Source organism: Macaca fascicularis, chromosome 10, assembly GCF_037993035.2.
Source record: "Macaca fascicularis isolate 582-1 chromosome 10, T2T-MFA8v1.1".
Classification (NCBI taxonomy): Eukaryota; Metazoa; Chordata; class Mammalia; order Primates; family Cercopithecidae; genus Macaca; species Macaca fascicularis.
In genome coordinates this window covers 33,548,990-33,670,885 of record NC_088384.1, presented here as the reverse complement: position 1 = coordinate 33,670,885, position 121,896 = coordinate 33,548,990, and the positions used below count along the sequence as shown (strand labels likewise).

At 47.2% G+C, this 121,896-nt stretch overlaps 2 protein-coding genes and 1 non-coding gene across 16 annotated transcripts; 1 reads left to right on the top strand and 2 right to left on the bottom strand.

Annotated features, from left to right (window-relative positions):
- Positions 1 to 883: 883 nt before the first annotated feature.
- On the bottom strand, positions 884 to 4,089 carry SLC25A1 (solute carrier family 25 member 1). Of its 2 annotated transcripts, XM_005567997.4 has the most exons (9): positions 3,933 to 4,089; positions 3,489 to 3,596; positions 3,298 to 3,397; positions 3,082 to 3,220; positions 2,455 to 2,539; positions 2,181 to 2,285; positions 1,914 to 2,029; positions 1,759 to 1,832; positions 884 to 1,575 (listed from the first exon to the last, which is right to left on the bottom strand). In XM_005567997.4, the coding sequence occupies exons 1-9, from the start codon at positions 4,024 to 4,026 to the stop codon at positions 1,461 to 1,463; spliced, it is 936 nt and encodes a 311-aa protein (XP_005568054.2). In that variant the 5' UTR covers positions 4,027 to 4,089; the 3' UTR covers positions 884 to 1,460. The 2 variants fall into 2 exon arrangements, with proteins under 2 accessions (XP_005568054.2, XP_045219962.1); XM_045364027.3 differs by lacking the exon at positions 3,298 to 3,397.
- A 751-nt stretch (positions 4,090 to 4,840) lies between these two features.
- On the bottom strand, positions 4,841 to 117,156 carry CLTCL1 (clathrin heavy chain like 1). Of its 13 annotated transcripts, XR_012419014.1 has the most exons (34): positions 117,028 to 117,156; positions 100,994 to 101,201; positions 80,208 to 80,476; positions 69,365 to 69,526; positions 65,918 to 66,031; positions 61,995 to 62,168; positions 60,081 to 60,278; positions 58,995 to 59,195; positions 58,748 to 58,900; positions 58,065 to 58,187; positions 55,406 to 55,543; positions 51,609 to 51,773; positions 50,846 to 51,026; positions 49,388 to 49,551; positions 48,150 to 48,275; positions 47,414 to 47,556; positions 46,840 to 47,074; positions 45,349 to 45,471; positions 41,850 to 41,995; positions 35,401 to 35,584; positions 34,020 to 34,212; positions 33,256 to 33,413; positions 27,499 to 27,663; positions 25,796 to 25,903; positions 22,585 to 22,752; positions 22,362 to 22,511; positions 19,126 to 19,322; positions 17,650 to 17,781; positions 13,379 to 13,489; positions 12,954 to 13,124; positions 8,779 to 9,000; positions 6,105 to 6,180; positions 5,573 to 5,612; positions 4,841 to 5,344 (listed from the first exon to the last, which is right to left on the bottom strand). XR_012419014.1 is itself a non-coding variant. In XM_005567993.4 (33 exons), exons 1-32 carry the CDS (start codon positions 117,067 to 117,069, stop codon positions 5,593 to 5,595), a joined length of 4,923 nt encoding a protein of 1,640 aa, XP_005568050.3. In that variant the 5' UTR covers positions 117,070 to 117,156; the 3' UTR covers positions 4,841 to 5,344; positions 5,573 to 5,592. The 13 variants fall into 13 exon arrangements, 9 of the variants coding, with proteins under 9 accessions (XP_005568050.3, XP_045219955.2, XP_045219959.2 ...); XM_005567993.4 differs by lacking the exon at positions 19,126 to 19,322; XM_045364020.2 differs by lacking the exons at positions 5,573 to 5,612; positions 19,126 to 19,322.
- LOC123567354 (small nucleolar RNA SNORA15) lies at positions 76,432 to 76,518 on the top strand. Its single transcript, XR_006690269.2, has one exon. It is a non-coding gene; the product is annotated as a small nucleolar RNA SNORA15 (small nucleolar RNA).
- Positions 117,157 to 121,896: the final 4,740 nt, after the last annotated feature.

Below are 121,896 nucleotides of genomic sequence, written 5' to 3'. Positions count from 1 at the left end.
AGTTTCTGGCTGGCAAAAGCTTATTCTCCAGTCCGAGCCAAATGCTTGCATGACTTTTCCCCCACGGAGGCACTTGGACAGGAAGCTGGTTTTTCTGCACAGCCAGGGGCACTGACTGATCCCATCCTGCCCGAGTGTCCTCCGCGTGGCTCATAGGCTGTGGCAAGAGGAGCTTGGCCCCATGGGGACATGCCAGTTCAGAGCTCTGGCCTCCAGCCAGAGGGACACCTTCCTCTGAGGCTCATGGCTGTGGCATGAGGTGCCCAGAGAGCCCTGGCCAGGCAGCCCCACTCCCTGTTGCCCCAGGGCAGCTGCCTCCCAGCCTCGGTGAAGGAACAAGGAAGGGCCCCTGCCCAGAGCCTTTGGGCAGCAGAGGCCAGACACCCCCACCAGGAGTTCAGAGGCCCCAGCATGCCCCCATCTCCTCCTCCCCACAAGCAGCGCATTTCACTCACTCAGGAGCTGGGCATGCCCCGGAGGGGCCCTGGGCAACCCAACCCTTCCCTAAGCTTCCCTGTGGGTGAGGGGCAGGCAGTCGTCCTGGGGACTCCATCTCCTGGGCCCAGCCCCCTGCTCTGAACACTGCTCTCTGCCAGGCCACCCTGAGGCCTTGTGAACACACCCTTTTACCCATATCATGGGATCTTGCCCACAGGCCACAGAGAAGGCCAGGGTGCAGCCCAGATCCTTCTTGGCCTGGCGCTGGGCTTCTCAGGGAGCCAACACTGTGGCCACAGCTACCCTTCCCTGGGTGGACACTAGGCTTTCCCTGTACCCCTACTGCAGTGTCCTCAGATGAAGGTGGCCTGGTCCCCTGCAGAGGCACAGCCACCAATCGCATGCACAGATGGGCCCATACAGGGACAAGCACAGGACAGGAGACTGCAACAGGATCCGGTTTATTCTGCCTTGGCAGGGTGGTCCTGAGAGTGGTGGGTGCCACCCTGTCCCGGGCGGAGGGAGGGCCCGAGGGCCAGTTAAGGCCAATGGCGGGAGAAGCGAGGGGCTGCAGCCCCTGGAATGCGGTGAAGCCAGGCCGAGGCCCGGAGGCAGCTGTGGTAGGCCGGGGCAGGGTGGAAGGCACCGGACTGGGACCGGGCCAGGGCTACAGGGCCGAGGACCCAGGCCACACGGGCACCCCGGGAGGCGGGGCACAGGTCACATGACACAGAACATGAAACACAGGCACAGGGCTCACAGTATGCACATGGACAAGTGGGCACGGGGTCACAGGCCAGATGCACACCCAGCCATGGCTGGGCCAGACACCAGGACACAGTGGTGGTGTCAGACCACAGGGGGGACACATGGACTTGACAGCCACAATGCACAGACCAGGCTACAGAGCTCGAGGGACGTGGGAAGGGCCTTTTGGCACTACTGCACTGGAATCATGTGAGACAAAGGTGGTGGGGCACTCTGGAGGTGCCTGGGGCGGTCCCCTTGCAGCCTCTCTAGGCTTAGTCTGTCTTCCACACTTTGTTGAGCAGCTTCACCACTTCATCATAGATGATAAACACTATGGCCACATCCAGGCAGACCCGGCCCAGGCGCGGGACAGTGCCCTTGTAGAATCTGGGTGGGAGGAGGGGTGGGGAGAGGAAGGCAGGTCAGTGCAGTGTCCCTGCACAGGGCAATCCCCAGATGCTGAAGGGGGAGGCACAGAGGCCTGAAGGGGACGGCATAGGGCGTGGGAAGGCCAGGTAGGCCCGGAAAGGTCTGAGGTGGGGACAATAGCCCTGCCCCTCCCCTACTCACGCCTTGAGCCCCTCCTTCCTCAGGATCTGCAAGCCACAGTCCCACGTGTTCCGGTATTTGTGTGCCTCCAGGCCCTGCGGGACATCAGCAGGCAGGGGCTCAGCAGCTAGCTCTGGCCCGGTGCCCCCTTCCCATCGCATTCCCAGTCCCCGCACCTGCATCCGGGTCTTAATAACATCCAGAGGAGTGTTTCCAAAGACACTGGCTGCGCCTGCAATAGCTCCGAAGACCCCAGTGATCAGAGGGTTCATGGGCTTGTTGGGGTTGTCCCCTGGATATGAGGGGTAAGGTGTGGTCAGAGGGTGCCGGGAGGAGCCTGGATCAGCACCTCAAAAGGTGGGTGCCCGCCGCCCAGGGGTGGTCTCAAGGAGAGGAGAGCAGTTGGCCCTGTGCAGAGACAGGGCCCTGTGGTGCAGACACACCTCGGTACCAGTTGCGCAGGGAGGTCATGACGAAGAAGCGGATGGCCTGGTTCGAGCCCTGCTTCAGGACGGTGGCTGTGAGGCCCTGGTACGTCCCCTTCAGCCCTGGGGGAAGGCAGGCACGGGTTTGCCCTGCAGCCTCTCAGGCCCTGGCTGGGAATTGGTGTGTGTGGAGGGTGGGTGCTGCACAGAGCCCAAGGCAGGATGGGAGGTGCAGGCCCTTCCCACCCTGGCCCAGGTCCCTGAGCCCTAGCGGGAAGGTCCAGTGGCGCACCTTGTTCCCGCACAATCTCCCTAACCCCGTGGAAGAATCCTCTGTACTTGGGGTTTGGAGAAGTCTGGTCGTGGATGAACTTCACCTGAGAGAGAGAAGCAAGAGCGCAGGTTCTCGGCAGCCACCTGAGTGGGTCCTGGTTAGCAGGCAGGCCCAGGGCCCATCCAGGGTGGAGGAAACTGGGGCTGCAGCTCTTCCCCCAGAAGCAGTGTAGCCAAGGCCGCCCGGGGCCGCCCACACGGACCATGCCCCAGGACACAGGGCAGCCCGCACAGACCATGCCCTGGGACACAGGGCAGCCCACACGGACCATGCTCCGGGACACAGGGCAGCCCTGGTGAGCCGCCTCTACCTTTACGTTTGCCGCTCTTTTCCAGTTTTCGCAGTGAATGCGAAATTTTGTTTTCTGCTTTATAAAAGCATTTTGTAAATAAGGCTGCCTTTAGCATAGATTCAGCCTCCACGGATGGCCCTTCGTGGCAGGCGTCCTGCTCCAAGGCCCCGCAGTCACCCCGCGTCCAGGAGACCCTCCCCAGCTTGCCGGTTGCCCCTGGAGCACCGGGCCAGTGCGGCCGCCAGTCTCCGTACTCCCTGCGTGTCCGGGGTCCTCGCCAGGACCTTCCCCACCTTGATGGTCTCCATGGGGCACACGACCACCACGGCCTCGGCCACGCCGGCGCCTAGGCCACACAGCAGCCCGCGTGTGCTGTCCAGCCGTCCCTGGGCATCCCGCATGTGGTTGCTGAGGAACTCGAACATTCCGAACCTGGAGGCGGGAGGCGGGTGAGAGGGGCTGCCGCGGCCGAGACCCTCCTCCCGCAGCAGCCCCGGGCCGGGCCTCACCTGACGGCTGCCTTGGGGATGGAGCCGTAGAGCAGGGAGCTGAGGCCGCGGTACAGACCCAGGACGCCATGGCTGCGGACCGTCTGCCGCACGCAGTCCCCTGCGGGAGGGGGCCGTCAGGACCCCACTGCCCTCGGTGCCGCCGCCCTGGGTACCCGCCCCCCGTGGCGCCGCGGCCTCCCCCTCCTCACCGATGCCCCGGTACCGCGGCGGGTGCGAGCGCTCGTCCAGCTGCAGCTGCGTCTTCACGTACTCAGTGGGGAAGGTGATGCAGATCTCGATGCCACCCGCCAGGCCGCCTGCAGGGACCGGGCACCGGCTCCTCAGACCCCCGCCCGGCCGCTGGCGCTCGGGCCCCTCCCCCGTCCCGGACTTTGCCCGGCGCGGCCGCCGCGCCAATGTCGCGGGAACCTGGGCTGGGGCCCCACGACTCCATGCCCCCACCCCGTTGTCCCGGCGAGGCGCGGGGGTGACAGGCGGCAGGCGGGCTAGCCCCAGCGCGCGGGGTGGGGACCAGGACCGCGCCCCCACGACTCCCAACCCAGGGCCCAACCCGGAAGTGGGGCGGGGCCTCAGTGTCCCGGGCCCACCCGGAAGCGTGGCGGGAGTGGGGTCCGCATCCCGGAGGGGCCCACCTGCCAGGATCGCCTTCCCCGGGTGCGTCAGCTTGGCCTTCCCGGACGCAGGCGCGGCGGCCGCCAGAGCGCGCGGGGCGCGGGGCGCGGCCATGGCGGGCGGGAGGCCGGGCGCCCAGTGGCGGCTTCGGGTCCGAGCCTCCTGAACTCCGCGCTCGGTCCGCGGTGGCGGCAGCGGCCGGTTATGGTCCCGGGGGCGGGGCGGCCGCGTCAGCTCCAGGTCCCGCCCCGCGTGGTCCGAGTCGGGCCCCGCCCCCAGCCCGCCCCAAGCGGGCCGGGAAACTGAGGCCGGGGCGGGGCGCGCCGAGGCAGGCGTAGGGGCGGGGCCAAAGCGCAGCCAATGGCCGAGTCTCTGGGCGACCGCGAGCGGCGGGGCGGGGGCGGGGGCGGGGCTGCGGGAGGCGGGGCTGCGAGAAGCGGAGCCGTGGCCCAGCCCCGAGCTATGGGTCAAGGTGCACAGTATGCCGCTCCGCAGGGAAGCGGGCCTCGGGTCTGCGCGACTGGCGAGAGCAGCGGGATCCCCGGGGATCCCGGAGGCCAGGGGCATACCCTCCCCGAAAACACGTGGGGCTAGCCCAGTTCCTGAGGAACTCTAACGTTTCGAAGCTGGAGGAGGAAGGCGGGTGGCCAGTGAGAAGGGGCTACGCCGCCGGGTCCCCCTCCCGCAGCGGCCACGGGCTGGGACTCACCTGCCGGTTTCCACCCACACCTTTCCCGGATTTAGAGTTCCTGCATTCAGCGAACAAGGTCCGGAAAGACCCCAAATGCAAGCGGCTGTATTCTCCTAGGCAGCTTCTCTGGGCGCAGGTCCCACACCCCCAGAGGGCCCAGCAAATCTTTAATGGACTGCGGGGCCTAGGAAACTGGCCCCTGTCCCTCCCACCCACACCAGCACCAAGCAGAGCACCTTTGCCTGGATAAACCGACTTTAATATTTCAGATTGCCAGGAGGCTCAGAGTCCTGTTATGAGGTCCGGTACCTCCAAACAAGACGTGTTCACGTAGTCTTCAAACTGGCCTGGAGGGGGCAGCTCCAGCCAGTCGGGGGCGCCCAGGAGGAATCCCTGGCTCCAGCAGGAGGGCCCAGAGTCCAGACCCTGCTGGCGGCTGAAGATGGTCTTGCGCTGTCAGCCTCTACCCTGGCCTCCCCAGGCTCTAGGATGGCTCAGAGGTTGCCATCATTGGGTTTCACCAAAAATAAATATTGTCCAGGTGTCCCTGCCTCCCACTGCGGTCCCCTGTGCTGCTGGAGTGACACACTCCTTGGAGAAGTTAGTAACTCTGCAGGTAGAGTGGGTGGAGACAGCGCCCACTACACGCAGAAGTTGTACATTGGAGGCTGGTGAAGTTGGGAGCACAGGCATATCCATAGGGGAAGCTGGCAGGGCCTGCTATCAACCTCAGCTGCTGGCCTGCAGAGGGGGAAAGCCCACAATGAGCAGAGCTCTTCCTGCCCATGGGGGTCCTCTCCTGGCTACCCTGAGTAGCTGGGGCCCAGGAAGCAGGGTCTATAGGACCAGCCCTTACCACCCAGAAGCTGAGGCACCGAGAGAGTAGGCACCCAGAGGCAAGGAGTGTGTGGTCAGCCAGAGAAGCTGGCCTGGCTAGAGGATAAGCTAGTCCCCAAATGGGACACTTACTTAGTGCAATCAGCTGGGTCTCATTCATGCCCATCAAAATCTAAAAAAACCAGAATGGCATTAATGGTGGAGGGACACACTCAGCAGGAGGCTTGAGACCCACCAGCATGCTACACACTCACACCACATCCTCAGGCCTGCGTTGACCCAGCAGTGTCCCAGCACCCCACAGTCTCTCCAGTCTGCTCGACAGCCAGGCTGCCCTGGGCAGGTTCTCAGGTGCAAAGTTCCTCCCAGCACACACCAGCAACAGCCTTGCTGCCCAGGGGCCAGGCCCAGCAGGACACAGCAGCAGTTCACAGCTAGGCAGGCAGCCCCATCGGAAGGCAGGCACCCTTACAGCAGGGAGGACAGTGGCCATGCCAACATTCCTGGACGTACACATCTCCACACCCAGCAGCCAGTGGGATCCTTCCAGCCCCCACCCATCTATTCCCATCCTCATTCAAAGCCCAGCCAGGAAAGGGCAGTGGGACTTTGACTCCCTCCCTTCTCCCTCCCCAGGGGGTTGGGGGCTACAGGTGACACCTACCAAACATGAGAGGGGCCGGCTCCATCACATGCTCCTCTTGCTTGTGCAGACTCTCCAAGGCATCCAGTCTGTCCACCTGCAAGGAGGCGAGAGCATGTGAGCACCTGCTTGACAGAGTGCAGTCCCGGCCTCTAGGTGAAAGTAGAGTGGAAGGTCAGGACACAGGGCCTCCAGGAGAATGACAGTGGAGGAGGTGCACATGGGCAGAGGTGGAGTGGCTCAGTCCTCACCCCATGCACTTTTATAATGCAGCAAGGCATGGAGAGGTGAAGCCTCAGTAGCTGGGCTGAGATGGAGCAAAAGGTGGGGCCCCCAGAGCTTCCCAGTGGGGACTGGGGCAGTCAGTTGTTACAGGCTGTGAGTGTGGCCTGCTTATGGGGGGCCAAGTCCTCCTCTGGATACAGGGACACTGCCATTTACTGACTTGCAGGGCTGGGATGTGCAGGGAACACTGCCTGCTGCTGAATCCAGTCAGTCTAGTCTGCCCGCCCCTCCAAACCAGCAGAGAGATCATGTGGCTCTCAGAGACAAGTCACCTGGCACCTAGACACTTCACCTGAGAAGTACTGAGGACAAACTGCCTCCTCACTCTTCCCTGAGGCTTCACCAGACACTGACCCCACCCATGGCCAGAGAGTGAGGCGGCAGCACTGCACTGGAGGGGCGGCAGCAACTGTGCAGCTAAGATCCCCTCACAAACACACTGAGTAAGAAAGAGAAACAAGAATGTGCCCCCATGAGCTGGGGTCTGGGGGGCTGAGAAGTGAGGAGGGAGCAGGGGGCACACTCGCTGACACCTAGGGTGAGGGGTGAGCTAGGCCTGTACCCTCCCTAAACTGGGAGAGTGCCGGGGGCATCTCAGAGGGATGGCCCTTGAGCTTCCCAGATGAGCCACGAGGCCCTGGGCCCAGCTGTCCACCAGGAAGGGACTGTGCTTCTTGTCTGTGCCCTCATTCTCCCAGCACTGCTGTGTGGAGTTAGCTGGGCCCCAGCTCAAGCTGACAATCAGCTCACAACCCCACGCCACTGACTGGGAAACCCCTTGCCAGCCCCTCCTCTCCTTGAACTCTCCCCATGACAGGCGTCTCATCTGCCCGGGCAGAAATAGGTGGGCAGCAGCAGGGCAGGTGCTGCAGCAGCCACCACTTCCCAGGGCCAGTGGAATCTGGGAACCCTGGGCCAAGGCTGGGCAGCCACAGTGCAGACCAAGGTGATAGTGGCTGCTAACTCCATCATCCACAACAGAAAGGGAATGTGCTCCTCAAAGTCCTGGGGGATCCCCACAACAGTACTTTGACCCTCACAGGATGACATCCCTGAGGCCTGGTGAGCCTGAGTTCCTCTGACACTAACCCACGGACCTCTACCCCCAGGAAGAGATTCAAGCACATTCTTCTTTCCTTGTGCTGGTTCTCAGAACACAGACTACTTTCAGGAAAGACACCTGAGGGACGGGAAAACCCGCTCATCATGGTGAAAGCAGCTTCCACAGGCACACACCAGACACTGCACAACGCACACCATACACTGCATACCACAAACCACACACCACACATGCTGCCTGCAGGGAGCTGCCATCCACTGTGGTGGGGGAACCAGGGCCCTTGTCAATCCAACCAGTCCATGTCCCCTGGCAGCCCATGCATCTCAGGCCATGTGGCCAGGGCTGTCCCTTCCTCCCCACCCCTTGACAGTCATCAGGGAGTTTCTCACTCAGGCGTGCTATGCAGATGGGATGGGGTCACACTGTCCTACAGAAGGGTGATGGCCTCGAATGGCCTCTGGGATGGCCTTCACTAGGTGTTGGGCAGCCGCCTAGAGGCTCTGCAGGCGGCAGGCAGCCCTCCAGGCACTTCCAGGCTAAAGCTGGCAGCATGAACTCACCTTCCTGTTTCCCTCCTACCTCCCACTCACCTGGGAGGCCCCTCCCTTCCCTTGCTCCACTGAGTGATATTTCAGCATGAGTGCCTTCCAAGGGTCTACATCTGGCTTGAAGGAGGTTAGATGGGCAAGTAGATGCTACTGGAGGTGACTTTTCCAGTGTTAGAAACAACAAACTGTACCAGATGACACTGCTGACACAGGTCTCTGGACAGTGGCTAAAGCTAGGTCCCAGCAGGGACTCCTAGGACTTCAACACCAAGGGAGAGTTTTACAATCAGGTACTGTCACTTCAGTGAGGCAGCGAGTCATCCTCCCTATGGCCGTTAGAAAGATTCAGTGCATCTGTGAATACTCCTACTATGTGTTCAGCAAAACGCAGCTACCACCAACAGGTATGCTAACAGCTGCACCCCCAGATGCCACTGGGAGCTCCACGGGGAGCTGGGATTGCCAGCCACCTCACTGTCACCCTGATGAAGTCCAGGGCTGGGGACGAGCATGCCTGCTGTGCTCCCAGCAGTGTGCACACTGCGACAGCTGCACAACTGGAGTCTGCAGGAGGGCTGCTGCCAGTGGGCACTCCCCATGATTTTCTGGAGGGGCTTAATGTTGGGCAGAAAACCACTTGAGCATCAAGGAAAGCAGCCACTCCTGAAGGCGGGCCAGGGCTACCTGGGGAATCTGGGTTGGCCTCAAAGGGGCCCACCCTTAAGACCTGCGGCCAGAGTCACTGCTAGGGGTGGGCTGTGCCACACAGGGGCCAGGGAGCTGCAGCCGGCCCGGCACCTACCTTGCTCAGGTACTCCCTCATCACCTGGATGAAGTAGGGCATGGCCAAGTCCACGAGATTGTGCCTCCAAGCCAGCTCGAGCACCATGTCTGGGTGAAGCAGGTCATAGCAGGTGAAGAGAGAGGCTGCAAAGCACTCTCTCTTGCCTTCCTCCAGGAACCACTGCAGCAACTTCTGGGCTAGCTCAGCATCTCGCGACTCTGCAGCATGCTGCATGGCATCCTGCAGCCAAGGCAAATGGTTGCTTGGGCGTCCTGCAGGCACAGGCCTTGTGCCTGTAGCAGGTGGGCCGGAGGGCAGGGAGTGGCACCAGGCTCCACAAAGGCCTTCCTGCGCTGTGAGCAAGTCTGGACCTGTGGCTGAGCCATTCCCTGCACCCTGCTGCCCACTGGTGAAATGGAGGTATCACCTCCAGGGGCTGTGGAGGGGACAGGTGGCTCACGGAGGTGCAGGTGCCCTGGGAGACAGGAACTCTGGCCCCAAAGGCAGAGGGCATGCACTGGCTGCTCTGAGGAAGGCACTGATGGGGGTTTAGGGGTTGCAGGTGTGCTGCACTCAGGCCCATGGAGCGTGTGATACCAGGGGAGCAGTTAGGAGGGGTACAGCTACTGCTCTAGAAACAGCAATGTGCTTTTCTTTCAAGTGGCTCAAAAACCCCTAACTGCTATTTTCATCCTTGCAAATGTATTTGTCTAAGACAATATCATTCATAGAATAACACCTGCACCTGACCAGTCCTGAGGAAGCCTGCACTTCCTGTGGCCATTCTCTTATTTTCTAGCCCCACAGCAAGTGCTGGATCACCTGACTCCCTCTATGGCCCTCTATGGCAGGGGCTATTAGTACCCCTTTCAGAGACCAGGAACCTGAGACCAACATGTAGTCACTTGCCCAGGGCCACGCCACCTGGAGTTGGCCATGACCCACTGACTGTGACCTGTGCTCTCCAGGATACCCTGTGGCGGTCTCAGCTCCGCACCCCGCCATCGCCTGCAGCACACACCTCTGAGTTCCATTTGGGAGGTCCCTGAGGACGCCCAGTGCCCACATCTGCATGGCCCCGATGTGCTGAGCCGGCTCCGTAGAGAAGTCTCTCCTGCCGGCACACTGCTCACAGAGCGCTGCCTCCTGCCCCACACTGTTCCCACAAAGGCACCAGGATTCGGACCCGCAGGTGAGAGCTCCAGGTGCCTTTGGGTCGCCGCTTTGAGGACCTGTGATGCCCGCTCATCTGTCTCCCTGCTGTGCCCTCCAGTGGCCCAGCCTACCCTTGCTGACTTGTCTTCCACATGTGCCTGAAGTGGGCACTGCTGTTCCTCTTCTGTGGGCCTTGGGGACTGTCTCACTGGCTTCCCAGAGGACTTCCAGTAGCAGCAGCCCCCAGGAAGCTCCCAGTCAATGCCCTGCTCCTGTGGCCTGGAGCTGGCTCGAGTCAGACTCTCCCACACCCTCCTCTCTCATAACCACCCTGGCTCATGCCACTCTGGGCAGCCTGATCCTGGTCCCCGTCCCTGCATCCAGCTCTCCAGTCTACACCTGTACTTCCGCAGGCCCCCGCTCTTCACTGGTGAGTGTGGGAGGGCCCCACTGACCGAGCTTTCATTTAGATTCTACTTCTGTCATCTGGAAATACATTTTTCTGTTGCTGGCTGGCTTGGTCCTGACTGGACACACTGTGACCTGGCCACCCCTCCAGGAAGACTCCAGGAGGCTTCAGCTCTGGCCTCAGGGCAGGCTCCTCCAGCGGCAGGGCTGACCTTGGGAAGTCTGCAGGGCCGCCTGCGCATTGGGGCTTATAGGCCTCATCCCTGCCTCTACCTCCTATACATAGCACCACACCCCAAGCTGTGACAACCAATCATTCCCTGGGGCCACAGGCACTCCTGGCTGACAGCCACTGTTCTGGGGGAAGCATGCTCCGCCACTTTCTTTTTTTGTTGTTTTTTTTTCTTGAGATGGAGTCTCACTCTGTCGCCCAGGCTGGATTGCAATGGTGGGATCTCAGCTCACCGCAAGCTCCGCCTCCCGGGTTCTTGCCATTCTCCTGCCTCAGCCTCCTGAGTAGCTGGGACTACAGGCGCCTGCCACCACGCCTGGCTAATTTTTTGTATTTTTAGTAGAGACGGGGTTTCACCATGTTAGCCAGGATGGTCTCGATTTCCTGACCTCACGATCTGCCCGCCTCGGCCTCCCAAAGTGCTGGGATTACAGGCGTGAGTCACCATGCCCGGCCGTGTGCTCGGCCACTTTCTATCTGTGGCTTTGTGTCGTCTAGACTCTCTTCTGGACCCACGTGGCTTGGAGTGGGTGGCTGGCAAGGCCAGTAGGCCTCTGGCAGCACTGACAGTCCTGCTCACTCATCACTGCCTGAGTGTTGAGGAGGCTGTGTGTTTAAGCCCCTGACAGGGACCACATGGGTAGGACAGAGTGGCTGTGATCAGCCAGCCAAAGGCAGCCTTTCCTCAGGTGCGTCTGAACCCAGCTGTCTCCTCCCAGCAGCCAGGTCCAGAGACTTCCAGGTGCTGTCTCAGAGCCTCAGCAGCTTTTCCTCTCCATTCCCTCTGCAGGGGCTCTTTGGGCACCTCAGGAAGGACCACAAGCACTGTCACCAATGGCTAGATGTCACAGAACAGTCCAAAACACTGGAGGTGACAACTTAGGGTGAAACTCAATGCAACACTGATTCCAGGGATCACAGGCCTCCATGGAGTCCCAGCCAACAGGCACAGCCCAGGAGCCATGAGAATGAAGCCCCTGTGCTAGACAAGAGGTGGCAGGTGTCCATGTGTCCTGGGAAGATACTCAGGAATGCCCAAGGCCAACTCCATAAGTAACACCCTCAGGTCAAGTCCAGAGTCTCTGGGCACAAGGGGCCCTTGGGAATTGGCTCAGCTGCGTAACACAGCACAGACAAGGCCCTCTTGTACAACTCCACCTCACCCCCAGGGAGATGTTCAGGCCAAGCAGAGGATGCTAATGCCTTCGGGGTCTTGGTGGTTCTTCCAGGCAGCCCAACCTGTCCAGCAGATGCCTGGATCCTGGTCTGAGAACTGGTCTGAGAATGATACTAAGAAACCTCTCACCAGTAGAAAAACACACTGTTTGTTTTTCCTCTCAAGTGGTCCTCCCACCTCAGCCTCTAAAGCAGCTGGGACTACAGGTGCACAGGACTATACCCAGCTTTGAAACAAATGTTTTGAATGTGATTTATTTATTTTTTTCCTTTTTTTTTTTTTCAGGGACAGTTTCACTCTGTCACCCAGGATGGAGTGGAGTGGCACGATCTCTGCTCACTGCAACCTCTGCCTCCCGGGTTCAAGCGATTCTCCTGCTTCAGCCTCCCAAGTAGCTGGGATTACAGGAGTACACCACTACACCTGGCTAACTTTTGTATTTTCAGTAGAGATGGGGTTTCACCACATTGGCCAGGCTGGTCTTGAACTCCTGACCTCAAATGATCTGCCCACCTTGGCCTCCCAAAGTGCTGGGATTGCAGGCATGAGCCACCACGCTTGGCCTTTGAATGTGATTTTAATTTAGGCTTTTAAATTCCTCAAATCTTTTTTTTTTTTGGAGACAGGGTCTCACTCTTGCCTACGGAGCAGTGGTGTGATCATAGCTCACTGTAGCCTCTGACTCCTGAGCTCAAGTGATCCTCCCTTCTCAGCCACCCGAATGGCTGGTACCACAGATGTCCATCATTACACCTGGCTAATTTTTTGTAAAGACGGGGTCTTGCCATGTCACCCAGGCTGGTCTCAAACTCCTGGGTTCAAGCACTCCGCCCACCTCAACCTCCCAAAGTGCTGAGATTACAGGTAAGTTCCCAAATCTTTATAGGAAGTAAAGTAGGTGTCAAAAAGTGAATCTTGCCACACTGTGTTTTGGTAGAGTGAAACTCACACGTAACTGTCGTGAAAAGAATCAACTCCCTAAGACTCTGTAAGTCTTTCAATGCAAACAGTTTTTAAGGGGTTCTAACTCACTCCCAATTCTTACCCTATGTTCTAAATATGGTCTCCCCTTAATGCCAATCCCCCTACCCACCATGAGGATCCCCTGGTGAAGCTCAGAGCCAGGTCTCAGGAACAAGAGGGAAGGGGTGTGACCCCCAAAGCATCAGGAAGTATACCAAGGCAGGAAGGTGGGAGGAAACAGGGGCCCGGGCCACCAACCTTGTAGAGATGATCCTTCTTGCAGAGCTCCACACTCTGGGCCCACCAGTTATTGCCCTTGTACAGATAGGCTGCAATGCGCCTGAACTCCATCAGCTGATGCTTCTCCAGCCGCTGAGCCAGGCTGATGTTGTCAAAGTTGTCATAGGCATCGATAGATGCCCTTAAGCCCTAGGAAGACAGCCTTTCTGTGAGGGATGAGACACTGTGACATGGGCTGCCTACACATGGAGCAGACACCTTGTGTTACTTGATGGCTGCTGCTATCACCACGGCCTTAGAAGGGCCCCTACCCATACATCCACTGGTGTCCTGTGAGGCCTGCATACTTTCCTGTGCAAAGGCAGCCTGCTTTGAGAACAGAATGGCAGTTGCAGGGGAGAAGCCCAGCCCACCCAGGACAGGGCTCCCTCCTGCACACCCACCTGATAGTCCTCCTCCTCTGTCAGCAGGTAGTTGAGTGCCTCATTCACACTCTTGTTGTTGTGGCTCTGGACTGACCGCAGGTAAGGCTTCACCAGGGGCAGCTGACCTGCCTAACAAGTTGGGGTAACTGTCAAGGCACTTGGCCAAGCTTGTTATGGGGACACTAGGCAGGGGTACAGGTGGGCATGTGCGTGCCATCCACTTGAATGGTCCAGCTCTGGACCATTCAAAGGCACCTTCTGGACACCTAGAACCAAAAGACCTATACTCACACAAAGAGGACTGTCTGGGTGATTCAGTGGACGCCAATGTCACCAGAGACATTCACACCTCACAGACACTGGGGTTTGGTTCCAGACCACCATAATAAAGTGAATGTCACAATAAAAGAGTCATATTAATTTTTTTTGTTTTTGTTTTGAGACGGAGTCTCGCTCTGTCGCCCAAGCTGGAATGCAGTGGCGCAATCTCAGCTCCCTGCAAGCTCCGCCTCCTGGGTTCATGCTATTCTCCTGCCTCAGCCTCTTGAGTAGCTGGGACTACAGGCAACCGACACCATGCCCGGCTAATTTCTTTTTGTATTTTTAGTAGAGATGGGGTTTCACCCTGTTAGCCAGGATGCTCTCGATCTCCTGACTTCGTGATCCGCCCACCTTGGCCTCCCAAAGTGCTGGGATTACAGGCGTAAGCCACCGCGCCTGGCCAATTAATGTTTATACTATGTTGTAGCCTATTAAGTGTGTAACAGCATTATGTCTACAAAAACAGAGTATACACCTTAATTAAAAATATTTTAGCACTAAAGAATGCTAACAATCATCTGAGCCTTCAGTGAGTTGTAAGCTTTCTGCTGTGGAGGGTCTTGCCTCAGTGTTGATGGCTGCTGGTTCATCCAAGTGGTGGCTGCTGAAGGCTGGAGAGGCTGTGGCAATTTCTTTTTTTTTTTTTTTTTTTTTTGAGATGGAGTCTTGCTCTGTCCTCCAGGCTGGAGTGAAGTGGTCTGATCTCAGCTCACTGCAACCTCCACCCCACCCCAGTTTCAAGTGATTCTCCTGCCTCAGCCTGCTGAGTAGCTGGGATTATAGGTGCCCGCCACCATGCCTGGCTAATTTTTGTATTTTTAGTAGAGACAGGGTTTCACCATATTGGCCAGGCTGGTCTCAAACTCCTGACCTTGTAATCCACCCACCTCAGCCTCCCAAATGTTGGGATCACAGGTGTGAGCCACGGCGCCCGGCCTCTTTTTTTTTGAGACAGAGTTTTGCTCTTTCGCCCCGGCTGCAGTGAAGTGATCTGATCTCAGCTCGCTGCAACCTCCAGCCCCCGGGTTCAAGCGATTCTCCTGCCTCAGCCTCCCGAGTAGCTGGGATTAACAGGCACATGCCACCATGCCCGGCTAATTTTTGTATTTTTAGTAGACACAGGGTGTCGCCATGTTGGCCAAGCTGGTCTTGAACTCCTGACCTCAGGTGATCTGCCCGCCTCTGCCTCCCAAATTGCTAGGATTATAGGCATGAGCCACTGTGCCCAGCCAGCAACTTCTTTCTTTCCTTTTTTTTTTTTTTTTTTTTGGGCAAAAGGAGTCTTGCTCTGTCGCCTAGGCTGGAGTGCAGTGGCGTGATCTCAGCTCACTGCAATCTCTGCCTCCTGGGTTCAAGTGATTCTCCTGCCTCAGCCTTCTGAGTACGTGGGATTACAGGTGTGCGCCCACCGTGCCTGGCTAATTTTTGTATTTTTAGTAGAGACAAAGTTTCACCACGTTGGTCAGGCTGGTCTCGAACTCCAGACCTCGTGATCCACCCACCTCGGCCTCCCAAAGTGCTGGGATTACAGGCGTGAGCCACTGCGCTTGGCCAGCGATTTCTTAAAATAAGACATCAATGAGGTTTGCCTCACTGACTGACTCTTCCCTTTATGTAAGACCACTCTAGACTTGCGTTGCATAAAACAAAACCAACAAAACAGACAAACTGATTGCTGTGCAGCATGCAATGCTCTTTGACAGCACTGCACTCACAGTAGGACATCTTTCAGAATTGATCTCAGTCCTCTCCAAACTTGCTGCTGCTTCATCAACTAGGTTCATGCACTATTCTAAATCCCTTGTAGTCATTTCAACAATGTTCACAGCGTCTGTCCCAGGAGGAGATTCTATCTTAAGAAACCACTTCTTTGCTCATCCCTAAGAAGCAATCCCTAAGAACTCCTCATCTGTTCAAGTTGGATCCTAAGATTACAGCAATTCAGTCCCTTCTTCAGGCTCCACTTCTTTTTTTTTTTTTTTTTTTTTTTGAGACGGAGTCTCGCTGTGTCGCCCGGGCTGGAGCGCAGTGGCCGGATCTCAGCTCACTGCAAGCTCCGCCTCCGGGGTTTACGCCATTCTCCTGCCTCAGCCTCCCGAGTAGCTGGGACTACAGGCGCCCGCCATCTCGCCCGGCTAGTTTTTTGTATTTTTTAGTAGAGACGGGGTTTCACCGTGTTAGCCAGGATGGTCTCGATCTCCTGACCTCGTGATCCACCCGTCTCGGCCTCCCAAAGTGCTGGGATTACAGGCTTGAGCCACCGCGCCCGGCCTCCACTTCTAATTCTAGTTCTCCTGCTGTTTCCCCCGCATCTGCAGTGACTTTCTCCACTGAAGTCCTGAACCCCCAAAGTCATCCATGAGGGTTGGAATCCACTTCTTCCAAATTTCTGTTAATATACGAATATTTTCCTTATATACTGGTGTCTTTACTTATTTATTTCCAACTTTTTATTGATACATGATAGTTGTGCATATTTATTGGGCATATGTAATATTTTGATACATATACACATGTGGAATGATCAAATCAGGGCAATTAGGATGTCCATCACCTTAAGCATTTATCATTTCTTTGTGTTGGGAACATTTCAAATCTTCTCCTTTAGCTATTTTGAAATGCACAATAATTTATTATTTTTTTGAGATGGAGTCTCTCTCTCTGTTGCCCAGGCTGGAGTGCTGTGGTGCGATCTCAGCTCACTGCAACCTCCTGGGTTCAAGCGATTCTCCTGTCTCAGCCTCCCAAGTAGCTGGGACTACAGGTGCCTGTCACCACGCCTGGCTAATTTTTGTATTTTTAGTAGAGACGGGGTTTCACCATGTTGGCCAGGCTACTCTTGAACTCCTGACCTCGGGTGATCTATCCGTTTTGGTCATCCACCCGCCTCAGCCTCCCAAAGTGTTGAGATTACAGGCGTAAGCGACCATGCCCGGCCATTAATCAGCCTAATTTCAATGTTGTTGTGTCTCAAGGAATAGGGAGGCCCAAGGAAAGGAAGAGGGGCCAGGGCACGGCCAGTCAGTGGAGCAGTTAGAACACATACAACATTTATCTATTAAGTTCCCCTTCTTATAGGGGCATGGTTTGTGGCATCCCAAAACAATTACAATAGTAACATCAAAGATTGCTGGTTGTGTGCACTGGCTCAAGTCTATAATCCCAGCACTGCAGGAGGCCAAGGTGTGAAGACTGCTTGAGGCCCGGAGTTCAAGGTTGCAGTGAGTTATGATCATGCCACTGCACTCCCATCTGGGCAACAGTGCAAGACTGTCTCAAAAAAAAAAAGATCACTGATCATAGATCACCATAACATATATAATGAGAAAATTTGAGGTATTGTGCGAAATCCTAAACTGTGACACAGAGACACGAAGTGAGCACATGCTGTTGGAAGAATGGCTGACAGACTTGATCAATGAGGGTTACAAACCTCCAATCTTTTTTTTTTTTTTTTTTTTGAGACAGAGTCTTGCTCTGTTGCCCAGGCTGAAGTGCAGTGGTGCAATCTCGGCTCACTGCAAGCTCTGCCTCCTGGGTTCACACTATTCTCCTGCCTCAGCCTCCCGAGTAGCTGGGACTACGGGCGCCTGCCACCACACCCGGCTAATTTTTGTAGTTTTAGTAGAGACGGGGTTTCACCGTGTTAGCCAGGATGGTCTCGATCTCCTGACCTCATGATCTGCCCACCTCGGCCTCCAAAGTGCTGGGATTACAGGTGTGAGCCACCACACCCAGCCACAAACCTCTAATCTTTTAAAAAACACAGAATTTGAGAAGCACAATAAAGTGAAGCATGATACGGGAGGTATTCCTGTGTCTGAAATCTAAAACAGTTTGATACACTGGTGAATCTTCAAGTTAGCTGTGGGTCATTTCAAAAGCTCTTTATCAAGGTGCTATCATTCAGATGACTTTGTTAGAGCTAGCCCAGTACACTCTTCTACCTGGGGTTTTTGCTGACTCACCTTTGAAAAGAAACTGACTGTCCGGGTGTGGTCCAGCCGGGGTGACAGCACCAGCAGCAAGTCATTGATGAGCAGTGGTTTGTAATCCAAATAGAACTGCAGGGCTCTGTAACAGAGCTCAACGTTGGCAACCTGCGTGGAGCAAACCTGAGGGTCAGTTCCTGTCCCTGTCTCCAGATACCCCAGGGCTCCTTCCAGTTTTTGCTCAAATGGCACTTTACTACTGAAGCCTGCCACGACTACCCTCTATAAGACTCAATGGCCCGTGAAGGTGCCTCCTCCCATCCCTGAGGTATTTTGTCCCCCAGCACTGACACAGCGACCATTTCTTAAGAGGCTAGTCTCAGGGTTTCCTGCCTCAACCCAGCAACCACACCAGTATCTGATGCAGGGTCCACACTCAACCAGTATCTGCTGAATGAATGAATGAAGTGTAATCAGCCAGAATGAAGCTCAACAGCAAAACTGAACACCACAGTATGCTTCCACCCAAGCAAGATTACCCCAGCCTTCCTTTGAAGCCTCAGCCTGAGCCATAACCAACTGGACAGCACATCCTGTGACATCCCCAAAGCTTCTGAGCTGAAACACTGTGGTGCTCAGACCCTGGGTGAGACCCGAAGGTCAGCCCATGCAGAGAGTGGACCACTCTGGGTGGACCCTGTGCCTGTGCTCCTGGGTCTCGAGATCTAGCCAGGCTGCTGTGTCTCTCAGCACTTTCCCCACTGGTTTGCCACCATTCTCTTGCTGGGCGATGTCATTGTTTTTTGTGTTTTTTTTTTTTTTTTTGAGACAGAGTCTCGCTCTGTCACCCAGGCTGGAGTGCAGTGGCACGATCTTGGCTCACTGCAAGCTCTGCCTCCTGGGTTCATACCATTCTCCTGCCTCAGTCTCCCAAGTAGCTGGGACTACAGGAACCCGCCACCACACCCGGCTAATTTTTGTATTTTTAGTAGAGACGGGGTTTCACCATATTAGCCAGGATGGTCTCGATCTCCTCACCTCGTGATCCCCCCGCCTCGGCCTCCCAAAGTGCTGGGATTATAGGCGTGAGCCACCACGCCCGGCCCCAGTGATGTCATTTGGTGGCCTGATGACTGTGGCATCGATGTCCAGGGCCTGAACACAGCTCTGTTCAGGGAGCATGTAAGCCAGATGGGCATGAACTAAGCCAGTGGTGATGAATGTGTCCGCATGAGTGTGGGGGGGTCCTGGGCTGTGCACAGGGCACAGCTGGAGCTAAAGCCATGCTGGGAGCCCAGGGTGGTCACCATTGGAGCCTCCAGCACTGCTGGGTTTGGGTGACTTGGCAAAAATGTGGGGCCCGATGGGGTCTACTGACTAAAAGGGTTCTAATGACCCCTCTATGGCTTATCACTTCAGAGTATCTTCTTTCTCCTTCTCTTTACCTTTTGTGCTAGAGCACTCACTGTCACCAAAGATTCTGACCCAGACAGGAAGCAAGGTCCCCAGTACCTGCCACCATGGATGCAGAGCAGAATGGTGACCTGGCCCCATCACAAATCTCCACCTACGGCACTGGTGGGCCCCCAGACTCCGCCACAGGCCATTGTGGGTCCACTCATATTGGAGCTGTAGGACCTGGCAGCCTTCCAGCTTGGCCCTTTACTCAGCAGCAGCAGGGCTAGGTCAGGGGGGATCTCAACTAGACACTGAAAAAGCAGAGGGCGGTCAGGATGTGATGTAGGGCTGAGGTGGAGGGTAGGGGCTCAAGTTCATCTTCTGTGGCAAATCACCTCCTCAAAGCCCCACCTGGTTCTCCGCCAACCACAAGGCTCCTCGGGCTTCCCATGAAGGAGATGAATCATCCAAGGACAAGCCTATTTCACTGAGGCTCTTGCAGGGCACCATGTGAGTGGGCAGACTTGAAGTGGGGCACCAGCAGTTCTAGCTTCCCTTGCAGGACACCTAGTATCATGTGCTCTCTTGGCCCTTTCTGGCAGGCCTGTGCCCACTAGCACAGTCAGCAAGGACAGCCAGCGCCCCAGAAGACATGGTAGTATCCCTGTTTCATAGAAGAAAAAACGGAAGGCTGGGCGTGGTGGCTCATGCCTGTAATCCCAGCACTTTGGGAGGCTGAGGCGGGCAGATTGTGTCCAGAATTTATTCCTTCTGGTGGGTTCTTGGTCTCACTGACTTCAAGAATAAAGGCATGGACCCTCACGGTGAGTGTTACAGGTCTTAAAGATGGTGTGTCTGGAGTTTGTTCCTTCAGATGCTCAGATGTGTCCAGAGTTTCTCCCTTCCGGTGGGTTTGTGGTCTCGCTGACTTCAGAAGTGAAGCCCCAGACCTTCGCAGTGAGTGTTACAGCTCTTAAAGGTAGTGTAGACCAAAAGAGTGAGCAGCAGCAAGATTTATTATGAAGAGCAAAAGAACGAAGCTTCCACACACCGCAAAGGCACTCGAGCTCAGTTGTCTGTGGCCTCCGGCGGCCAGCTTTTATTCTCTTATTTGGCCCTGCCCACATCCTGCTGATTGGTCCACTTTACAGAGTGCTGATTGGTCCATTTTACAGAGTGCTGATTGGTGCGTTTTTACAGAGTGCTGATTGGTGTGTTTACAATCCTTTAGCTAGACACAGAGTGCTGATTGGTGTACTTACAGTCATTTAGCTAGGCACAAAAAGTCTCCAAGTCCCCACTCAACCCAGGAAGTCCAGCTGGCTTCACCTCTCAGGATCACCTGAGGTCAAGAGTTTGAGACCAGCCTGGCCAACATGGCAAAACCCTGTCTCTGTTAAAAATACAAAAATTAGCCGGGAGTGGTGGCGAGCACCTGTAATCCCAGCTACTTGGGAGGCTGAGGCAGAAGAATCACTTGAATCTGGGAGGTGGAGGTTGCAGTGAGCAGAGATGGCGCCACTGCACTCCAGCCTGAGTGACACAGCAAGACTCTGTTTCAAAAAATAATAATAATAAAACAAAAGAAGAGAAAACTGAAGCTCAGATTCCATCACAAGCTCCAGGGTAGCTGGCTGGCGTGCTGTGCTGCACGACCTGAAAGAAGTGCCCACTGGATGCCAGGCACCTGCCATGGACCACTTGGTCAGGGGGAAACATGATGCCCATTGTATCAATGGGATAACGAGGTTCACAGCGGTGACACCCCTAACCCACATGGACAGAGACAGCAAACGGCTGAGCTGGGGTGCCCCCCTGTCTGAGTTAGCAAGCACCCCTGCTCAGGCTGCTGCTGGCCCAGCCCTATGGCTAAGTGGATTCCTGCTATCGTATGCCCCCAAATATAGATTGGATGTCATCCATCTGATTGGGCCCCTGCACTGGCGAGTATCCTCCTGCCCCCTTCACACCTGAGCTGACAATGTCTGTCTCCTACACAGCAGGTTGTAGTAGAAGCATCATGAGTCACACAAGGAACTGGACTCTGCCATCAGCCCTGCAGGCACCAGATGAGAGACGCTGCTCTCCCACACAGTGAGTCTCAGCTGTCCTGCTATTATTTTATATGCCACTAAGAAACAAAAGCATGGCCACTTCCACCACGGCTCAGCAATTTTTAAAAACACCCTTATATCAGAGGAGTTAAAATGTGAATAAAGTACACACAGGAATGATCAAGTATGGATTTTCCAGCACACAGACAAATCTACAAGGCACCAGCCATGTGTGCCAGGCCACAGTAAGGTATGGCCTGGCCACACTCCCTCCAGCAACCTGCAGACTCTGCTCAGGGTGGGACGCCCCATCAAAGGCCTCCACCTTCATGTACCACCATGCCCAGTAACATGGATGTCCTCCAACAAGAAGTTCAGGTATGTGGCCTGGTGTTCAACACTGAGGTCCTTCAAATAGTTCCCAGGAAAGGCAGAGGCTGAAGGCCTCACCCGGCAGCCCATCTGCCGCTCACGCCCACCCTCAGTAGCTGCATGCGGAAAAGAAGGTGCATGAGCGAGGCCACAGCTCACTGCTGTGCCACTCCAGTCATAGTGGACTGTGACCAGTTAGTTACCCAAGGACCATGGCACAAAGTGCAGATACCCAATGCAAAGGGATGGGGGCTGAGGATAAAGAATTCCAGCCCCTTCACCAAACTCACATACAGAGCTGGAGAAGGGTGAGTCCTAACGCTGAACTCTCTGAGACCAGGAAATAAAATAACAAGGGCTCATTTGACCATGGCACCCAAACCCGACACCACCCAACACTGTGGCTGCTGGCAGAGGAACTTGGGTCCCAGTTTAGCCCAGTGAGGCTACAGGATGGAGGCCCACTCCCAGAAAGGTAAGGCTGCTGGTGCTGGGGAGAGACATGAATTAAAAAAAAAAAAAATGGTCCGATGGTGAAAAACAACCACAGGAAGTGGGGGTGGGAGCCCTGAGCTGACAGGGCAGAAGGAAGAGCAAACTGAGGCCTGGCCACGAGGGCGTGATGTGGTGGGAGGGGCAGGCAGGGTCATAGGGCCATAGGGACATGGCTGCATGCTGGCCTGACCCTGCCCACAGCTCAGCTGTGCATCGTTAGACGGGTCACCTGCCCTTCTTAAGTGTCAGTTCCCTTCAAAGATGGAATTACCACGACCTGCCCAGAGGGTGGTGGACTCAAACAAGTGAACGCACACACAGCATGGGGGCATGCTGGCACTCATTCCACTCCCACCTGCCCATTCCCCTGCACCCAGAATAGGGCCTGGCAGAGGCTGGCAGGAGCCGGCGCTCTGTATCCCCTCTTACCTTGGTAATGATGTCCTTGAACTGACCCTCCTTCCAGGCTTCAGTGGGGTGGCTCATCATGATAAGCACAGCATTGTCGTACTCCTCGTACTTGTCATAGAGGAACACCAGCTCAGCCCACAGGTGTGCCTGCTCTGCAGCCCTCAGAACCTGGACAAGGAGGCCAGGGTCGGCTTGTGCCGCACGTGGCCACGGCTGCCAGACTGTCAGGAGCACACAGTACCTTTGGGATGTTGACACGGGACCAGAAAAGCTCCAGGTGCTCCAGCATCTTCTGTGGCTTGAATTTGGAGTAGAGGATGGCCAGCTCTGTGAACATGCCCATGTGGGCCCGCTCCAGGCCCAGGGCCGCCTCCAACATTGAGATCAGCTCCTCAAAGTAGCCGCGATCCTAGCAGACCAACAGCCACACGTGGGGCAGCATGATTGCATGCTTCCGGCAGCCACCCTCCAGCCCATGCCCACGCCGCAGGGACCGTGCTGGTGACTGGGAATGATCCCGAGGAGGCACGTGTGAAGAAAACGTGTGTACATACTGTGCTACAGATCATGCCCTTTACTTAGCAACTTATTGGATCATCTGACAATTACCAGTGGCACACTGCACTACAATTTTCAAGTTTAGTAAGTGCAAATTAGTATTGCCAATTTTATGAAAAGAATTAGAAAAAAAGTAGGAAGTGGGTGGTAACAGGGTCTGGGAATGATTTGTTTTAATCCCTTGCCACAGCTCATTACTGAGATCCTGGCTCCAACAAGCCTTCAACTCCACTCACGATGCCATGTGGCTGTTGTTTCACTGCGTCCCTAATTATGATGGCCAGCCCCTTGCATTCAGCCCTGCACCCCTCTGACATGCTCCTTGGACAAGACCAGATGTCTGGTTACAGCCTGCTCAGCATGCAGAAACCCTAGAGAAACACCCAGCCATGTGACCCTTTCCCTTTACTCTAACCACCACAGCCCTGGGAGGGCCCAACCTAGAGGATCACTTCACACCTCTTGTTTTCCTAAGGAGGACACCTTCTGTGCCCCCTCCACTCTCAGAGCAACCTCATTTCCCAGTGGCATACTTGTCTGCCAGCAGCATCTGCACCCCCCAATCAGCTACAGACACGCCGCCTGTGCTCCTGTCTGGAATCTGCCCAGCCTGTAGCTCCATCCCACCTGCTTGCCTACCAAGGCCACTGCTCTGGTGACTCCTCATTTCTCTTCTGCCTTATCTTCGCTCTCCACAGCTGGGTTCAGCAAGCATCCCACTTATCCTCCTGTCCTAAACACCCCCTCTCGACCCAATGTGCCTGCTAGTTACCATCCCATTTTTTTCTACTTCCCTTTGCAGCAAAGACTCCTCACAACAACCATTCCCATTCCTCTCCCTGTTCTCTCCAGCCAGCATCAGGCTGAGTCTCCCCCAAGCTTCAGGTCACGAGCATCCCCCTGGCCCTGCTGACCGCTCCCTCTTCCCCAGTGCATCCAGAAGCCAGCACACTCTCTGGGTTTTCTTCCCACTGTACTGGCTGCTCCTGCCCTCCTCCTCAGCCCATCCCTGTTGGGCAGTCTGGTCTTTTCACCTACACTCATCCCCAGGGGACTGCAGGCAAACATAGATAGATATGGATCACTTGTATGTCAGCAACTCCGGGTTCACTGCTCTAGCTAGGCTCCTCCTCTGTGGAGCTCCAGATCTGTCTCCAGCTGCCTACCTAATGCTCCCACCTGAACATGCAGCGGGCAGCTCAAGACTTAGCACCACGTGTCCAAAAAGTAATTCCTGTCCTTCCCTCCCACGCTGCACCTTCAGTCTTCCCCTCATCCACTGGTGATAACTCCGTATTTCTAGTTGTTCAAGCCAAAACCAAAAGGAGTTCTCCCGGGCTTTTCTCTCTCACTCCATATCAGTGCATTAGCATATCAGGGTGGCTGCTCATTTAAAGCACATACCCAGTCCTGATGGCCTGATCACCTCTCACCCTGTCACCACCACCCTAGTCAGAGTCACTGTCCCTTCTTGCCTAGACCACTGCAACAGCCTCTAGCTGCTCTCCTGGATCCTGTCCCTACTTCTCAAGTATGTGGTCTCAGCACATGAGCCACCATGATCCTTTTACCCCATCAGGTCAGCCCTGCATCCATCCCAAGTACAGCCCGTGGCTTTCCTAATGGCCTGAGATCTGGCCCTCCATCAGCCTCCCTGCCCCATCTCTGGTTCCAGCCCCTTCCTTGAACACACAGCACACTCCTGCCTCAGGACTTTGCCTGGCCACTGACCCTTCCCTCAAATGTCCTCATGACCAAATCCTTCTATTTCTTCAGGTCTTTGCTCAAATGTCACCCCATCAATTGCTGCTACCTTGACTGCCCCTTCATGAAACTCCATCCAGGCACTTCCATGCCCTCAAACCGGCTCCATTTTCCTCTATAACTCATCACCTTCAAACACACTATATAATTATTCACTAGGTTTGTTGCTTGCCTGCCAACCTTGCTGAATGCCAATTCAATTAAATAGAGGCTTTTCTGTTTTGTTCACTGATACAATTATTGAGAATAATGCCCAGCACATAGTAGGTACTCAAATATTTGCTGACTAAATTGTTCTTTTGTCAGCCCTGTACTGGTTGATTACCCTCCCTGTTGGCTTTCCAGTTCATTTCTCAGGCGCCTCTCTGGGGGTGGGAAAGCATTTCTCATTGAAAAGCCATCACACCCAGCCTGATATCTAGACACTCTGGCGCTGGTGCGAGCCCCTCCAGACGACGTCTCATGTAGTGAAGGGTTTGAGGCTCAAGTTCCATGGCTATGGTAACACTACTGAGCAGAGTCACATCCCATCTTCATCTGCCTTGACTAACCATACCTGCAGTGTCATGCAGCTCTAGGAATCCCACAAGTGGAAGCCCAGGTCCCTAAACACACAAATCACTGTCTACCAACCACTTGAGAGAGCCCACCTACAGCATGAACACACAGGGCCCCGCCCTTCCAAAGGGTCCATGTGGGGTTCCCTCTCTTGCCCGTGCTTTGTCCCTATGGCAATTGATAAACAGACTCCTGGGGCTACACACTGGGGAACTAGGCTATGGACCGGAGCTCTGTCAACACCAGCCCAGTATTCTCAGCAACCCTCCAAGGGTTGTTCCTGGCATGCAAGCCACTGACTGAGTTTCTGAAGGCCCAATAACACAAAAGGAGGGAGAGAACTTTAAAAACACAAAATTCCATCCAGCCATGAGGTCAAGGATCGCTAACAAGGCAACTGAATTTAGTTTATAAATGACCGTCTAACACATGAATCCTCCCCTTGGGGCCATGCTTCAAATCTGCAGATGCAGCACTATGACGGTCACATGCTAAGGGGATGACCGTGCCTCTGTGTAGAGTATTTAGGCATCACTTGTCATCTGCATTACCAGCAGAGATCATCTGGTCACCTGGTAATAGCACATCAGCTCCTCCAGCTCATCTGCATGAATGACGATGTGAAGACCACACAGCTGTGCGAGGTGGAACTCCTGTCCATCCACGCAGGCAAAGCACACCTAGGGGATGGAGGGCAAGCGTGAGGGTCCCCAAGACAGAACACAGCACCACAGCAGCTGACTTACAAGGGACACAGTTGCAAATGCAGAAATACCAGCCAGTGGGGTGTTTTAAGTTGGATTCTGAACAAGTAGCTAACTCTAGGATGAATTGTACAAGACTGGGAGGAAAAAATATGACATTTATAATCTGCAGGCCAAGGAGGTGCTTGAGACCACAGAAAGAAGAAAGTTCGTGCATTACTTCTTAGGCCCTGAGTTTTGTTCAGGTGGCAGGAAAGTCATACTGGAATTCCAGGTTTGGGTTTTTTTTTTTTTTTTTTTTTGAGACGGAGTCTCGCTCTGTCGCCCAGGCTGGAGTGCAGTGGCGCAATCTCGGCTCACTGCAAGCTCCGCCTCCCGGGTTCACGCCATTCTCCGGCCTCAGCCTCCCGAGTAGCTGGGACTACAGGCGCCCACCACTGCGCCCGGCTAATTTTTTCTATTTTTAGTAGAGACGGGGTTTCACCATGAGGTGAAAACGTGAGGTGGCTCACGCCTGTAATCCCAGCACTTTGGAAGGCCGAGGCGGGCGGATCACAAGGTCAGGAGATCGAGACCAGCCTAGCCAACATGGTGAAACACTGTTTCTACTAAAAATAACAAAAATTAGCTGGACTTGGTGGCATTCGCCTGTAATCCCAGCTACTCAGGAGGCTGAGGCAGGAGAATTGCTTGAACTCGGGAGACAGACGTTGCAGTAAGCTGAGATCACACCACTGCACTCCAGCCTAGGCAACAGAGCAAGACTCCATCTCAAAAAAAAAAAAAAAAAAAAAAAGAAAGCCAGGCACGGTGGCTCACACCCCTGAAAGCCAGCACTTTGGGAGGCCAAGACAGGTGGATCATGAGGTCAGGAGATCAAGAAACCTCATCTCTACTAAAAAATACAAAAAAATTAGCCAGGCGTGGTGGCGGGTGCCTGTAGTCCCAGCTACTCGGGAGGCTGAGGCAGGAGAATAGTGTGAACCTGGGAGGCAGAGCTTGCAGTGAGCCGAGATGGCGCCACTGCACTCCAGCCTGGGCGACAGAGCTAGACTCCATCTCAAAAACAAAAACAAAACAAACAAACAAACAAAAAGGCCTTGACATTGGACCTTCAGGCTAATTTTAATCTTTCATTAAACAATGCTGTTTTGGATATTTTTTCACAATTTTTTCTACTTAAAGATGATTCTGATATTATCAGAGAGCCTCGAGACAATTTACCAATTTGCCACAAAGGACCAATAATGTAAATTTACAATGATTATGCAAATAAGGTGACATGATTAAAAAGGGTGATGAAAATACTTATAATACTGATAATTCCATGCTATTGAGGCTGCCTCTGGGGGCCAACTGGTCAGAGATCGGATTCTCTGGGGCCTCTGTTCCAACTGCGAACACTAGCTTAGAGACTCTGAGAATCCCAAGGGTTCAGACCCCTGCCTGGGCAAAAGACCAGCACCCAGGCTCATCCCATATGGCAGAAGAGTACTGAGCAGAACACAAAGGACACAGAGAGCATGCCTGTCCAGAGCACACTCTGCTGTCTGCAGTTGCCCGCAGCTCACCTCCTTCCATGTCCGGGTGCTGCTGGCCTTGCGGCTGTTGTCCACTGCTGCCTGATACTCACCGAGGTGAACCAAGGTGGAAGCCAGGCGGGCAAAGTCAGAAACATTGCTATAGAGCAGCTTGGCAGCCTCGTACATTCCCTTCTTGTAACAGCGGTCTCCAACCTATGGGTAATAGGGTAGCTCGACTGAGACACTCTTCAATGGGAAGATTTCTCCAGAGTTGCTTTCAAGTGCCTAGATGGCAGAGGTATTATTCTGTTTGCTAGGGTGGTAAGCATCTTTCTGATCGCACCAGTGACCAGATGAAGTTGGCCTTGGCTTTCCAGTCCCTGGACACCCTCCTCCACCTCAGGGGGCGCTTCTACTTGCCTGCTCCTACATAACCCTGTGTTCTGGCACCTCTCAGGCCCCGACTGTCACCTACTACATTTGCATCCTACTGGGCCTGGGCTGAGGAGCTGTGCTCCTTGCTGCTTCCAAGCTGTTCCCCTTCCTCCTCAATAAAAACTGTTGACAACCAATCTTGTGTCAGGTATCACTCACCAGCCCTAGTTCCTGATGCCATTTACAAATCCTTCTCCTTCTCCGGCAATTTACTTGACTTCCTATGATCTGGGGACCTTGTTCTGTTCACAAGAACAAGTCACTGCTATAGCCATACCTTACACCTCAGAAGAGAGCTGCCAGCCCTGGGAACCTGCCACAAGTACCTCCTCTATGTAGCACCGCCCAGCTCACCATCCTGAGCACCTCAACTCCACCAGTCCAGTGACCGGACTGAATTCCTGCAGCCCTGTCCATGCCCAACTTGCACTGCACTTGCCCCAGCTGGTGGCCCCAGATCATGCTGCCCAGCTCCTGGCACTCACCTTTGATTCTCCTGATAGTTCTCAGTCCTGCTCAGAACTAGTTCTCTGCCCATTCCCTACCTGTGGCTGCAGAGCTAAACACAGACAGCAGAACCCTTGACTCTCCTGACTGTTCTCAGTCCTGCTCAGAGCTAGTTCTCTGCCCATTCCCTACCTGTGGATGCAGAGCTAAACACAGACAGCAGAACCCCAAAGTGCTGATGGGTCTCTCTAAATTCATAAAGGCTAACATCAAATGCGCTGGCAACACTACCCATCCTACTTCCGTCATCCACGGCACCTCCCGCACCACCCCACCTGCCATTATCCATGGCATCTCTCATGTCAACTCTTTCGTATCTCCTTCTCCTCTCAAAGCTCTAACGATTCCTCAAGCTGAGTATTTGGCTTCCCTTTTCCTGAGAAAACAACCAGGAGAGCCTTTCACAGCACAGTGTCTGTGGATGTCCTTCCTATGCCACCAAGGTCTGCTCCATGGATGCCCCGACCCCCTCTCCACATGCTCCATGTCAGGGTTTCAGCAAATCCCTGCATCAGCATCACCTTCTGCACTCATTCACTCTGACAAGCTTAAAGAACCACTGTTCTTTTCTCGAGTTTAAAATAAAACAAAACTGGGCAGGCACGGTGGCTCACACCTGTAATCTCAGCACTTTGAGAGGCTGAGGCAGGTGGATCACCTGAGGTCAGGAGTTCGAGATCAGCCTGGCCAATATGGTGAAACCTTGTCTCTACTACAAATAGAAAACTTAGCTGAACGTGATGGTGGGCACCTGTAATCCCAGCTACTCGGGGGGCTGAGGCAGGAGAATGGCTTGAACCTGGGAGGCAGAGGTTGCAGTGAGCTGAGATTGCACCATTGCACTCTAGCTTGGGAGACAAGAGCAAAACTCTGCCTCAAAATAAATAAAAAATACTACTAATAAAATAAAATAAAATAAATAAAATAAAACAAAACTAATCCAACTTGCTCTGCCCTCAACTTACCTGGGGGCTGTCAGCCTGTTTCCACGCTTCCCATCAGAGCACAGTTCTCAGGGAGTATCTGTGTGTCTATAACAGCTATCCCCTGTCTTCCTATTCTCTCTGCAATCCACTCCAATCAGGCTTCTGCCAGCCCCTCTGCCAGGGTCACTGCTCTTCCAGACAGACGCAGACATGGTTTTCTGGACACCTCTGCCTGCTTTTTTCCCACCTCGCTGGCCACTCTCCATCTCCCCATCTCCCTGCTGTGGGGCTTTGGGGTGCTCTGGTTTCTTTCGCCCATCCCCTCCCCAGCCCCACACCCCCACTGCCATGCTCTCCTACACGGGTGGCGGCTATGGGTGCTGCCTGTCCCTGGAGGCTGCCCATGCACATCTCCAGTCTGGGCTTCTCCTCTAAAACCTAACTCCTACTTCCAGCGGGACAGATTCACATGGCATCTACTAGAGGTCTGACTTGTCCAAATGAGTCCTGATGCCCCCAGGCAGTCCTCACACACTGTCCCCACATTGGTGAGTGTGACCCCCACACCCCCAAACTTGACCCACCCTCACTGTTTCTCTTCTCACACCCCTCTTGGCAGGACACACTGTTGGCTCTGCCTTCAACACACATCCAGAAGCTGACTACGCTTTGCACTTGCCTTGCTCACTTTATCTGCTGTCACTACCCCTTGTGACATCACTGCACCATCCTCCTCTACGCACTCCCTGCTCTACCCTTGTCCTTTGCTCTGTTTGTAGCATAGCAGCCAGAGGGGTTCTGCTGACCCCTATACCAGATCATTTTCCTCCTCTGCTCAAAATGTCCAGTCTCACCCAGAGCAGAAGCCAGAGTCCTCATTATGGCCCCTGAAGTCCTGACCCACAGATCAACAGCTGCCTCTCCTATCGCTCCCCAAGCCTCTCTCGCTGGATGGCTGTGTTCCAGCCATGGGCTCCTGCACCCCACAATGCTCCTCACAGGACCCTTGCACTTGCCCTGCTGTCTTGTTCTAAGAGCTCCTCCCCGGAGGTGTACAGACTCAGCACCTACACAGGGGCCCTTTCTAAAACCAGAATGTCCACTGTCACACCCACACCGTTCCAACACTTCCTATCCCTGCCCCGCTTCACTTAGCTCCTTATACTCACCATGTAAAAGACCACAGTATTTTTAAGAATCTTACGATCCATGGGGCAGAAATCTGATTACTATTTTCCCTGATCCATCCATAGCCCCTACCCTGGCACACAGCTGATATTTAATAAAAGGTGATGAATGCATAAATTAAGTATTCTATCAAAGGGGTAACCATGTAAGACTTGTTACTGCCAATTTACAGGAAACACAGAGAAAATGAGTTAAATTACATTATGTAGGTGCAGTCAGCTGATGCCAGACTGTGGGAAACGTATACAAACCAGGCGATGGGCTGGATCTGGCCCCCAGGCTGAAGGTCACTGGCCCCTGTCTCAGGGGACAGCAGAAGGCAGAGAGCTTGCCAGGTCTGGGGCCACTATGAACACAGGTAAAGAGCCAGGTGCACCTCTGCCCCACCCAGCCAGCCCTATATGAGGGAGCTTCTGCTCTGGCCCGCAGTGCCTCTGACTCAGGAGAATCCGGTTACTAAGCCAGAGGGGGATTGGGGACAAGGCTTTGTTTTCTATTATTTTAACTACTTTTTGGATTATAAGGGCAATTTCTAAAGTTGCACGATCACTGATTAAAAAAAAAAACAACTTTGCAAACACAGGCAAGTAAAAGAAAAGTAATATGATATTGCCAATTCCAAATCCCAGAGTTGTTCACTGTCCTCATTTGTATTATACTCCATTGATGGATGTTGTTATTTAACTATTTTTTGGCCGGGCGCAGTGGCTCATGCCTATAATCCCAGCACTTTGGGAGGCTGAGGCAGGCAGACGGTTTGAGCACAGGAGTTCGAGACCAGCCTGGGCAACATGGTGAAACCCCATCTCTATCACAAATACAAAAATTAGCTGGGAGTGGTAGCGTGCATCTGTGGTCCCAGCTGCTCAGGGAGGCTGAGGTGGGAGGATGGCTTGAGCTCAGGAGGTTGAGGATGCAGTCAGCTGAGATGGTGCCACTGCACTCCAGCCTGGGTGACAGAGGAGACCCTGTTTCAAAACAAAACAAAAGTACTATTTCCTTTTGCCAGACATTGGCTTTTAATTTTTATTTGCATAATCATGCTGCAATGATTAAATATTTATAGATAAAGCTATGTGGATCTTTTCTACTTTCTTGGGATAGATTTTTACATCTAGACTTACTAGGTCCATGTTTAGAAATAATAAAACTCTACAGGTATATTTCAAATATTTATGTATTAGCTGAACTGATATTTTCCTTTATGCTTTCTTCCACTGCTTACATGCTTAAAAATTCCTTTCTCATGCAAAAATTCAAATACCTATTAAAAAAATTTTAAGTAAAGCTCAATTTTTACCTTTTATTCTTTCATCTGGAATTTTACTTGGTTACAGAATTACATGATGAACTTTTAATACCTTTCAAAACTTTAACCTAATTTCCAACCTTTTCTTTTTTTTTTTTTTTTTTGACACAGGGTTCTCACTCTGTCACCCAGGTTGGAGTGCAGTGGCATGATTACAGCTCATTGCAGCCTTGACTTCCCCAGGCTCCAGTGATTCTCCCATCTCAGCCTCCCAAATAGCTGGGACTATAGGATGTGCCACAATGCCTAGTTAATTTTTGTATTTTTGGTAGAGAAGGGGTTCCTCCATTTTGCCTGGGCTGGTCTTGAACTCCTGACCTCAAGTGAGCCACCTGCCTTGGCCTCCCAAAGTGCTGGGATTACAGGCCCTTCACCCCTTTGTTTTCTTCTTGTTTGTTTGTATTTTAAAGACAGGGTCTCGCTCTGTTGCCTAGGCTGGAGGGCAGTGCCCCGATCACAGCTCACTGCAGCCTTGACCTCCTGGGCTCAAGTGATCTTCCCACTTCAGCCTTCCAAGTAGCTGTGACTACAAGTGCATGCCACACGCTTGGCTAATATTTTTTCGTTTTTTGTAGAGATGGGGGTCTCACTATGTTGTCCAGGCTGGTCTTGAACTTCTGGGCTCAAGTGATCTTCCCACCTCTATCTCCCAGAGTTGGGATTACAGGTGTGACCCACCGGGCCCAGCCCCAACAACTACTTGGAACTCATTTTGAAATAGAAAGCTCAAAGTTCATTTTGTTGTTATTTTTTTTTTTCTTTTCCCTGTTTAGAGATGGGGGTCTCATTGTGTTGCCCAGGTTGGTCTTGAACTCCCGTGCCCAAGCAATCCTCCCACCTCAGCCTCCCAAAGTGCTGGGATTACAGGCATGAGCCACTGCACCCAGCCCACTTCTTTGTTATTCATTTCAATAAATTGTGTGCATTCCTCCAAAAAGAGTGTACTTGTAATTAATATAGAGTTATAATACTTTCCATTATCTCTTCATGTCTCTTTATCACATTTTCCAGGGGTAACATTTTATCTACATGGCAGACTCCACAATTATTTAAGTTTTATTTACGGTTAAGGTTTAAACGTTTTGGCTTTATTCCTATTAAAAAAGGAACGTTTTCTTCCCCATTATGTTATCTGATTATTGGTGACATAAGCTATTAATTTTCTTTTTCTTTTTTTTTCGAGACGGAGTCTCGCTTTGTCACCCAGGCTGGAGTGTAGTGGTGCTATCTCGGCTCACTGCAACCTCCACCTCCTGGGTTCAAGCGATTCTCCTGCCTCAGCCTACAGGCATGTGCCACCAGGCCTGGATAATTTTGGTATTTTTAGTAGAGACGGGGTTTTGCTGTGTTGACCAGGTTGGTTGCAAATTCCTGACTTCAGGAGCCCCCCTGGGGGCTGTGCACTGCCAGTCAGATTTAGGCCCAGGGGGCGTGGCCTACCTGCTGGATGTGGGCATTGTTGGGTCCATTAATAAAATCTTCTAGCTCAGAAAGACGGCTGGTTTTAGCCAAGGCAAATATAAGTTCAGTCTCTATATAGGACTCACGGCCCTTTTTCCTGGCCATCTGCAGAAATTTAACTAGATCCTCCCAGTTGTCTAAGGACAGAAAACAAAGATAGGTTAAACCAGAGCTGATAATTTTAAACAAGGGCTCAATTCCTCCCATTCTGTCCTCAGCCAGACACATTTACTCTCTCGTTAGGTCTCCCTGGGAACTCAGACTCCAGATAATGTCTAGGAGGTCTTGATTATGCTCACTAAGCAGATCTGTAGCTCAGAAGGAAGGGAGGGGTAGAGCCACACTCAGGCCGCCTCCCTGAGAAAAGACTTTGCCAGGAGACAGAATGCTTGTTCTGGACATCAGAGAGGTGGGTGCCACAATCAACTTGAAACACCAGAAGATCCCTGGGAATCTGTGGGCCTGTCACTGACTTTAAAATTACTACAGTGGCGATATTGAGATATCTAGTGTGCTTAAATGACCTCATCTTATAAAGGAGGGCAACAGTCAACTAAAGAGCCAGTATTAATAACAGAGTAACGTTTATCTCAGACTCTTGTGGGAAACTTTCATGTAGATGTGCCCTCTGATATCTCTGGATACATTATACGTACAGATTTGTGAGAATCTCTTCAACTTCTTGCTTCAGCCAGGTTTTGCATCAGTGAGACGCAGAGCCCCAGGGAGGGGGATTCACTTACTGCTCCTGCTGGCTGCCTGAACAACTTCCAGGTAAGAGGAAGGGTTGTCCCCTCTGATATAGGAGTCGATGGCTTCCTTCACCAAGTCTTTCTGGAGCTGGGCTTGGGCCAGCTGACTCCACACCGCAGGCTCACTGCACCTCTCCGCAAACTCATACGCCCGGTCCAGGTTTCCAATGTGCTCGATCAGGACCTAGGGGTTATGAGAGGACTTCCACTCTCTGCAACACCTAGTCAGCTCCAAAAGACAGACACATTTTTGTTTGCTTCCCTGTTCTGCCTAAAGCTTCATGACCATTTCAATTCTGTTGGAAGCAATCAGGTACTAAGCGTTTCTCAGATGGACAGGTTGAGGGGAGAGACAAGAGCCATTATATGAGAAGGCAGATGCCAAACAAAGAAGAGACACTCCAACAGAGGCACAGAGATGGAGATATCCAGGTTAAGCTTTCTGGGCCGGGTGTAGGACATGGGACTTGCTCCTGACCTTGGGAGGAAAGACAGTGCAACAGAGCATAGAAACTGTAGAACAGTTCACGAGAATTGCTGTGGGGAATAAGATTGCTCACCAGGCAGAAACAGGCTTGCTGAGCAGCCTGGCAGACTGCGTGGCAGTGAGGGCCACCACTATATAGTAGTGGAGGTGGTGGCAGCATCAGCCGCCCCCTAATATGATGAGCTGGTCTGTCTCAAAGCAAGGCCAGAGCCCATGAGGGGGCACAAAAGAAGGGCTCCTGGATTGGGGGTTTCACAGCAGGTACAGAAACAAGGTAAAGGAAGAGGCAAGAACATAAAGATAATTGGTAGGAGAGCAGTTCAGAAGATGTCCTGTGGTTTACAACTGATTTGGAAATAAAACCAGAAAAGGCTCATAGACTGGGAAGAAAGGGCTGCAGTTTAAAGAAGAAGAGTTCTTGGGGAGGCGGAGGGGCAGGCAGGGAGGGCTGGAGGGCCTGCTCTGGGAACCCGACCTTGGAAAAGCTCCTGCTGAGGAGATGGGGGAATGGGGAGTATGAGGGTGAGCAGCATGGTGCAGAGGGCTGGAATGGTTGTCATTGAGGGTAAGGTGTGAGTGCCTCTGAAAATCAAACGTTTGTGTCACCAGGGCTGACCGATGACATTGGGTCGGTACCCAAGTCCAGGGGAGTGATCGGGAAGGGGCAGACTAACAGCCAATGGAAGGAGCACCCGCAGAGAAGGTCAAGACAAGGGGCCAGCAGGCTGGGAAGATGGGTTGCTGGTGAGGAGCAGAGAAGAGCACAAAGAGATGCACTAGACAACCAGAGCATCTGACACCCTTGGAATGGACAAGGGCTTGCAGGGCACACTCATGGTGTGGCAGAGGGTGCTAGGTCCAACATGCTTGCACTCAGCAGTCCACCTGGATTGCTGAAGCATTCATATCAAACTTGTGGAAGACGGCGAAGGCCTCCTCATACAGCGCGCTGCTGACAGCGATGCTCGCAATGTCCGGTGCGTCATAGTTGTCCAGGCGGCTGATGTACTCCATGACCCGTGTGCGGTCTGCTTTGATGGCAGTCAGGATCAGCAGATTCTGCAGATTCCTGAGGAAAGAGGGTGGTCAGCATGGCATCCCAGGAAGGAAGGCTGCATAAACCATTTTTCGGAAGGTCAGGCATCCCCAGACCCCCAGTTTTTTAAAAAACTAATTAATATACACATACATAACTGATAAGCAAATATAACAGAGTATTTGTGAAGTAGTTGAGATCTAAAAAGAAACAATATAGCAAAGTCTTAGGAAAGCACAGGTAAGAGAATCAGAACGTGCCAATCAAATCACTGGGAGGGTTGCTGTGCCTTTTCAGAGCCCAGCCTCTGGCTCCTGCTGTAGAAGTACCTATTTTCCTACCTGTGCTTTCTTTGTGATTCATTATAGCTTTATCACATCTACTGTATTTCTAAGCAATATAGGCAGCTTTGCATTTTTTTTAACTTTTAAAAAATTTTGAGACGGGTCTTGCTATGTTGCCCAGGCTGGTCTCAAACTCCTGGCCTCAAGTGATCATCCCACCTTGCCCCCTCAAAGTGCTGGGATTACAGGTGTGAGCCACCACACTGGGTTGCTTTGCATTTCTTGAACTTTACTTTGCTTTAATTATAGTAGATGAAATTTTGCAAAATTTTTATATAATTCAAAAATGTGGAAAAAAAAATCAATGTAACACACCACATATCAAGAATCTAAAAAAGAAATACTACATCATTATCAAATGATTCAGAAAAAGCATCTGATAAAATCTAACACCTATTAATGAGAAAAACTATCAACTAGAAATAGAAGGAAACTTCCTCAATCTGAGAAAGTACATTGACAAAAAGCCCACTGCTAACATCATAAGTAACAGGGTCTGGACCCTTTCCCCGAGGATCAGGAACAAGACAGGGATGTCCACTCTCGACACTTCTATCTGTGCTGGAGGTTCTGGTTAAGGCATTTAGGCAACAAGAGAAACAAAAAGTTTCTTTTCTATAATGAATCACAAAGAAAGCACAGGTAGCACCAGATTAGGAAGAAACAAAACTATTCCCGGTGGCTCAGGCCTGTAATCCCAGCACTTTGGGAGGCTGAGACGGGCGGATCACGAGGTCAGGAGATCGAGACCATCTCGGCTAACACGGTGAAACCCCGTCTCTACTAAAAACATAAAAAATTAGCCGGGCGTGGTAGCGGGCGCCTGTATTCCCAGCTACTCGGGAGATTGAGGCAGGAGAATGGCATGAACCCGGGAGGCAGAGCTTGCAGTGAGCCGAGATCACGCCACTGCACTCCAGCCTGGGCGACAGAGCAAGACTCTGTCTCAAACAAAAAAAAACAAAACTAAACTAAACTAAACTAAACTGTCCCAATTTGCAGCCAACATGATTGATTAAAAAACTCAAGAAATCTACAAAAAAAAAAAAAAAATCCTGTAATAAATGAATTTAGCAAGGTTGTAGAATACAAGGTCAACATACAAAAATCAGTTGTATTTCTATATACTGACAATGTTTTTCAATGAACAACTGTAAACAAAAAAATCTATTTAAAATACTTCCAAAAATATGAAATAAGTATAAATCTAATAAAATCTACATATGACCTATATGCCAAAAAACTATAAATTGCTGATGAAAAAAATCAAAGATCTAAATAAATGGAGACATATCACTTTCATAGATTCAACATAGTAAAGATATCAATTCTCCCTAAATTGGTCCACAGATTTCATGCAATTCCAGTTCCAGTAGATTTTCTTGTACATATAGACAAGCTAATTCTGAAATTTATATAGATAGGCAGAGAAATTAGAATAGCTAAAACAATTTTGGAAAAGAATAAAGTTGAGCCCAGGCATAGTGGCTGACACCTATAATCCCAGCACTTTGGGAGGCCAAGGTGGGAAGACTGCTTGAGCCTAAGGGTTTGAGACTAGCCTGCGCAATATGGCAAGACCCTGTCTCTACCAAAAAAAAAAAAAAAAAAAAAATTAGCCAGGTCTGGTGGTGCACACCTGCAGCTGCTCAGGAGGCTGAGATGGGAGGATTGCTTGAGCCTAGGAGGTTGGGGCTGCAGTGAGCCATGTTCATGCCACTGTACTCCAGCCTTGGTGACAGAGGGAGACCCTATTTAAAAAAAAGAAAGAAAGAAAGAAAAAAGGAATAAAGGTGGAAGAATTACACTACCTGGTCAATTGATTTTTGACAGAGATGCAAAAGCAATTCCATGGAGAAAGAGTATTTTTAACAAATAATGCTGGAATAAACTGGACATTCATATGCAAAAAGATGAATCTCACCCTAAACTTCACACTTTATTGGATAATGAATCTAAATATAAAATGAAAAAATATGAAACTTTTAGAAGGAAATAACAGAAAATCTCTGTGACCTAGGAGTATTCACAGAGTTCTTGATTTAACACCAAAGCACAATCCATAAAAGAAAAATTTATGAATTGGACTTTATCAAAATTATAACTTGTGTTCTGTTAATGACACTATTAAGAAAATAAAAGAAAATCTACAGAATGAGAAAAAATATGGAAATCACATATCCAAAAAAGGACTTGTATCCAGAATATACAAAGAACTCTGAAAACGCAACAAAAAAAACCAAACAACCCAATTGAAAAACAGGCAACAGATTTCAACAGACATTTCACCAAAGAAGATCTACGGATGGTAACTAAGCACATAAAAAGTTGTTCATCATCATTAGCCATTAGGGCAATGCAAGTTGAAACCACAATGGCATACTGCTATACATTTATGAGACTGGCTAAGATAAAAAATACCAATATACCAAGTGCTGGTAAAGATGAAGAGTAACTGGAACTCTCATATATTGCTGGTGGGAATGCAAAATGACACAGACTTTTTGGAAAACAATAGGCAGTTTCTTAAACAGTACATATACCATGTGATTGGGTAGGTTTAAATACAAATCTGGACACAAATGTTCACAGCACATGTATTCATAATCACCTCAAACTGAAAACCACCCAAACATACTTTGATGGGTGAAGAGATAAACTGTGGTACATTTGTACAACAGAATAAGATTCAGTGATAAAAAAGAATGTAAGGCTAATGCACTCACCAACTTGGATGAATCTCAAAGGCATCATCATGCTGGGTGAAAGAAGCCTGTCACAAAGGAGTCTACACCATGTGATTCCATTTACAAGACCTTCTTGAAAATGCAAAACTAGTGTGGCCGGTGGTAGCCAGGTTTGGGGGAATGTATACTATACAGGGTAGCTAGCACAAGGGAATGTTATAGGGTGATGGAATTGTTTGTATCCCGACTGTGGTGATTCTACAAATCTACACATGTGTTAAAATTCCTAGCACTGCATTCCCCATCCCCTTCCAGAAGGTCATTTTTACTGTATGGTGATTTTTACAAAAAAGAATTTTAAAGTTAGGTGCTAAGAGTCATCCATGCATCCATGGTGCTAACAGTCATCCATACAGTGTTCATTTCTAGGGCTATCTGGTATTCAACTGTACAACTGTACTACAATCTACTTATTGATGGTTATCTGGATCGCTCTTAAGAGCTTTGCTATTGGAAACGGTGCTGCCTTGAGTATCCCTGCACACATCTCCTCATACAAATGAGCTGAGATCCTTTAGGGCTCATAAGGAAGAGAGGAAATTGCTGGCTGTGTGCATCTTTTTCACCAAACTGTTTTCCAAATGTAACGTGCATTCCCAGCAGGGGCACATAAGAGACCCAGCTGCTCAACATCCTCATCAGCACTGATTAGGAGAGTGGGGTTTCTGCTGCTCTGGCAGGAGTAACAAAGCATCAGATGGTGCACCACGGCCTCACTCTGTGCCTCCTTGGTGGCTGATGAGGCTGAATTCTTGCCTTAGGTTCACAGGCTGTCCTTCCTCTCACCAGAGGGCCTGTTTAAGTGCTCTGCTTGGTTTCTCATTGGGTTGCTTGTTTTTTTCTTTTATTACATCTTTTCCCTACTAATTTTTTGTTGGTTGTGTTGCAAATATCTTCTCCCCATTTGTAGCTTCTCATTTGTCCATCTTCTTTATGATAAAATGCTTAAGTTTAATACAGTCTTACTGGTTTTTCACTAAAGGTTTATGGTTTCTGTGACTGGTTTAAGAATTTATTAGGTCATAAATATAATATATTCTTCCAAGTACATACTCTAAAAATAATATATTTTGCTTTTTTTTTTTTTTCTTTTTGAGGCGGAGTCTCGCTCTGTCACCCCGGCTGGAGGGTAGTGGCAACATCTCAGCTCACTGCAACCTCCACCTCCCAGGCTCAAGCAATTCTCCTGTCTCAGCCTCCCAAGTAGCTGGGATTACAGGTACCTGCCATCATGCCTGGCTAAATTTTTGTTATTTTTAGTAGAGACAGGGTTTCACCCATGCTGGCCAGGCTGGTCTCGAACTCCTGACCTCAAGTTATCTACCAGCCTTGGCCTCCCAAAGTGCTGGGATTACAGGTGTGAGCCACTAGGCCCAGCCAAGGCTATTTTTACCTACACATAAAACTGTCTGGTAAAATCGTCACAGGAAGAGCATAAACTTGAGGTTACCTGCATGTTGGAGAAGCAAGTGTTTAAGAAGACAGCAGAGCCACAGCCACCTGTAAGTGCCTGGAAGTACCCACAAGCTAACAACTATCAAAGGACGTTGATCAGACAGCAAAACAGAATATCCTACCCACCTCAGGCACCTTAATCCTGGCATCCTGTCATTAGTCAGGGTTTATGATTCCATTAAAATATAATTTCACATTCCATATACCATTATCATATAGCATCCCCAAGTTTAAAAACACACACACAAATTCCTCTCTATAATACTACAGCCCTTGATAGCCTTTCTGGCCTATAAAATAGATCACATAATTAAATCTTTTTTTTTTTCTTTTTTTTTTTTTGAGACAGAGTCTCGCTCTGCTGCCCAGGCTGGAGTGCAGTGGCGTGATCTTGGCTCACTGCAAGCTCCGCCTCCCGGGTTCACGCCATTCTCCTGCCTCAGCCTCCCGAGTAGCTGGGACTACAGGCGCCCGCCACCTCGCCCGGCTAGTTTTTTTTGTATTTTTTAGTAGAGACGGGGTTTCACTGTGTCAGCCAGGATGGTCTCGATTTCCTGACCTCGTGATCCGCCCGTCTCGGCCTCCCAAAGTGCTGGGATTACAGGCTTGAGCCACCGCGCCCGGCCATAATTAAATCTTTACAGCTGCACTTATGATGTGAGTAGATTAAAATCTGACACAGAATCTCTGATGGTGAATTTTGAAGTGGAGAGGAACCCAAGGTGGCTGGCCCATGCGGAAGCACACACTCTTACCTCTATGGTGCCTACCCATGCAAAAGCAGCACGCACTCCCACCTCTACAGTGCCGGTCCATGTGGAAGCACACACTCCCACCTCTACAGTCCCAGTCCATGTGGAAGCACACACTCCCACCTCTACAGTCCCAGTCCATGTGGAAGCACGCACTCCCACCTCTACAGTGCCGGTCCATGTGGAAGCACGCACTCCCACCTCTACAGTGCCGGTCCACGTGGAAGCACGCACTCCCACCTCTACAGTGCCGGTCCATGTGGAAGCACGCACTCCCACCTCTACAGTGCCGGTCCATGTGGAAGCACGCACTCCCACCTCTACAGTGCCTGCCCATGCAAAAGCAGCACGCACTCCCACCTCTACAGTGCCTGCCCATGCAAAAGCAGCACGCACTCCCACCTCTACAGTGCCGGTCCATGTGGAAGCACGCACTGCCACCTCTACAGTGCCGGTCCATGTGGAAGCATGCACTCCCACCTCTATAGTGCCGGTCCATGTGGAAGCACGCACTCCCACCTCTATGATGCCAGCCTGTGCTGCTGTCCCTGCCACAGCTTCTGCTCATCTGGCTTCTACATTATACTTCTGGCAAGTCTTCCCTGATACATGCCCAGATCTGGTTCTCCTGCCACCTTTCTCCAAGCTTTGTTCACTATGATTTGAAGAGTTCAACACATCCTTAGGCCACATGAGACCTTCATAAAATGCCAGCTCCCCTTCTCTGAGCATTGTGTTAAAGGACAGTGTGGGCCAGAGCAGTAAGAGGAGTGCAGCCTCCTGGAAAATGTGAAACTGAGGCTGGGCTGTGAGACAGGCAGGAGCTAATAAGGGAAGGACTACATTGAGATAGAGGAGGTGGTAGGAAGATTGGCATGTCTGGGGAGCAGCCAGTGGGCAGGCTGGATGGGTAAAGTGGTACAAGATTGTAACAGAAGGTAAGTATCAAACAGTTGTTTGAATCTGCCTGTGTCCATAGCTACCCCTGGCATAGCCTCACCTGTGCTCACTGAAGACAGAGTTATCCAGAACTATCTTCTCCAGCAGTTCAATCAGTTCATTAGGCAGGTCGGCTGTCATAAAGGCTTTGACAGTGACCGAAATCTCTTCAGGATCCCTTGTTTCTGACAATGCTGTCTGTACTACCTGGTTTTAAAAAGCATTTGAAAGAACTTGATTAGTCAATTCAAGACTGAATCTTTGAAGCTAAACAGAAGGGAAGGACTCCTCCAAGATGGTGTGGAACAGACAGAGAAAATGGGAGACTTCTTAAGGTAACAAAGGAAGGGTTTTCAAAGTCAATTTCAGGAAATTCTCAGTTTGCTCTATTTTGACAATTAGTTTTTCTCTCATATCAAATGAGCTACAGACTCTTACTCTGCTCCAATGACCAGTGCACTAGGCATTTTGAAATGAATGTCTCCTTTTAGATTTGTCTTTTAAAGCCACTAATAGCAAATATGGCTCCACTTCTCTATTGAAGACACTGCAGGGGCTTCCAGCAGCCTCTTACGAGCAAAGAGCACTGCCACTGCTGTGGCACAGTCCATAGCCAGAGCTGTGGAGTCAGGTGCCTTCACACCGGATGCCACTCAGAACCACAAGCTGAAGGAAAGACCAACAAAAGACTGGCTGTGGCACCCCTCATCCAATTATAGGGGTGTCACATACAAAAACACTTACAAATAGGGTGGAAAGACAGTTTTCCAAAGAGTACATTTCCCACGTGACAGCAGTTTGGAATGCCAGCACTGCTCTCTTTGCACTTTGGACCAGGCACCTTCAGTGACTTCGAGGATCTAATATTTTTGCCAAGTTTCTGGTTCTCCTCAGGGGTGGTCAACAGCCGTGTATCAATGAGAGGGAAGAGACAGCTCTGGACGGTCTTTCATGGCTAACACAGCCCACTGACCATGAACTTTTACATAGCAATCTTGAGGGGCCTTAAAGGAACGTAGGGTCAAGGTCAGTCCAGTCCACCTTTCTGGTGGTCTTTGTGAACTCAATGGTACCATAAGATGCAAAAGTTCTACCTCTGTGGAGTCTGTAATATCCACAAAAAGGAGGCTGAAGAGTTTGAGAACAGGAGCTCTCCCAGCAGCTGAGGAACCAAAAGGGTATGCCTGAGGGAAAGGGGGCACCAGGACACAGCACAAGTCCATCCAAAGGAGAAGGTACACTTCCTAAAGTGACATCTGTCAGTTCTTGAAAAACTTGGAGGCCGGGTGTAGTGGCTCACGCGTAATTCCAGCACTTTGGGAGACCGAGGCAGGCGGATCACCTGAGGTCAAGAGTCCGAGACCAGCCTGGACAACATAGTTAAACCCCATCTCTACTAAAAGTACAAAAATTTGCCGGGCGTGGTGGCAGGTCCCTGTAATCCCAGCTACTCAGCAGGCTGAGGCAGGAGAATCGCTTGAACCTGGGAGGCGGAGGTTGCAGTGAGCCGAGATCGTGCCATTGCACTCCAGCCTGGGTAACGAGCAAAACTCTATCTCATAAAAAGAAAAAAGAAAAAAAAAAAAAGAAAACCTTGGAGCAACTTAAGTAAATATAGACAGGTTGTTTTAAGGGCAAAAATAAATTTCTACCATCTGTTTGAGTCAATACAGGATGCCCCACCTAAGGTTGCCTCAGGACACTGCTCTCAGTAAACATTTCATAATGAGGTTCCACTCCAGACACTAAAAGCAGCCTCCCTCTGTTATTATGTGCTCTGGATTAGAGGAGCATTGCAGTTGAATTTCCCACCGGGAGGTGGCTACAGATACTCAATTACAGCAGCGATAACGAAAGACCAGCAGCTCCACCCAGAAACAGGAAGACAAGAGGCCCCCGGTGGCTCTGGTATGGTGCAATGTTAAAGTTGCCCTTCCCCAGTGCCAACATGAAGTCATCTTCAAGCTGTACCAGGTGGCTGGACTACACCTGGAGAAAAGTCTGATGTCTGGGAACTTGGATGTAAATCCCTAGTAGCATATTGTGTTGTTTAGTATTTTTATTAGATTTGGATGGGTAAGTCCAAAGTTGAAACAGAGATTCAAAACAACATGACCTTCCATAAATCTGAAAGTATTTCAAAATGAAAAGTTTATTTAAAAAAGTAGTGGCACAGGCTTGAGAAACAGTGGACAGAAAACGAGAGGATAAAATTCAGTAGAGATAAAGGTCAAATCCACCCCTCAAGACTTTCAAAAGCGCCGGTCCAGCAGGTTGGCAATGTGTACGAGGGAGGTGGGAGTTTTAACTGGTCCTATTCTTAGGGCTGAAGCCACTTGTTGGATGAGGGTTTTGTTCCAACATTGGTCTTGCCCCACCCCTAAACAGTATGCCCAGCACCTAGGAACAGTGCTGAGGGCAGCAGAGGCACTATCTGTGAGTGTCTGTGAGGCTGTGACTGGAGGGGAGGCTCTTCCACAGGGCTGGGGGAAGTCCTCCCAGAGGCCAAGGCAGACTCCCACCTGCCAGGCCACACCCAATAATGACCCCTGGCTCCAGCACTCTGCAGGAGGTGCTGGATAGTCACGGGGGCATAAAGAGTTTTTCAACACAGGGAAGTCAGCTGAGACAACCTTGAAAGCTACTTCACCTCTGTCCACGGGGGCTGAGCTGGGCCCAGCATGCAGGCATGCCACCAGGTACTCTCTTCCTGGGCTGCATATCCCTGCTTTGGATCCAAGGGCCAACTCTATGCCCTCAGCCAGTAAACAATTCCAAGTCAGCTCACCTGGGGAATCAAGCTAATTTTAGGCAAACTATTTCTGCAGGGGAGAAGGTTCATAAGGGCTAAGAGGTTTTATTTATTTATTTATTTATTTATTTTTTGAGACAAAGTCTCACCCAGTTGCCTAGACTGGAGTGCAGTGGCGTGCGATCTCGGCTTCTGCAACCTCCACCCCCTGGGTTCAAGCGATTCTCCTGCCTCAGCCTCCTGAGTAACTGGGATTACGGGCATGCACCACACAGTGTGTTTTTGTATTTTTAGTAGAGATGGGGTTTCACTATGTTAACCAGGCTGGTGTTGAACTCCTGACCACAAGTGATCCACCCGCCTAGGCCTCCCAAAGTGCTAGGATTACGGGCGTAAGCCACCATGCCTGGCCTATCTATTTTTTTGAGATGGAGTCTCTCTCTGTCGCCCAGGCTGGAGTGCAGTGGTACGATGTCGGCTCACTGCAACTTCCACCTCCTGGGTTCAAGCGATTCTCCTGCCTCAGCCTTCCCAGTAGCTGGGATTACAGGTGTGTGCCACCACGCTTAGCTAATTTTTGTATTTTTAGTAGAGACAGGGTTTCACCATGTTGGCCAGGCTGGTCTTGAACTCCTGAGACCTTAAGGAATCCACCTGCCTCGGCCTCCCAAAGTGCTGGGATTACAGGCGTGAGCAACTGCACTCGGTCAAGATGTTTTAAATGAAAAATGAAACCAGTCACTTGAGCCACAACGATGATTAGACGGCAAAATGCAGGTGCACAGACATACCCATATCTGTGCCTCACCTGGTCAATTAGCTGTCTCCTGGATGGGTTGGTCTCCTCAAGGACGTGAGCCCAGAGCTCTGGATCCTTTCTGTGTACCAGGTAGCGGGCCTCGCTTTTGAACAGAGAATTCTCATTGCACACCTGAAATGAGCATACTCATGTGTGTAACACAGCAGTCAATCAATGGAAGCTGCTTGGGAGGACACACCCCAATTCGTTCCCTGTGTGCCTGATACCGGTTTAGTGAACAGTCAGGGCCCAGGCAAGGCGCTGTGCTTTGACACAGGATGAGCAGCATCCTACAGGGTTAACAATGGACTCAAACTACCTCAAAATGCCCTTTCCAAGTTTACAACTCCTAGGGATGTGCCACATCTCTGGCCAACAGGACCTCCTGCATTCAGGGACATGCTCTGTCTCCCATTCTGTCTGATACAGCCACTAGCCACGGGAGGCTACTGAGCCCTTGAAATGTGGTGCATGACAGGAACTAAACTGGTAATTTTTAATTTGGTTAAATTTAAGTACTCATATGTAGCTAGCTCTAAGCCATCTGTAAAATGTTATCAGAACAGCCTAGAACTGGTATAAAACATCACAAACACTGCAATGTTTCAAGACCTAAAAACTGCAAACTGCGCTTTCACTAGCAGATCTGGAGACCCTTTACGGAATGTTATAACAGATCTTCAAAACACCATCAGTCCACTGGAATGTGCCAGCGTTTGCAGCACTTGCTAAACCCTGCTGAGGATCAGATCTGTTGAGTGCCAGATGCCAGGCACAAAGGCTGAGTGGCATGCAAAGGTGTTTGCAGATGCAGTGCAGGCTGCCTGTGCATCACGGGAAAAGTCCGACCAGGCTGGTGCAGTACCAACCTCATAGGTGCTCTGTTCATGTCTGGATTTTTAGATCAAATGGTTAGGTAGGAACAGTTCATACAATTCAACCTAAACATGTAATTATATGTGGATCCAAGCCTGGGCAGATGTAGGCAAAAGACCTGGGTAGATGTCTCAAGGAGGGGCCAGCAAGAGCTCACCGGTCAGGTGATGGGGAAAGGCTTGTGTAGAGGGTTATCCCAAAAAGGGGGCATGAAGTACAAGGGCAGTCAGGACATGAGGCACCCAGGGAACTGCAGGCCCCTCCAGGTGGGTTGGCAAGATGGGTGGTTGATCAAGTTGGGGAGTTGGGGGAAGGTGGCAGTCCACAGAGGAGCTCACAAGTCAGGCCAAGGAGTTCAATTCTGCCTTCAAATTACCAGGCAACAGTAAGGACCATAAGCAGAGGGATGATAAGTCAGGTTCATGGCCACTTGGTCTACAGGTACAATGCATACAAATCGCATGAGCAAGTTCCCAAAAGCTGCGAGAATCACAAGGAAATAATCTCATGACCTGCCATCTCCAGGTGCACAGAAAGCCCTGATCAGCTCCCCACGGGCACACCTTTGAAAGCTTTCCTGGGAGGCCAGGGTTGCATGGGCAGCTCAGCACATCTGCTACCCACCTGGATGAGCTCAAGGTCACACTGCCCCCGCTCATAGGCGACACAGGCCAGATGGGGGTCTCGCTTCTCACAGTAGCGGCCCACCACGCTGCTGTCATAGTAGGCATTCTCTCTCAGGAAACACTCGGGGCTGTTGTTGCTGTCAATGTAGATTTTAGCCAGTGCATTGTGAGTGGCAGGCTCCTTGCAGCCTTCCTGAATCCGGGACTCCAGCCAGGGAAGCAGCAGCTTGAGCCTTTGAAAGAAGGAAGGCACTGTGAAGTCTCAAGGCTACCACTGGAAATCTTGAGGACAATTCCAGGGCTCTGACAGATGTTTCCTGAAACAAAAAATCTCGGAGTACATTAACTTCAGGTTGCTCTAGGGACGAAGATGGACCTGATTTCCAAACTGATTTCTACTGTTAGGTTTTCCCCCAAGGTATTCACAGTACCAATAGCAAGTAACTCACTGCTACATCTAAGATGTGCACATGAATGATCAGCTACAGTGACAGTCCTGGAGAATTAGACAGAAACAACAACAGACACTAGAATCCAGGGGTAAGACAAAACACCAAGTAAGGACACCTTACCTATTTCTTTTTTCTACTTCAGCCACCAACTCGTCAGTAGAGAACTGTCCTCTCACTGCCATGATTAAGTGTTTAATCACTTCCTCAGAACAATCCACATCAAGCAGCCCTCCAACCACAGCTGGGGCCCGGCTAGGGTTGACCTACGGTAGCCAAGGTGAAGTAACTTCAGTGTTGCAGACACAAGTTATTGTTAGAAGCCTCCTACAACTTGGACAGTCTGGGCAAAACCCTGAAAGGGCTCCTGTTTAGCACTGCGCTGTGTCCCACCAAAATTCACTTGCTGATGTCCTAACCCCTAGTGGGACTCTATATGGAAAGAGGGTGTTTAAGGAGGTAATCAATGCCAATGGTGCGGCCCTAATGCAATGGGACTGATGTCCTTCTAAGAAGAGGAAGAGACACCAGGAATGTATATGCACAGAGGAAAGGCCCTGTGGGGGCACAGCCAGGAGGCCGTCTGCAAGCCTGGAAGACGGCCTTCACCAGAAACCAGCCCTGCCAGCACCTTGATAGTGGACTTCCAGCCTCCAAAACTGTGAGAAATAAATGTGTGTTGTTTCAGTCACCTGGACTGTGTTCTTCTACTCTGGCAGTCTGAGCACACTAACCCACCACCCTTCAAAATGATAGTCTCTGAAATGCCAGATGTTAGAGGCAGCCTCTGAGGTGAAGACTATTGTCACTGACTGGGGCCCAGAGGCAGCCGTGGGTCACTCCAGGGAGCCAGCAGTACCTTCTGCACGTAGATCTCAATGTACCTCTGCAGGTTGTTGTGGTATAAATACAGGACAAGGTCATGGACAAAGCCAAAACGATCGCACACGATGATGAGGGGAAGCTGGTCTGTGAGCTTGGCCTCCTGAGGATTAGAATGCACAGAACAAGTCAGGGAGTGGAGAAACCAGACAGCCAGACCTCGGACTCATTGCCCATATGGGACAGCACTGTCTCTGCAGCAGAGTGACATGTAGGAGACTCAGAATGAGACTGCTCTAGATAGGCTGTCGTTTTGTGGTATGGTGTTTGCTTTGGAAATAAGTGAAAGATAATAGTATTTGGTTAAAGACCGTTAAATGTGGCATTAACATTCCAAATCTGGACAAAAATATCTTTTAAGACAAGCAGCTTATTACGTGCAAACCCAACAGAAACCAGGCCATTCTCAAGAACAGCACACCTGCAGTAAAGGCTGCCTTTTCAGACATGCAGCCGCAGGCCATGGAAACACACCTGGGCACCATTCCCAGATGATGATGGCACTTGGGTAGGACAGCCACAGGTCACCACAATCATGCCTCCCCCTTGTGTGGTCCCATACCTAGATCACATTTCCTGGTTTCCCTTGAAGTTTTAAGTGTGGCCACATGACCTCATTCCCTCCAAGGGGACGTGAATCCAAGTCTCATCTGCCACTTGCAGGCCTCGCCCATAAAAACCACCCATGCTGGTTCCTCTGTGCTCTTCCCGTCTTCTAGCTGACTGGGAAGACGACATCCAGGTGAGGTGCTGAACACCGCAAAGCAGCCATGAGCCTGGTCCTTGAAGGACAGCGGGAAGGAAAGCCACCCCACTGACCTCCAGCCCACCCAGGACTGCCACATAAGGAAGCAGGCTTCCTGTTCTTTATGACACTAGTGCTGAGTGGTCTACTTGTTTCTGCAGCTTTGCCTGCTTAATTGACAATGGCACTAATGGGATGTTGATGAGTTACAATGCAGCAATAAACTAACTCCCTCCACTCACGTGCCAGATACTTAGAGCACAGCCTCAAGCTGCGTTCCACGTTCTTAAAACGATAGAAGGGTTCCTCTAGAACTTTAAGCCATAAGGCGGAGCTCTGTCCCTGGGACTAAGGGGTCCCTGGCGAGACAGATCCAGCTTCCTGCCTCCTGGGACGTCCTGCGGATGGTCTGCCCCACCTGCCATCAGCAATTCAGCTGTGGAACACAAGGAGGCAGTGCTGGAACACACCTTCAGGAAGTTCTTCACACGCTCTGGGTTGTAGCAGCTGCTCTCTCGGCATATCCTCTCCACCTCCTTGATCTGCCCTGTCTTATAGGCAGCCTGAATGTATTTCAGATGCACGTCTGGGTCTTGGCTGAAGTTCACGATTGAGCCCAGGAAGTAGAAGAGGCCTATGAAGAGAGACTGTTTCATTTTTGTCCTTGCAACACCCACCTGGTCTCCTCCGTAGCTGCTGTCCACCTTCCCTCGATGACCCTGTTCCACTCTCCAGGGACCCACCCTGCTCCACTCTCCAGTGGACCCACAGCCCACTCAGAACTCATAATCAATATGCCATCTGTCTGTTTTGGCAGCTCCCAAAAATAGCTAGTCAGATTTCCATCAAATTTGGCAGGCATACCTGGCATGTTTTGATGTAAAATACTAGATATTTGGTACTTGTGAAATTCCTTTTGGGGGCCCAGGTATACCTAGATAGTCGTCGTCAAGAGTAATTCCCACTGAGGTAATCTGAGAGGGCTGTGGGACTGATGCCAAGGGAGAGAGAAATAAGCCACGGCCTCCAGGAGGAGGCCTGCAACTCTGGACAGTAACGACAAGATAGGTACATCCGAGAAGGCCCCCGCCTGTCGAGGTCTTTCACTGTAACTGTGAGACTCTGATGCTAGGAAGGGAATGGGCAGCCCCTAGGCCGATGGTTCCCCACCAACCTACTCTACTGCTCTTTCCCAGCCCAGCTCCACTCAATCGTCCGCCATGGTCTTTCCTACAGTGTTGTATTCTGAAGAGAAGGCCAGATCCCTGAGGGCAGGGTCCTGTCCTACCCTCCACCGATGCCCCAACCTCACCGGACACATGGCAGTGGCTTGATGCCTAGATAAATGCTTAGTCTCTATCCTGGGTGGGCCAGACAGCCCCCACCTGTCCCTAACAAAGCTACTCCCACCCCCATTGCCCTAGAACACTCTTTTGGGGTGATGTCCAAAAAGGGGAAAGGAAGACAACCAAGTTGCCTCGCCAGCCCCTGCTATCAACTGGGTTAGCAGATACTACAAAGCAATGCACCCTCTATCGTGGGCTCTCACTTAGGAGAGGCCCACAGAGCCTCCCTCCTGGGGCTGTGAAGACCAGACATCAGGCCCTTTCATGGTACCCACGACACAGGCTTTTAGATGAATTCTTGCCAGACTGTGCTGCACAGACACACCGGGCTCCATAAGTTTCTCCACTCCATCACAAACCAACCTGATTTCTTCCTTTGGAAATACCAAAAAGGACACTGAAGCTGAGGGTGCACATGAGATGGCAGTCGCATTCTGCCACTGACTGAGCACCCAAGGCAGCGAGTGCTGCATCCTGCCTGGCTTTGCAGGAAGGTCGTTTTAAGTCGGGCAGGTGGACCGCAACACCTGAGAAAGGAGGTGTAGTCACGTGGTGGGGTCGGCGAAAGGCTGCACGGTTTACCTTCATAACTCTTGAAGGATTCAAAGAGTTCCACCAGGGCCTGCGTGCCCAGCTGCTCATGGTACTTAGAGGCCACCTGCACACACAGCTGAAGGTTCTGTCTGATGTTAGCAGACAGCATGGCACGCAGACACTCCACAGAATCCTCCACCGACAAGGAGCCGAAGAAATTGACAAGCCACTGGGAACAAGGAAGAGTCTGTCCACAACAATGCACCACTACAAAGATTGCTAACACTTGGAAAATAACTAGGTCGTTCTCCTGTTCCCCTGAGTGTCAAAAATAGAGAATTTCCACATAAAGGGATTGAAAAGCAACTATCCATCATGGGAAAAAGTAGGAGCAAGGAGTAAAGCTGGGAAAAGACACTGATCTAAACAGTTCACCTGCAATATTCCACAGACGATGCTAAAACTTATTCCATAAGTTGGAACACAATAGCTAGTTCAGCTTTGCTAATGGTTTCAGACAGCCCTGTTAGGTTGTCAGTGTTAAAAGGTGACCAGTATTCCTGCTATTAGACTAAGTCAAAGGTGGACATCAGAAAGAAAGGTACTACAGGGCCCAGACATGCTGCTGAGCAGATAAACATTGTGCGTGTGCTGAACCAGAAGTGCTTTTGGTAGTAAAGTATGGTAGGTTAGGGCAGTGACAGGCTCAGGCCATGGTTCCACAATCATCAACAGGTGAACATTGGGGAGCATGTGACATTAATGGCATAGACAACAGCCATAATAGGAGTGCCCCAGTGGCACATAATACCTCGGGATTGAGGAGGTGAGTGTGGACCACAGCCCTCTTGATGTCATAGAGGTCGGTGTAGTGCTCCAGTGCTTGCTGCAGGAGGCCTGCCTTTTCACAGAGCTGGGCGATGTGGGCCCGGTCGTAATGAGTAAACATCTTATTTCCAAGGATGGCATCTGCAACCTATGAAACAGGGAGTTTGGTGGGAAAGCCTGATCAATGGCAATAACTTTTTAAGACCAGCTGCTCAGCCTTGCCCCAGGGTAGGGTAAAGCCTGGCAACCCGAACTCACAGGCCCCTGTCCACACCCACAACTCTGTGGTGGCAGCAGTGCTTGTGGGTCCCAAGATCCCCAGCTGTCCTTCAAGTCATCTTAGGCCCTTTGCACAAGGCTCCATCCTCCCATATTGTAGAGCTGGGCCCACCCCATGTGGCCACAGAGTTGGGCATGTGAGAAACGCTGAGGCTCCATAAAGCCCTATTACTGGGATGAGTCTAAGTCGCTGTTGCAGCTTTTAAGCAATCACATTCTTGTTTTTTCTTTCTTTTTTTTTTTTTTTTTTTTGAACTCTGGACCTCAAACGATCTGTCCACCTTGGCCTCCTAAAGTGCTGAGATTATAGCCGTGAGCCACCGCGCCCAGCCAGCAATCACATTCTTATAGGGTTTCTATGGCAAGATCAACGTGAGGGCTCAAGTCTACCGATTCTCCTTGAATGAGCTCAAGCCTTAGACTAGCAATGGCCAGAAGGAGACCTGAACATAACAAATCCGATTTGTGCTTACTATACTGCTCTACTAGGCTCAATACAGACTTACGAATTGGGGATTGCATTTAAAAAACAATGAACACTTCTGAAAACAATTTTTATGAGGCATAAAAAATATACATATATATATATATATATATATATATTTGAGACAGGGTCTCACTCTGTTGCCCAGGCTGAATGGAGTGCAGTGGTGCAATCTCGGCTCACTGCAGCCTTGACCTCCCAGGCTCAAGCAATCCTCCCACTTCGGCCTCCCAAGCAGCTGGGATTACAGACGCATGCCGCCACAGCTGGCTACTTGGGTTTCTTTTCTTTTTTTTTTTTTTTTTGAGATGGAGTCTCACTCTGTTGCCAGGCTGGAGTGCAGTGGCACGATCCCACCCAGCTCACTGCAACCTCTACCTCCTGGGTTCACCCCATTCTCCTGCCTCAGCCTCCCAAGTAGCTGGGACTGCAGGCACGCGCCATCATGCCCAGCTAATTTTTGTATTTTTAGTAAAGACAGGGTTTCACCATGCTGGCCAGGCTGGCCTCGATCTCTTGACCACGTGATCCTCCCACCTTGGCCTCCCAAAGTGCTTGGATTACAGGTGTGAGCCACCATGCCTGGTCCACCCGACTAATTTTTTTTTTTTTTTTTTTTTTTTTTGAGGCGGAGTCTTCACTCTGTCACCCGGGCTGGAGTGCAGTGGCACCATCTCGGCTCACTGCAAGCTCCGCCTCCCGGGTTCGCGCCATTCTCCTGCCTCAGCCTCCCGAGTAGCTGGGACTACAGGCGCCCGCCACCGCGCCCGGCTAATTTTTTTTTTTTTTGTATTTTTTTTTTTAGTAGAGACGGGTTTCACCGTGTTAGCCAGGATGGTCTCGATCTCCTGACCTCGTGATCCGCCCGCCTCGGCCTCCCAAAGTGCAGGGATTACAGGCGTGAGCCACCGCGCCCGGCCCACCCGACTAATTTTTATATTTTTTTGTAGAGATGGGGTTTGGCCATCTTGTCCATGCTGGTCTCAAACTCCTGGGCTCTGTTCACCTTGGCCTTCAAAAATGCTGGGGTTACAGCGCAAGCCACTGCACCCAGCCACTAAATATTCTCTTTAAGTAAGTAATTTTTGGACTAAGACTGGATAGGTCAACACAGTAGCCTTGCAGCATGGCTGAATGAGTGCTCGCTCAGTATCTAATGCTGGTCTTGACTAGCTACGCTCCTGGGTGCCTTCCCTGCCACCCAGCACACTCTTTCTTATTCCTTCAAGGATCTGCATCACCAACCAGGTATGGCCAAACTGAGTGACCACAGCCCCTGTCACACACCAGACGACTTCAGAGTGATGCACACTTCTGGTTCCCCATAGAGTTGATGATCCAAACCAAGTACTAAGAGTAGGGCTTTAGAACACCTAGCACTTACCTGAGTCTCCTATCCTTTGTTTCCTTCAGGTTTATCTTTACTTCTTGTTTTTAAACATTTTCTCATCATAGCAACAGTGTATTTTAGAGAACTTAGAAACCATCATGCAGTCCCACTGCCCAGAGAAGACTGCCAGCATCCTGGGGCACTAAGCCAGAGCCTGCTGGCACCTCACCCAACTACTTGCTTGTCCTGCACCCCTTAAGGTCTGGGCATTCCTTTGGGTGTCTGCCAAGTTTCTGAGTGGCGCTTGGTGTGTTTCAAATCTCATTCACCAAAAACTATTACATACACTCACAAAGTCATGAGAGTCCAATAGACCCCAAGCAGCAAATTAACAGCACTTTAATTTCCTATAGTTGGAATATGACCCACTTCTTAGCAGCTAACCTGTGGATTTGAATAAATTGAGGTAACAGAACAATATACTTAATATGTTGTTTTATAATTATAAAAACAATAAGTGATTATTAAAGAAAAAACAAAAAAGAAGAGAGAAGTAAAGAACAAAGTGAACTTGTACAATCTTATCCACTTAGTACCATGAACAGCTTGATACAAACTCCTCTAAATCCCTTTCTTGTATATATATCTAAATTTAACCCAAAATAGCACAGACATGTGATTTGATTATACCTTCCTCCCACAAGTTTCAGGCCAACAAATGATGCCTCACCACAATACCACTGCACACCCATTAAGATGATTACTATTATTATTTTAGACAGGGAAAATGTGTTGGCAAGGATATACAGAAGTTGGAACTGCTGAGCATTGCTGGGAAGAATATAAAATGGTGCAGCCTCCTGGAATACAGTATGGTGGTTCATCAAAAAGGTAAGCATAGAATACAATATGATCCAGCAAATCCACTTCTAGGTATATGCCCAAAAGAATTAAAGCAGGGTCTCAAAGAAATCTTTGTACACCCATGTGAACAGCAGCATTATTCACAATAGCCTAAAGGTAGAAGCAACCCAAATGTTCATCAATGGATGAATGGATAAACACAAGTCATATATACACATGGTGGACAATTACTCAGTTTTTAAAATGGAGGTGTTTCTAACATATGCTACAACGTGGATGAACCTTGAAAATAATATGTTAAGTGAAAAAAGCCAGGTAAAAGGACAAATATTTTGTGGTTCCATGTATATGAAATATCTTGAAAAGGCAAATTAATAGAGACAGATTAGAATGGTAGTTGTCAGGGGCTGGGAAATGAGGAGTCACTGCTTAACAGTTACATAGTTACTCTGGGATAATAAAAAGTTCTGGAACCATATAGTGGTAATGGTTGCACAGTATTGTGAATGTTCTTAATGCCACTGTATCAGACACTTAAAAGTTGTTAAAATGGTAAATTTGGTTATGTATATTTTACCACAATGAAAAAAAGAAGAAAGAAAGAAACGATGCCCCAATTATAACTGTTTCCATGAAAGTCCTGTACCATGATTTCTGGAAAATCCTTTTAAGGGGAGTCATGGAGAATGTTCACTGAGAAGTACAAGATAAACATCTGGCACAAGCCCAGTCCAGTCCAAAGCCACTGCGCTCAAGTCTGCAAACCCACAGAGGGGTGCCACAGGTGCTCTGCCTCTCGGTGTTAGCCTACAATGTCACTGACCTGGGGTGCATGAACAAGGTTCATCTCCAACAGCCATGTCTGGAGGAGTCCCTCAGCTGGGCGATTATTCTTCAAGGCATCCAATAAGAAGGAAGTACACTGCTGAATTAAACTGTTTTCCATGAAAATGTCCACAATCTGAAACATATCCAAGCCACATTTTCACTCAGTGTGTTTTCATTCACAGTGTTTCATTTTCGTATTGAAATAGTTCCTGAAATATTATCTCATTATCTCATTTAGAAATTCAACAATTAGTTCCTTCCTTTGTTTTTTGTTTTGTTTTGTTTTTGAGATGGAGTCTCACTCTGTCACCCAGGTTGGAGTGCAAAGGCACAATCTCAGCTCACTCCAACCTCCGTCCTCCACCTCCTGGGTTCAAGCGATTCTCCTGCCTCAGCTTCCCAAGTGGTTGAGATTACAGGCACCTGTCACTACACCCAGCTAATTTTTGTATTTTTAGTAGAGACAGGGTTTCACCGTGTTGGTCAGGCTGGTGTCGAACTCCTGACAGGTGATCCGCCCGCCTTGGCCTCCCAAAGTGCTGGGACTACAGGCGTGAGCCACTGCTCCTGGCCCCTTTGCATTTTCTTATGTCATCACAATTCACATAGAGCCAGGTGTGGTGGCGTGTGCCTAGAGTCCCAGCTACTCAGGAGGCTGAGGTGGATGCATGTATTCCTTGAGCCCAGGAGTTAAGACTATTCTGGGTAACACAGAGACCTCATCTCAACAACAACAACACGATTCACGTAATTTATGGCCATTAATTTATTGATAATCTTGTGAAATCATATCACCTACATCACACCTATCAGTGAGGTATTTTACCGAAGTATATGAAAGGGAGTGACTTTTATAACATATGAACCCCCAGAATCCTCTCAAGTGATCCAAGCAGTAATCATACATTACTTAATCACATCCTAGAGGCAGCTGTGATGCTTAGCTTTAGGTGTCAGTTTGACTGGATTAAGGAACACATAGAGAGCAGGTAAAGCATTCCTTCTGGGTGTGTTTGTGAGGGCGTTCCCAGAGAAGACTGGCATGTGAGTTGGGGGACCAAGTAGGAATGATCCACTCTCAATGTCAGGGAGCACCATCCAATCAGCTGGGGGCACAAAAAAGGAAAGAATAGATTTCTTCTCTCTTTCTCCTGGAGCTGGGACTTTCTCCTCCTCCTACCTCTGGACATCAGAACTCCAGGCTTCCCAGCCTTTGGACTCCAGGACTTACCCCAAAGGCCCCCCAGGGTTCTCAGGCCATTGGCCTCAGACTGAGAGTTACGCCATCGGCTTCCCTGGTTCTGAGACTTTCAAACTTAGATTGAGCCACGCTACCGGAATCCAACGTCTCCTCTAGCTTGCAGACAGTCTATCACAGGACTTCTCAGCCTCCATAATCATGAGCCAATTCTCCCTCATATATCTGAGATGGGGTCTCACTCTATTGCCTAGGCTAAAGCAGTGACAAGGTCACCACTCACTGCAGCCTCAACCTTCAAGGCTCAAGCGATCCTCCCATCTCGGCCTCCTGAGTAGCTGGGACCACAGGTGTGCACCACCACGCCTGGCTAAGTTTTAAAAATTTTTTGGTAGAGATGGGGTCTCATTATGTTGCCCAGGCTCCCTCTCATATAGCTAGAGCTACGCTACTGATTCTGTCTCTGCAGAATCTTGACTAACAAAGCAGCTGATACTTGATATTTAACCCATATATATCATTATATTATTGGGGCACAACTGGGAAAATGCAAACATTTACTTAGACAATTATTAAAGTTAAATTGATGTTAATTTAAATAATTAATATGCCTCACTAAGATGTGAAATATAGGAATAAATTTAGTAATTGTTTTTGAAGGACAGCTTTACAGGAAAATAAAAAAGAACTTAGTAATTGTAGAACTTCTCATAAAGTATGAGAAGTTTATATTTTAAACAACTTTAAAATATGAACTAGAAACAAGATGTGAACTGGAAATTTCTTTCCTATTGAAAGCTAAGTAAATTTGTCTCAAATCTCTTATTCATGTTCTCCAAAATATCTGCAAATTCCCAGACATATAAACACATATAACTGCACTTATTATTTCTAAACAGTTGTTGGCCCTGATGCCTTGCTTCAAGCTTTGTTACACATCTATATATCATCAGAGCTCCTTGTACCAATTGACTGAAAGTGACTTGTCATGTGTTTACATCTAAATTCTAAGTAGGTTACACTAAAAAACAGGCTGATGCTCACGTAGATCCAGGTCAGTCAGACACCCACAGGATGAACATTTCGGGGATGCAACAGCACTAGCTCCTGGTGCTCAGGCCAATGGTCAGGGAGAGACAATGATGTGGTAACTGGGGTGGGGAGAGGGATGGAGGGCTGGATCCTAAATGACATCCTCACACCCTACACCATCACCACCCAAAGACACAAACCCACGCAAACATTCTCTAAAGTACTTCAAAACAAAAGAAGCAATGAGTACTCACATAGTAAAGACTAGAAGACAAACTCCCCAAGTACACTAGATTTTTTAAAACTGGAAGATTAATAGCAGATGAAGAAAAGCATTGAGACAAGTTAACAGGAAATGAATAAAGGAATCTTCTAGATGGCTCTAAAAAGCCACAAAAAGTTGTCCAAAACTGCCTATGCTCACCTGGTTAATGTCAGCCAGTGGCTCCTCGTCCTGCACTAGCATTTGAGAAAACTGCAGGCCCTGTTCTGGACTGATCTTCATTACATCCCTCAGCAGAAAGATCCAGTCTGGGGTGTACCCAACCTAGAAGCAAGGGAGCACCAATCAGGAAAATCAATGAAAAACCCTGGGCATTAGAAAAGGAAGTTATCCATCCTTTGTTTTAAACTCATGTTAACAAAGAAATGAGCAGCAACATTATCATTTGTAGGTACCACCTTCTGCCAAACACAATATCCAATTAAATAAATTGATTTCATGTCCATGGAAGGCACAATTAACTATACAAACAGCCCAGACCACAAATAAGTTCCCTGATCTGTGTGCAAACACAGCCTGCCAGTGAGCACACAGGGACAAGATCTGGAAGTCTGCCAAAATATCAAATTAACATACAGAAGGAAGAGAGGGAGAGAAAAAACAAGATAAAGCTCCCAAATAAAAAGAAGATGGAAGGACTGGAAAACTAAGGAAAATAAAAAACTGAAGAAAATGCAATATGATCAATATCAATAAAGATCCTAATAGCAACACTGCCAACTCTCACACCAGAGGACTTATAAAGAAGGGTATTTTATAAACTTTAAATCAGCAACCACTCAACCACATGTTGAGTGGGATGCAGATGGTTCAACACACGTTACCTTTTTGGCATAGAGCACAATTTTCTGGAATTGGCCTGTTTCTGCAAAACACTGGATCACTTTGCTTGGCACGTTTGCCCGAAGGTACATACTCAGAGCGAGCATGGGGTCAGTGGTTTTGACCAAGTCTCCGAGCTCCTCTGAGCACTCCAGCTGTGGTACGCCAAGGGACAAGGCAAAGTTAGGAGGTGGGCAGGGAGCCTGGACCAAGCTGTGCGGGGGGCTACCATCTCACAAGTGTTTCTACCTTATCTTCTTTCAGCCACTTCTCTAGGAGTTGCTTACGCCCCTGCTGAAGAACCAGATGGCAAAGTTCTAGGGATTCAAGTTTATTGAGCTGACCCTGGTCGAGCAGGATTCCAAAGTACTGCAGCAATGGAGAAGCCTGGCCAGGCTGAGCGGGTATACTCTGGAATTTCTGGACCGTCTCTCTGGTACGCAGGATTCCCTAGTAATAAATGGAAAAATAGGTCATTGTGTTGTAATCACGGGGGATCCCTTCACTCAACTTGCTTCTATGTAAAAACAAAAATCTGCCAGTGGAAATTCCACACTGCTCTGTCATGGACAAAATGTCCTCTACTAAGGCAACTGCTTCTATCTTCAATAAGAACCATAAATATGGGGGATCTAGGTCCTCCAGGTGGCTTCACACTTAGGGCCTTACTTCTCCCCCAGCATGCTGCAGTGAGAATTCAGCCTCTCAATCAGTCTTGTAGTAGTGAAGTTCTGCTATCATTATATTCTAATTCAAAATACTCACATTCACAGATGAAGGCTAGAAATGGTTTGTTCATAACCACCCCTTGAAAGACAAGAAAAATTCTTTCAAGGACCAGCAACTTGAAAGTCTTTATCTACTCAGGAGCAGATCCAGTCTCTGAACAATTTATCCAAATGAAATAAACTAAAGAAAAAGCCTTATGCAGAAATGCTATATTCTGAAAGAGTGGAGGAAGTCCAGAGCAGGACTATTGCTAAATAAAACAGGGATCAACTACTTGGTGTATTGTACAGTTGCATATTTGACAACCAGGCAGCAAGAGTAGAAAATTCTGAGTTGCAAAAATGTGAAACTGTACCCAAGCCATTGGATGAGAGGTATGTATGCACACAAAGTGGGAGACAGGAAGAAGTGCTGATGCAGCAAGAGTGTGCTTTTTGTTTACTTCCCTTACTGTTAAGCCATTGGTGCAAAAATTTTAAACTAAAAACTCCTAACATAACACGAATAGACTGCAATACCAGTAGTGAAATGCTTTTATGACTTATTTTCCTCTCAAGGTTGGTTCTTAACACTCAGAACACTTGAACAGTATTCAAGGTTTATCACCTTTGGTGCAGATGCTGCAACTTTGGCGGCTTCAGCATAGCTGCCCTGTGCAAAGAGGGTACTGAATTTTCTCGCAAACAACTTCTCTGCCCCAGCCAGGTTACTACGAATGGCCAAACGCAGACCAAGGTCTGGATTCTGAAGCACGTTGGTTGCATAATTCACAATATTATCTTCCTCAACACAAACTGACAGCACCTGTAAGGACCCGACAAGTGAGAGCGGCCCGGCCTAGAAGAGTGCTCTACCATCCCTCAGCCATGTTCCCCTCTACCATCCCTCGGCCATGTTCCCTCTACCATCCCTCGGCCATGTTCCCTCTACCATCCCTCTGTCATGTTCCCCTCTACCATCCCTCGGCCATGTTCCTTCTACCATCCCTCTGTCATGTCCCCTCTACCATCCCTCTGTCATGTTCCCTCTACCATCCCTCTGTCATGTTCCCTCCACCATCCCTCTGTCATGTTCCCTCCACTATCCCTCTGTCCTGTCCCCTCTACCATCCCTCTGTCATGTTCCCTCCACCATCCCTCTGTCATGTTCCCTCTACCATCCCTCTGTCATGTTCCCTCCACCATCCCTCTGCCATGTCCCCTCTACCATCCCTCTGTCATGTCCCCTCTACCATCCCTCTGTCATGTCCCCTCTACCATCCCTCTGTCATGTCCCCTCTACCATCCCTCTGTCATGTTCCCTCTACCATCCCTCTGTCATGTTCCCTCCACCATCCCTCTGTCATGTTCCCTCCACCATCCCTCTGTCATGTCCCCTCTACCATCCCTCTGCCATGTTCCCTCTACCATCCCTCGGCCATGTTCCCCTGTACCATCCCTCGGCCATGTTCCCTCCCGATGCTGGAGGGTAGCCACATTCTCAGGCGACTGTTGAGCACACCTGTGATGGTGGCCCTCATAGTGAAAGGATGCAAAGCAGCCGAAAGCCGAATGGTAACAAAACAGAACAGCACAGGAGTCTATGTAATTGTTAAAGTCACACAGATAAGCACCCCAGTGATGCGTTCTGCACTATAGCAAAATGGCCTATGTGGAAGGAACTGACAATTTTTCTTCTTAAAGTTTTTATTTTTAAAGCACAGAGTTTCTTTTCTCTCTTTTTTAAAAAATATTTTTCTGTAGTCCCAGCTATTTGGGAGGCTGAGGCAGGAGAATAGCGTGAATTCGGGAGGCGGAGCTTGCAGTGAGCCAAGATCACTCCACTGCACTCCAGCCTGGGCGACAGAGCGAGACCCTATCTCTACAAATATATATATTTGAGATAGGGTCTCGCTCTGTCGCCCAGGCTGGATTCAAACTCCTAGCCTCAAGCAATCCTCCTGCCTCAGCCTCCCAATGTGCTGGGATTATAGGCATCAGCCACTATTCCTGATTTTTTTTTTTCCCCCTGAGACAGGCTCTCACTCTGTCACCCAGGCTGGAGTGCAATGGTGTGATCATAGCTCACTGCAGCCTCAAACTCCTGGGCTCAAGCCATCCTCCTGCCTTGACCTCCCATGCAGTTGGGATTACAGGTATAAACTACTGTGCCCAGCCAAGAGTTTCTTCTTTTAACTATCTTTTTCAACTATGGTTGGGAAAAGTAACTTAAATACCATAGTATCTGCTTTTTCAACCCTCCCCAATTAGGGTGTGCATGGTATGAAGATGATGTGCATGAGAACTGCTGTTCCATATGCAGGAAGGAGCTGCTCTCCTCCTGGAATCAATCCTGTGTAAGGAATGGTGCTGTCTGAAGAGAGGAAGTGCCAATATGAAGGAGAAGGAGACATGGGTTTAAGTTTAATAACAGCAACTAATAATAGCTACACCCAGCCGCTTTCCTAGAGAAGGGGGAAAGTTTAAACACCAGTCCCTAATGAATGGAAAAGGTGGAAAACGAAATGTCAGAGTTACACACCTGTCCCTTTTTGTTGACACCAATAATTCCAGAGGTCGGTTTGTGTGGAGCAGTGACAAATATTGTGTCAGCACTAATACGGTTCATGTAGATGCACACGCCAGACTCTAGGTCGTACAGATGAAGATAGCCATACTTTGTGATCAAGTAAATAACACCATGTTTAGCTCCAATCTATAAGAAGACAGACAGCAAGAGGTTGCGAAGTAAGGAAGAGAAGCCATGTGGGTAAAAAGAGCTCACAAATGATAAAGAGGATTCTTTTTGTTTGTTTGTTTTTTGAGATAGTGTCTTGCTCTGTCACCAAGGCTGGAGTGTAGTGGTGCCACCATAGCTCACTGCAACTTCCGACCTCTGGGCTCAGGTCATCCTCCCATCTTAGCCTCCAATGTAGCTGGGACTACAAGTGTCAGCTGCCACACCCAGTTATTACAAGGATTTTTCAGTTTCTCAGGCCAAGAGATTACTGGTGGGAGCAATGCTTCCATGAGACATGGATTATAAGTTGTACTTGATTGAGAATTAGTTTTAAAGCCAGTATTTTGTCCAACCACTCTCAAATACAGGTCCAATGAACTCAGGCTACTCCATTTATCTTTCAGGTAGGGCGATCCTTTCACAGTTTATCAAACCCATTTAAGCAAGCTGTGAGTTCATAAGGGGAAAGTTCTGGACAAAGACCTCAAACGCCAGGTTGATGTTCCAGCATGCCTTCCACCACCACTTATTAACCTTTGAGTTTTGCCAAATGCTATTAACTTTTACAGAAAAATATTTAACACACAAGAAAACCTGAAGGGGCTCGAGGAAAAAAAAAACAGATGCATTTGCCCAACCAGATTATTAAACATATATATTAAACATACAGTAATTTTTGTAGCATGATTTTACCATTGGAAGAGAGAGAGAGAGAAACGAACTTAATTGAGAGCCCTGAAAGAGAATGGATCATACATGAGAATTTATTAAGAATGAGTGTGTGGTGGCTAATAACTATAGTCACAGCTACTTGGGAAGCCAAGGCAGGAAGATCACTTGAGCCCAGGAGTTTTTGAGTCTAACCTGAGCAATGTAGCAAGACTCCAACTCTAAAATAATAAATAATTAGTAGGTAACATATTAGTGGAAAATAGGCACTTTAACCAATATGTAACATATATTATTAATATAGTCAGCTAGCTATCTGGAGATGGAGGTAAGAGTAAAGAACTGAATTTCCATCTTACTCTTTAGATCAAAGTAAATTCCAGATGGGTCAAAGATTTTAAATAAAAAACAAACACAATTAGGAGAGGAACGAAAGAAAATATAGGTAAATGTTGTGTCCATGTTGAGGTGCAGAATTAGTCTCAAAACATGATACCATTGCCACACAAAAATGCAACACTTCCATAAGGTGGCACGTATCACAAATTATGACTGGGAAAAACATTCAAAACACATCAGACACACAGTATTCTATGAGTACAAAAAGCTCTTACAAATAAGGTAAAAATCCTGGAGTTGGGCATAGTGGCACATGCCTGTAACCCCAGCTACTTGGGAGGCTGAGGCAGGAAGATCTCTAGAGGCCAGGAGTTCAAGACTGGCCTAGGCAACACAGCAAGACCCCATCTCTATTTTTTAAAAAAAGATCCTGATAGAAAAAAAAATGCAAAGATTAGGAAAAGGCAATTAACCAGATACATATGAGTGGCTGATACATCAATTCTACCTTGATGGTAACCAAGGGAAAGACATCACAACATGGGATGCTGTCCAGCTACCAAGGGCAGCATCAGCAGGAATGTGAACTGGTCAGCACGGTCAGAAGAGTCTGTGATGGGAATGTGCCCCTGACTCAACAGTTTAATTTCTAGGAGTTTATCCTCGGACTTTTAGACTAACACACAAAGATGTACAGAGCACAATGTTCCTTAGAGTATTTCTTGTAAATGTAAATACCAATCAACAGGAGATGTTTAAATGAGTTGTGGCACATCCACAGAACAGATGACACAGACAATAAAATACATACATTATGTTATTGGCACAGGATGATCTACAACACAGCTAGAGGAGTTTATACAGCAGCAAGGCTAGTGCAGAGCCATTTTCATAAGAGTCCATCTGTATAAATCTGCATAAATGTATGCGTGTGAAGTTACTTCCAAAGGGGTAGCCAAATTATCACCAGTGCTAGGATTTCAGGTGATATATAATTCTGCTGTTACATTTATTGATACTATTAGAAATGTATCGATAACATATATTTTATGAAAACAAAAGAGTAAAAAGAATAGATTATATAATCTTACATATATAATGTGATGCCAATTTTGTTCAGAAAAGGTATAGATCTAAATTTTTAATAAAACAAGTTGTAAGATTTTTTATTTTTATTTATTTATTTTTTTGGAGATGAAGTCTCGCTCCACGCTGGAGTGCAGTGGCATGCAGTGGTGTGATCTTGCCTCACTGCAATCTCTGCCTCCTGGGTTCTAGAAGTTCTCCTGCCTCAGCCTCCCAAGTAGCTGGGATTACAGGCGTACACTGCCATGCCCAGCTAGTTTTTTGTATTTTAGTAGGGACAGAGTTTCACCATGTTGCCCAGGCTGGTGTCGAACTCCTGAGCTCAGGCAATCTGCCCACCTCGGCCTCCCAAAGTGCTAAGATTACAGGTGTGAGCCACTGTGTCCGGCCAAGATTTTTTATGTATTTTACATCCAACTGGTTCACTTACAGAGGAATGTTTTCTTTTTAAAAAAATCTTTCAATTTTTATTACTCAAAAAAGCTTCATTTTTTATTTAGCTTTCTGACTGTGCCTTCGACACTTCCACAACAATATTCTGCTCCTCAATAAGGAAAGCACACTTGGTCCTGTCACGAGCACTCAGCACACATGGAACCACCACAGGCCCTGCTGACATGGGTTTCAGTTTTAGAGAACCTTCACTTCAGGTCTCACAGCACCAACTCCTCGAAGTCTGGCTGGACACAGGCCACATGCAGGTTCAGGTGTTTTCCCAATCTTCTTGATGTAAAGGCGAACGATTCTACTACCAGGGGCTCGGGACTGCCTAGTTTCATTAGAAGCTGCATGTCAAACACTGGGTCATTCTGAGTGAAAGCTCAAAGGACTGTCCCCGGGAGCTCTAGGCCCCCCAGTGGCGGCCAATTGTAAAGGAAATAAGCGTTTTATTCTTTTTTTATTATTATTATACTTTAAGTTCTGGGTTACATGTGCAGAACGTGCAGTTTTGTTACATAGGTATACACGTGCCCTGGTGGTTTACTGCACCCATCAACCTGTCACCTACATTAGGTATTTTATTCTTTTTTTTTTTTTTTGAGACGGAGTCTCGCTCTGTCGCCCAGGCTGGAGTGCAGTGGCCGGACCTCAGCTCACTGCAAGCTCCGCCTCCCGGGTTTACACCATTCTCCTGCCTCAGCCTCCCGAGTAGCTGGGACTACAGGCGCCCGCCACCTTGCCCAGCTAGTATTTTGTATTTTTTAGTAGAGACGGGGTTTCGCCGTGTTAGCCAGGATGGTCTCGATCTCCTGACCTCGTGATCCGCCCGTCTCGGCCTCCCAAAGTGCTGGGATTACAGGTTTGAGCCACCGTGCCCGGCCCAGGTATTTTATTCTTTAAATATTCTCATACCACAGTGAACATCTAATGTCTTATAATAAGGGAAAGGGCTGCGGACTTCAGTGTGTGACTTGGCAGTCTTCCTGCTGCCCTAACTCACCCTCATGCAGGACATTCCTTTCTACAAACAGGGCTTTCCCAGCTCACACACCAAAGCCTTAGGCCTCTAAATGGTATCACAGTGGCAGGAGACAGCAGAAGTAGACTAAAAATGGCAGCCTCCTGTATTTTGGGAGGTGCTAGAGTAGATTTTAGGACACGAAGATGTTTAGAGAGCAGCACATTCATACCTGCATAGCCACTGGAAAATCAGTCTGTGCCTCTGGAGGGAAAAACACATCTACTGCTTTCTTTACAAAAGGTTGGTTTCCCGCTGCAGGCTGTCCAACTTCAATGATGTGCAACTAGAAGAGAGATTTTAGGTCAATCGAGGGGACCGCGTGTGGTGGTGGACAAGTGCTAGCCAAGGCACAGAGGCAAGTGGAGCCTCAGCTCCACACACTGGATGATTAACACTAAAAGTCACATTCAACCAAAGCAGAACAACTCCCTTGTCAAGAGTGCCTGTGATTATCCAATAACCTGCTGCCCACCACCAAGCACAGCACAAAGGGCCAATGCCAGGCAGCCTAGGAGCCTCAGTTCCAGCACGGTGGCAGTCACTTCCCCTCCCTGGGCCTGGATGCCGATGAAACAAAAGGCTCCAGTCAGAACTTCCAGCTCTGCTCTCTGCTGCCCTCCTGGGTATGGCCCAGACTCACACAAGCCTGTTAGTGCAAGATCTCATCACTGGAGGCCAAACTCACGAGACACCCTCACCATGGCACAGGTCTGAGGTTTTCAAGGTTGTGCTGGGCGGGGGTAAGAATCTGATGAGGGAGCCCATCCCTGCCTTTAGGAGAACAGCTCCAAGTTCCTGATCTATGCCAGTGCCTTCCCTATAACTTTCTTTCTTTTTTTTTTTTTTGAGATGGAGTCTTACTCTGTCACTCAGGCTGGAGTACAGTGCCGCGATCTCAGCTCATTGAAACCTCTGCCTCTCAGGTTCAAGCGATTCTTGTGCCTCAGCCTCCCAAGTAGCTGAGATTACACATGCATGCCACCATACCCGGCTAATTTTTGTATTTTTAGTAGAGATGAGGTTTCTTCTATGTTGGCCAGGCTGGTCTCAAACTCCCGACCTCAGGTAATCCGCCCCCACTCAGCCTCCCAAAATGCTGGGATTACAGGCATGAGCCACCACGCCCAACCAACACAACTTTCATCTAAAGAAAAAATATTATAACTAACACAAGTCCACAAAAAAATCCAAAATGGAGGGTAAGAGACATGAAACAAGGGCAGGAGGCTGGGCTTAGAGGACACAGATGACAGTGTCTATCAGGGGCAGTCTAGGTTTGCAGTCTGGGTTTGGCCAGGCAGAGAGAGGAGGGAAACACCAAAAGGGCTCAGATAAGGAGGGGAGCAGCACTGAGAGCAGGGCTAGTGGGGGAGCTGAGCGGCAAGCATGTGAGCGCTCCTGTGGGTGCAGACATGGGGGAATAGAAGTCTTGCACTGGGAGCTTTAAGGCAGACAAAAGGTAGTTTAGGAAAATTATCTGGCTAGGCCTATTGGTAAGAAAGCGTGAAGCAGGTCTGAGGACCTAATAAATGGCTATTCTGTAACCCAAATGTGAGGTGAGAAGGGCTTAGTGTACCACAAAAGGGTAAGTCAGATGTAAGACTTGTTAAAGGTCAGATAGTGACAAGTGAATGGAATGGGGCTTGACAGCTGTGGGTTCTTGCTTGGGAGCTGAGAAGGGCGACACTGCCAGCAGGAGCAGAGGTACAGAAAGGACACCAGGCTCTCAGGGCGGCAGCAGGAGGAGGTCGGCAGAAAAGAACTGTGTCCAGGCAAGCTCCGACCCACATGTGGAGACAGCTGGCCAGTCCCAAAAGGACAGGTGAGTCCTGAAAGGAAGGTGCATGCCAGGGCACAGGCGGGGTGGGGGCCCTCCCAGGACTCCACACACACCCTGCAGTGGGGAGGACCAAGTCTGCCACAAGACAGGGCTGCTCCAGGACATGTACTGTCAGGAAACCACGTTTCCCAGGTTCTCTGGGTCACAGAAGACCTCCTGGTACAACTCTAGCTCAGCTGGAGGGGCATGCCCACCAGAGAGTGGGGTGTAGAGAGAACCCCCAGCCCTTTCTCTTCTTGGGGCTGCCATCTGTGGAAAGTGCTCTTCTCCACATGGCACTCCGTGAGGCGGGCTCTGCTCCTGAGAGGGAAGCCTGTTGCTGCCCTGCTGCATCTGTGAAGGAGAGGTGTGCCTCACTCTAAGGGAATATGGGAGCAAGCTCTTGGAGCCACATAACTAAAGTCAGTGTCCTTCATCAGCAACAAGGCTAACATTCGACTTGACTCCTTTTCCTTCTGGCTGTCAAATGAGGAGGGCACGAAGTATGTTACTCAACAGGAGACCAAAGTATTCAAAGTGTATTTCAGATGACGAAGTTTGTAAAGCCACCTTCTAATTGAGATCTCCTCTGCCTTGGGGAATATTTCAGGGCTAACGAACAACCCAAAATTATGGTTTCAGGAAGTGTTTTTCACAAGACGACTGTCTTGAAGCAGCTCTCCAAGTGGCTGAGACCACACTGGTGGAACCCAAGGTCTCCCTGACATCACAAGTTCTTCTGTTTCCTCACCTCTGCCCATGGCAGCCCTGCTGAGCAGCCGCTGGCCATGTCCCTGAGCCTGATAAAACCCAACTGGCTCCTGGGCACAGTCTCATCTCTCTGGAGCCTCCCTCAGGTTCCCACCAACCACCTGGGCAGAACCATGCTGATGGCAAGGATGGAACCACACTGGGGATTTCACAGTCATCTCCCCAAGAGCAGAAACTGTGCCTCACTTATCTTTTTTTTTGGGGGGGGGCGTATGGAGTGTCGCTCTGTCACCCAGGCTGGAGTGCAGTGGTGCGATCTCAGCTCAGTGCGACCTCTGCCTCCCAGGTTCAAGCAATTCTCCTGTCTCAGCCTCCCGAGTAGCTGGGACTACAGGTGCACGTGGCTACGCCCGGCTAATTTTTTGTATTTTAATAGAGATGGATGGGGTTTTGCCGTGTTGCCCAGGCTGGTGTAGAACTCCTGAGCTCAGGCAATCCGCCCACCTCAGCCTCCCAAACTGCTAGGATTACAGGTGTGAGCTACCACACCCGGCCACCTCACTTACCTTTATAGTGCATTTCAGTCTAGTCTGTGTGGAAAGATATTTTTTTTTTTTTGGATACTGAGTCTCGCTGTGTAGCCCAGGCAGGAGTGCAGTGGTGCGATCTTGGCTCACTGCAACCTCTGTCTTGCAGGACTCAGTTCAAGCAATTCTCCTGCCTCAGCCTCCCGAGTAGCTGGGTTTACAGGAATGCGCCACCACGCCCGGGTAATTTTTGTGTTTTTAGTAGAGACAGGGTTTCACCATGTTGGCCAGGCTGATTTTGAACTCCTGACCTCGTGATCCACCCACCTTGGCCTCCTAAAGTGTTGGGATTACAGGCGTGAGTCACTGCGCTCGGCCTAAGAGCATTTTTTAGGGGAATGGGGCCACTTAATCATGTGCATCGCGGTGCACAGTTCTCACCACCACGAACTTTTTCTCACACAGACATCTGCAGGCCATGCCCAGCCACACACACGCATACCCCTAACACCAGCTCATGACACTTTTCTCAGGGAGAAGACAATACAGTGGATCTTACCTTGCCTCCTGTGGGATTACGTACAGCAAAGCAGAAAAGGGTGGCAGGCTTGGCATTCCCCTCCATCTTGAGCTCTGCAAAAGCAGCGGCATGGCCTTCTATGGGTTGTGAAACCTTCCTATCCACAGAGTAGAGCTGCATTGCCCCAACCACACGGTTTTGCTAAGAAAAGATATACAATGAAAGGGAGAGAAAAGGGAGGAATATAAAGAAATAATTCTTAAAATATATTTCTAAAATGAAAGTCTCATACATTAGAGGTATACTTCCTCTAATAAAAATTAAATGCATTAGCTATTAAAGGCATGATATCACTCTGAATTTGACGTGGAAAGATGGCAAACATTATGGAAAAAAATAAGACCACAAAAAAGTAAGATGGATGATCCTAATTTGTTAAATATAATAAGCGTGAAAGCATTTTTTCATGGAAACTAACTCGTGCACTTTGGAGGAAAAACTCCAAAGCATTAATAGTAGTTAAATCAGGGGGATGCAATCACAGGTAATTTTGAAAATTGTGTTTTCTGAAATTTCTAAGTAGCAAAAATTGTATTTAATAAAAACTAATAAGGCCAGCACAGTGGCTCACACCTGCAATCCTAGCACCTTGGTAGAATCACTTGAGGCCAAGAGTTCAAGACTAGTCTGGGCAATACAGCAAGACGCCATCTCTACAAAAAAAATAAGAAAATTAGCTGGTCATGGTGGCACACGCCTGTTGTCTTAGCTACTCAGGAGGCCAAGGCAGGGGGATTGCTTAAGCCAAGAAGTTCGAGGTTGCAGTGAGCTATGACTATAGCACTGCACTGCAGCCTGGATGGCAGAGCAAGACGCTGTCTCTAAAAAAACCAAAACCCCCAAACCAGTAACACTAATATCTTTTATAAAACTTAGAATTTATATTTTCTCTTTTTTTTTTTTTTTTTTGAGACAGAGTCTTGCTCTGTCACCCAGGCTGGAGTGCAGTGGCATGATCTCGGCTCACTGCAAGCTCCGCCTCCCAGGTTCATGCCATTCTCCTGCCTCAGCCTTCCAAGTAGCTGGGACTACAGGCGCCCGCCACTACGCCTAGTTAATTTTTTGTATTTTTAGTAGAGATGGGGTTTCACCATGTTAGCCAGGATGGTCTCGATCTCCTGACCTCCTGATCCGCCTGCCTCGGCCTCCCAAAGTGCTGGGATTACAGGCGTGAGCCACCGCGCCCGGCCAGAATTTATATTTTCTACTAAAGAATTTCAGTACATTTATATCCAATGTCAAATGCTCAAAAAGCTAAGTGAATGGAATACAAAAGGGTCCCAGTTCAAGCTCCTGTAATTAAACATTCAATTGTCTCTGCTGAGTGAGCTCACATGTAGTTCATGAATAAAATCCTCAGCCTATTCCCCACTCACTCACAACTCCTTAAAATGGGATAACAAAGGCTTCAACTTTGTCTTTAAAAATATTTTCTATCGCACAGATTTCTGTTAAAGTTATTCAGCAAAGTATTGACACATTCTACAACATGCATGAACCTTGAAAACATGCTGAGGAAAGAAGTCAGGCATGAAAGGCCACATATTGTCTGATTCCACCTATGAAATATCCAGAATAGGAAAATTTATAGAGACAGAAAATAGATTAGTGGTACCAAAGCCTGTAATAGGGAGAAATAGGGAGTAACCAGCAGATAAGTATAGGGAGAAATACTTATAGGGAGAAATAAGGGAGTAACCAGCAGATAAGTGGTCTGTGTTTTAACAGAAAAATGAGCATGAAAAGGTAAAAATGAGAATCCAAAGACAGGACAAAACCCTCCCCAAGAGATTGGGAAGACTTCCAGCAACATGATGACAGCACATTTGAGTCCCACAGGTACAGATACCTAAACGAAGCCTAAACTGAAGCCAAGACAAAGAGGCAGAGAAGACAGAACAGCCGAGGTGAAGGTGAGAGACCAGACCTGAGGCTACGTCTGTGGCCTTGGGCCGATGGCCTGCTTCTAAGTCTTAGGCACCTGCTAGGCTTACCCTCCCACCTCATGGGGCTGCTGAGTGTTAAGTGTGTCAAATTTGGGTATTAAGTGTGTCAAAAAGGCATGTTAAGGACTGTAGCAGGCAAGGATTCAATGAGCAAATGCATTCACTGTGCCAGGCACAATGCTAGGGGCTAGGGATAAGTAAAATATGACGCAGGTCCTTCTCTCAAGGACAGATGGTGAGAGTTTCTGGCAAGTACACAAGCAACTGCAATACAGAGTGCTGATTGCTACGGCATGGGAGAGAACAAGATGCCTTGTCAGCTCACCAAGATCAGTAAGTCAGGGAGGATTCCCAAAGTGACACCTAAGCTGGAATAAGAGCTAACCAGGTGACAGGAACAGAAGTTGTTTCAAACAGAAACAGGCATTTGCATTTGTAAATGCTTAGACAGGGTTGGCAAACTATGGCCCCACATTCCCCTTTCCCACTCCTTTTATTTTTTTTTTTTGAAACAGAGTCTCGCTGTCTCACCCAGGATAGAGTGCAGTGGTATGACCTCAGCTCACCACAACCTCCACCTCCCGGGTTCAAGCGATTCTCCTGCCTCAGCCTCCTGGGTAACTGGGATTACGGGCATGCACTAGCATGCCCGGCTAATTTTTGTATTTTTAGTAGAGAGGTGGTTTCACTATGTTGGCCAGGCTGTTGTCAAACTCTTGACCTCGTGATCCATCTGCCTTGGCCTCCCAAAGTGCTGGGATTACAGGCATGAGCCACCGCACCTGGCTTCCCCTCCCCTTTTTATGTTGAGGTGACATTCACAAAACATAAAATGAACCATTTTAAAGTATATGATTGAATGGCATTTAGGACATTCACAATGTTGTAGAACCAAAACCTTAGCATAGTTTCAAAACATTTTCATCACCCAAAAAAAATTCCTGTGCCCATTAAATGGTCAGTCCCCAGTCCTCTGACCCAAGTCCCCTAGCAGCCACCAATCCTGCTTTCTAGCTCCATAGATTTACTGATTCTAAATATTTCATATAAATGGAATAATAAAATATGAGGCCTTTTGTGCCTCTCTTCTTTCATTTAGTAAGGTTTTTGAGGTTTACCTATGTGTAGCATGTATCAGTACTTCATTTTTAGGGTTAAATAATATCCCACTGTATGGATACACCACAACTTGTTTATCCACTCATTTGCTGGTGAACATTTGGGCTGTTTCTACCTTTTGGTTATTATAAAAAATGCTATTATGAATATCTGTGTAAAAGTTTTCGTGTGGATACATTTTCATTTCTCTTAGGTAGATACCTACCTAAGAGAGTCTCGCTCTGTTGCAAAGGCTGGAGTGCAGTAGCGCAATCTCGGCTCACTGCAAGCTCTACCTCCCAGGTTCACGCCATTCTCCTGCCTCAGCCTCCCGAGTAGCTGGGACTACAGGTGCCTGCCACCATGCCCGGCTAATTTTTTGTAGAGACAGGGTTTCCACTGTGTTAGCTAGGATGGTCTCGATCTCCTGACCTCGTGATCCGCCCGCCTTGGCCTCCCAAAGTGCTGGGATTACAGGCGTGAGCCACTGCACCCGGCCTTACGTTTAACTTTTTGAGGAACCGCCAAACTGCTTTCCACAGCATCTGAACAATTTTATATTCCTACCACTAATGTAGGAGGGTTCCAATTTCTCCACATCATTGCCAACACTTCTTTTCTTTTCTTTTTTTGAGACGGAGTTTCGCCCTTGTTGCCCAGGCTGGAGTGCAATGGCGTGATCTCGGCTCACCGCAATCTCTGCCCCCTGGGTTCAAGCAACTCTGCCTCAGCCTTCCTGAGTAGCTGGGATTACAGGCATGCACCACCACACTTGGCTAATTTTGTATTTTTAGTAGAGATGGGGTTTCTCCATGTTGGTCAGGCTGGTCTTGAACTCCTGACTTCAGGGCCAACACTTATTTTCTACTTTGTAAAAATTATAACCACCCAAGTAGGTGTAAAGTAGTACTTTATTGTGGTTTCGAGGGTGGATTTTTTTCCTAATGGCTAATGATGTCAAGCAAGTCCTTTGCCCATTTTTTAACTGGGTTGACTTTTTGTTGCGGAGTTGTAAGTGTTCTTTGTATATTCTGGATACTAGAACCTTATCAGATACATGATTTTCAAATATTATATCCCAGGTTGTCTTTTCACTTTATTGACAATATCCTTTTATGCACAAAAGTTTTTAATTCTGAAGTCCAAATTATCAGTTAATTTTGTTGTTCAGTCTTTTGGTGCTATTATATATCTAAGAATCCATGCCAAACCCAAAGTCATAAAGCTTTCTCCTTATGTTTTCTTCTAAGAGTTTTGTAGTTTTAGCTTCTACATTGAGGTTTCAGATCTATTTTGAGTTTATTTTTGTACATGGTGTGAGGCAGGTGACCAACTCCATTCTTTTGCATGTGGATATTTAGTTGTCCCAGCACCATTTCCTGAAGAGACTACTGTTTCCCCATTGACCAGTCTTGACACTTCCATCAAAAATCAATTGGCTACAGATGTAGGGGTGTATTCCTGGACGTTACATTTTTTCCCATTAGTCTACATGTCTATTCTCATGCCCATGAGGTGTTTTGTTGTTGGTAAATGCATGGGATTTTTTAATTTGTTGGTTTTTAGTTTGTCAGTAAAGCATATACAAGTAACTATGATTTATAATTTTTGTTTTATATTCCTCAAACATGATGGTTTCTTTGTAAAGAGGCATAATTCCCAAGAGTTTGTTGTTGTTGTTGTTTGTTTTGTTTTGTTTTTGAGAGTTTCACTCTTGTCGCCCAGGCTGGAGTGCAATGGTGCAATCTTGGCTCACCGCAACCTCTGCATCCCAGGTTCAGGCGATTGTCCTGCCTCAGCCTCCCAAGTAGCTGGGATTACAGGTACATGCCACCACTCTCAGCTAATTTTTATATTTTTAGTAAAGATGGGGTTTCATCACTTTGGCCAGGCTGGTCTCGAATTCCTTCCTGACTTCAGGTGATCCGCCTGCCTCGGCCTCCCACAGCGCTGGGATTACAGGCGTGAACCACCGTGCGTGGCCCCCAAGGGTATTTTTGAAAGCTTAATTGAGATATAATTCACATACCATAGAACTTACCTGTTTAAAGCAAGCTTGTCCAACATGTGGCCCATTACAGCCTTGTATGCGGCCCAAACACAAATTCATAAACTTTCTTAAAACATTATGAATTTCTGGCCGGGCACGGTGGCTCATGCCTATAATCCCAGCACTTTGGGAGGCCGAGGCGGGCAGATCATCTGAGGTCAGGAATTCGAGATCAGCCTGACAAACATGGAAAAACCCCATCTCTACTAAAAATACAAAATTAGCCAGCTGTGGTGGTGCATGCCTGTAATCTCAGCTACTCAAGAAGGCTGAGGCAATAGAATCACTTGAACCCCGGAGGCGGAGGTTGTGGTGAGCCAAGATCATGCCATTGCACTCCAGCCTGGGCAACAAGAGCGAAACTTGGTCTCAAAAAATATATATATATAAAATGAATTTTTTTGCAATTTTTGTTTTTAGCTCATCAGCTATTGCTAGTGTATTTTATGTGTGGCCCAAGACAATTCTTCTTCCAATGTGGCCCAGGTAAGCCAAAAGATTGGACACCCCTGGTTTAAAGTATACCATCCAATGTCTCTTCATATACTCAGAGGGTTGTGCAATCATCGCTACAATGTAGTTTTAGAATACTTTCATCCTTTAAAAGAAACCATATTAGCATTCAATCCTCATTCCCATCTCCCACACTCCACCTCCAGTCATAGGCAACTACTTATCTATTTTCTGTGTCTATAGATCAGACTATCCTGAACATTTCAAATAAATGGAATCATATAATATGTGGTCTTTTGTGAATGGCATCTTTCACTTAGTTTAATATTTCCAAGGTTCATTCATGATGTATTTTTAGTAGAGATGGGGTTTCACTATGTTGGCCAGGCTGGTCTTGAAATTCTGGCCTCAGGGTGATCCGCCTGCCTCAGCCTCCCAAAGTGCTGGGATTACAGACATGAGCCACTGTGCCTGGCCCTTCTAAGAGTTTTATAGGTTCAGTTCTTACATTTAGGTCTGATCGATTTTGAGTTTTTAGTATTATGAGACAGAGGTCCCATTTAATGCTTCTGCATACAGATGTCCAGTGCCCAAAAACCTTGTATTGAACAACTATTCTTTCCTTCACTGAACTGTCTTGGCATCCTTGTCAAAAATCAATTGACCATAAGGGATACAACATTCTGATTAGACTGGAGGAATAAGTTTCAAGTGATCACACCTATAATCCCAGCACTTTGGGAGGCCGAAGCGGGCAGATCACTTGAGGTCAGGAGTTTGAGACCAGCCTGACCAACATGGTGAAACCCAACCTCTACTAAAAATACAAAAATTAGCTGGGCGTGGTGGTGCATGCCTATAATCCCAGCTGCACGGGAAGCTGAGACAGGAGGATTGCTTGAACCCGGGAGGTGGAGGTTGCAGTGAGCCGAGATCATGTCACTGCACTCCAATCTGGGTGACAGAGCAAGACCCTGTCTCAAAAAATAAAAAAATTAAAATTAAAATTAATGAATTTTTAAAAAATGTATTTGCACTCAACTGATATTATTTTAATTCAGAGAAATATGTTCATAACTTATTAGAAATAATCTTGAGTAGCTTGAGACCAGCCTGGCCAACATGGTGAAACCCTGTCTCTACAAAAAATACAAAAAAAAATTAGCCAGGCATGGTGGTGTACGTCTGTAATCCCAGCTACTCGGGAGGCTGTGACAGAGGAATCGCTTGAACCCAGGAGGTGGAGGTTGCACTGAGCCAAGATCGAGCCATTGCACTCTAGCCTGGGCAACAGAGCAAGGCTCTGTCTCAAAAAAAAAAAAAAAAAAGAAATAACCTTGAGTAAGTTTAAATTTATTTCTAAGTTGATACTATGGCTAGGTTTTGATAATTTTTATTTGGTTTCCCTTCCCTTTAATCGGAAAATTAACTTTCATACTCTGTTCACAAAACATTAAAGCTGATTTTGAATGTTAAAAAAAAAAAAAAAATCACGAGGTGCCATGCAAAAGCAATCTTCCCTTCAGAATGACTGATGGTATGCTCAGGTTTTTCATAGTATATCATCATTAAAAGTGAATAAAATAAGGCCGGGCGCAGTGGCTCAAGCCTGTAATCCCAGCACTTTGGGAGGCCGAGACGGGCGGATCACGAGGTCAGGAGATCGAGACCATCCTGGCTAACACGGTGAAACCCCGTCTCTACTAAAAAATACAAAAAACTAGCCGGGCGAGGTGGCGGGCGCCTGTAGTCCCAGCTACTCGGGAGGCTGAGGCAGCAGAATGGTCTAAACCCGGGAGGCGGAGCTTGCAGTGAGCTGAGATCCGGCCACTGCATCCCAGCCTGGGCGACAGGGCAAGACTCTGTCTCAAAAAAAAAAAAAAAAAGTGAATAAAATAAATGGGCCAGGCGTGGTAGCTTACACCTGTAATCCCAGAACTTTGGGAGACTGAGGTGGGTGGATCACTTGAGGTCAGGAGTTCGAGACCAGCCTGGCCAACATGGTAAAACACTGTCTCTACTAAAAACGCAAAAATTAGCTGGGCATGGTGGCACATGCCTGTAGTCCCAGCTACCCGGAGGCTGAGGCAGTAGAATCACTTGAACCTGGAAAGTGGAGGTTGTAGTCAGCCGAATTTGTGCCACTGCATTCCAGCCTGGGTGACAGAGCGAGACTCCGTCTCAGAAAAAAAAAAAAAGAAAGGAAAAGAAAACCTGGCTTTTGGGGATATCACTTTTCTGGGACTCATCTATTCCTTTTTTTTTTTTTTTTTTTTTTAAATTTTAGAGACAGGGTCTTGTTTCTATGGCCCAGGCTGGAATGCAAAGACATCATCATGGCTCACTGTAACCTGGAACTCCTGGGCTCAAGCAAATCCTCCTGCCTGAGCCTCCCAGGTAGCCAGGACTACAGGTGCATGTCACCACACCAAGCTAATTTGTTTGTCATCTATTCTTAAGTTAGTACCACATGTTATTCTTTTTTAAACTTTATTTTTTTTGAGACAAGGTCTCACTCTGTCACCCAGGCTGGAGTGTAGTGGTGCAATCTCAGTTCACTGCAACCTCCGCCTCCCAGGCTCAAGCAATTCTCCCACCTCAGCCTCCAGAGTAGCTGGAACTACAGGTGCATGTCATTATGCTTGGCTAGTTTTTGCATTTTCTGTAAAAAATGGGTTTTACCATGTTGCCTAGGCTGGTCTCAAACTCCTGGGCTCAAGATATCCACCTTCCTCAGCCTCCCAAAGTGCTGGGATTACACACATGAGTCACTGAGGCCAGCCAGTATCACATTCTTGATCACTGTAGGTTTGTGGCAAGTTTTAAAATTGGGAAGTATAAGCACTCCAATTTTTTGTTTATTTGTTTTAGGGTTGTTTTGGCTATTCTGGGTTCCTTGCAATTCCTAAATAAATTTTAGGATCATCTTGTCAATTTCTACAAAGAAGCTAGCTGGTATTCCAATAGAGATTATGTTGAATTTATAGACCAATTTGAGGAGTACTTCCATCCTAAAAGTATTAAATCTTCCAATCCATGAACATGGGACATTTTTTGATTTAGATCTTCTTTAATTACTTCCAATCATGTTTTGTAGTTTTCAGAATGTAACTTTTGCATTTTTTAAATTAAATTTACCTCTAAGTATTTTATTCTTTTTGATGTTATTATGAATGAGATTGCTTTCCTGATTTCATTTTTTGATTGTTCATTGCAAATGTCTAGGAACACAACTGATGTTTGCATACTGATACTGTATTCTGTAACCTTGCTCAATTTGTTTATTAGTTCTAATAGTTTTTTACTAGATTCCTTAGGAATTCCATATACAAGTTTATGTCATCTGCAAATAGAGACAGCTTTAATTCTTCCATTTAAATCTAGATGTCTTTTATGTTTTTCTCACCTAACTGCCCTGGCTAGAATCTCTAGTCCAAAGTTGAACAGAAGTAGCAAGAGAAGACATCCTTGTTCCTGATCCTTGGGGGAAAGCTTTCAGTTTTTCAACACGAAGTAAGATGTTAGTTGTATTTGTTGTAGATGCCCTTTATCAGGGTGACTAAGCCAAAGTCTTAGGTCTTGTTTCCCCTGTATATCTGCAATGCCACTGCCTTCATCTGGTCACACATGCCTCATTTCTTCTGGGGGTTGCAGAAATGGAAGAGATCCTCAAGTGGAAAGAAGTACTCCTTCCCTCTTTGCGTATTCTTAATCTTTCTCATACATGTCTCTACTCTAGAACAGACTACATGGTTTTGTTCCTGTATCTGCCTTTCAACTAGTCTCCTGGCCTCCAGTCTTCATGGCTGTCCATCTCCAACATCAAAGATAGCAGTTTTTCCATTCCACTATGCTGCTAAGAAGGAAAATTAATTACATCACTCTCACTCAAAACCTGCTACATAATTCCCATTGCCTGCAGTCTGGCCCCCCACTCATCTCTCTACGTCTTGCCCCTCTAGCTACCTAATATGCTTACCTATAGGTATCATCCACAGTGGACGATCCTAGACTCCCAGAAAGAGCCATTCCCCTCTATTCCATGCCTTTGCATGCACTGTTTCCTTCCCAAGTGCGCTTTAATAGCTAGCAAAATGCAGCTTAGATCCCCTGTGTTGTGGGCTCTCTTGACTTAAGCTGCTCTCTCATGGCTCCCACAGTATTCTCTTTGAAGATGTGACAGTTCCTTAATTACTAGAATTGTGCAGATACACCTTCCCCACTAGGCTGTAGACAGATCATTCCCTGGTCATCAGGATTGAATGATTAAGATCTGTGTCCCAAGTGCAAACATCCTATAGTCCTCAAGTATCCGGTGACTGAATTAGTCACCAGGAATGAAAAAAGGAGGACAGAAAGATACTGCTTTCATTATAAAAGAATATGAGTTAGTAACATTCCAGTAAGTCCTTGAAATACAGTCTAAGGACTACTTTTTTTTTTCCCCATAAAATTAAACACTTCTTAGTGTTTAAAATAAGCAGCATTTACACAGAAGCAGCTCTATGTTAACCATCTAGATGCTGGGACTTTGATACAACAGTGCAGACACAGTAGGGCCAGAGATGCCAGGAAGGCCGTGCTGTGTGCAGGCTGCGGTGCGTGCGGGCAGTGTGTGCACTCACCAAGGACAGACCAGCTGACCGCCCATTTTCCCAAGACCTCCCTCCCTGCAGCAGCTGTGCACATCAGGGCCCCTTGACCCCATGGGCCACGGTCCCTCCCTGCCCTGGCTGTGACGCAGTGGGCAGGACGTCTAGTCCTCTCTCGTCTTCCTGAAGGACTTCTTATAAATCTGCGTTCCAAATTATTCTACAAAATTCCTCAACAACCTCTCAAAACAGTGCTAGAAATAGTTTACACAACGAACATCAGGAACCTGATGGAATGCAGTAGTAGTTAATGGGCCAAAGGTAAATTAAGATTATATTTGATCCAAGTTCAGATTTCTTTGTAATCTCTATTTCTCTCAGTTCCAGGCCTACTTCTGCCTTATACCTATAACCAACTTCTTTTTTTTTTTTTTTTTTTTTTGGAGACAGGGTCTTGCTGTGTTGCCCAGGCCGGAGTGCAGGGGCACTATCTCAGCTCACTGCAACCTTGAACCCCTGACCTCAAGAGATCCGCCCGCCTCGGCCTCCCAAAGTGCTGGGATTACAGGCATACGCCACCACACCTGGCCCTATAACCAACTTCTAATGACTTAACCATTCCATTCTAATATAGGGCTTTGAAGTTACATCAGACCAGCCCCTAAAGGCAGCTCAAGGCTTACCTGAGCCGAGATGCCTATGAGGAGCAGCCACTTCTGGTACTCATCAGTCCGGTAGTGAATCACCTGGCAGCCCGCCAGACTGGTATGTCTATCAAACATCTTCATGGGCTGGGAGTCACCTTCCATGCTCCAGTGGTAGACTGCAGTCTCGGTCACCAAGGCAACAGTGTTCACAGAAACCCATTTCCAGAAAATCACCTCTTCTGCCATAGAATGAGCCTTCATTTTACTCTTCATCTCAATATTAAAGATCTGAAGTGTCTTCCCAGCTAGTATTTGATATAATAGAGATTAAAGAAAGATAAATTAAAAATCTGAAAGACAAATTAGTATACTGTTAATTCTGAATTATTTTAATATTACTTTAGGTTGTACTGCTAATCTGATTAACAGGGTCTGAAAGATGCTGCCAGAGTAGTAATTAACCATACCTTAATGTCTAAATATTGAGAAGAGCCTGTATGCATTAAATTCTTCTTCAGAAGAATATAAAAGCGTATAAATATTCATAGAAATATGTGAATAACAATGAGAAATTAGTTCTACTGAAGCACGCCTCTCTTTCAGATTGGTTTCTTTTTGTTTCAAAATACTTTTCTGGATAAGTCAGCAAAAACATAAGACACCCCTTCTCTGCGCAGTCTCCAATTTTCAAGAAAGACTACAACTATCCCTTCACATTAAACCAACTTCTCCAAATTTGTCTTAAATTCTAGACCAATGCTGACAAATGGAATTTTCTACAATGTAGGATATATTCTATATTTGCATCCATCACAGCAGATAATAGTTATATGTGGCTATTAAACACTTAATATGTATCTAGCAAGATATTTCAGGGACTGAATTTATACTTTTATTTAACTTTAATTAATTTAAATGTTAAACAATCCCATGCAGCTAATGTCCAATAGGACAGTACAGTTCTAGACAAAATATTTGGCATCCATTCTCTGGCAAGAGACCCATATTGCTTCTACCTGTAGCAATGAACTAAGTTTTGATTTTGGAATCTATACAAAATTTAGAGCTAACATAAAATATTAAAATATTGCTTCCCACAAAGATTGGGAACAAGGAAAGGATTATTTCTCTGACCATTTGTTTTGACACTGAGAATGACATAGCTAGTGTGATAAGGCAAGAAAAATAAAAGGCATAAAGATCAAAAAAGGAAGTAAACCTGTCTTAACTCACAGACAACATAATTATTTACAAAGAAAATCCTACGGAATCTACAAATCTACAAAACAATTATTAGATTTAATAGGTGACTACAGGAGTGCAGCAAGATGCGAAGTCAACCTACAAAAATTTGAATTGGGCTGGGCACAGTGGCTTACACCTGTAATCCCAGCACTTTGGGAGGCTGAGGCAGGTGAATCTCTCGAGGTCAAGTGTTTGAGACCAGCCTGGTCAACATGGTGAAACCCCATCTCTACCAAAAATACAAAATTTAGCTGGGCATTGTGGCAGGTGCCTATAATTCCAGCTACTTGAGAGGCTGAGGCAGGAGAATTGCTTGAATCCAGGAGGCAGAGGTTGCAATGAGCCAAGATGACACCACTGCACTCTAGCCTGGGTGACAAAGTAAAAACGGGTCTCAAAAAAAAAAAAAAAAATCAACTGAATTTTGAGATACTAGCAGCAAACAATTTGGAAATATAAAAAAGAATTCAGGCCAGGCATGGTGGCTCATGCCTGTAATCCCAGCACTTTGGGAGGCCGAGGTGGGCGGATTACCTGAGGTCAGGAGTTCAAGACCAGCCTGGCCAACATGGCAAAACCCCATCTCTGCTAAAAATACAAAAATTAGGTGGGTGTGGTGGCATGTGCCTGTAATCCCAGCTAGTCGGGAGGCTGAGGCAGGAGAATTGCTTGAGCCTGGGAGGCGGAGGTTGCAGCAAGCTGAGATTGTGCCACTGCACTCCAGCCTGGCCGACAGAGTGAGACTCTGTCTCAAAAAAAAAATTCATAACACCACCCAAAACATAGCATTTTGGAGTAAATTTAACAAAGGGTAAGCAAAGCCTCTACACTATAAAATATTCCTGAAAGAAAGTAAAGGCTTAAATCAAAGAAAGGGCATACCATTTTCATGGATCAAAACACTTAAAATTGCTAAGATGTCATTTCCCCCTAAATTATCTACAGATTCAATGGAATCCCAATCAAAATACCAGCATACTTTTCCTTCTTTCTTTTTTATAGAAAGAAGGAAAGAGACAGGGTTTCACTTTGTTACCCAGGCTGGAGTACAGTGGAGCAATCATAGCTCATTGCAACCTCAAATTCCTGGGCCCAAGTGATCCTCCTGCCTCAGCCTCCCAAGCAGTTGGGACTACAGGCATGCACCATCACACTCAGCTAATTTTTCTGTTTTCTTTTTCTTTTTTGAGACACAGTCTCTCTCTGTTGCCCAGGCAGGAGTACAGTGGCATGATCTCAGCTCAATGAAGCCTCCACCTCCCAGGTTCAAGTGATTCTCCTGCCTCAGCCCCCCGAGTAGCTGGGATTACAGGCACATGCCACACACACACCTAATGTTTGTATTTTTTGTAGAGACAGGGTTTCACCATGTTGGCCAAGCTGGTCTCAAACTCTTGACCTCAAGTGATTTGCCTGCCTCAGCCTCCCAAAGTGCCGCGATTATAGGTGTGAGCCACCATACCCAGTCTAATTTTTTTTTTTAGAGACTAGGTCTCGCTGTGCTGCCCAGGCTGGTCTCAAATTTCTGGCCTCCTGCAATCCTTCCATCTTAGCCTGCTGAAGTGCTGGGATAACAGGTGTAAGCCACCACCCTGGCCCAGCATCTTTTGTTTGGTGGAAAATAAAATGATGTTATAACAAATATGGAAATGCAGAGGACAAAGAATAGATATAACAATTGTGGAAAAGAGCAAAGCTGGAAGACTTACGATACCTAATGTTGAGACATTCTATAAAGCTATTAATAAAACCTATGTTATTCTCATAAGACACACAGATCAATGAAACAGAAGAAAGTCTAGAAACAGCTGCATGCACTGATTTGATAAAAGTGCCTCAAAAACCTCAACAGGCCCAAACACATTTTTTATAAAAATAGAAAAATCCATCCTAAAATGTATATGGAATCTCAAAGGACCTCAAAAAGCCAAAATAATCTTGATAAAGATGAACAAGTTTGGATGATCTCACACTTCCTGAATTTAAATCTCATTACAAAGTTAAAGTAACCAAATGTATGGTAACAGCATAGAAACATAGACACCAATGCAATATAAGAGAGAACCCAAAAATGAACCTTCACATATATGATCAAATGATCTTTGACAAAGGTACTAAGACGATTCAATAGGAAAAAAGAATACTCTTTTCAACAAATAATACTGGGAAAACTGGGTCCACAAAATAATAAAATTGGACCCTTACCTTATACCATATACAAAAAGTAACTCAAAATGGATTAAAGACCTAAACATAAAAACTAAAATCGGCCGGGCGCGGGGGCTCAAGCCTGTAATCCCAGCACTTTGGGAGGCCGAGACGGGCGGATCACAAGGTCAGGAGATCGAGACCATCCTGGCTAACACGGTGAAACCCCGTCTCTACTAAAAAATACAAAAAACTAGCCGGGCGAGGTGGCGGGCGCCTGTAGTCCCAGCTACCCGGGAGGCTGAGGCAGGAGAATGGCGTAAACCCGGGAGGCGGAGCTTGCAGTGAGCTGAGATCCGGCCACTGCACTCCAGCCTGGGCGACAGAGCGAGACTCCGTCTCAAAAACAAAAAAAACTAAAATCACAGACAGAACCTGAGTCCTGTTCTCTCATTTTCCTCCCCAGACAGCATGAGTTTCACCACTCGTTCCACTACCTTCTCTGCCAACTACCGGTCCCTGGGATCCGTCCAGCTGCCCAGCTACAGTACCCGGTCGATCAGCAGCCCAGCCGGCATCTATGCAGATGTAAGGGGTTTGGGCTCTCAGATCTCTGTGTCCTACTCCACCAGTTTCCAGGGTGACTTGGGGTCCAGGGCCCTGGCCACTGGAATGGCCAGCGGTCTGGCAGGAATAGGAGGCATCTAGAATGAGAAGGAGACCATGCGAAGCCTGAACGACCACCTGGCCTCCTACCTGGACAGAGTGAGGAGCCTGGAGACTAAGAATCAGAGGCTGGAGAGCAAAAATCGGGAGAACCTGGAGAAGAAGGGACCCCAGGTCAGACACTGGGCCATTACTTCAAGACCATCGAGAAGCTGACGGCTCAAATCTTTGCAAATTCTGTGGACAATACCTTCATCGTTCTGCACACTGACAATGCCCATCTTGCTGCTGCTGACTTTAGAATCAAGTATGAGACAGAGCTGGCCATGCGTCAGTCTGTGGGGAGCAACATCCATGGGCTCTGCAAGGTCACTGATGACATCAATGTCACTGGGCTGCAGCTGGAGACAAAGATCGAGACTCTCAAGGAGAAGCTGCTCTTCATGAAGAAGAACCATGAAGAGGGAGTAAAAGGCCTACAAGCCCAGATTGCTAGCTTTGGGCTGACTGTGGAGGCAGATGTCCAAATATCAGGACCTTGGCAAGATCATGGCAGATATCTGGGCCCAATATGACAAGCTGGCTCAGAAGAACCTAGAGAAGCTGGACAAGTACTGGTCCCAGCAGATTGAGGAGAGCACCACAGTGGTCACCATGCAGTCCGCCGAGATCAGAGCTGCTGAGCTGACACTAATGGAGCTGAGATGTCCAGTCCAGTCCTTGGAGATTGGCCTGAACTTGATGAGAAATCTGAAGACCAGCTTGGAGAATAGCCTGAGGGAGGTGGAAGCCTGCTACACCATGCAGATGGAGCAGCTCGACAGGGTCCTACTGTACCCGGAGTTGGGGCTGGCACAGACCTGGGCAGAGGGACAGTGCCAGGCCCAGGAGTATGAGGCCTGGAACATCCAGGTCAATCTGGAGGCTGAGATCACCACCTACCACCGCCTGCTGGAAGATGGGGAGGACTTCAATCTTGGTGAGGCCCTAGACAGCAGCAACTCCATGCAAACCATCCAAAAGACCACCACCTGCAGGATAGTGGATGGCAAAGTGGTGTTTGAGACCAATGACACCAAAGTTCTGAGGAACTGAGCCAGCAGAAGCAGGGTACCCTTTGGGGAGGGGAGCAGGAGGCCAATAAAAATTTCACAGATTAAAAAAAAAATCCCAACAATTAAAATCATAAAACATTTAGAGAAAACATAGGGGAAAAGCTTGATGATGTTGGATCTTGCAATGACTTTTTTTGGTATGACAATAAAAGAAAAAAATGAATTGGACAGCATCAGAGGTCACAAAAGAGAGAAAAGGCAACCCATAGAATGAGAGAAAATACAGGCATATCTCGTTTTATTATACTTTGCTTTACTGTGTTTTGCAGATATTGCATTTGTGTTGTTGTTTTGTTTTGAGACAGCATTTCGCTCTTGTTGCCCAGGCTGGAGTGCAATGGCACGATCTCAGCTCACTGCCACCTCTGCCTCCCAGGTTCAAGAGATTCTCCTGCCTCAGCCTCCCGAGTAGTTGGGCTTACAGGCGCCCACCACCATGCCCAACTAATTTTTGTATTTTTAGTACAGACTGGGTTTCACCATGTTGGCCAGGCTGGTCTCAAACTCCTGACCTCAGGTGATCCGTCCGCCTCGGCCTCCCAAAGTGCTGAGATTACAGGCGTTTTTTTCGTTTCGTGGAGAAAAAAATATCAAAGGTTTGCGGCAATCTTCCATCAAGCAAGTCTATTGGTATCATTTGTCCGATAGCATGTGCTCACTTCCTGTCTCTGTCACACTTTGGTAATTCTTGTGATATTTCAAACTTTTTCATTATTATATTAGCTATGCTGCTCTGTGATCAGTGATCTTTCATGTTTTTACAGTAATTGTTTTGTGGTACCATGAACCACACACATATAAGATAGTGGACTTAATAAATGTGTGTGTTCTAACTGCTGCACTTACTGGCCATGCCCTAGTCCCTCTTCCTCTCCTCGGGCCTCCTTATTCCCTGAGACACAACAATATTGAAATAAGGCCATTTAACAACCTTACCAACCTGCCTTGCTAAAGGAAAGTGAAAGTGAAAAGAAGAATCCCACGTCTCTCACTTTAAGTCAAAAGTTAGAAATGATTTGGCTTGGTGAGGAAGGCCTATCAAAAGCCGAGACAGACTGAAGGTTAGGTCTCTTGCACCAGTTAGCCAAGTTGTGAATGCAAAGGAAAAGTTATTTAACGAAATTAAAAGTGTTATTTCAGTGAACACATTAATGATAAGAAAACAAACAGCCTTATTGCTGATATGGAGAAAGCTGTAGTGGCCTGGATAGAAGATCAAAGCAGCCAGAACAATCCATTAAACCAGAGCCTAATCCACAGCAAGGCCCTAACTCTCTGCAATTCTATGAAGCCTGAGAGAGGTGAAGAAGTTGCAGAAGAAGTCTGAAGCTAGCAGAGGTTGATTCAAGAGGTTTAATGAAAGAAGCCATCTCTATAGCATAAAACTGCAAAGTGAAGCAGCAAGTTCTGATACAGAAGCTGTGCCAAGTTCTCCAGAAGACCTAGCTAAGATCATTGATGAACACATTTTCAATGGAGAAGAAACAACCTCCCACTGGAAAAAGATGCCATTTAGGACTCAAGTGAGAGAGAAGTCAATGCCTGGCTTCAAAGCTTCAGAAGACAGGCTAACTCTCTTGTTAGGGGATAATGCAGCTGGTAACTGGAAGCCAAAAATCCCAAGGCCCTTAAGAATTATGCTAAATCTCCTCTGCCTGTGCTCTACGAATGGAACAACAAGAGTCGTGATGATAGTACACCTGTTTACAGCACGGTTTACTGAATATTTAAAACTCACTGTTCAGATCTACTTCTTAGAAAAAAAAATATTCCTTTAAAAAGATTACTGCTCATTGATAATGCACCTGGTCACCTAAGAGCTCTGAGGGAGATATACAAGGAGATGAAAGCTGCTTTCATGCCTGCTAACATACCAATTCTGCAATCCATGGATCAAAGAGTAGTTTCAACTTTCAAGTCTTAAGAAATACATTTTTAAAGGCTACAGCTGCCATAAATAGTGTCTCCTTTGATGGATCTAGGCAAAGTAAATTGATAACCTCCTGGAAAGGATTCACCATTTAGATGCAACTAAGAACATTCGTGATTCAAGGGAGGAGGTCAAAATATCAATATTAACAGGAATTTGGAAGAAGTGTTTTCCAAACCTCATGAATGACTTTGTGAGGTTCAGGACTTCAGTGGAGGAAGTCATTGCAGAGGTGGTAGGAACAGCAAGAGAATTAGAAGTGGAGACTGAAGATGGGACTGAACTGTTGCAATCTCAGGATCAAACTTGAACAGATGAGGAGTTGCTTCTCACGGATGAGCAAAGAAAGTGGTTTCTTCCAATAGAATCTACTCCCAGTGAAGACGCTGTGAACATTGTTGAAATGACCACAGGAATTTAGAATAGTACATAAACTTAGCTGATAAAGCACCAGAATTTGACAGGACTGACTCCAATTCTGAAAGAAGTCGACTGTGGGTAAAATGTTAGCAAACAGCATTGCACACTACAGAGGAATTTTTCATTAAAGGAAGAGTCAGTCCTGCGGAAACTTCATTAATGTATTTTTAAATTATTTTTTATTTATTTACTTATTTATTTTTTGAGATGGAGTCTCGCTCTGTTGCCAGGCTGGAGTGCAGTGGTGCGATCTTGGCTCACTACAACCTCCACCTCCCAGGTTCAAGTGATTCTCCTGCCTCAGCCTCCCAAGTAGCTGGGACTACAAGCGCCTGCCACCACGCCCAGCTAATTTTTTTTTTATTTTTAGTAGAGACAGGGTTTCACCATACTGGCCAGAATGGTCTCAATCTCTTGACCTCATGATCTGCCTGCCTCAGCCTCCCAAAGTGCTGGGATTATAGGCGTTAGCCACCGCACCCGGCCTGATGTCTTATTTTAAGAAATTGCCACAGCCACTCTGGTCTTCGGCAACCACTACTGTGATCAATCAGCAGCCACTGGCATCAAGGCAAGACCCTCCACCAGTAAAAAGATTACAACTCACAGCTGGGAGCAGTGGCTCACGCCTGTAATCCCAGCACTTTGGGAGGCCGAGGCCGGCAGATCACTTGAGGTCAGGAGTTCGAGACCAGCCTGGCCAACATGGTGAAACCCAGTCTCTACTAAAAATACAAAAATTAGCTGGGAATGGTGGCACATGCCTGTAATCCCAGTTACTCGGAAGGCTGAGGCAGGAGGATCCCTTAAACTGGTGGACAGAAGTTGCAGAGAGCCAAGATCGCACCACTGCACTCCAGCCTGGGCAACAGAGAGAGACCCCTGTCTTAAAAAAAAAAAAAAAAAAAAAAAAAAAAAAGATTACAACTCAGTGAAGGCTAATAATGGTAAGCAATTTTTAGGAATAAATAGATTATTTATTTATTTATTTTGAGACAGAGTCTCTCTCTGTCACCCAGGCTGACATGCAGTCCTCAGACTCCTGGGCTCAAGCTATCCTCCCATCTCAGCCTCCTTGAGTAGGTGAGACTAAAGGCATGCACCACCACCCCCAGCATTTTTTTTTTTTTGAGATAAGGTCTCACTGTATTGTCTCCCATGCTGCTCTTGAACTCTTAGGCTCAAGCAATCTTCCCACCTTGCCCTCTGAAAGTGCTGGGATTAGAGGTATGTGCCATCACGCCTGGCCAGAAATTATTACTTTTTTATTTTTATTTTTATGTATTTATTTTTGAGATGGAGTCTCGCTCTGTCGTCCAGGCTAGAGTGCAGTGGCGCAATATCAGCTTACTGCAACCTCCACCTCCCAGGTTCTTGCCATTCTCCCACCTCAGCCTCCCAAGTAGCTGGGACTACAGGTGCCCGCCACCACACCCGGCTAATTTTTTGGTTTCGTATTTTTAGTAGAGACGGGGTTTCACCGTGTTAGCCAGGATGGTCTTGATCTCCCGACCTCATGATCCACCCGCCTTAGCCTCTCAAAGTGCTGGGATTACAGGCATGAGTCACTGTGCCTGGCCAAATTATTTCTTAATTAAGGTAATCCATTTTTTTAGACATAATGCTATTTTGCGCTTAATAGATTACAGCATAGTATAAACATAACTTTTATACACACTGGGAAACCAAAAAATTCATGTGACTCACTATTATAATATTCTTTTTATTGTCGTAGTTTGAAACTGAACCCAAAATATCTTCAAGGTATGCCTGTATATGGAAATAATATATCCGACAAGGGGTTAATATCCAGAATATATAAAGAATGCCTACAACTCAACAACAAAACCCACAAATACTCCAATTAAAAAATGACCTGCGTGGGATGGTTCACACCTGTAATCCCAGCGCTTTGGGAAGCTGAGATGGGATGATCACGTGAGACCAGGAGTTTAAGATCAGCCTGGACAATATGGCAAGACCCTGTCTCTACAAAGAAAAAATGCTTTTAATTAGCTGGGTGTGGTGATGCATGCCTATAGTCCTAGCTACTTGGGAGGCTAAGGTGGGAGGATAGCTTGAGTCCAGGAGTTCGAAGTTACAGTCTCTTAAAAAAAAAAAAAAAAAGACTACTATTAGAAAGGAAACAACACAAATAGCAAGTGTTAGCAAGAATGTGAAAAAATTAGAACACTGTGCACTACTGAGAATGTAAAATAGTGCAACCACTATAGAAAAGGGATGGCAGTTCCTCAAAAAATTTAAAAATGAATAATGATACGACCCAGTCAATTACTTGTGGGTAGAGAATCAAAAGGATTAAAAACAGGTTCTCAAAAACACATCTGTACACTCGTGTTAATAGCGGAATTACTCACAGATTTAGCTTTTTACCTCAAAAAAAGCTAAATCTAGCTGAGCTACACAGCTAGAAAAAAAGAGTTAATCTGACTATCCAGTTAGTTAGCCAAGCTACGCAACAACTCATATTATTACAATATTATCATCAATCAGCAAAACTGGTTTTTAACCACAATTTGAGAAATAAGGCTGCTGTTGCTAAAAGACAGTCTTTAATGATGTCATGTTACACCCAAGCAATAATTAAGATGATTTCTTGAATTCACGAAAAGGAACAACCAAATTTGATGCAATTTTTTTTTGTTTTTTTTTGAGATGGAGTTTCGCTTTTGGGGCCCACGCTGGAGTGCAATGGGGCGATCTAGGCTCACTGCAACCTCTGCCTCCCGGGTTCAAGCAATTCTCCTCCTTCAGCGTCCCAAGTAGCTGGGATTATAGGCATACACCAACATGTCCAGCAAATTTTTGTATTTTTAGTAGAGACGGGGTTTCACCTCGTTGGCCAGGCTGGTCTCAAACTCCTGACCTCAGGTGATCCACCTGCCTTGTGCTACCAAAGTGCTGGGATGACAGGTGCAAGCCATTGCACCTAGCCACAATTTGATGCAATTTATATCCAAAACACATGATCAGTAAGATAAAGGTTTGCTGCCTTAAAACAGTTCTAAAGTTAGCTATAACTATATTATAAACTTAAGTTTAAACTATATAAATTTATAAAACAACTGCTTTTGGACATAATTTAGGTGTGATGTAGTTTTGCTGTCTAGTTAAAATGGTAAATGTTAAACCCTCACTGTCTTCAGGCACTAACAGCTTATGGTAAACGACTTCTAATGAGACTGAACTAAGATGGGAGCTCAAATCCACAAAAAGAAATAAAGAGCACTGGATATGATAAATGTTGGTTAGTATAAAGATTTCTCTTAATTTCATTAAATAATATCATATAAAACCATAATAAAACTATAGGTTATTGGGTTTATAACATATATAGACGCATCTTATTTTCTCTCTTTTCATATATTTTATATATTCATATATATGAAAGATAAAAATAGCGCAACAGAGGGACAACGAAATGAAGCTATGCTGGAGTGAAATTTCTGCATTTTAATAGAAGTTAATAATCTGAAATCATTTGTAGTAAGTTAGGATGCATTTTATAAACCCTACAGCAACCACTACACACACACACACACACACACACACACACAAAATAGCAAAAAGAAAAATTCAGAAGAATTAAAATGGTATGCTACATTTTAACAAGAAAGGCACATGGTAAGCAGCTGTGCACATGTTCCTGCAGCAGCCTATATACACCTTGCCAGAAGTAGGGTTTTTCAAAAAAATCAAGAAAACTAACAAATCTTATTTATTTATTTTTAGAGACAGGGTCTCATTCTGTTACCTAGGCTGGAGTGCAACAGCACGATCCCAGCTTACTGTAGCCTTGACCTCCTAGGCTCAGGTGATCCTCCAGCCTCAGACTTCTGAGTAGCTGGAACCACAGACGCATACTACCACACTGGCTAGTTTTTTGTTTTTTTTTTAATTTGTAGAGATGGGGTCTCCCTATGTTGCCCAGGCTGGTCTTGAACTTCTGGTCTCAAGTAATCCTGTCGCCTCAGCCTCCCAAAGTGCTGGGATTACAGGCATGAGCCACAAGGCTCAACCCAAACCTTGGTTAATGATCAAGAAAAAAAGAGAAGACACAAATTATCAAAATTAAGAATGAAAGAGGACATCACTGCCAACCCCAAAGAAATTAAAAGGAGGGAATATTATGAACAATTTTATGTCAACATACTAGAAGACTTAGATAACCTGGATAAATTCCTAGAAAGACACAAATTACCAAAACTGACACAAGAAAACAGAAAATCTGAACAGATTCACAGCAAGTAAGGAAGGTGAATTTGAAATTTAAAATCTTCCCACAAAGAAAACCCCAGGACCAGAAGGCTTTCACTGTTGAATTCTATCAAATACTCACAGAAGACAGAAATAAGTCCTTCACAGACTCTTTCAGAATATAGAGGAAGAAGGACTTCATTCTCTAAGGCCAACATTTGCCTAATTACAAAGTCACAAAAGGACATCACAAGAAAAGAAAACTACAGACCAATGATAAAAATAACAGAAAACCCTTAGAATATTAGTGAACAAAATCCAACATTAAAAAAACCACCATACACCATGACCAAAAGAGATTTACCACAGGAGTGCAAGGTTGGCTTAATATCCAATAATTAATTTATGTAATACACCACACGAATAAAGGACACAAACCATGTGATCATCTCATTAGACACAGAAAATAGAAGGGAACTTCTCCAACTTGATAAAGGATTTATCTACCCCAAATCCACAGCCAACATCATATTTAATTGTAAAAGGCTAAAAACTCCCCCCCTAAGGTCAGAAATAATTCAACAATGTCTGTTCTTGTCACTTCTGTTTAATACTCTACTGGGTATTCTAGCCAATGCAATGTTGAAACCAACAGAATCTGGATTAGAAAAGAAGATGTAAAACTGTCTATTCACAGATAACATGATACAGTATGTAGAAAATGCCAAGGAATCCACTAAAAACTACAAGAATAAGTTTAATAAGTATATGGGATACAGAAAAATATACAAAACTTATTTTATTTCTATACACTAGTAAGAAACAATCCAAAAATAAAACTAAGAAAACAAGTCTGATCAAAAAATAATAAAATACTTGGGAATAAATTTAACAAAGAAGTACAGGATTTGCTCACTGAATATGCAAAACATCACTGAAAGAAATTAAAGATCTAAATAAACAGAGACATTAAATGACTAGAAGATTTAATACCATCAAGATAGCAGTTCTTACCAAATTGATAAATTCAATGTAATCTCTATCAAAGCCCCAGAAGGATTTTTGTAGGAATTCACAAACTAAACCCAAAACTGAAGTGGCAATTCAAGGGATCTCGTTTCAAAGAGTTTAAAAAACTATTTTGAAAAATGCTAAGTTGGAGTACCAACACTATCTGACTTCAAACTTACCATAAAGCTACAACTATCAAGTAATCAGTACAAGAATGGACACAGATCTGGGCTGGGCGCAGTGTCTCACACCTGTAATCCCAACCTTTTGGGAGGCTGAGGCAGGTGGATCACCTGAGGTCAGGAGTTCGAGACCAGCCTGGCCAATATGGTGAAACCCCATCTCTACTAAGCATACAAAAAATTAGCCAGGCATGGTGGCAGGCACCTGTAATCCCAGCTACTCGGGAGGCTGAGGCAGGAGAATCACTTGAACCCAGGAGGCAGAGGGTGCAGTGAGCCAAGATTGCGCCCCTGCACTCCAGGCTGGGCGAGAAGAACAAGACTCTGTCTCAAAAAAAAAAAAAAAAAAAGAATTAAAACTACAAAACCATAGGCTAAGCCTCTTAGCTATGACTCCAAAAGCATGATCCATTAAAGAAAAAAAGAATAGGTAAGCTGGACTTCATCAAAATTAGTAAGTTTTGCCCTTCAAAACATATCCTATGGTTTGAATTGTTTTTGTTCTCTCCAAAATGCATGCTGAAACTTAATCCCCAAGTGTTGGGAGATGGAGCCTTTTGGGAGGCAAGCCCCCAGGTTCTTATAAAAGAGCTTGATGGAGGGAGTTAGGTTTCTTTTCGCCCTTCTGTCACAGTGTTCCTCCCCTCCAGAGGATGCAGCAACAGGGGCCATCTTGGAAGTAGAGAGGGAGCCCTTAACAGACACACTATCTGGTAGCACCTTAATCTTGGATTTCCCAGCATCCGGAACTATGAGAAATAAATTTATATTCTTTATAGATTTCCCAGCGTCAGGCACTTCATTATAGCAGCACAAACAGACTAAGACAAGATGTCATTAGGAGAATAAAAAGACAAGGTACAGACTGGGAGAAAATATATGTAAATTACATAGCTGATAAATGTATATTCAGAATATATAAAGAACTCTTATAATTCAATAACAAGACAGATAACCCAATTAAGAAGTGGGTGGCCGGGCGCAGTGGCTCAAGCCTGTAATCCCAGCACTTTGGGAGGCTGAGACGGGCGGATCACGAGGTCAGGAGATCGAGACCATCCTGGCTGACACGGTGAAACCCCGTCTCTACTAAAAAAATACGAAAACTAGCCGGGCAAGGTGGCAGGCGCCTGTAGTCCCAGCTACTCGGAAGGCTGAGACAGAAGAATGGCGTAAACCCAGGAGGCGGAGCTTGCAGTGAGCTGAGATCCAGCCACTGCACTCCAGCCTGGGCGACAGAGTGAGACTCTGTCTCAAAAAAAAAAAAAAAAAAAGAACTGGGCAAAAGATTTAAATAGACACTTCTCAGAAAATATATATAAATGGTTAATAATCATATTTAAAAATAAAAGATATTCAATATAATTAGGCATTAGAGAAATACAAATTAAAACTACAAAATGCTAGTACACAACCACTGGAATTACTATAATAAAACAGATAATATCAAGTGTTGGCATGGATGTGTGAAGAAACTGGCATTCTCATACATTGTTGATGGGTATATAAAATGAAACAGTCACTTTTGAAAACAGTTGGGCAGTTTCTTTTTTTTTTTTTATTTTTTTTTTTTGAGACGGAGTCTCGCTCTGTCCCCCTGGCTGGAGTGCAGTGGCGCAATCTCGGCTCACTGCAAGCTCCGCCTCCCGGGTTCCTGCCATTCTCCTGCCTCAGCCTCCCAAGTAGCTGGGACTACAGGCACCTGCCACCGCGCCCGGCTAATTTTTTGTATTTTTAGTAGAGACGGGGTTTCACCGTGGTCTCGATCTCCTGACCTTGTGATCTGCCCGCCTCGGCCTCCCAAAGTGCTGGGATTACAGGCGTGAGCCACCGCGCCCGGCTGGGCAGTTTCTTAAAAAGCTAAACAGGGCCGGGTGCAGTGGCTCACGCCTGTAATTCTAGCACTTTGGGAGGCCAATGCGGGCAGATCACGAGGTCAGGAGATCAAGACCATCCTGGCCAACATGGTGAAACCCCATCTCTACTAAAAATACAAAAATTAGCTGGGTGTGGCAGCACATACCTGTAGTCCCGACTACTCAGGAGGCTGAGGCATTATTACTTGAACCTGGGAGGTGGAGGCTGCAGTGAGCCAAGATAGCACCACTGCACTCCAGCCTGGGCAACAGAGCAAGACTCCTTCTCAAAAAAAAAGAAAAGAAAAGAAAAGAAAAAAGCTAAACAGGCCGGTAGTGGTGGCTCATGCCTGTAATCCCAGCACTTTGGGAGGCCAAGGGGGTAGATCACGAGGTCAGGAGTTCAAGACCAGCGTGGCCGAGATGGTGAAACCCTGTCTCTACTGAAAACACAAAAATTAGCCAGGTGCAATGGCAGGTGCCTGTAATCCTAGCTACTCGGGAGGCTGAGGCACTTGAGAATCACTTGAACCCGGGCAGCAGAGGTTACAGTGAGCCAAGATCACGCCACTGTACTCCAGCCTGGGTGGGTGATAGAGTGAGACTCCATCTCAAAAAAAAAAAAAAAAAACTAAACAAATTTATCATATGATACAGCAATTCTACTCCATCCAAGGGAAATGAAAATATATGTCCACATGCACACATATGTTTATTGCAGCACTATTTATAATAGCAAAGACGTGGAACCAACCCAAATGCCCATCAGTGATAGACTGGAAAATGTGGTACATATACACCATGGAATACTATGCAGCCACAAAAAGGAATGAAATCATGTCCTTTGCAGGGACATGGATGAAGCTGGAAGCCATCATCCTCAGCAAACTAACACAGGAACAGAAAACCAAACACCGCATATTCTCACTCATAAGTGGGAGCTGAACAAGAGAACATGGACACAGTGAGGGGAATAACACACATCAGGCCTGTCAGGGGAGTGGGGGGCGAGGAGAGGGAGAGCATCAGGACAAAGTTAATGTATGCAGGGCTTAAAACCTAGATGATGGGTTGATAGGGGATGCAAACCACCATGACACATGCATACCTATGTAATAAACCTGCACGTTCTACACATGTATCCTGGAACTTAAAGTAAAATTAAAAAAAAAAAAAAAGGCCAGGCGCAGTGGCTCACGCTTGTAATCCCAGCACTTTGGGAGGCCGAGACGGGCGGATCACGAGGTCAGGAGATCGAGACCATCCTGGCTAACACGGTGAAACCCTGTCTCTACTAAAAAATACAAAAAAAAAAAACTAGCCGGGCGAGGTGGCGGGCGCCTGTAATCCCAGCTACTCGGGAGGCTGAGGCAGGAGAATGGCGTGAACCCGGGAGGTGGAGCTTGCAGTGAGCTGAGATCTGGCCACTGCACTCCAGCCCGGGTGACAGAGCGAGACTCCGTCTCAAAAAAAAAAAAAAAAAAAAAAAAAAGAAAGAAATTGCAGAACAATAACAACAAAGAAAATATGTCCACACAAAGATTTGTCAGTGAATGTTCATAGCAGCAATATTCTTAATAGCTAAAAACTGGAAACAATCCAAATGTCCATCAACTAGTGAATGGGAAAACAAAATGTGGCGTATCCATATAATGAAACACTATTAGACAATAAAAAGGAATGCACTACTGATACATGTTACAACATGGATGAACCTCAAAAACACTATGCTAGGTAAAGGAAGCCAGATGTAAAAGACTACATATTGTATGATTCCATTTATTTGAATTATCTACAAAAAAATCCGTGGAGGAAGAAAGCAGATGAGTTGCTGCCTAGGGCCAGGAGTAGGAGTGGGAGTGGGAATGGTTCTTTTTTTTTTTTTTTTTTTTTTTTGAGACGGAGTCTCACTCTGTCACCCAGGCTGGAGTGCGGTGGCCAGATCTCTGCTCACTGCAAGCTCCGCCTCCCGGGTTCACGCCATTCTCCTGCCTCAGCCTCCCGAGTAGCTGGGACTACAGGCGCCCGCCACCTCGCCCGGCTAATTTTTTGTATTTTTTTTAGTAGAGACGGGGTTTCACCGTGTTAGCCAGGATGGTCTCGATCTCCTGACCTCGTGATCCGCCCGTCTCGGCCTCCCAAAGTGCTGGGATTACAGGCTTGAGCCACCGCGCCCGGCCGTGGGAATGGTTCTAAACAGGCAAGAGGAAACTTTCTGGGGTGGTAGACATGTTCCAAAACTATATTGTAGTGATGATTCCACAACTCTATGAATTTAAAAATCACTTAGAAAGAGTGAATGTTATGGTATGTAAATTATACTTGAAAAAAGAAGACAAAGAAAGATAAAAAAAAAAATCTGGACCAAAAATTCTTGGTGGTACACTGCCAGGACGGGGGTACCTTTTAGTGTCAAGCAGCCTTAGATCACAGAGGAAATTTCCTCTAGCTTGAAAACTTGTCAAGCTGTCCTTAGCCTGGTTTAAATGAACATGTGTTTATGAGGCACAAAATATTCAGCATCACAAAAAGGACCAAAAAAGGACCAACCTTCTTTGGAAACCACTTCAGGTCAGACTTAAGTAGTCAAGGTGAGGAGGGGGCCTTCGGGGGGTACCATTCCCCCTCCTCTATCCCCCACTGAGCTCAGTGCCTACTCTCCACACAGGCACTAGATTAGCCTATACTCCATCTACCTCTAAAAATTAAAAGAAAAAAGGTAAAGTTTGTAAAAAGAAATACATATAAATACTGAAAAGGTAATGTGATATGGTTTGGCTCTGTGTCCCCACTCAAATCGCATCTCCAGTTGTAGTTCCCAATGTTGGAGACGGACCTGGTAGGAAGTGATTAGATCATGAAGGGAGACGTCCCACTTGCTGTTCTGGTGATGGTGAGTGAGTTCTCAGATCTGATGGGTAAAAGTGTGTCTGTGGCTACTGTGGACACCCTGCCTATGGGTTAGCCCTGCTCTGTGCAATAATAGCTCACTACAGCTTTGAACTCCTGGGCTCAAGTAATTCTCCCGCCTTGGCCTCCCAAAGCACTGGGATTACAGACATGAGCCACCTGGCCTAGCCCTTTTTGTAAAAGGAGGTCCGAGAGCTGCTTCATGAGCCCCTTTCCAATCACAAAATTTCACCAGCCAAAATGGGAAAAATCTGTGAGATACAAGGTGCGGCCCCACACCCTGTATTTCTGCATTGGATCCTAGGAGCTAGTCAAGGTGTGTGATACCGCAGAGGACTCTGCGGAGCTCACCTGCAAATCAATCATCTCCATCAACCAATCACTATACGAACAACTTTCTTCAAAGACAGTTTGCTCATTTGGGCATATGGCCTTGAAAACACACTGTACATCCTCCACTTGTCTACGATTTGTACTACAATGATCCGAGATTTGACTGCTACAGAATTAGCAGTAAAAATAAGATAAAGCTGGTCAGGCACAGTGGCTCATACCTGTAATCCCAGCACTCGGGGAGGCCGAGGCGGGTGGATCACAAGGTCAGGAGATCGAGGCCATTCTGGCTAACACGGTGAAACCCCGTTTCTACTAAAAATAGAAAAATTAGCCGGGCGTGATGGCAGGCACCTGTAGTCCCAGCTACTTGGGAGGCTGAGGCAGGAGAATGGCGTGAACCCGGGAGGCAGAGCTTGCAGTGAGCCGAGATCGCGCCACTGCACTCCAGCCAGGGTGACAGAGCCAGACTCCATCTCAAAAAATAAATAAATAAATAAATAAGATAAACCTTAAAATTATGTCTCTTTTTGGTTCTAGAGCCTTACACTTCCCTACACAAAAGAAAACAGGACTCAACATGTTATAGCTGAAGTGATTTATATGACCATTAAGAATAAAAATAAAAAGGAGCAGCCCCTGCCACCTGGAAGCTGGCCTGGCAATCACAGCAAGGCCATGCTGCTCTCCTGATGGACATAAACCACCTTGGAGAACAGCAGCCTCAGGCAAGGGCCCTCTGAGACCATGATCAAGTGAGGAAGAGCAAGCACAGAAACAACAAGGTTACTGCGCAACTCACAAAATACCAACACCCCTCTCTTTCAGCTAAAATAAGTGACTGCTATTTCTTTACCCATTAGAGCGTTAATCTCACTCTAGTCTTCCCTCCCTAATAGATAAGATTTATTGAGATACACAATCATAAAAATTACCCCCACTTGCTGCCAGCATCCAATCCACAGCAAACCCCTGCTTCCTTAGATTACCCCCTACATCATCCAACCAAAGCCCAAATCCTATAAAAGGCTCTACCACCTTCTTACCGAGACACTTCCCAGTTCCCCATGGCGTGTGTTCTCTCCCACTGCAACAATAAACCCATCTTGTTCAACTGCAAGTGTGTTCCTGGTGGTCTTTGGCTGGAAGGGATTGACAATATCTAACCACTGCGTTCTCTCTACTCCCCAACTCCACACCAGAACACACACACACACCCTAGGAGCTCCACACTGCACATTGTTAGAAAGAACTGTACCAGAAAACCAGGAAGACTAAAATGCAGATCATTTTTGAGACCTACTGAGAACACTAAACAGCAAACAACATGCTAAATAAGGTCTCGCAAAAGTACAACAACAAGGCTGGGTACAGTGGCTCATTCCTATAATCCAAGCACTCTGAGAGGCCCTTGAGGCCAGGAGCTCAAGACCAGCCTGAACAACACGGTGAGACCCCCTTCTCTACAAATATTTTTTTAAGTACTACAACAACATAAAATGCAGAAAAGGGCAACGCTACAAGGCAAATATTCCATCAAAAACAGCCAAGGGATAAGTGACAAAGTAAGATAAGATAAAAGAAACATTAATATTCCAGAATAGCAATAATTTCTAACTAAAATAGTTTATACTGCTTATACTATATGTTCAAAAATAATTACTTTGACAAGATTACAAGGGAAAAGGTAGGGTTGGTAATAGACCAAAGATCCTTTCAAATAAAAGAATTTCAGTTATTTCTTTTTAAATAGAAAGGTCTTAACTTCCAGATGTCCTTCTATCTACTGAAATGACCAAGTAGACACTACTTCTGTAACAAAATAGAAGCCTAGGTAAAGCTAATATTTGGCATTCACAAATTTTAGGTCCAGAAACAGTTTTTGCTTATCATTTTTTTTTTTTTTTTGAAATTGAGTTTGGCTCTTGTTGCCCAGGCTAGAGTGCAATGGCACGATCTCGGCTCACTGCAACCTCCACCTCCCGGGTTCAAGCTATTCTCCTGCCTCAGCCTTCCTGAGTAGCTGGGATTACAGGCATGCACCACCACACCCGGCTAATTTTTTTGTATTTTTAGTAGAGATGGGGTTTCTCCATGTTGGTCAGGTTAGTCTTTGAACTCCCGACCTCAGGTGATCCACCCGCCTCGGCCTCCCCAAGTGCGGCGATTATAGGCGTGAGCCACCACAGCTGGCCCAGTTTTTGCTTTTCAAAGTAAGTGATAATGCATTTCACATAAAACATTAAGTCTACTGCATACATAATCCTTTTATTTCCCAAATGAAGGCAATATAAGAAGATTCTGTATTTTTCGAGATAACTAGAAGGCTTTAAGCACCCAAGATGCCCTGATTTCAAGGTAGTGAAATTTTATTAATTATCAGCTCCTCTACCATTGATGTGTTTCACAGGAGGAAAACCCCCAAGCCTGTATCGTCGGATAACTGGAAGCACCACTGCAGCAGGCCCTCGGGCAAGGGGGCCACACAGCCTTCCTGGGAAACATGCACAGTGCTGTTGTGTGTTCCTAGTCGCATGAAGACAAAGGCTTGGGCATTTTCTTCCTCTTGGTGTGTCTGGCGCTGTGGGTGATGTTACCGAGAAGCTCTGGTGCTCAGGGGCCTCTTAGTAGGGCACACTAAATATAACTTTTGCTAAAACTTTTGGAATTAAGTTGAATACTATTGATGACACTTTGCCATGAGCTTAGTGACACTTGTTGAATATTTAAGGTAACACAGCAGTTAAAGTGAGATAAGATTCCTTTCTAACAATCCCATCAGGTTTACCTTTCAGAGCTATCACCTTAGAGGCCGGATTCATGATGGCACTCTCTGCAGAGATAGGCCGTCGGATCGGAGCCATTGGGTCACTCATGTCAATGATCGTGACCTGTGCCTGCTCACCAGCTTTCTCTCGGATACATATGAACTTGTCAGATTCCATGGTCAGTGTGCTGAACCCAATGTTGGCTGGATTAATTCCAAGGTTTTGGAGCTAAACAGAAAAAAAGCATTTGATTAATTTTTTTTCCTCTGAAATGGATTGACCCTAGCCAACAGCAAAGGAGGAGGAGAAGTTAAATAAAATTTAGAAAAAAGTTAACATTAGGTAAACACTTGAAGCAAACATTAGCTTGCTTTTCTACACCTGTAATAGATCCACCCAAGCCTGTGAATCAATTCTCAAGGGGATGATCAACCCACAGTGGAGATAAGACATGTGCAGGATGACACTAGGCAGTGTCAAGGATGCCACAAGTGAGACAGACAGGAAGAGATGAGTTGGGGGTGAACTCCCAAAGAACACCATCAGATAAGGTGTCACAGATAAGCCCACCACTGACGAGAGCTTTGGAAGGAAGGCGGTCTTGGAGAGGTGAAGGCGAGGGAAGCAGAAGGGAAAAGGGGAGGAAACACAAAACCTGGTTTCTCCAAAAGGCAAGAAAAAAGAATTGGCCAAAGGTTTTTGCTTAAATATTTCCCTAGATATCATCAAATCTGTCCAAATCTGATTTGAAGGAATTTCTAAGTCAGTGTCAATACTTCCTGGAGAGTCTGAGGTTAATAAGAAAGTCAGCAGGTTGGCACATCTTCCAAGGCTGATGGATTCCTTCAACTGTGTAAACTGAAACCAGGCGCCTTTCTCCAAAGGCCATCTTATACCAGTGACTGGGCTAAATCAAGACCTGTTAATGGGATAAGCTTCAATGAAAAACTCTGGGAAAACACACACTCAAGAAATGTTTATCATTCCCATAAAGCACCAAGCTTATTTCTACAAATTTCCCTGCTCTGACCTACCTATAAGACACCTTTATTTATTTATTTATTTTTTTGAGATGGAGTCTCGCTCTGTCACCCAGGCTGGAGTGCAGTGGCCGGATCTCAGCTCACTGCAAGCTCTGCCTCCCAGGTTTACGCCATTCTCCTGCCTCAGCCTCCCAAGTAGCTGGGACTACAGGTGCCCGCCACCACGCCTGGCTAGTTTTTTGTATTTTTTAGTAGAGACGGGGTTTCACCGTGTCAGCCAGGATGGTCTCGATCTCCTGACCTTGTGATCCGCCCGTCTCGGCCTCCCAAAGTGCTGGGATTACAGGCTTGAGCCACCGCGCCCGGCCGACGATACCTTTATTTTTAAACACTGTTCTGTTCAGCTCCAATTCTACTGCTACTGATTTGACCATTTAACATCTGTTACCTTGTGTAACCTTGAAGAGGCTCACACTAGCAACAAAGATCATGGAGCTCTGTGTTAAAATCACCACCACCATTTGGAAGGAACACAAGTGAGACTGTTCATACTGCGAGTATAACTCAGGACGGTGCCTTGTTTGTCTTTTGTAGCAGAGTCTAGCACATACTGGATGTTCCAGCTGCTGAGTGGAGCAGGCTACACGACAACAGGTCACCTCATCTCATCCTCCTGTTAACCCACTGAGACAAGCATCTCACATACACTTTACACTTGGGAAAAACAAAGTGTTGGGGTTCAGAAATCTTTCAGAAGTTACAAAGCTGATTAATGATGGAGCCAGGTATAATAAAGCCTGTGTTCAGACCACAATACTGAGTTCTTTGAAATTCATATTCCATTTTAACACAGAAAAGATAAACTAAGTGGTGATTATGTTCCCAAATGAGTCCACCAAAACAAACAAAAAACAGATATAACTGCAAAAAACAAAACATTACTTCATAGCTGCAGTGAAATAATTTTTTTTTAAATAGAACTTGCCAATTGATATTGCCATTATTACAAGAAAGTCCCTTCATGTTCCAAACTTGGGTTATAGCAAAGAAAATAATGCTAGCAGTGGTTTATGAAGGATAGGAAAAACCAAAGTATTTTTCCTGTTCTCACACATCCCTCAACACAAGATTTCTAACACCAGATGTGTGGGGGTTTCTCCAGCAGACACCACCTGGATATCCTACAATTTAATTCAATTCTAACAATATATACCTAGAGATAGTATCAGATCCCATAGGCTGAGGGCTCAGTCCCATAAGACTGACTCCATTTCAGACACTAATCGCAAGCCCCAGGCTGCAGCCTGTACTTCTGACCATCCAGCTATAAACCAGGGTTCCCATGACCTTCTTCCTGGGTTTGACTAATTTGTTGGAGTGGCTAACACAACTCAAGAGACACGTTTCTCATTTATTACAAAGGATATTACAAAGGACACTGATGAACTGCCAGATGAAAGAGGCGCTTAGAGAAAGGCGCAAGGGGTGTCCTTGCCTTTTCCAGCACACGGCTCTTCAGGAACCTCCATGTGTTCAGCTATCATGGAGCTCCCGAAATCTATCTACACATCAGCACCACACTATTTTATTTATGGAGGTTTTGTAACATCTGGTAGGGCCTGCTGTCCTTTGCACTTGTTACTTTTGAAATTTTCTTAGGTATTATATTGCTTAACTTTTTTGTAAGTCTAAAAAAAAATTTCAAGCCCCCAAATAAGAATATGGGGGTCATCTGTGGCAGGTGAAGTCATGAGACTGGATGGTAGCACCGAGAGAGACGGTGAAGAGTGAGAGAATGGCTTGGGAGCCCAGGGCACAGAGCCCCAGGACACACCAAGGCTTAGAAGGGAAGCAGAGGAGCAGCCCATGAAGATGGACATAATTTACTCACGTAAAGTTAACATACTTAAGTAAACCAAGAATAAAAGATAACAGAAGTCCCACAAGTGCAACCACTGATACTTAGTAAACCAGGAAACCACATTAGCACAACCAAAGAAAACCTCCCAGTGTCACCAACTTTCTCACAAATCAGCCATGTTCAAATTCCATCATCCTCTCCTAGTTTAGTTCCCTGCTGGATTATACAACAACATCCAAGGTCATAAATTCCTGGAGGACACAGATCAGATTAGTGGGGTTTTTGTTTTGTTTTGTTTTCTTTTCTTTTGTTTTTGAGACGGAGTCTAGCTCTGTCCCCCAGACTGGAGTGCAGTGGCGTGATCTCAGCTCACTGCAACCTCCACCTCCCGGGTTCAAGCGATTCTCCAGCCTCAGCCTCCTGGGTAGCTGGGATTACAGGCAGTCACCACCACGCCCAGCTACTTTTTGTATTTCTAGTAGAGATGGGGTTTCACCACGTTGGTCAGGCTGCTCTCGAACTCCTGACCTGTGGTGATCCGCCTGCCACAGCCTCCCAAAGTGCTAGGATTACAGGCTTGAGCCACCACTGGCCAGATTAGTATTATTTACTCTGTCTGCAAGTAATAGAAAAATCCTGAAAAACAGAGTAATACAAATGCCCTAGAAGTTACTTTATTTGTTCATTTATTTATTTATTTATTTATTTGAGACAGTCTCATTGCGACGCCCATGCTGGAGTGTGATGGCACAATCTTGGCTCACTGCAACCTCTGCTTCCTGAGTCCAAGCAATTCTCCTGCCTCACCCTCCCGAGTAGCTGGGACTACAGGCATGCACCACCACACCCGGCTAATTTTTGTAATTTTTAGTAGAGATGGGGTTTCACCATATTGGCCAGGCTGGTCTAGAACTCCTGACCTCAAGTAATTTGCCTGCCTCGGCCTCCCAAAGTGCTAGGATTTACAATATTTATTTAAAAAACAGAGGACAGTGGGATTCCAGAAGATAAGACTGCTGCATTTGAGGTTCCCCCTCCAAATTCTACAACATTATCCATCAGATTTGTGAGCCCTTTGAAAAGAAAAACATGAATACCTGCAGCCAATGTGGGCTCACTAAGAAGTCACACCAAACCAATCTAATTTTCTTGAAGTCAAGTAAATGTGGTAGAATAAATCTTCATTTCAGCAAAGCATCTGGCTTACCTCAGCTGAGGTATCCAAAGTAACTTTCATGGGTAATCAGTCCCCTACCCCAAGCCTTATCTGTGGCATGCTTATAGAATAGAGAGCTTTGCTTTGTATTTTCATATTTACTTAATCTCTTCTTTATTCTCAGAGTCAAATTCAGGTTCTCCTCATTTTGAATCCATCAAAACACTGAGAACATAAAAGCCCAAACAATGTATGAAACAAAAGACTCTTGGAATGAGATGGAAAAGCATGAAGTGAGCTTGTGTCTACAGCTGAACCGCACCTCAGTGGTGCTGGCCACATTGACCTCTGTCCGTCTGCTGCCAGGGCCCAGAGCTCAGACCTTAATCATCTGCTGGTCAATATTCTGAATAATGACTCTACCCAAAGTCATACACAGCGACTGTTTCATCTGATAAGGGTATGCTTTGAGACTGTCAATATACTAGAGTAACAATCAGAATCTTAACAGATTTGAAAGGACTATGAAATTAAAAAGATAAATGTACACAAATAAAATACTACATTTGTGTTAAGTATAAAAAAAAAGGTCACAGCTTGCTTCAAAAAGCAGCTCTAATACATAAAATGTCAACCAAATGCAATGCACAGGCCTTCTTTGGATGCTGATACAAATAAACCAAATGTACGAAGCATTTGAGACAAAGAGAGAAACAACACTGACAAGATACTGGATGATACTGAGAAATTACTGATTTTTTTTTTTTAGGTGTGATGTTATTAGAGTTAAAAAATAAAGAATTCTTGGCTGGGCACAGTGGCTCATGCCTGTAATCCCAGCACTTTGGGAGCCCAAGGCGGGCGGATCACGAGGTCAGGAGATCGAGACCATCCTGGCTAACACGGTGAAACCCTGTCTCTACTAAAAAATACAAAAAAGTTAGCTGGGTGTGGTGACAGGCGCCTGTAGTCCCAGCTACTCGGGAGGCTAAGGCAGGAGAATGGCATGAACCCGGAAGTTGGAGCTTGCAGTGAGCCGAGATCATGCCACTGCACTCCAGCCTGGGCGATAGAACAAGACACTGTCTCAAAAAAAAAAAAAAAAAAAAAAAAAAAGATTTCTTAGTGTATATCAATGGATGAATAGATAAAATACAAAAATTAGCCAGGCATAGTGGCGGGCGCCTGTAATCCCAGCTACTTGAGAGGCAGAGGTAGGAGAATCACCTGAACCCAGGAAGCGGAGCTTGCAGTGAGCTAAGATTGTGCCATTGCACTCCAGCCTGGGCAACAGAGCGAGACTCCATGTCAAAAAAAAAAAAAAGTCACACAAAAAGACAAATATTGTATGATTCCATTTATATCCAGTATGTAGAACAGTCAAATCTACAGAAACAGAAACAAAAAGTAGATGGTTTTAGGGGGAGGAGTGTGAATGGGGGAGTCATTTCTTAATAGGTATGGAGCATCTGTTTTACAAGATGAAAAGAGTTTTGGAGATGGATGGTGGTGATGGCTGCACAACAATTTGAATGTACTTAATATCGCTAAAGTGTACACCTAAAAATGGTTAAGATGATAAATTTTATGTTATATGTATTTTACCACAATTTTAAAACTTGGAAAAAAATAACAAAGAGTTCTCTCTTGGAGATACATCCTAAAGTGTTTAAGGATAAAACAAGATGTCAGGAATTAGCCTCAATATAATTTGGTAGCGATTGGAGACATAAGTAAAACAAAGCTGGCCATGTATTGGTAAGCAACCCATTCTTGGTCTTGTCGACCTATCCGGATTTTCTGGCTTTAGCAGAATAGGACTGGATGCTCTCCAGACAGAGCAGTGCATGTAACTGGGCCTGAGTTTTCTAAATTGTCATTTTGTTCTCAGTTTGGGGATCAATATTGGGTTAATATGGTGACATTCTGATTTCAACTCCAAATATCAAGAATTTGTAACCCTGAATAATCTGTATCCAACCTCTTGAGCATAGTGGGTTTTTAAATAATAGTAGTTGAGTCAAGTTCCTTATCTAAGAGCATATATACACATGTATGGCATTTGAAAAAGGTAAAAGGACCTCACAAATAAGACAGTGTCTTAACATCTGAGAATAGTGGATCCAAAAATAAGATAAAGACTATCAGATGAAATTAAGACAGTAGTTCTCAACCAGGAGTGCTATCCTGCAGTCTTCAGAAATGGGAAAGGGGCAGCCAGGCGCGGTGGCTCACGCTTGTAATCCTAGCACTTTGGGAGGCCAAGGTGGGCAGATCAGAAGGTCAAGAGATGGAGACCATCCTGGCCAACATGGTGAAACCCCATCTCTACTAAAAATACAAAAATTATCTGGACATGGTGGTATACACCTGTAGTCTCAGCGACTTGGGAGGCTGAGGCAGGAGAATCGCTTGAACCCAGGAGGCACAGGCTACAGTGAGCCGAGATCGCACCACTGCACTCCAGTGACTGGCAACAGTCGCAAGACTGTGTCTCAAAAAAAAAAAAAAGAAGAAGGAAAAAAAAGAAAAAGAAAAGAAATAGGCAAGGGGATCGGGCGCAGTGGCTCACGCCTGTAATCCCAGCACTTTGGGAGGCCAAGGTGGGTGGATCACTTGAGATCAGTTCAAGACCAGCCTGGCCAACATGGTAAAACCCCGTCTCCACTAAAAATACAAAAATTAGCCGGGTCTGGTGGCATATGCCTGTAATCCCAGTTACTCAGGAGGCTGAGGCAGGAGAACCCAGGAGGTGGAGGCTGCAGCAAGTCAGGATCACGCCACTGCACTCCAGCCTGGGCGACAGAGCAAGACTCTATCTCAAAAAAAGAAAAAAATGGCCAGGCGCGGTGGCTCAAGCCTGTAATCTCAGCACTTTGGGAGACCGAGACAGGCGGATCACGAGGTCAGGAGATCGAGACCATCCTGGCTAACACGGTGAAACCCCGTCTCTACTAAAAATACAAAAAACTAGCCGGGCGAGGTGGTGTGCGCCTGTAGTCCCAGCTATTCCGGAGGCTGAGGCAGGAGAATGGCGTAAACCCGGGAGGCAGAGCTTGCAGCGAGCTGAGATCTGGCCACTGCACTCCAGCCCGGGCGACAGAGCGAGACTCTGTCTCAAAAAAAAAAAAAAAAAAAAAAAAAAAGAAAGAAGAAAAAAACAGAAATGGGCAAGGGTAGTTTTAATAGTACAATGAGTGGAGAACTCATTCTCTATTCATTTAGCCAGGAATGCTCAATACAGTACAATCCCACAAAAATAACTTTTCCATTTAAGATGCCAGATACTACTGTGAGTTTTTCTCCATATGCAGAAACTAAGTCCCAGAAAAGTGATGTGCCGAAAAGTCAGGTTTTCTTTTTTTCTTCTTTTTTTTTCAGACAGAGTCTCACTCTGTCACCCAGCCTGGAGGGCGGTGGCACGATTTCGGCTCACTGCAACTTCTGCTTCCCGGGTTCAAGTAATTCTCCAGCCTCAGCCTCCTGAATAGCTAGGACTACAGGCGCCAGCTACCATGCCCGGCTAATTTTCATATTTTCAGTAGAGTTTTGCCACATTGGCCAGGCTGGTCTCAAACTCCTGACCTCAGGTGATCCACCTGCCTCAGCCTCCCAAAGTGCTGGGATTATAGGTGTGAGCCACAGCACCCAGCCCAGGGTTTTTTTTTTCCACTAGTTAGCAAAAATAACCAAGGATTCCTGATCCCTAGTACATTATTCTGATAGGTGACCTAGCTACACACATTTTTTTAAAAATTTTCTTTCTTTCTTTTGAGACAGAGTCTCGCTCTGTTGCCAAGGCTGGAGTGCAGTGGTGCAATCTTGGCTCACTGCAAAGTCTGCCTCCCACATCCAAGCTATTCTCATGATGCAGCCTCCCAAGTAGCTGGGACTACAGGTGTCCACCACTGCACTGGCTAATTTTTGTATTTTTAGTAGAGACAGGGTTTTGCCACGTTGGCCAGGCTGGTCTTGAACTCCTGGTCTCAAGTGATCCACCTTCCTCGGCCTCCCAAAGTGCTGGGATTACAGGCATGCACCACTGCACTGGACCTTTGCTACACATTTTAAATGGCATATATAAGAGTTAACTAAAGAAGGTAAAGAAGATGCTGTTTAATGATCCTTTTCAGTTCTCAAAGCCTGCAATTAAATCAATCAAAATTCAAATCTGACACTGGGGGCCAGGCATGGTGGCTCATGCCTGTAATCCCAGCACTTTGGGAGGCCAAGGTGGGTAGATCACTGGAGGTCAGGAATTTGAGACCAGCCTGGCCAACATGGTGAAGCCGGGTCTCTACTAAAAATACAAAACTTAGCTGAGCGTGGTGGCACACGCCTGTGGTCCCAGCTACTCAGGAGGCTGAGGCACAAGAATCGCTTGAACCCAGGAGGCAGAGGCTGCAGTGAGCCAAGATTGTACCACTGCACTACAGAGAGAGACCCTATCTAAAATTAAAAAAAAAAAAAAAATCTGATTCTGGGGAATATGCAAAAAGAAATTACTCATCTGATAGTCCTGTGGTTTCTATGTATAAGGGGCTTAAGGAAGAGGTCTAACTGGGAGGACTACAACTGTGTTTATACAAGAGCATTAGTGAGAACACCAACTGCCTACATCAGTGAAGCCAGAATGCTTAAGTTGCACTGAACATTCCCATGTTTTCACACCTCTGCAGACAGCAGTATTTTTTCCTTCTGTATCTGTATCCTTCCCAGTCTCACTCACTGCTTTATCCTTGTGCCTAGCACATGGATGGTAAACAAGTAGTAAAACAAATTACTTTTTTCAGGGCAGTAAAATTTAGTTCATCTACAGTTTTTAAAACATATTTTGAGGGCTGGGCATGGTGGGTCATGCCTGTAATCCCAGCATTTTGGGAGACCAAGGTGGGTGGACCACCTGAGGTCAGGAGTTCGAGACCAGCCTGGCCAACATAATGAAACCCCATCTCTATAAAAACACAAAAATCAGCTGGGCGTGGTGGCGGGCACCCTTAATCCCAGCTACTTGGGAGGTTGAAACAGGAGAATTGCTTGAACACGGTAGGCAGAGGCTGCAGTGAGCCAAGACCACGCCATTGCATTCCAGCCTGGGCAACAAGAGCGAAACTCTGTTTCAAAAAAATAAATGGGTCGGATGCGGAGGCTCACACCTGTAATCCCAGCACTTTGGGAGGCTGAGGTGGGCAGATCACAAAGTCAGGACATCAAGACCATCCTGGCCAACATGGTGAAACCTCATCTCTACTAAAAATACAAAAATTAGCCACACATAGTGGCATGCACCTATAGTCCTAGCTACTCAGGAGGCTGAAGCCAGGAGAATCGCTCGAAGCTGGGAGGTGGAGGCTGCAGTGAGCTGAGATCGCACCACTGCACTCCAGCCTGGTGGACAGAGCGAGACTCTGTCTCAAGAAAATAAAAAAAAAAATTATATTTGAAACTTATCAACAAGCCTTTCCTAGCCTAAAGAGGGAGCTTTGTAAATGAGGGCCTATGAAGAATGTTGACACTAAGGTCTTTTCCAAAACTTACATTCTAGGAGTAGGTTAGTTCGGGGATAGTTAACTACATTTATTTTTATTTTTTTTATTTTTGAGACGGAGTCTTACTCTGTCGCCCAGGCTGGAGTGCAGTGGCCGGATCTCAGCTCACTGCAAGCTCCGCCTCCCAAGTTTACGCCATTCTCCTGCCTCAGCCTCCCGAGTAGCTGGGACTACAGGCGCCCACCACCTCGCCCGGCTAGTTTTTTGTATTTTTTTAGTAGAGACGGGGTTTCACTGTGTTAGCCAGGATGGTCTCGATCTCCTGACCTCGTGATCCGCCCGTCTTGGCCTCCCAAAGTGCTGGGATTACAGGCTTGAGCCACCGCGCCCGGCCAGTTAACTACATTTATATAATGCTTTACAGAACTTCTCTCAAGTTACACCATTACAGGTTTTCTGTATTTTAACACCAGTGCACAAGACTCTATATTTATCCCAGTTAAATGTCAACTAGTTGGATTCTGGCCTGTCAAGATCCATCTGATTCTAATTTCGTCGCTGAACTTTGCTATCCCAGCTTTGTGGCATCCTTCTTCAGCCTGCCAAGAGTGATGGTCATCTCTCTGGCATGGAGGCCAGCAGCAGGCCTCAAGAGAAGCGGAAGAAAATGCGGGAAAAGAGCCTGCAAACTCAGTAAAGTCTCAGTGAAGAAGCAAGGAAGGAAAAATCAGAAAGATTGCAGAAAGATTCCCCCTTAGAGAAGTGGGTGACAGGGTGCCAGCAACTACTACCCTAGGGAATACTGATAAACATGTCAGATAGATGCAGTGATCTGTCTGTGATCTTCAGTGTGTTAAGTTACAAAAACAAAGGGCAGAAGCATATTTAAAGCAGGATTCTCTTCATCATTTTTGGAAAGATATAGTGGATTCATTAATAGTGGTTTCCCCTGAGGAGAGACAGAGGTTGAACTGAAAGATTTTAATTCTCATCAGACTTGCCCCTGCAACAGAAATATCTGAGTGGAGAGGAACCTGGACTCAGACCCTCCTAGGACTTAATTCTTTCAACCCAATCAACTAAGAAAGCACTGGTTTATGCAGCTTAGGCTTCTGAACATTTAAATGTTCTATGGTGAAGATTTGTTTTTCCAAAGAGTCTCCATTCAAATTCATTTACTATTTGGTCACTCACAATGTCACAGTGGTAGGCACTCCCATGAGGCTCACCCTCCCAGACACCCTGGCTGAGGCAGGTTACTCTCCTTGCTTTGTAAATAAACAAGTTAGAAGGCAACTAACTGGCCAGTATGTATTTCCAATACCAGGAGCAGTGGTAGGCCAATAGGCAAAATTTAACAGCTTACATGGTATCTTAAAAAGATATTTTACATTGGAATGCCATAATTTTAGGATGCAATGAGCCGTCTTAGTACATTTGTCTTAGTACTATTGTCTTCACAAACCACTTCACAAAATGACATAGCTACGTAATGGCAACATAAACCAAATATGAACTGGCCTACTATGGGTACGTGTCCCCTTTTGGAGCATGAGCCCCAGGAGCCTCTCCAGACACACACGGGTGTGTGTGGATGGGAACTGTTTTCAGTTCAAGCTCAATCTACACCTTCACAGTTTTACTTTCCTCCCTCTTTCCTGAATGATTAATACTGACTAACATGCAGAAGACGGGTTCACCTGGGCTGTGTGTGAGACTCACCTGGGAAGGAATACCAAAGCTCCATCTCCAGCACTCAGAGCTTTGGATTTAACATCTAGCAGAGATATGTTTAAAGCTGCAGGCCATTCTCACATGCAGCCTAGGTAGAGAAGCTCTGGTTAAGATCTTGACCATCTTTCTCCTACAATTCTAATGCTCAAGGTCTCTACATCTGTTTCGAACATCACCTCAGAGACACTTTGAGGGAACATGTTTATGTTTTCTGTGTATTGAGCTATGACACATTTCACAGCTTACAAACTTGCAGCTGCTTTTTTGATCTAGCTAGGGGGAATTGCTTAAGGCTCAAGAAAATTTTTATGTCACCAAACTATTCAACCATTCCTCTTCTGAATCAAGATGTCCTAAATTCTCAGCCCATCCTCAGATATTACAAATAGCAATACCCTTCCAACTCTGATATTTGAATATTTCTAAAAAGTTCAAATAGTAGCTCCTGAGCTCACAATCCAGTAGAGAAAATGAACAGCTACAGTACCCTGGGAAGAGGGTCATTATAAGAGGAACCCCAAAGAGGCACAGAGGAAGAACTCCTAACTGACAAATCAGGGAGAGCTTCCAGAGATGGTGTCATTTTCACAGATACCAGAAGGCTCAGTAGGAGTCAGTGAGTAAAGAGGGGTGAGGGGAGAATGTGTTCTGGCAAGGACACAAAGGGAGTAGCAGCAGAGTTGAGCAGGTGTTGGGCTAGGAAGAACAGGAAAGAGCACGTGGGGATCAGCCTTTTCATGCCAGAGGAAACATAAAACCACTCCCTGAAGGACTTTAAGCAGATGCTCATCCTTGGAGAAGATCACATTGCCTGTGTGCTGGAGAATGGACCGCAGGAGGGCCAGACTGGAAGCAGAAGGACAAAGCTAGCATGACCATCAAGGTGGGGAAGGATGGCATAGTTTAGGGAAATGGCAGTCATGATGACAGTAGCAGAACAATGCCAAAAGTAAACAGGAGAAAGGGACAACAGGATGGGGAAAACACATCCTAGGCTCCTGGCTAGACACTGGACAAGATACACATCTGGGGAGAAAGGGAACCCCATTTCTGAACACTGTGTTTGAGGAACCTGCTGACCATTCCCTGGCCGCCTTCTGTGGACAGCTGTCACAATGGCAGCTACAGCTCATAAGGACACAGTGCTTTACAGTAGTCCCCTCTTATCTGTGGTTTTTTCACACTTTGTTACCTGCAGTCTGAAAATATTAAATGTAAGATCCCAGAAATAAACAATTCTTAAGTTTTAAATTGCATGCCATTCCGCAGAGAGTGATGAAATCTTGTACCAGCCCACCCAGGACGTGAATTATCCCTCTGCCCAGCATATCCAGCTGTATACACTGCCGGCCCATTAGTCACTTAGTAGCGGTCAGTTACCAGGTTGACTGTTGCAGCATTACAGAGCTTGTGTTCAAGTAACCCTTAATTTACTTAATAATGGCCCCAAAGGCCAACAATAGTGATGCTGGCATATTGTTATTATTGTTCTGTTTTATTATTAGTTATCATTGTTAATCTCTTACTGTGCTTCATATAAATTCACCTTTATCATACATATGTACGCATAGGAAAAAAAAGTGTATAAAGGGTTCAGAACAATCTGCAGTTTCAGGCATCCTCTGGGGGGTCTTAGAACATATTGCCCATGGGTAAAGGGGACTACTGTATTATGTCATTGTTTAAAGCTTTACATTTATTAACTCAAAACCTCACAACTACCTTGTGAGATAAGAAGTATGCCTTTTATTCTTATTTTATAGATGAAGACATAGAAGCACAAAAAAGCTACAAACATTGCCCTAAATCACACAGCCAGTAAGTGCCTAAGTCCAGATTCAATGCCTTCAGTTTGGCCTCAGTTTGTGCTCTTAACCAGGACCTGCTACTGCCTCTCAGGCACACAGCAGTGAAACTCCAAAAACACTCAGATGGCTTGGGAACACCGAGTTTATGGGAACACAAAAAATCACCAGCAGCATGTCCTGAATGAAAAAGTAGAGGGGCTCAAGACAGATTCCAAGCTCATCCACAAGAGGCACCCACAGGGCAGTGGGTGTGGGCAGAAAGGAAGGAGACACCTTGGGAAACTGTGGGACCAAAAACAGTAGAGAAAGGACCCTCAGGAGGCAGTAAAGTACAGCATCAGATGCGGCTGGACATCACAGAAGACACGTGTGCTGTGATGGGCTTTATCTCATCTATCTCATCTCATCTTATTTTTTGAGACGGAGTCTTGGTCTGCTACCCAGGCTGGAAAGCAGTGACATGATTTCGGCTCACTGCAACCTTTGCCTCCCGGGTTCAAGAGATTCTCCTGCTTCAGCCTCCTGAGTAGCTGGGACTACAGGCGCGTACCAACACGCCTGGCTAATATTGTATTTTTAGTAGAGACAGGTTTCACTGTGTTGGCCAGGCTGGTCTCGAACTCCTGACCTCAGGTGATCCACCCACCTCGGCCTCCCAAAGTGCTGGGATTACAGGTGTGAGCCACCATGCTCGGCCTGATTTTATTTTTTATAGCAAAGATTAGCCAACTGCAGCCTGCTTTTGTATGGCTAAACTAAAAATCATTTTCATATTTTTAGAAAGTTAAAAAATGTAAGAATATGGGACAGAGACAGAATGTGACCCTTATAAAAAAGCCTGCAGGATGACTTGTAACCTTTGCAAAAACAGATTCAGGGGAAAAAATGGAGACAAAAGCCAGACTGCAGGTTACTGGGGAATATAAAAATAATGAAGCGCTATAAAGCAGCTCTTTCATGATATCCAGCTATAAGAGAAGTTTCGTGGGGACAAGAGCGGGGGAAGAAGTTTGCTGGTTGTACAGATGGAAGAGAGGTGAGCATTGCCCAACACAAACACGAAGAAACCATGAGAGGGAAAGATGAAAATACAGCAAAGAGAGGCTATGACTGAACAAGGCTCCCTTTTAGGGAGGAAGGATACCAGATCCAGAGCATAGACAAGAAAGGACACCTACTTTTGAGGCAACAGGAAGGCAGGAAAGGGTGGCTGCAGACAAGCGTCTAAGTCTGCAGCCATAAAGGTGAGAAACATCCCAGTTATGGCTTTAGTTTTCTCCAAGTCATCTGCTGGTTGCAAGGTAGGAATGGCAGGATTGGGATTTAAGGAACAGGCTGAAGTTTTGAAATGTCTGTAGTGAAGGCAGTGTGTGCTGACTCAGTGTGTGCTCTACAGAATGTAGAGCAGCCTCAAAGACCCAGTCAGTGTTGGAGACCACAAACCACACACTTTCATTCACGTGGCTGCCCACAAGCCACAAGCATTTTCCAGATAATGGAACATATCAACTCTGACGGACATTACAAATCCTGATGGACATTAGAAACGCTGATAGACACCCAAAATGCCTTATTGCTTTCTTGCTCTTTGAAAAGAACATATTTAGACAGTGGTTAAGCACAGGCATTGGAGTCAGAGACCTGGGTTAGAACTCAAACTTTGTCACTTACTAGCCGTGTAACTTTCGCTGAATGAATTATAATATGAACCTCAGTGACCCATGGTAGAAAACAGGATATCACTACCTGCCTCAGTTATCATGAGAATTAAATTAAACGAGATTTATAAAATACAATAGTCAGTGGCAAGAGAAATGGCTCAATAAATGATAACTACATCATCTCATTATTATGAGCAGCAGCAGTATTTTGCTACCTCAACATGACTGGCGCTGGCTCAGCTTAGTGGCAGAATGAAGTCCAGGGGGACAGATGTCGAGGCACTTCCACCTCCACACAATTTCCACTGTGTCACTAACCAAGCGACCCTGGCAGGATCCTCTGGATATCAAGTTTCCAGTCTGCAGAATGAGGGGACCGGACTGGTCACTACACAGGTCCCAAGGCCTTTCCCGTCTGCATCTAGGGCTAACAATGCTCTGCACTGTGAAAACAGGAACTTTCAATCAAGCACGTTCCTCTATGTACTACTTTGTAGTCAAAAAGACTGGAGTCTGAATCCTGTTCTTATTGAATGAAGATGAGTTCAACACTTTTGAGACTCGGTTTCCTCATCTACAAAAGAGTAAGCGAATCGCAACGAATGGGAGTGTGATGATTTAACATGGAGCACTCAGGGAGGAGCCGCTGGAGACCCTCCTCTGTCGCACCTCCCCGGGTAAACGAGGGGACCAGCGCCGTTCCCGGGCAGACCCGTGAGCGGCCCGCAAGGCGCCCGACCCAAGCCTTTGCTCAAAGCAGGCGACCAGTCCTTATGTTCCTGAGCACAAACAAACGGAGAACAAACTGGGACCTTATTAAAAAGGCAGGCTTTGGAAGTGTTACTGCATTGAAAAGCCCTACTTCGGCTTAGCCCTGAGAAATTTTTCTCTTGGGTCACGCATGTTCACGGTCCTCCCAGGGGAAGCCGCCCTGGGAACGAAAACAGAGCACAGAGGCAAACTCAGGGGCGAATAAGGACCGGAGAACACCAAGCGGGGCGTGGAGCTGTGGGATCGGCGCGGCCCTCGGGTTGCCCCGCCTGAAGCGGGAATCTGTGTGCGTCCTCGCGGGCACTGAGCGGGGCGTCCCAGGGGGCGTTCGCTTCCACCACCAGCGTTCCCCAGCCGGCGCCCGCCGGTAACGGGCTTCGGCGACGGCACCCGAGCGGGTCCTCGCGAGCGGCCGCCGCGCCCGGGACCCCGCAGCCCCAACCCAGGTGGGAGGTCAGAAGTCGGCGCGGCCAGCTGGCCAGCGGCTCAGCGGGGCTAGGGGCGCGGGGTCAAGCCTGAGAGGCCGGCCGGCGGAGGCGCGGCTGACAGGACGGAGCGCGGGGCGCATCCCCCGGGCCCTCCGGGCCTCACCTGGAAGTGCTCTTGAAAGCGAATAGGGAGGATCTGCGCCATAGCTGGTGCGGGACCTAGGCAGCTGCGGCGGCGGCGGTGGAAGCGGCAGGGATGACCGCCGACCCCTCGCGCGGGCTGACCGGTGGCGACGGCGCAGGCGCAGTTGTTCCGACTCCAGGTCCCGGCCCCCGCCCTTCTCCTGACGGCGCCCTGGCCCCCACCCCCTCCGCTGCCCCTCCCCCGTCCCTCGTCCCTCCCCTGCCCCTCCCCCGCGCCCCTTCCTCCCGCCCCTCCCCTGCCCCCGCTCCCCCGCCCCCGCCCCCGCCCCGCCCCCGCCCCGCCCCGCCTGCGCAGATCCCTCCCCCCGCTCCGAGGGTCCGCGGAAAGTAGTCCCGCGCGCCCTCTGCCCTGAAGCGGTGTGCGCGAGGTCCCCGAGTGAAAGGTTTTCAGGGGATAAACCCTGACAGGGTCTGCGGCGGTCCTTGCCCAGCGCCTTCCACATGTGGAGCGGGGCAGTGGTGCTAGTTCTGCCTCCAACTCTGGACGGTTGAGTTCAGGGCCACTTTTTACGCAGGCACGGATGTGACAGAAACATGGAAAAGGGTCTTGGAAGAACCACATGTGCCATATAACGAACGACCTCTTGGTCTGAGGAGGACCGTGTATATGACGGTGGTCCCATAAGATGATAACGGAGCTGGAAACTTCCTGTCCTCTGGTGAGGGCTTAGCCAAGGACATTTCCTTCCCTGTATTTGGAGATAACACGGTACAGGTGTGTCATTACGGGTGCCGGCGGAATTCTGCACCTCACACGCGGTGCGGGTGTACAGCCTAGCAGCAGCGGACCGCATCAGCTGCCTAGTTGTGTAGTGGCTGTGCCATCTGAGTTTGTGTAAGTTCCCTTGTGAGGATCCCACAGCCGAGACGCATGCCTCAGAATGCATGGATGCATGGGACACGTGACTGTACCTGTTACAGACGTGTTTCGGCGTGAGGCTCGGTCCCTGCTCCTTTAAGAAACATCTTTCCTGGCTCATGCAGTTTCTAGAGGACACTGTGTTGGAATATCAATGCTAAGAGTCAGCGAAGCTCATCTAGCAGCAGATGACCAGCCCCAGGCCAGTGAGGATCACCCAGAGTGCCCGTGGCTGCACGACAGTAGTAGCAGGTCGAAGCTGGAGCCCACACCTGGTTTGCCCAGCAGCCAGTTGTTTTTCCGAGGCACCGTTGGCTGAGGTGTTTTGCATACAGATGATTCAGCTGCATAAAAGATATCTGTCAGGAAGGGGAAGCCCTTGGCATTCAGCACAGGCACTCTGCTTTCCTTGTTGCTCACTGGTAATTTTAAGATATGAACAGCCCACCTTGAATAAGACAAGGATGGTGCAATTATTTGCGCAACGGCTTGACCATCTAGAAGCCAAAAATATATTAAGGAATAGAACAGACTGTTCACTTTCAAGTTAAATCTCTTTTCCACTATTAGCCAAGACCTCTGCAGCCTGCCGTTTCTAAAATCCGTGTGGCCTCATCCGCTAAATATAGAGCTGGATTTTGCTGTGGGTAGTACTACATTTCCCAAATCCCTTTATTTTGGCAGTGATGCCTGTGACTCCAAGTACCCTTTACCCCAAACATTATATAAATCTTTTAGTAATTAATACCATCACTCCCTAAATCACCTTCCCCAGGGCTTTTAGGGGATTAAAACTAAAAATTTATACCCAAAAGAAAGAATTTAAGAAAATTGTAGTTAAGCAAAGTGACAGGATTGTTAATAAGTTGGGACCTCAAGTGAGGATTAAGTTTCAACATTAATTTTAGAGGAGACACAAATCTTTCTGTATCTTCAAACCATAGAAGAGACAGAAAGCACATCAGTTATTTGACTAGACAGAAGTGAATATAAGTGATAGTTATAGTTAACAGGAAATAAAATTAATATATTTGTAAAAAAACTAAATGTTCTGACTTGAAAGGGACTTTACTATTCTCATCACTTGTAGGTAACTTGCTAAGTAACCCTTAAAAAAACCTTTCAATTTTTTTTTTTTTTTTTTTTGAGACAGAGTCTGGCTCTGGCTCTCAGGCTGGTGTGCAGTGGCACGATCTCTGCTTACTGCAATCTCTGCCTCTCAGGTTCAAGCCATTCTCCTGCCTCAGCCTCCCAAGTAGCTGGGACTACAGGCGCCCACCACCATGCCTGGCTAATTTTTGCATTTTTAGTAGAGACAGGGTCTCACCATGTTGACCAGGCTGGTCTCAAACTCCTGGCCTCAGGTGATCCATCCACCTCGGCCTCCCAAAGTGCTGGGATTACAGGCGTGTGCCACCGCGCCTGGCCCGGGATTAAGTTTCAACATTAATTTTGGAGGGGACACAAACCTTCAAACCACAGAAGAGAAAGTGCATCAGTTATTTAAACAGAGGGAACTGAATATAAACAATAGTTAACAGGAAATAAAGTTAACTCAATAAAAGGAAAATCCCAAGATATGGAGGTACAAACATAGGACACAGCTACCACCCCTAGAACTCAAAGATGAAAAAGAAGCTGGAATTATTATAGCTTAAAGGAAGGGCTTGCAGAGCTGGAATTCAGATCTCTGAGGAGGTGTGTTGACCAGCTGGGGCTGGGCTCTTTGAGCCCAGAGGAGAGATCCCATGGGGATGGGACCCAGACCTCTGAGGAGGGTCCCTATGGGACTTAGACATATACTATGGATGAGGGGTGGCTGTGGAGCTGGGAGTAAGCCCCCTAAAGAGGGCACTGGGAGACTCTCACCCAGACCTCTAAGGAGAAGGCATATTGAGGCTGGTTCTGCAAGTCCTGGAAAAACTTCAAACTGGATTCAGCTTCTCCTGTGGGAAGAGTGTGCTGCTTCCTTGTTGAAGAAGTCTAGCTGGAGTGATGCTCACAGGAAGTGGCCCTATGGTCTCCCTCTGTCAACCTATCAGCTTAGTCTAATAGGGAATATTAGATCAGGTCTTCTTTGTTTGCCAATGAGAAATATGTGTCTTAGAGTTTCAGCCCTGGCATCAGAAGCAGTTTCTAGAGGTGGGAAGGGAGAATAGAGCTTAAAGACATTATTTAATAACTGGCACAAGAAACAACATGGTAGAGCTAAATTCCGATTCCCATGGGACTTTCCTATAGCTGGAATTGAAAAGTCTGTGGAGGCCTATAATCCCAGTGCTTTGGGAGGCTGAGGTAGGAGGACTGCTTGAGCCCAGGAGTTCAAGACCAGCCTGGTCAACATAATGAGACCCCATCTCTTCAAAAAAATTTAAAACTTAACAGGGCATGGTGATGCATGTCTATTGGCCTAGTTGGGAGGCTGCAACAGGAGGATCACTTGAGCCCATAAGCTCAAGGTTACCGTAAGCTATGATCGGACCGCTATACTCCAGCCAGGGCAACAGAGAAAGACCCTGTCTTAAAAAAAGAAAAAGTCAATGGAGGACTTCAGTTTTCAGACAGCTTCAGAGAACTAACAAGGCAGTGAATAATTATGAGGCCAATATCAGAGAGAAAGGACATGAGAGAGGTAAGCTGGTTTGTGGCTGCTTTTTCTTGAAAGGCATCTGCCAATTCCAGATGAATATTTGAGACACTAGGACTCTGAGCAGCACTTTTAACACTCTCATTGCCCTAGGACGACAAAATTTGGAGGCTTGGTACCACCAAGAAGATATCCCACTGTACTGTTTTGGGACCACAAGTTGTTTGGGACTCCATTCAAATCATGTCAGTCCTTGCCAGCAGCAAATGTAAACTTTCTCTGGGAATAATAACCTCATCCATGGTCTCAAATTACTTCTACAATTGTTCACATGCAGTGTTCAACAGTGAATCAAAAATAAGTAGACACCCAAGGAGAAAAGGCAAAATGACTGCAAAAAGAAGAGCAAGCCTGGACAACATAGTGACACCCTGTTTCTAAAAAATTAATAATAATAATAATTAGCTGAGCATGCACCCCCAGAGTCTGAGGCAGGAAGATGGCTTGAGCCCAGGAGGTCAAGGCTGCAGTGAGCCAAGATCACACCACTGCACTCTAGCCTCGGTGACAGAATGAGACCCTGTCTCTAAAACAAAAACAAAAACAAGAGCAATAACAGACAAGTGAGCTCTAGGGGATCAAAATGGAGTTTTCACAAAGACTTTTAAATAGTTATGCTTAACATGGTTAAGAGGATAAAAGACAAGATTAACAATTTTATCACAAGCCTGTAAATTATAAAGAACCAAATGGAAATTCTAGAACTGAAATATATAACTGAAATTGTGAAAATTCAACAGATAGTGTTAGCATATCATACACCCCTGAAAAGAGAAAGCTAGTGATGGTAGAGTTAAGTCAGAAGAGTATATCTAAATTCAAGCACAGAGATAAAAGGACAGAAAATACAGCATGTGAATAAATTAGATATAGAGGACACAGAGGTCTAACATACAGGTAACTTGAGTCCTAGAAGTATAGAGAAAGAGACAGAAGCAGTATCCGAAGAGATAATGGCTTAGGGTTTGAAAATTGACGAAGGATATCAATCTTCACTTTTCAGAAGCATTATAGATTTTAATTAGAATGTTTAAAAAGCAAAATACACTTAGACATATCATAATAAAATAGCTCAAAACCAGGGGGGAAAAAACTTAAAAGAAGCCAGAGGGAAAACAACGGATTACCTTCTAGGGAGAGATAATTAAGCTTAACTACTGACTTCTCAAACAGTGAAGCAGAATACAGAATAATCGTATCTTCAAAGTGGTCAAAGAAAATAATGAGGTTGAAACTGGAAAAGTTGCCTTGGGCAGGGCATGCGATGGGGATGCAGCTCGCTTCTTCAGTGCCCCACTGCTGTAGAGCTCCAACCCCACAGC

Coding starts and splice junctions, on each gene's coding strand:
- SLC25A1 (XM_005567997.4), bottom strand. CDS start 4,026: ATGGCCGCGCCCCGCGCCCCGCGCGCTCTGGCGGCCGCCGCGCCTGCG. Junction 3,398..3,488: donor GCCGCGGTACCGGGGCATCG/GTGAGGAGGGGG, acceptor CCCCTCCCGCAG/GGGACTGCGTGCGGCAGACG. Junction 2,540..3,081: donor GCCCCATGGAGACCATCAAG/GTGGGGAAGGTC, acceptor TCTCTCTCTCAG/GTGAAGTTCATCCACGACCA.
- CLTCL1 (XM_045364020.2), bottom strand. CDS start 117,069: ATGGCGCAGATCCTCCCTATTCGCTTTCAAGAGCACTTCCAG. Junction 47,075..47,413: donor GAAGTAGAAAAAAGAAATAG/GTAAGGTGTCCT, acceptor CTTCTTTCAAAG/GCTCAAGCTGCTGCTTCCCT. Junction 17,782..22,361: donor TCAAGGACATCATTACCAAG/GTAAGAGGGGAT, acceptor TGCTCCACGCAG/GTTGCCAACGTTGAGCTCTG.